Below are 144,179 nucleotides of genomic sequence, written 5' to 3'. Positions count from 1 at the left end.
TCTATGATCAGGACCAGAGAAGGTAGATGGACTTCAGACAGCAGCCAGTGAAGGCAAGTGGGCTTCCAAAAGGAATGATCTAAAGCCTAAGGAAACGTAAAGTTTCACAGAGATGGCAAAAACATGAATCAGTCACATGTGGGCTTGTCTGTGAAGTTTGAAAATCAAAGCAGCCTTAGCCCTGGAAAAAGTATGCAATGATATAATTAAAAAGTCCTTTTCAACAAAGTGCTTAGTAAAAGTGGAAACACTCATTTCTAAGGGACAGAAAAGCAAGAAATATAATTGAGTTCAAGAAAACTAAAGGGGCAAGAAATATTTACCAAGCACCTACTAAGTGGGTACCACATAGATCATTCTTTTTTTATAATAAATTTATTTTTTATTGGTGTTCAGTTTACCAACATACAGCATAACACCCAGTGCTCATCCCATCAAGCGCCCCTCTCAGTGCCCGTCACCCATTCACCCCCACGCCCCGCCCGCCTCCCCTTCCACCACCCCTAGTTCATTTCCCAGAGTTAGGAGTCTTTATGTTCTGTCTCCCTTTCTGATATTTCCCACACATTTCTTCTCCCTTCCCTTCTATTCCCTTTCACTATTATTTATATTCCCCAAATGAATGAGAACATATAATGTTTGTCCTTCTCCGATTGACTTACTTCACTCAGCATAATACCCTCCAGTTCCATCCATGTTGAAGCAAATGGTGGGTATTTGTCATTTCCAATGGCTGAGGAATATTCCATTGTATACACAGACCACATCTTCTTTATCCATTCATCTTTCGATGGACACCGAGGCTCCTTCCACAGTTTGGCTATTGTGCACATTGCTGCTAGAAACATCGGGGTGCAGGTGTCCCGGCGTTTCATTGCATCTGAATCTTTGGGGTAAATCCCCAACAGTGCAATTGCTGGGTGGTAGGGCAGGTCTATTTTTAACTCTTTGAGGAACCTCCACACAGTTTTCCAGAGTGGCTGCACCAGTTCACAGTCCCACCAACAGTGTAAGAGGGTTCCCTTTTCTCCGCATCCTCTCCAACATTTGTTGTTTCCTGCCTTGTTAATTTTCCCCATTCTCACTGGTGTGAGGTGGTATCTCATTGTGGTTTTGATTTGTATTTCCCTGATGGCAAGTGATGCAGAGCATTTTCTCATGTGCATGTTGGCCATGTCCATGTCTTCCTCTGTGAGATTTCTCTTCATGTCTTTTGCCCATTTCATGATTGGATTGTTTGTTTCTTTGGTGTTGAGTTTAATAAGTTCTTTATAGATCTTGGAAACTAGCCCTTTACCTGATACGTCATTTGCAAATATCTTCTCCCATTCTGTAGGTTGTCTTTTAGTTTTGTTGACTGTTTCCTTTGCTGTGCAAAAGCTTCTTATCTTGATGAAGTCCCAATAGTTCATTTTTGCTTTTGTTTCTTTTGCCTTCATGGATGTATCTTGCAAGAAGTTACTGTGGCCGAGTTCAAAAAGGGTGTTGCCTGTGTTCTCCTCTAGGATTTTTCAACACTCGTAAAACAATCAGTGTGATTCATCATATCAGCAAGAGAAAAACCAAGAACCATATGATCCTCTGATTAGATGCAGAGAAAACATTTGACAAAATACAGCATCCATTCCTGATCAAAACTCTTCAGAATGTAGGGATAGAGGGAACATTCCTCAACATCTTAAAAGCCATCTACAAAAAGCCCACATCAAATATCATTCTCAATGGGGAAGCACTGGGAGCCTTTCCCCTAAGATCAGGAACAAGACAGGGATGTCCACTCTCACCACTGCTATTCAACATAGTACTAGAAGTCCTCGCCTCAGCAATCAGACAACAAAAAGACATTAAAGGCATTCAAATTGGCATAGAAGAAGTCAAACTCTCCCTCTTCGCCGATGACATGATACTCTACATAGAAAACCCAAAAGGCTCCACCCCAAGATTGCTAGAACTCATACAGCAATTTGGTAGCGTGGCAGGATACAAAATCAATGCCCAGAAATCAATGGCATTTCTATACACTAACAATCAGACTGAAGAAAGAGAAATTAAGGAGTCAATCCCATTTACAATTGCACCCAAAAGCATAAGATACCTAGGAATAAACCTAACCAAAGAGGTAAAGGATCTATACCCTAAAAACTATAGAACATTTCTGAAAGAAATTGAGGAAGACACAAAGAGATGGAAAAATATTCCATGCTCATGGATTGGCAGAATTAATATTGTGAAAACGTCAATGTTACCCAGGGCAATTTACACTTTTAATGCAATCCCTATCAAAATACCATGGACTTTCTTCAGAGAGTTAGAACAAATTATTTTAAGATTTGTGTGGAATCAGAAAAGACCCCGAATAGCCAGGGGAATATTAAAAAAGAAAACCATAGCTGGGGGCATCACAATGCCAGATTTCAGGTTGTACCACAAAGCTGTGGTCATCAAGACAGTGTGGTGCTGGCACAAAAACAGACACATAGATCAATGGAACAGAATAGAGAACCCAGAAGTGGACCCTGACCTTTATGGTCAACTAATATTTGATAAAGGAGGAAAGACTATCCACTGGAAGAAAGACAGTCTCTTCAATAAATGGTGCTGGGAAAATTGGACATCCACATGCAGAAGAATGAAACTAGACCACTCTCTTGCACCATACACAAAGATAAACTCAAAATGGATGACAGATCTAAACGTGAGACAAGATTCCACATAGATCATTCTATTTAATTTTCAGCACTCTTGAGGATTACGATGAAGCATAGATGTTGGGCAGGATACAATACTGCCCTTTTTTTCTTTTTTCAAAGATTTTTTTATTCATTCATTCATGAGAGATGCACAGAGAGAGAGAGAGAGGCAGAGACACAGGCAGAGAGAGAAACAGGCCCCACGCAGGGAGCCTGACACAGACCCGACCCCGGGTCTCCAGGACCACACCCCGGGCCGAAGGTGGCACCAGACTGCCGAGCCACCGGGGCTGCCCAATACTGCCCTTTTTAATGATCGTACTAAGGACAGTGCCATATTATTGTGCAAACAGGGGACCCATTTCCAAGCAGGAAGAGATTCTTTTGTCATCTTCCATATACACCTGTTGGTAATAAAAATGCTCTCAGCTTTCTTGGCGTAAAATTCAGCAATGTTACGCAAATTTGCCTTTGCTATCTAGAGTATGGTGGATATACACAACATTATAGCAACTATGATATCCTTTATAGTGCCAATTATACAGAAAACATAAAAATGACTTGATTACATAATGCAAGACTAGATAAAGTCCAGAAAGAATAAGTATAATGATATACTATTCAACCACTTAAAATGCCAATGCAAAAGAAAAAATTAACAATTTAGTGTAAGCATGTGTGCAATACATGGTTACATGAACAAAGTCAGAAAGTAGTGTGGATAGTATTCTATAATTATCATTAATACAATAATACCCTTTCATTCTAGAATAATACCATGTGTGCTATACAATGCATCATATTGGGCAGAGTCTTTTGATCACCTAAATCTAAAACCCTTTTTTTTCTTATATCAGACAAATTTTTATCTAAAACCTCTTTTTTTCTTATATCAGATAAATTTTTCATTGTAATTCCTCAGATCTCAGCTCAATTATTATCCTTCTTGGAGATTTCAGGGACACTTTTCTCTGGCTGGGATTTCTTTATCTCTCCTCTGTGCCCCAGAGCATTTTTGACCTCCCCTGTGGAATGGATCTTCCAAAATATGTTGTGTCTTAATTCTTCTACTTGGCTGTCAACTCTTTGAGAACTTGGAGAATTCATCCTTGAGTTTCCTTAACTCAACAAAAATACACGTTTTCTCAGAGTATAAGAGTTCTTGTCTCCTGGCTCCTTTCCTATTGAATGTAAACCACTCATTCTATCTAGCCTTCAACACAACTGTTGAGGCTCAGTTGCTGCTCTTTCTTGGCCTCATGGCCAAACTTTTCAACAGAGTAGTTAGCCTATTTGTAGTCTTCCTTTCCTGGCATGTTGACTCTTCCACTCACTACATCTGGCCTCTGTTCCCAGTGGGGCCACCTTTGGGCAGGTGCTTCCGTATAGTCTGCATCTACTTCTCACAACTTTGCATGTGCCTTGATTTTTTAGCCTTCTTGACTCGTGTTTTTGTTTGTTTGTTTGTTTGTTTGTTTGTTTAAGTAGGCCCCATGCTGGGCCCAATGTGGGGCCTAAACTCTTGACCTGAGATCAAGACCTAAGCCAAGATCAGGAGTCAGATGCTTAACCATGTACCCTTCTTGACTCATTTTAGAAATGAGTTTTATATAGTGTAGAGCTCAGTGTTGTTTTGTGAGTTAATCTCCAAATTGTGTTCTTTTAATTCAGATGAGTTGCAATTACATTTTTTTTATAGAATTGATTTGGCTTGTTCTCAACTGTGTCATATGATTTTATGTTATATTTACTTTTGTTTTATGTCATTTTTCTCTGCAGTCCATTTTCTCTGCTATTTGTTTTTTGTATTCTATTCACTATTTATAAAAGTCTGTATTTTTGTCCAAGTCATTCCCTTTATACAAATGCATTTATAGTCCTTGGGTCCCTTTCCTTACTTAGGCTTCCACTAATGATTTGTTTAGTCCTAAATTATATACTTTTATTCCTAACTACTACTCATGTGGCAACCAATTAGATTATTTTATTTTCCCCTTTCTATCTTCTTCTTCTGTTTTTAAGATACTCTGTTAGAAAACATTTCTCTTACTTTATTTTTAAAGTTTTATTTATTTATTTATGAGAGAGAATTCTTGTGTGCAAGTGTGACCAGGGGAGGGACAAAAGGAGAGAGAGAGATCTTCAAGCAGATTCCCCACTGAGCATGGAGCTGATCACAGGGCTCAATCCCATGACCCATGAGATCATGATCTGAGCTGAAACCAAGAGTCAGACACTTAACTGGCTGAGCCATGCAGGCATCCCAAGTTATTTTAAAAGTTTAATAGGATTTATCTTGAATACAACCATTTTGGATCAATTTTCAATATTTAGATTTAGACCTTTTATTTTTGAAAATATTTTAAAGTTATAATTCTATATGTTAATAGTATTTCAAGCTGAAAAGATTCCTTAAAGACTCCAACTGTATACATGTTTATACTTTCTTAATTCTATCTCTATTACTTTCTCTTTGATTCTTTTCATTTCTTTATTTATTTTGCTTTTCTTCTTTTGGCTGCTTTTATTCTTCTCCTCAATGCTCTTTTATTTTTGGTCAAAGCTATTCCCTTTGTGTACCTTATAATTTAGTTCATTTCTAAGAAGACTTTATCTTGTTGGGTTTTTTTTTTTTTTTGCAATTTTTACTTGAATTTTATCAACTCCTATTTCACATTTCCTGTGTGTTCCATCCATTTCTATTACAAATTTTAAAATTTCTTACTCAAGATCATTTTTCATAATTACAAATGTTAGTTTAACAATGTTTACTTTAGGTTGGAATGACAATTTTTTTCTTTGCTTTATAGTTGGATTGAAGGGAAAAATATTTTATTTATTTATTTTTTTTAGATTTTATTTATTTATTCATGAGAGACTCGAGAGAGAGAGAGGCAGAGACATAGGTAGAGAGAGAAGCAGGATCCATGCAGGGAGCCTGATGTGGGACTCGATCCCGGGACTCCAGGATCACGCTCTGGGCCGAACGCGGCGCTCAACCGCTGAGCCACTCAGGCTTCCCAAGGAAAAAAAATATTATTAGGTGAAATGTTTATTCCCATTTAAAATTTTCTTCTTAAGGTAGCTATGTACAAATGCATAATGCCATTTTCTTTTTCTTTTTAAAATGTTTATATGTTTCTGGGCCAGATGAGATCCAGGCTAAGGAGTTTGGATAGCTCATTGGCTTTCTCAGTTCAAGACCACCCTCTCAGTTGGTATTCTGACATGCAGATCCTTTAATGAGTGGTGTGAGGAAGGAAGGAAATTAGCTTTCTAATTTTATGATCCTTTGGTTTCCCAATGACCCTTAATTTCCACGTCCTGCCTCATTCTTTCCATTCACCATGAAAATTCCAAGAGATAACCTTCCCTTTTAGTCACCTCTCTATCTCCCAGATCAGTGCCTTCCATTTTGATCCTGTGTCCTTCCACATGTCTTCCTCTCAATTTCCTCACAGCCACCCCAATCCCATCCCATAGCCAGTGCTCTGGCCTGCCAGATTTCAGATCTGTTCTCATTTTTCTCTGTTTAGGATGGAACCATCTCTTTCTGGTGAATTTTATTTTGCATTTCATCACACTAGGTTCCTGTTATCCTCTGCTTTCCATACAGTCTCTGGCCATTCTCCAATTGAGTATGAATTCTGGAGCTGCCTCTGTCTTTGCTGTTTTAAATATTTATTCTCAAAAAAAATTATTCTCTTATTTCTATGTAAATTTATTATTTTAGTAGTCCTTGTCTCTTGGTCATGCTGTTGCATGGTTTACATGTGGTTTCTTTGCTTTCTTTAATGGTCTATATGTTTTCTGGAGGACGTATAATAGATTCTAATTTAGATGGCTATCATTGTCCTTCAAAAACTTGGACTCTATTCACATCATTTTTGAAGGCATCTTAGAGAATCCCAAGTGTAAATTAGATGCAAAGTTGAATTCTGGCATAAACTTGGGAGTATAGTATGTTGGGGGCCACAGAACCCCTCTCCTCAGCCTTTTTTCTATTCTTGGGACAGCCCCTGAAGGAAATCAGTGGAACCCCTACAGAGAGCAGTATAGAGACCCTTAATCTTGATACTTACTACAATCCCTCCAAAACCATATATTGGCAAGCTCCTGGTACATGATCCAGAGACATATTGTGAGGACTGGCCCTGGTGGTGTGGCTCCTGGTACATGAACCAGGAGCTTGCCATTGATGCTTAACTAACAAGAAGATTCTGTTGACTAGAATGGTATCACATGCAACTTAGTCAATTGATTATTTCTTGGATTTTCCTCCCCTTCTTTGCACTCCAGATTGTCTTGCAAGCAGTCATAGAGATGTGTGGATTAGGGGTACACAGATGAATTCATTCCTGTGTATTGTGAACCCCAACCAGTGTTCTGATCTAAAGTTTCTAGCTGTTATGAAAAATTCCCACTCTACTAGAAAGACTCCTGTCCCTTAAACAGAATATTTTAAGTGCTTTCTCCTCAACCATCATTTTCTGAAATCTCTGAGCTCGATCTGCTAAAAATGGCTCTACAACATTCCCTCCTGCTTCTTGCTAATTGGAGTCCATAAGCTTCTCTTTGCATTAACGAATTTTGAATTCCCTTCTGAATGTCTGGTCTGATGCTCTTGATCCAACAGTAAGAAACCTTTTCTAATCATGGTGCTTCTTATCCTGAATGTAATGCTCTCACTCTTTTCCCTAAACACTTTCAAATCCATTATCTCATCAGACCCTTCTCCTTGAGCTTAGCTGGTCAGGCATTCTCAAAAGTTCTTTATTTTTCATAAGATAAAACTAAGGCCAAGAAAAGTGAAATTACTTGTTGAGGATCTAGTTGAGAAAACTATATTTGTAATTCATGTTTCCTTATTCTCAGTCAAATGCACACTATCCATTAGATATCCCCAAATTTATAATTAATGTAGATTAAATTAAAGGGCGGACTTTCTCTCTCCACACTCCCAGCAGACATTATCCAATGGGTTTTTTAGCAAACATACAGAGGGATGCATCAGGCCATACCACCAGGGCCGGTCCTCACAATATGTCTCTGGGTCATGTGCCACCTTCTACATGCCTGGGCTCTGACTGAGTCACAGCACTGTTGATAAGAAATCAGCATCCAGCAATTGTCTCAGCAAGAGCTGGCAGCAGCACCAGAGTGAGTGTGTGAGGCACAATGCACATATGAAGAGAAATGACAAGTGAACCAAAGCTCTGAATTTCCTCCGACTCCCTTTCTTTACCATGAAGAGAAAAAAGAGCCCTCACATCTCCCCAGGTCCTAACCCCAAGTCAATTCCAACCCTCCCTGGTTTGCCCACACTGGCCAGGAATGGACAGGTAATCTGCAAAGCCCTACAGCATCCTCCAGTTGCTTTCTCCACAAACCAAGGCGCAGAGAGCTGACGCAGTGCACTGCATTTGAAGAGTGCTTGAAGGAAGCAGAGCATGTGCTTTGCTCTGTCAACAGAGCCTGGGGGATTTCACTGGTAAAGGGAAGGAAAAATCAATATGGCTATTTAAAATGTAATGGTGGTGGCTAAGCAGTGCTTGAAAGGGCATTCCAAGGAAGATGTGTAAGGCCTTGAAGGATATTATGCCTCAGACTTCAGAGATAAAGGAATGTCCAAGGAAGTTAATTTTGGGAAAGGTTGGCTGTTTCCACATTCATCTTTCCTCTTCTGAACTTTCTTCCTTGGAAGATTTCTTACCACTGTCATCCTACATGGCCCCAACAGTAGGTCTCAGGTCTTTAGTACCTACCTCATGTCAGGTCTATTCAGCACTTACTCTATCTTGGAAATATGCTGAGCACTTTGCACCTAAACAGAGATTCAAATATTACCTCTAGTTTGCATTTAAGGAAACTCATGTTCAGAGAAGCTAACTAACTTAGCCATCTTCACACAGCTAGTGAGAAGCAAAATTCAGTTAAACCTAGGTCTGTTGGATTTCAAGACACACACCCGTTATATGTTAGCATGTCACTCCAGTGAAAGTCATCCAGGAATAAAATTATCTAAAATAATGCAGAGTTGGTTAATAGTTTTGGAGCTTCTCCCAAGTATTTCACTTGGTCATTTGGCTGTAGTTGAGTCCCAAAACTACTTATGGGTCAACTCACTAGGCATCTCAGCAAGGGTAATGGGCATATAAGGCCCAGGCTGCAGAATGGTAACAATTTTAGTCCTTGGTGACTGAGTTAGTCTTTAAGTTTCCTAAAGTCCTTTGGTGCATGGTCTAATAGTCATGTTCCACTTCCCATTTAGGAGAGGGACTGGTGCACACTGGGACTTTCATGTCCAACTCAGAACTTGAAAGGGGGTATACAGGCACCTACCAGTTCACTGTTTCTCTTTTTTCTCTGTATCTATAAAGAAGTTCAGAACATGAGGCTGTCAGTAAGAGTGAAGAGAAGGTGAAAGACAGCAGCAGCAAGGTTGACATAGTGGCATGAGAGAGAGATTGCAAGAGAGAGAGAACATGCAGAAGTAAAGGGCAGACCTGGACGATGTTTGGTGCTTGCCTTTATCTCTGTAGGGGTAGCGTGACAACATGATGGAGAACAACCACATGTGTGATAGGGGGATTTTTGTTGTGAAGCTCACTGTGTGGATTAAACCGAAGAGCTCCGGTACTGTGTTACCTTGATGACAATATTTTTTTCAATATTTACAGAGTTCATTTTAATCAGGATGAATCTCTGTAGTAAAGAATTAAACAGGGGATCCCTGGGTGGCTCAGCAGTTTGGCGCCTGCCTTTGGTCCAGGATGCGATTCTGGAGACCCGGGATCGAGTCCCACATCGGGCTCCCGGCATAGAGCCTGCTTCTCCCTCCTCCTGTGTCTCTGCCTCTCTCTCTCTCTCTCTCTCTCTCTCTCTCTCTCATGAATAAATAAATAAATAAATAAATAAATAAATAAATAAATAAATAAATCTTTAAAAAAAAATAAAAATAAAGAATTAAACATACAAGTTGAATGATAGAATCCACTAAACACTTCTAACAATTTCATTTAATTTACTTCATCATTACTATAATTAACAGCCAAATAGCCCAGCATATGAAATAATGCTAATAAGGGCTCATTTCTATAAGATAGCTGTTTTGAGATTTGCTTTCTGGAGGAAAGCATCTCACACACATCATCCAGCTGGACTCCCAGGTGGGAAAAAGAAGTGATGGTGTTCCTCAAAATTTCCCTCCACCCTCCTGTATGTAATTCCTGGCAAGCTGACTGCTTGGTTTTCTTCCTCACTGGGCAACACTCGAGCAAAGTTTCCTTCAGGATGGAGTTAAGTGAACATTTGACACTCAGAATAAGAATGAGAGTAGGGTCCCACTTCCCAGAAAACCCAAGAAGGAATTCCCTGGGGCAGAGAGCCCGGCCTTTGCCTGAAAGACCCTCTCTTTGATTCCACTCGGTGCTGTAAGTGACCTTCCAAACCACAGGCTTCCCCCCAACATGGGGTAGGTAACTGAACCTGTTTGCTCCCCAACACTGGTTGAGAATCTATACATGTTCTATCCATCCTTGTCTTTCAAACTTCCCAGCCAAGAATGGTGTCCAACTTGCAGTGGTGGAGTAGATAATCCAGCCCACAGGAATGAGGGACAGCAGGACTCTACAGAAAAAGCATGTGGCCAAAGTTTCTATTTGAAGAAGAACCAGGCTCAACTGTCTTGAGCCCAACTGCCTTGGTAGCCTGGCCCAGAATCTAAAAACCTCACAAAAACCCTGTGAGGGCCATAGTTTTATACTGTTTTTAAAAATTGTGTTTTCTAAAAAAACAAAACATCAAAAGGAACACCTAATATAAAATTTGCCATCTTAATTTCTAAGAGTGCAACTGAATAGTGTTAAGTATACTATATTTATATGGTCATGGGGCCAATCTCCAGAGCTCTCATGTCTTGTAAAACCAAAACTCTGTACCCATTGAATAACTCCCCATTCTCCCACCTGCACTCCCACTCAGCCCTAGCCCCCTGCCAACCACTGTTCTACTTTCTGCCTCTATGAATTTGACTACTCTAGGAACCTCATATAAGTGGAATTGCCTTTTCGTAACTGGCTTTTCTCACTTGGTGTAATGTCCTTGAGGTTCAGCCATGTTGTAGCATGTGACAGTATTTCTTTCTTTTTTTAAGGCTACATAATGTTCTACTGTGTATATACACATTTTGTTTATCCATTCATCCATCTATAGACACTTAGATTGTTTCCATCTTTTGGATATTAGTAAATAGCGATGCTATGAACATGACTATATGGCTTTATTCTTATGTTTACAAATGATGGTACTTAGATTCAGAAAGGTCAGGTAATAACCTGAAGTCACATAGGTAGTTAGAGCCTGGGAAACTAAAAGATCAAGAGACTAAGGGGATTGCTCAAAATTGCAAGACAAAGTGCCACTCACTGGAGGCCCAGGGGCAGAGGCCAAGAAGACAGCTCTGTGCATCTGGGCTCCTTAACTGACATCTTGCAGAGGCTGCTGTAGGGATGTTCTTCAAGGTGATTGTTACCAGTCCCAAGGGTGACTGGCTGGTCTTGGAGACAGAAGGGGCCATCTTCAGAGCTCTCCTCCTAGAAGAGGAGCAGGATTGGGTGGAATGGGAAGGGACTGTCTTCTGAGGGATACAGACAGCTACCAGGGTTGGGGAAGTCTGGATCTGTGTGCTCTAAGGTGGAAGGAGCCACTTGGGAATGCAATCTTTAGATTGGCAGCATCAGCACAACCCTGTAAAAATGCAGAATGCTGGGCCCCACACTAGACCAACTAAGTCATTTCATGTTACAGGGTCCCAGACGCCTGAGTTAACATTAGAATCTAAGGAGTACAGCTTTATTTTTTTTTAAAGGAGTACAGCTTTAGAGCTTTTCAAGTTACACATTTATAACATTTCTTCCTCATTTTTAAACCTCATAAAGTCCTGACATCACAATGGGGCAGGGAACCAGCTACCTGCTTTTCCCATGCATCTGGGGCCTCAGGCCTCTGAGGCAGAGCAGAGCTCTCCCGAGAAGAAGGGCATTTCTTCCTGTGCCCCCTCTGAGTCTAGGAGTGTGGCTCCAAGTCCCAGAGGGAGGTTGCCAGAGCAACAAGAGATTATGTGAGGGGGCAGAGACAGGAAGGGAAGCATCACTCTGGTTGAATCAGGCATATACTTTACAGACTTACATCACTGAACCTCCCTGAGGAAGGTTCTGTGTTTATACCATTTTCTGGAGAAGAAAAAGGAGATTCAGAGAGGTGAAGTGCCTTATCTAGGGTTACACAACTCAGTGGCTAGTTCCCCTGGGGATGTTCCCAAATGTGGCTATTTTCCTTGCCACCTACTTCCCCATAGGTCTCAGTGTCAAGTTCTTGGCCCTATGGTTTTAGGACATTCAGGCAGCGGCCTGTAAGGTCAGCCCTCACCCTAGGGCTGGAAGCACAGAGGATGTGAATTTAAGGAGGTGAAGTGAGGAATAAGTGAAGTATGCACTTTAATCAATTACTTCCAGGCACTATATGGGTCACTCAATAAGCATGTGTTGAGTGAATGAATGGAATAAAGAACAGATGACTGCCGTGTCGCCTCCTTCTTGGAGACTTGGAGACACCTGTAAATGTGTTTTCAGCTTCCCTCTGTGCCTGGGGCTGATGCTGACCCAAAGGAAATACCTCAGAGGCCAATGGTCTGCTCTCTTGCACACTGTCCACACTGTGGTAGCCCCAGTCTCTCCAGGAAACCAGCTGCCACTCAGAAACTATTCCTGGAAAGTAAAACGATAATTCTTAAAATGGAAAAATTTATCAAAAGCTTTTTCTAAAGCTCAAGAAGTTCAAAGATTCAATCCAATGCAATCATGAGCCCCCCCCCCCCGTTTTTATGTCTTTCAAGAAGCAACAAAGAAATGCAATGCTTAATTATAGATTTTATTTTTGTCCTAGTCTGTGCTATAATTTTATACTATCTAATCTTTTTTTATGCATTCTATAGTTTATACTTCCTCAGTACTGCTGTGGGGAGATCCCTGGGTGGGTTTTGTTTTTTTTTTTTTTTTTTTTTTTTTGTGGGTTTTGTTTTTGTTTTGTCTCTCCCCCAGACCTGCCCTGAGAGAATGTCCATCTTCATAGCAAGAGGACAAGAGGGTGGGAGTAGCCCTCTTCTCTCTCTCTCTCTCTCTCTCTCTCTTCTCCCACTGCTTTGGTCAGAAGGCAGCCTTAAGGCACAGAGAAATCTGTCTCTGTGGCCAGAGGAGCCAGGAAAAGGGGCCCCTAAGAGTTGGAAACTGTTGGGGAGATCCTAAGGAAAAGAGAGCATTTCTGTGGGATATACAGCTAGTAGTGGAATTACTGGGTCACAGAGTTTGGGCTCTTCTTGCAGTTTTAATTCGCATTTCCCTGATGACTGATTTGCATTTCCCTGATGCTGAGCATATTTCAAATAATGTATATCCTTTTATGTAAATTGCCCGTTTTTCTGTTGAGTTCTCTAACTTGATAGTGATTTGTGGATGTTCTTTATATTGCTAATATATGTGTTGCAAATACTTCCAGCAGTTCTGTTTTGTTTTGTTTTGTTTTTCTGCTGTTCTGTTCTTTAACGGAGTTTTGATGGCTGAAAGTTTTTTTTTTTTTTAATTTTAATGAGGAGGGAAGATTGAGGCAGGACATCCTTTAAAATTCTTGATTTTAATGAATTCCAACTCATCCATTTTTTTCTTAGGTATTCATGCTTATTGTGATCTACTGAAGAAAATTTTACCTAACCTAAAATCAGAAGATATTCTTGTATTATCTCTGAGAAGATTTAAATCATTCTACTTAAATCAATAGTCTGTCTGGAATTGGGTTTTGTGATTAGGGTAAAGTTGAGAATCTGACACTATTTCTGGAAGAGACCCTCCTCCACCACTGCATAGCAGTTTGTGACAACCAGATGATGCACACATGTGGATCTGTGTTAGGACTCTACAGTCTGTTGCATTGATCTATTTGCTCAAACTTATGTTAATTAGGGCAATTATATAATAAGCCTCACTATACTCTAATATTTTTTTCTTCAATATTGACTTAGCTATTTGTGTTCCTTTGCATTCCTTGTAACACTTAAAGCCAACTCACCAATTTCCTCCTGAGAAACACTCTTCTGAGGTTTGACTCTGATTACATTGAATATACAGATCAGCTTGGGGAGAACTGATATCTTCATAATAATGAGTCCTCTATTTCATGAACATTGTATATTGTCTTATTTTTATAGATAGTCTTTAAAGTCTCTTGTCATTTTTAGTTTTCCATTTGGAGACCTTGCACATCTTTAGGTACACTTATTCCTAAATCCTTAATACATTTTATGCAATTTTACACTATATTTGAAAAATAGAACTTAAATTTTATATTTATATACTGACCTTGTAGCTCAAGGACTTTTTAAATTCACTTACAATTTTTAAAAATTCATTTATTAATTCTCATAATTCTATTAATTCTACAACTATGTCCTTGCCTTCTCTTCCTTATCCCTCACTGCTGGCCCATTTGTGGACAGTGCACAGAAGAGAAATGAAATGAAGTCCAAATCACTTTATATCTCTTTTTTAGATTAATGCTGCCACAAATGTAAAAGTGAGCAACCTTAACCTACGTGCCACAGACTGTGACAGGGACTGTCACTTAAGATTGGCTGCAGACTCCCTGCTGTGCTTGCTTCATTAGCAGAAGCAGCCCCAGCTCCTGCAAGCCTAATTCTAATTTATCTCAGTTTGTTGTCATCCTGTGACTCCAGCAAGAGGCTGCATTTCTGTTTCCAATTAAGGCTTGATTAGCTCCCAGGCAAGAAACTTGGGTGAAATAAAGAATCAGGAGGATTTGACTTGGTAGAGCATAACAGAGCTTTTAGCATATCCTGGCCATCTTTCATCAAAGTGTCCTGTGCCCGTGGCTCTACAATTGCAATAGGAAAAAAAGCAAATATACATTTTCCGGATCTCTGGATGGCTCTGCATTCCCCCTCATTTCTGCCCAGCCCACAAACCTTTACAAATGTCCTGCCATGATGGGGGAGTGGGATACCCTCAGAGACAATGTTGTATACAAGGAAGAATGGAGATTTTGAAATTAAACCCTTTAAATCTGAACCTTGTATTCACTAGCTAAGTAAGCTACCTTGAACCCAGTATCTACCTTCACTGAGCCTGTTTCCCTACACAAAGAAAGGTGATTCTGCTACCTACTTGGCAGCATTGGCCCTACCCTTAACATGGCACCAGTTAATGTGATCTGGGTCTCAGCTTGGGCTCTATAGCTTGCCACACTCATTGTCGTTGTTATTTTCCATTGCCTAGACACGTCTAGGATTTGAGTTTGCAAGCCTTAATTCAGTCCAAGCACCAAGCCACTTACTATTTCCGTGGGGAAACTGAGACCCTGATGAATGAGAGAGCTGGCTGGAGCCATCTTTCCCTCCAGTACCATTTAAAACATCCCTATCATCTGTGTCTTCTGCATGTCTACCAGGGCAAAAAAATTGTTGGTGGGCCAAAGGGTCAGAATTAAAAGTATTCCTGAAGGAGACACATGGATGTCTCAGTCGGTTAAGAGTCCAAGTCTTGATTTCCTCTCATGTGATGATCTCAGAATTGTGAGATCAAGCCTCATGTCACTGGCTCCACTCTCAGCGGGGAGTCTGCTGGGGATTCTCTCTCCCTCTGCCCCTCCCACCTTGCATGGGCTCTCTCTCTCTCTCAAATAAATAAATAAATCTTTTTTTTTTTTTTTAAGTATTCCTGGAGGTCTACTCAGAGGGTGGTTCCCAAACCAGCAGCACATCAGCATCACCTTGCACTTGTTGGAAATGCAAATTCTTAGGTCCCTTCTGGGACCTGCTGAACCAGAAACATTGGGTAGAGGCCAGCAATCTGTTTTGCCCATTCTATCAGGCTACTCTAATGCATGCTGAAGTTTGAGAGCCACTGATCTAAGCAAGGCCTGGATACAAAGCTCACCCAACTTCATGGTCTCCTGCTCAGAGGCAGCCAAGGGAGCCTCGTTTGCACAGTGAGGGCCTGAGCAACCTTAGGCAATGCTAACTGAGAGTAGGAAGAACCCATTGAGGAACAGGACCCACCAGCTTCCTCCTGTGAGTCCTGACCCTTCAGGCAGGCATTCAAGGCTCTCCAAGTGGCATCTTCTCTCTAAACTTACTGAAAGACTGCTTTGCTCCAGCAACTCTTCTTCTCTGTTGTGAGGACCCTGTTCACATCGCCCCTGGGCAGTTATTGTATACTGCTATCTTCACAGGCATGTCACACCTGTGACACTCCTTCCCAGGTGTAAAGATCCAGATCGGCACTGCCAAAATGTGCTCCTCTTCATGTCAGTACATGTTACCGAAAACAACGTCTGTAGTTAAGGGAATGTGGGAAATCATGGCTTTCATGGATTCCCTGCTGCAAGATTCACCAAATTGTTTAATCAATGAATATCCACTGTAAATACCCAAAAGAGCAGATGAGAGAGAGGGAAAGAGAGAAAAGAGAGGGAATCTTTCTAATTGATTTAAACACACAAACCTGGGCAGCCCAGGTGGCTCAGTGGTTTAGCTCCTGCCTTCCGTCCAGGGCGTGATCCTGGAGACCCGGGATCGAGTCCCACGTTGGGCTCCCTGCATGGATCCTGCTTCTTCCTCTGCCTGTGTCTCTGCCTCTCTCTCTCCCTATGTGTCTCTCATGAATAAATAAATAAAATCTTAAAACAACAAAACAACAAAAAAATAAACACACAAACCTTTCCTCAAAGTATTTTGAGGGACCTCTTTTGAGTGCCACACCTGCAGAAAGGCAGCCCGAGATTCACATCTTTTCATGGACTTTCTTACATATTTAGAGTTCATCCATGAATCTAGTCTCCACCTGGGCTAATATGATACAGCTATTCCCGTGGTGCTAATACCATGTTCGGTGGATCTTAGGTGTTAAGTAGGTTTTCATGCTGGGCCACTGCTATCTTCCATTTGAATAACATTTCCGAGGTAACTCTTTAACCTTCACAACATCTCCTTTTAATTACTGGAGGATGGGGTCATCTCTAAGGTGCTTTCCTCAGGTAGGGCAGTAGGTTTCCTCAACTGTTAAAAAATGGTATTTGCAGGATGAGCTGGAGAGCAGTCCAAGTGTCTTGATCCCCAGGCCAGGTTGGTCTGGTCTAACTAGTTGTGGGGGAGGAACATGTCTTGGGATGTTCCTACATGCTCGAATGGCCACGGTCAGCAGGAGGAACATGAGGGTGTGGGTGACAGCAGAGGTCTCTCTGGTTGTTCCTGCTCCACACTGACAAGCATTAAAAATGTTTGATACAAAAGATACAGATTTCTGTTTATAGAAGAAGTCATGGACCTGTGTGTACAGCAAGGTGACAGCAGTTAATAATACTCTTGCATGTTTGAAAGTTGCTAAGAAAGCCAATTTTATAAGTTCGCATCACAAGAAAAAATTATAACTGTAAGGTAATGGATGTTAACTAGACTTATTTTGGTAGTCGTTTCACAGTATCTACAAATATTGAATCATTATGTTGTACACTTGAAACTAATGTGTTATATGTCAATTATACCTCAATTAAAAAAAGAAAAAGATTGGATTTCACAACATGCTGCATACCTTAAACTCACACAATGTCATGTGTCAATCATATCTCAATAAAGAATGAAAAAATAATGGTTGTTAGCAAGCACAGCACACTAATCCTGGCTTGTCTAGAAACCTAGGAGGAGCCCTTCTAGAAAAAAATATAATCAGAATTGCTGACTGGCCCAGCAATAAATAAGTTGCAACGGGACAGTGATGAGACAGTGGCCTGAAGTTATTCCTGATGTCTCTGTTGGTTCCAAGAGTTAGTCGGCCTCCCAGACCACAGGACACCAATCTCCAAAGTCACAAACCATTCAACAGAGACAACGGAGTATCTTAGCATCTACAAGGAGGATTCAGTGGGCCCTAGAGGCTTGAGATCTGGTCAGAGCACTGCCACTGCCCAGTCATTAGGTCTGTCTGCTTCCATTTCACTAAGGCAAAATGATGATAATGTTCAAAATATTCTTTGAATTCTTTTTTAAAATTATTATTTCTATTTTTTTAATTATTTATTTATTTATTTATTTATTTATTTATTTATGAAAGAGGGCACGAGTAGAGGGGAGGGGGAAAGGGCAAAAGAAAGGGAGAAGCAGTCTCCCTACTGAGCAGGGAGCCCCACAAGGGGCTGGATCCCAGGACCCTGAGATCATGACCTGGGCTGAATGAAGAGGCTTAACCAACTGAGTCACCCAGGCATCTTTATCCTCCCCCCCCTTTTTTTTAGAGAGAGAGAGAGAGAGAGAGAGCACTCATGCACATATGTGTGGGGAGGGGAGGAGAACAGGGAGAGAGAATCTTAAGCAGGCTCCACACCCCAGGGCAGAGCCGGACAGAGGGCTTGATCTCACAACCTTGAGGTCATGACCTGAACCCAAATCAAAAGTCTGTTAACAGGCTGAGCCACTCAGTTGCTCCTCTTTGAATTCTTTAAGTGAATTTATTTTCAGCATAATGACATAATATATATTTCAGCATAATGATATAATATATATCTTGCAACTTGCCCCCATTTGCTCAAGAACCACCTAGACCTTTGGGGCTGCTGTGTTTTCAGGAACCCTCTCTCCTCAAGAAACAGTGCCAAACTCTGAGCCAGAGCCAGAGTTGGGAGCAGTGAGTGGTGAATAAGCTGAAGTAAGGAGGTTCCCCTGAGGACAATGCTGGTAGCAGCGCTGTGATTTGCCATTGTGATATTAAACCTCAGGCCACAGCAAGGAAAGGGAGCTGAACAGAAATCTCTACATCACACCAAGCGGGTAGCAACCCCCTGGCTACCAGCAAAAGCAGATGCACATTGTGTTAATGTGTTCAAATAGCTGCAAATATAGTCCCCCAATGCCCACTATTCTTCCTTTCCAGGATTTTTGTGTTTATTCTTACAAGTGTATTTTTTTAGATAAATTTTATATTGTGGTATCAAGTATCAAGTACAGATTGTTTTGCAAAAGACTGACATCTTTACAGTGTCAAATTTTCCCGTGTATGAACAGGGTATGTCTGGAGACTCTGTCTTCAGGTAAGAGTTTCTCATCCCTGATGCAGGTTATCACTGTGCATCAACAAAGATGGCTTTAATGAGACTGAGCGGGTGGATCAGAGGGAGAGTTGGTTCAATATGTGCCTGAAACACAAAGACATTCCATTTAACAGCCACTCCTCAAGGCCATCCCTTGGGCCAGGCACTGAATTGTGTGCTGTTGTGGAGAATACAAAGATAAGTGAGCCTCGCCTTACGATGGCTACTATCCTGAAATGCAAAAAAACAACAAGAATGGAAGGATGTGGGGAAATTGGAACCCTTGTACACTGTCAGCAGGAATGCAAAATGGTGCAGCACTTTAGGAAACAATATGGAGTTTCCTCAAAACACGAAAAATAGAATTAGCCTATGATCCAACAGTTCCACTTCTGGTATATTCCCAAGAGAATTGAAAGCAGACTCTCAAGGAGATATTTGTGCAGCCATGTTCACAGCACATTGTTCACAATAGACAAAAGGTAGAATCCACCCAGGTGTCTATTGTCAGCTAACTGGGTGAACTAAATGTGACATATGCATAGCTTTAAAAACGAAGGACATTCTAACCCATGCTGCAACATGGATGAATCTTGAAGACATGTGCTAAGTGAAACGAGCCAGCCACTCAAAGACAAATGCTCTATGGTCCCACCTAGATGAGGAACCGAAAGTAACTGAAGCCATAGAGACAGAGTAGGTTGCTGGGAGCTGGAGGGGAGGAGAGAGGGAGCATTGTCCTCTCACGGATCCAGACCTTCAGTTTCATGAAGGGGACAAGAGCTCTGAAGATGGATGGTGGTGACAGTTGCATACAGCGTGAATGTCCTTTGTGTCACTGAACTTTGCGTTTACAAATGATTAAGAGGGTAAATTGTGTGTATGTCTTACCACAATTAAAAATAAAAATAATGAAATAATTTATAGAAAGATGAGTGAGAAAAACCTGTGTGTATGCTCGGGGAACCCAGTAAGGGAAGAACGATGGCAGGAGTCCCAGGACACAGGCAACCAGGTCAGTCAGATGTCTTTGGAGAGGGGCGCCTGGGTGGCTCAGTCAGTGGGTTAGGTATCTACCTTCAGCTCAGGTCGTGATCCTGGGGTCTGGGATCTAGCCCCACATCAGGCTCCCTGCTTAGTGGAGGAGTCTGCTTCTCCCTCTCCTTCTTTTTTTTTTTTTCTCCCTCTCCTTCTGCCACTGCCCCTGCTTGTGCTCTCTCTCTCTCTCTCCCTCTCTCTCTCTCACACACACACACTCTCTCTCTCTCTCTCTCTCTCTCAAATAAATAAAATCTTTAAAAACAAACAAAAAAAGAAGTCTGTGGAGAGCAGCTGGGAACTCACTCCCAGGCTCACGGAGGCTGACCACTTTAGGGAAGGATTCCCAGATAACAGAGGAATGGCCAGAAGAGGCTCCTCAAAGCATGTTATGAAGATGGCAACAGCATTTACTTTACCATTTGATATGCCTGTGAGCTTCTGAAACATAATGATCACTCCTGATTTATGAATTTCCTCCCTTTCTCCTTCTCCATGTTCACCCTCACAAGTCTTTCTTAGGTGCTCTGACCCTTGGCCTTGCTGCTGACGGATCTATAGCTCAGGCTTGGCCCTGGCAACCATGCTCAGCACTCTAATAAAGGCTGCACATTTTCCCTGCTTCAGAAGCTTCCATTTCCCATTTCAGAAGGTCACAATATTTATTACAACAGGCCAAAGCACATTTGGAAGGTAAATCCATTAGCCTGCAGGAACTGCAGAGTTGACACTTAATTAATTGGAGGAGTAGATGCTGGCACTAAGCTTCAAAGAAATCCATTAAAATGTATCTAAATATAATCTAAATATGGAGGAACAAAAGAGTTGAAGTGCTTTCAGCAAAATTCTTAGGAAATCATGAAGACCTATGAAACTAGCCTCTGTATCCTGGTACCAACAGCAGTTCATAAATACAAAAAGGTCAATCTTCTTTGTATTTTCTTTGTTTCTGAGAATATATATGTTATGTATGTTAACATACAGGAGTGTATGATTGTTATTCTAAGATGAATTAATACATACATATTTTTAATGTCTTGCTGGTAATTTCTCATATGGTAAATATCAGTAGCTACAGCCCATATAAGCAAGCTTTTCTGGGAGTCCTCTATAACCTGTAAGAGCGTAAAGGGATCCCGAGACCAACTATTGAGGGAACTGCTGATGTAGAAGTCTTCCAGGAGAAAAGGAAAGATACAGCCCAGTATGTACAGCAACCGAAGTGCAAGTGAGGAGTCCCTGGATTGCTGTGGCTGTAAACAGGAGGACAGACACAAGGCAAGTGTAAGAAGTACGTCCTGGGGGGTCCCTGGGTGGCTCAGACGTTGAGTGCCTGCCTTCGGGCCAGGGTGTGATCCTCGAGTCCCGGGATCGAGTCCCACATCAGGCTCCCTGCATGGAGCCTGGTTCTCCCTCTGCCTGTGTCTCTGCCTCTTTCACTATCTCTCTCTGTCTCTCATGAATAAATAAATAAAATCTTAAAAACAAACAAACAAAAAAAAGAAGTACGTCCTGATGGATGTAAACTGTGAGGGAAGTGTCAGTTCCTGAACATTTTGTGACCTGTCCTGTCAATATGGCTGGTCAGCTGCTGTTACTTCACTCTCCCCCACCCCATCCCACTGGTCTCCTGTGGGACTGATAACTGTGGGTTCTTAGTCCTCTCTGCTGCCATATTCTGCCCCTGGAGAGTCCCCTGGAATTGGACCAGGCACCTCTCTTAGGTGAGTCCCTGTATGACCTTGTGTTTGCACAAACTGTCCATGGAAGCAGTTCTCCTGGCAGGACCAGATGCTCTCCAGCACCTGTTAGTCACTCAGTAGAGAATCATGATCGTTGTCATTGTTAGGATTTAGAGAATAAAGATAATATTCCTGACTTTCCTGATTCCTAAGGTTGCTTTAAGAAACAAATTGGTATTGTGTCTGTCAAATATGTGCTCATGGCCCAATCACGGAAAGTGGTCAATACAGAACACAGGAGGGAAGGCACAGTTTCCCTCTGGAGTTGGATGGTTGGTTGGACTCCTGATGCCACCATTTCCTAGTAAGCTAATTTGGGCGATATTGTATTTCCCTGTGCATCTTCAGCTGCAAAATGGGAATGGTAGAAGTACCAAAGTTGAGGTTGCAGTGAAGATGAAATAAGATAAGGTGTGGAGCACTGTAGGCCAGTGGCCTGAAGATGGCAAGCATTCAGGGGAAGCCCTTCCTTTTAAGAGGGAAGACAAGGGAAACACTGGGTTTTTATTACAAAGCTTCCCTGGACAGGGATATTGTTTCTGTCTCTGTGTGTCCTGCCTGTGGTTTTTTGCACTGAATTCTTACAGCAGCTCTGTGAGATGAGTCTTACTACTTGCATCTGACAGATAAGTAACCTGAGGCTCAGAGGACCAGGTAACCAGGTCACACAGCTCACAAGTGACAAAGTCAGAATTCCAGCTCAGGGCAGTTGCATTCCCAAAGGCTCTCTCTTTCTCACCCTAGCCTTGGCTGTGAGATCTTCTCTGTGTTCCTCAGCCCTGAACCGCTAGATGACATTGGCCACTCCCTAAATCCAGCCCCACCTACCCAGGGCTTTGTAGATCCTCTGTTACCAGAAATACTTCTCAGGGAAGAACATGTGCACTCTGGGCGGACTTCTGGGGAGGCAGAAATTCCTGTCCATGCTCAGTGCTCAGTCATTCAGTAAATGTTCCCTGAGGGCTGACTATGTGCCAGGCTCTGTGGGTGGTGGTGAACTACACATGCACACACGCACACACATATTCACACACACACACATACACATATATTCACACACACACTTGCATGAAGTGTGCTCATTTTCCTTCCCTTATTAATACTAAGCGAATACTGGAAATACTAATTTTGAGCCTACTAAGGCTAATTTCAAAGTAGTCCAAGATGATGTTCTGAGGGCAGAGCCATGGCATTTTTTATACCCCCATAGCCTTAGGCAAATGCCTTTATACAAAGAAACAGTTTGCTGAGCACTGTAATAGTATAAATGAAATTGTTAGGGAAGCTGTTTAACCTACTTAACAGAATAACTCCTTCTGAGCATCCTTAAATGCAGTATTTTATAGAAAATAACTTAATGTTGATTATAAATCAGCCTTCTCTATTTCTTAGTGCATCTCCTTAAGCCCCGCCCACTTCCTTAATGGTATAGAATAATCCAAGCTTTCTCCAATTCAGCCTCCATGGCAAAACTGATATGATTTCTATGTTTGTATACACCGTTCATCTTCAGAAAAGGGTATTCAGCCCTTGTCTTTGTCCACTGTTACCTTCACATCAGCTGTCATTCTGCATTGTGGAAACTTCCCTGGGTCTCATCACTACCGAGTAAGGCATTTCCACATGAAGAGCAGCGATGAGAGAGTTGACAGAGGAAAAATGCATCAGGTAGATGTCTTCTTCCTTACCATGCTTTCCCTCAGCCACAATTGTCTCCTCAATGAGGTAAAGTGAAATATGGGTACTTTTAGGTCAGTTTCTTTTTTTTTTAAGATTTATTTATTTATTCATTCAGAGAGAGCAAAGAGAGAGGCAGAGACACAGGCAGAGGGAGAAGCAGGCTCCATGTAGGAAGCCCGATGCGGGACTGGATCCCGGATCTCCAGGATCACACCCCTGGCTGCAGGCGGCGCTAAACCGCTGCACCACCGGGGCTGCCCTAGGTCAGTTTCTAATGAAAACTATTACCAGGTCTCTGAGAACATGGCTTTCCAGGGTCTGCTCCTGGAACAGTGCTCATCCCTCATGCAAGAGGGAAATAGGACACCTTCTTGCACCATAGAGAATTACTAGTGATTTCCTAGAAGCCAATGCCACTGTCTTATTAATGTCAGTTGACAATTTGCAGCAACATGGATGGAGCTAGAGTGTATTATGCTAAACAAAGTAAGTCAGAGAAAGACAAATACCATATGATCTCACTCTTATGTAGAATTTAAGAAACAAAACATATGAACAAATGGGAAGGTGGGGAAGAGAGGGAAGCAAGCTATAAGAGACTCTTAATGATAGAGAACAAACTGAGGGTTAATGGAGGGGGGGGAGTGGGGGATGGCCTAGATGGGTGATGGGTATTAAGAAGGGCACTTGTGATGAGCCCTGGGTGTTGTATGTAAGTGATGAATCACTAAATTATACTCCAGAAACCAATAGTACATCATGTGTTACCTAGCTAGAATTTAAATAAAAACTTTTAAAAAATTAAGGTTGGGTAACATAGTAGTAGTAACCAATGTTCACTGAGCGCTTACCATGACAACCAGAGTTTCCTGATGTAGGAAAGGCATTTAATCCCCCAACAATCCTCCAACAATCATAAAGGTTGTAACTATGATTACAGTAGTCCCCCCAACCATCATCTGGGATTTCACTGGTCCTGGTTTCAGTTATCGGCGGTCCAGAAGCAGACGATCATCCCCCTGATGTGTCATCAGAAGGTCAGTAGCAGCCTAACACTTCATCACAGCACCTACATCATTGGCCTCACTTCATCTCATCAGGCATGCATTCACCATCTCACATCCTCACAAGAAGAAGGGTGAATACAGCACAATGAGATATTTTGGGGGAGAAAGAGAGAGAGAGAGAGACAATATTCAGGTAATTTTATTACAGTATTAGGTTTAAATTAGTCTATTTTATTACTAGTTATTGCTATTATTCTCTTACTTCATTGATAAATTAAACTTTATCATAGGTATGTATGTGTGTCTAGGAAAAAAACTATAGATAGGGTCTAGCACCCTGCATGGTTCAAGCATCACGGGGTATCCCCTGCAGATAAGAGAGGATTGTTGTGTTCCCCGTCTTCAGAGGACAAAAGTGATACTACAGGAAATTTGGAAACTTACTCAAAGTCAGTGAAACAGCCTTGTCTCCCACACTCCAACAACTAACCACCATGCAATACAGCTTCTCTAGAGATCTCTTAGTCTCTCCCCAGTCCAGTACCTAGGTGCCAACTTTCCAATCACCCAGGAGTTTCTGTGTGTTTAGGTTCTGTTTCAGCTAGACCCTTGTAAACAAGTTAACATAAATAAATGAATGTATATTAGCTTATTTAACTCAAGTGTTATTGACCTTCTTAAGAAAAGGTCATGTTAGCTTCATCTGTAATAGGTTTGAGAGGACTAACATTGCTATGTTTTATAGAATTTGGCCTCTACTGGGCCGCCTTCATGCCCTCCCGCCCTGTGACACCAGCAGCCACAGCTGTGTCAGAAGGGACATGGATAATGGGGGGCAGGGCAGCAGGAGGAGATCAGCTGGGATCATGCCCCAGCCCCAGCCATTGTCCCCACCAGGACTCTACCTGGGACTCCGGGCTCCTGAATCGGGGTCAGCCCTCTGACCCTGACTCGCTCTGTCCTGGGGTTTATGTAAGGCAGCTTCCTTCAGATGGTGAGCAGTAGCCAGCCGACCCCTAGGGGTGCAGGAATCAGACTGCTTGAGAATAGAGAGGAGAGAACAGACTCCACTTGCAATCCAGAACTGATCTCTGCCAGTCCCTGGGGTGGCAAAGGAGAGTCATTAAATGCCACAACAGGCAATCTGTAGTCATCAGGGAAAATGCACTGAGCCCTGGTGCCTCCCCATCAGCCCTACATTTCTTCCCTGTCATTTTCTTTTTTTCTGAGTCTCTTTTATTCTTATTCCTTATTAAATCTTCTTTGTATTCTTTTGTGTTACCCCCAAATCTCCTTGTGAGAAGCTGATATATGGGGAGATGAGCGACAGTGGGTAATGTGAAGCCTCCCGTCCCTTCAGAGAAGCGTTTCAGAGTCACAAAAGACCTGGCCCTGGAGTTCTCTGCCACCAGAAGAACAGCCATGAACCTGACTATTTGCTTCCTTTCACAAACTCAGCCACAGATTTTTGGGCAACTTGTTTCCAGGGGCCCAGTTAGGAGGCACCTGCCCACAACAAGGGATCCAGATCCCCTGAAACTTCTGTTTGTGGTTACTGTCTCTGGATTTCTCCTCAAGCCATCCCAGTTGGTGAACATCTGGAAGTTGAATATGAATCTGGTGCCTCTCTGAGTGTGAGTGTCTGCAGGAAACATACTGCTGTCTCTTAGGTCTGTTGGACCAGAGAGCTTGCCTGGTCTCTCCTGCCTCTGCCAGCTACAGAATGTAAGACTGTACAGTACTGTCCATACAAAACGGTCTTTGGGCAGAGAATGCCTTGGGCACCCGAGGCAGAAATCCTATAATGGTCAGGGCTCTTAGCCAAGACACATTTGAATACTATTGATAATTGTGTGAGCACCTTTGTTTCCCCAGTGCAGCATTCTTTGTAAGCAGAGATTCTGCTAGCTGGGCAAGAAGCCACCATTCCCCCACATTTTATAGAGGGGGAATTAGAAGTGTGGACGCATCCAGGACACTAACCAAGATCATATCATGGGTCTATGCTAGAGGTGACTTCCCCCTGTAAGGCTGGTGTCCTATTTACGAGGACATCTGCCTCCAGGCAATACCTGTGCTGGGTAGAACCTGCATTCAGCCTGTGACACTACTCACCCTGCAAATGTGCTCATTTGAAAAAAGCTCATGATGAATATTCTGAGCTTAAAAGAAATATTCTTAAAAAGAAATATTCTGCTATAAAACACATCTACCCACCTCCATATCGATGCACAACTATGCATGGAAGTACCTCCCCCTGCACACTCACCTTGCTTTCCCACTGTTGATCACAGAACTCCAGAGGGAGGCTCTGGCAGGTGGGCTAGGTGGCAACCTTACATGCCTTTTGGGTTTGTAGAGAAAGTGTCCTATGTTTTATAGGCTTATGCAGGGCTATGTCAAACATAAGTAGCAACACTAAAACCAGAAATCAAAATCAGACTCATGTCTCTTTTCCTCTTCCTCTGTCATAACTGGTCAGCCAGACATGTCCTGGTCACCACAGTTGGCTCCTATGGAAGCTGAGTTTTTCCTTTGAGATTAAGTAACAGATTATGAAGCCGGGCCATACCACATCTTTCAGAGGTTCAATGAAGATTAAAAGCTGCACTATTCCTGTCCCAGGTAGACCAGTTGTTACTTCTCTGCCCACATCATTTGTTGGTGGGGGAAGTGATCATATCCACAGGTCCTATTGAAGCTCGTCATAGTTGACTAAAGATGGACATCCAACCCCAAGGTGGGGAAAGATGGAGCAGAGGGCACACCCATGGGATGAGTGGAATCTAAAAGATTTCTCTTTCAAAATTTAGATGCTGTGATCCGATCCTGGGTCGTGTAGATCTGGGTCTACACTACTGCTGTGGTGAGTCAGAGCCATAGTCATAGGGTGCTTTAGTGAGTGTCTATTACAGGGAGGAATCAGGAGAAGCAGGAATAGGAGAGGCCTAGTGCTCAGACTTAAGAGATCCTAGGTTCTGACCTAATAGGCTCTGTCCCATGACCCTGGCAGACTTCCCTTTCAGCCCTTAGAAGCCTGCACAGTTACCTTTTGGGCTCTCATAAATCTCCCCCTTTTTTTTTAATTAATTTTTATTGGTGTTCAATTTACCAACATACAGAAAAACACCCAGTGCTCATCCCGTCAAGTGTCCACCTCAGTGCCCGTCACCCAGTCCCCTTCACCTCCCGCCCTCCTCCCCTTCCACCACCCCTAGTTCGTTTTCCCGAGTTAGGAGTCTTTATGTTCTGTCTCCCTTCCTGATATTTCCCAACATTTCTTTTCCCTTCCTTTATATTCCCTTTCACTATTATTCATATTCCCCAAATGAATGAGAATATACACTGTTTGTCCTTCTCCGATTGACTTATTTCACTCAGCATAATACCCTCCAGTTCCATCCACGTTGAAGCAAATGGTGGGTATTTGTCGTTTCTAATGGCTGAGTAATATTCCATTGTATACATAGACCACATCTTCTTTATCCATTCATCTTTCGATGGACACCGAGGCTCCTTCCACAGTTTGGCTATTGTGGCCATTGCTGATAGAAACATCGGGGTGCAGGTGTCCCGACGTTTCATTGCATCTGAATCTTTAGGGTAAATCCCCAACAGTGCAATTGCTGGGTCGTAGGGCAGGTCTATTTTTAACTCTTTGAGGAACCTCCACACAGTTTTTTAAACCTGCTCAAATAGATTTTGGTTCTTGCTGCTCTGTGTAGCCCAAAGACGGCAGCTCCCTACCCCACCGTGAAGGTCAAGGACTGTGGGATGTATGGTCAGGCCAGTGATCTGCTGCTGAGGGCAGGAGGCTGCTGGAGATGTCACTGTCCCCTGAACAGTCCCCTGTGTTTCAGGGGTGCACGCACACACTGGCCAGGTGACAGGGATGCTTGAGAAGGCAGAGTTGCTGTAGAAAGTTCCCCAGTAGAAAAAGTAAAACTGTTAAAATGAAGCAGATCTAAGGTATTTCTTTGACTCTGAAGCTGACCCTTTTTTCCTTCATGGTTTAACATTTGTGAAATCAGGATGTGTCTCACAAACCCTGTTTGCCTGCTAGAACCATTACAGTTATTATAAACCAGCTTCGTCTCGACTGTTCACAACACTGTAGCACTCACTGAGTTATAGACATTGTCAGAGCCACAGATACTGAGTTTGTTGTTGAAGAGATCTTCAGAAAGATTTCACTATGATTTGGAAATCAAACAAGAAAGTCCTTGTACTTATAGAAAGGCATGGAAATGGAGCAGTAGAGTATATATTTTATATTAACGAAGCAAATATCTGTTGTGGAAGGAATGATTCCAATCTCATAACTTCTCTTCGAAGTTATTCCTTCGAAGCAATAACTGAGTACTTTGGAAATCCACAGGTTGGAAGAAATCATGGTACATTTTGTTACCGAGATAAATGCACAAGAATGACTTATCGGCCACCAACACGATGCAACTAAAGGCGGAACGAACGCCAAACCCCTCAGAACAGATGAAAGGCATTCCAAATCACCACGGAGCTGGAGCACTCAATCCATGCATTAAGCAGGAACATTGGTAAGGCTGTGCCTTAGTTTATTGGCAGTGTTTTCTTTCTTTTTTTAGTGGTACAGAAAATAGAGCTGATGGAATCTTAGATGAGACGAGATACAATAATAACAGCCGTCAAACTGTGCCTGAACAGGCTTACCCTCAACCAAGGAAAAGCTATAGGCACCTTGCATCTCAGCCACCTGTTTGCTCACCAAAGGTGACAGTGGGAAAAAGCAGAGTATTTCACACAGATCTGAAGAACTTCAAAGCCAAAGGCTTTGTGACTACTGAGTTTAATACATGAAATGCACCGTCTGTGCTACAAACTCAGTACAAGCACCAGATGCTTAGAAACGCATTTTGGGGATCCCTGGGTGGTGCAGCGGTTTGGCGCCTGCCTTTGGCCCGGGGCGTGATCCTGGAGACCCAGGATCAAATCCCACGTCGGGCTCTCTGCATGGAGCCTGCTTCTCCCTCTGCCTATGTCTCTGCCTCTCTCTCTCTCTCTATCATGAATAAATAAAAAATTTAAAAAAAAAACAACGCATTTTGTTGTGGTTACCTGTCAGTTTTAATTGGCATGTGCAGTAAAGACAAATGATGGCGATAAGTGTACCATTCTTCTCTTTACTTCATTCAGACTGAGTACCCACTGTTCCGGGGTCCATGTATTGGCATCTCTATTCACTTACTGCCTTTCCCAGCCCCTTCCTTTTACCTCTTCACAAGAACAGCCTGTACATACTAGAGAGAGGAAGTTTAGGCATACGTTCAGGATGTTTGCATGTCTCTGTTTATATGTGCACAGAGCCAACATTTCTTCTCCTATTCCCAAAGGGTCTTCAAAAGTAGCACTGTGGAACCGTGAGTTCCTCTCAATGCACACATTTTTTTTTTATCTATCAAGAAAATATATGTGTGTATGTGTGTTTGCACTTGATAAACCTCCCCGTCTAAAATACCTCCAATTTCACCTATCAAGATTATACTTTGATGTATGTGGAGATTGGGAATACTAATATTGCATTCTTTTTGATTAAAAAGACAACTTAGGCCAGCATTGTATATTTAAAAAATCAGAATTGAAAGGCCAATGTTGTCATATATTCTCAGATTTGTGTATGGATTCTGCTTTGCCCCACAGACTTACTATTATACCAATTTCAGTAAGTTTTTATTTTATTTTATTTGAAAGAGAGAGTGAGTAGGAGAGAAAGAGACAGAGAGAGAACATAAGCAGGGAGGAGTAGAGAGAGAGGGAGAAGCAGGTTCCCTGCCAAGCAGGGAGCTGGACTTGGGGCTCAATCCCAGGACTCCAGGATCATGACCTGAGCTGAAGGCAGACACTTAGCTGACTGAGCCACCCAGGTGCCCCCAATAAGTTTCACACAGTAAATTTTAATGACTGATAAAGCAAACATGCAATCATTTTACTTCTCAGAAGTATATTACTATCCTTCCTTGTGAATTGTCAAGTAATTTGAACTAGTTAATTTAAAACCTTTGAGATTAAGTAACATATTTAAAACAAACCAACCTTTGTTGGGATTCACACAATTTGTGTTTGTGTGTGTGTGTGTGTGTGTGTGTGTGCATGTGTGTGTTTGGAAAGATTAACATTTTCATGTCATATTTTCCCAGCCAGGCATATGACATATCTCATTTTATATATTATTTCAGTAATATTTTATGGCTTTCTCCATTTGGATTTTGTAGCTTTGCAAGCTATTGTATATTTTTGTTGCTACTGAGAATTGGATATTTTTATTCCCATTTCTAACTTAGTGTTGTTTATGGAACAAAAGCAAGTAACATTTGTATATTGCCAGCTAATCCACTCACCTTACTATATTTTTTATTAATTCTCATATTGTTAAATAGAATCACTGAATTTTTCTACTTCTATAATTTTAACACCAGCAGATAAGTTTATTTTTTTACTCTTCTTTTCCAAAACTTGTATATTTTAATTTTTCACATGTTGAATTGGCTAAAAACTTGAAAGCAATTTTAAGTCATACAGCATCCCTTCTTGGCTCCTAATTTTAACAATATTGGCTTTAAATTTCTTGCAATGGTTGGCATTAGTTTTTCATGATTAATTAATACACTTATGTTTTAGTTTTGCTTGTAAGTTTTTTTTTTCTTTTTTGAGATTCAGTTAATACACAACAAAATGCTGAAAATGTAAGTATATTATCCATAAGTTTTGCCAAATGTCCATGCCCACATAACTAGCAGCCCAGTTTTGGTTATTTACTGTTGCATAATAAATTGCTCCAAAATTGAGTAACTTAAGAATAATTTATTATTTCTTAAGACTCAACAGGTTGACCAGGGAGTTCTGCCTCATGTGATGTCAGTCAGACTGGGATGGCTGGAAAGTCCAGATAGGCTGGAATGGGGACCCACTACCAGCTGAGACTACAGGCCAAGCCTAAGTTCCCTTTGATGTGAGCCCTTTCATTCGGCAGCTTGGGCAACTGGGCTCCACAGAGTGTTCCAAGAGGCCAAAACTAGAGTGATTCTCCATTAAGGCCCAGCCTTGAAAGTTACTTGAAAATTACCATAATATGTAATCCTTTCTTTGGTTCTTATTTGTGACGGCTTTACTCGTTAGGTGAATTTTCACTTTTCTGCTTTTTCAGAAACTAAACCATGAGCACAGTAACAAGTTTTATTTTCTTCAGCTCATTTAATCGAAGTCTTACAAACTGAAATTGCATGTATTGAAGAAAAAAATCTGGTTTTTATTAAAGGAACCAATGGTTCCAATTTTACCAGTCAAATCTCCTTGAAACCTAGAAAAGAAAGGCCAGCTTCACATCTTCATTTGGTTGGTCAGAAAAGGTCACAGCCCTAGACCACATTCAATGGGAAGAGAAGCCTTACGGCAAAGTTACACTACAAAAGAATGAACATATGGAGTAGGAGGGACTGTCTTTGTGGAAGCACGGCCAAGCTGGGCTGGATATAGGATGTGTCTGTCATCCCAGACAGTTTCCATGTGTTTCCTTCTAGTCATTCCCTACCCATCATAAGAAACCAATATTCTGTCCCAGCAGACTAACTTTATCTGTCTTTAAACATCAGGTAAATGGAGACACGTGTTTATTTATTGTACCATTGGTGGATATTTTTTTTAAGATTTTGTCTATCACAAGCAATGCTATGAACATTCTTGTATGAGTCTTTTTGGGGATATATGTTTTCACTTCTCCTGGAAAACACTTAGGCATAGAATTGCTGGGTCAGGGGTGCCTGGGTGGCTCAGTCGGTTCAACATTTGCCATCAGCTCAGGTCATGATCCCAGGGTCCTGGGATCAAGTCCCACAATGGCCTTTCTGCTCAGCAGGGAGTCTGCTTCTCCCTCTCCCTCTGATCCTCCCCAGCTTGTGTGTGTGCGTGTGTGTGTGTGTGTGTGTGTGTGTGTGCGCTCTCTCTCTCATCAATAAATAAAAATCTTAAAAAAAAAAAAGAATTTCTGGGTCATATGGCCAAGGTATTGTTAACTTTATGATACTTTATAACTATTTCCCAAAGATTATACCATTTTACTACAAGTTGTACTCACAACTTCTGGATGCAGCATACCTTGCCAGCATTTAGTGCTACCAGTCTTTTCCATTCTTTTGTCTTTCACATATACTTTTTTTTGGTTGATGTCAGATTTATCAGTTTTTAAAAATGGATTACATCTATGGAGATTTAAGAAGTGAAATTATGATGAGCACAATGTATGGAAGTGTTGAATCACTATATTGTATACCTGAAACTAACATAATACTATATATTAACTATACTAGAATTAAATTTGAAAAAATATTTTAAAAAATAAGTCATGTCTAAGGACTCTTTGCTTTATCCCAGATCATGAGGATTTTCTCCTGTGTTTTATTCTGAAAGATTGATAGTTCTATATTTTACATTTAGATCTGTGATATATTTTAGGTTAATTTTTCTATTAAGTGTGAAGTTTAGGTCAAGGTTAATTATTTTGTGTGTGATATCGTTTTTCCAGTGCAATTTGTTGAAAAGAGTAATATGACTCCATTGAATTGTCTTGGCACTTTTGTCAAAAATCAGTTGGTTGCATATGTGTAGGCATATTTCTGAACTCTCAATTCTGTCCAGTAGATCTTTTTGGCTATCACTTTGCCAATACTGTACTGTTTTGAATAAACTAGCTTTATATTCATTCTTAAAATAGGGTAGTGTAATCCCTCCAACATTATTTTACTTTTTCAAGTTATTTTGGGTATTTTAGTTCCTTTGCCTTTACATACAAATTTTAGAATCAGCTTGTCTATATACCCAAAACTCCTACTTGAATTTTTATTTAAATGTAAGACACCTGGGTGGCTCAGTGGTTGAGCACCTGCTTTGGGGCCAGGGTGTGATCCTGCAGTCCCACACTGGGCTCCCTGCATGGAGCCTGCTTGTCCCTCTGCCTGTGTCTCTGCCTCTCCCGGTGTGTCTCTCATGAATAAATAAATAAAATCTTTTTAAAAATAAATAAATAAATTCCACTAAATCTGTAGATTAATTTGGGGGAATTGGCATCTTTACTATATTGTGTCTTCCAACTCATGATTACAACATATCTATTTATTTAGGTCTTCTTTGATTTCTTTCCTCAGCATTGTTAAGTTTCAATACAGAGATCTTATATTAGTCGTTAGATTTATAGCTAAGTATTTCATTTTGGGGAACCATTATAAAGGGTATTATTTTTTACAATTTTGTTTTCAATTGTTTATTGCTGGTATATAGAAATACAACTGATTTTGTGTCTTGTCTTTGTATCCTGCAAACTTGTTGAACTCACTTATGTTCCAGAACTTTTTCTCTGCAAGATTTTCTACAAAGACAGTTATGTTACCTGCAAATAGGGGCATTTTTATTCTTCCTTTCCAAACGGTATGCCTTTGTTTTTCCTGCCTCGAAGAGCTAGCTAGGACTTCCAGTGCAACGATGAATAGGAGTGGTAAAAACAGACATTCTTGCCTTGCTCCCAATCTTCAGGGGAAGGCATCCGGTGACAAATACCAAACCACAGATCCAAGAAGCCAAGAGAACACCAAGCAGGATAAATCTATACATAAGAAGGGAAAAAGAAAAGGGGGGGGACACCTACACATATCATAGTCGAACTTCTGAAAACCAAAGACAAAGACAAAATCTTGAAAGCAACCCAAGGAAAAAAACAAGTCATCTATAAAAAGACACAGATAAGAATTATCACCAATTCTCATCAGAAACCATGGCTTTTTTTAAGTGCTAAGGAAAAACACTGCCATTGCATGATTATATACTCACCAAATATATCTCTCAAAAGTAAAGACTTTCTCAGACAAATACTGAGGATGCTCGTTGTCAGTAGATTTACTCTATAAGTAAAGTGAAAGGAAGTTTTTCAGACAGAAGGAAGTTGATGTAGCCAGAAACTCATATCCACACAAAGAAATGCAGAGCATTGGAAATGAAATAAATACAGGTAAAATAAAACTTTTATTTTTTAATTGCTTCTTTTATTTGTTTAAAATCTCTTTAAAGCAAAAGCTGTAACAATATATTGTGTGTTTATAGCATATGTAAAAGTAAATTGTATGACAGATGGCACAAGAGATGTGTCTTAGTCTGCTTGGCTGCTATCACAAAATACCACAGGCTGGGTGTCTTGCAAACAACAGAAATTATTTCTTACTATTCTAGAGGCTAGAAGTCTGAGTGGCCGAAGTCAGGGTGTCTGCATGGTTGGGTGAAGACTTTCCCCAATCACAGTCTTCTCATTGTGCCCTCAAAGGGGCTAGAGGACTCTGTGGAGTCTCTTTAATAAGAACACTAATCCCATTCATATGTGGCCTTCATCCTCATGACCCAGGAAGCTCCCAAAAGTCCCACCTCCAAATGCCATCACATTGTACATTGGAGTGCCAACACAAACATTCAGACCAGGGGGCCTGGGCAACTTACTTGATTAAGCATCTGCCTTCCACTCAGGTCATGATCTCAGGGTCCTGGGATTGAGCCCCGCATCACCTCAGGCTCCCTGTTCAGTGGGGAGCCTGCTTCTCCCTCTCCCTCTGCCTCTCCTCACTGTTTGTGCTCTCTCTTGCTCTCTCTCTCTCTCTGTCAAATTAATAAAATCTTAAAAAAAAATTCAGACCATAAGAGGATAAGAGATGTAAGAGTCTTATACTACAAGCAAAGTAGTATAATATTATTTGAAACCAGATATGTATTTTATAAATGTATATTGTAAACCCTATAGTAACCACCAAAAACATTTAAAAAGAGATGTAACAATGAATCAATAGAAAAGATAAAGTTACGTCATAAAAATGCTCAGTTAACCCCAGAAAAATTTTTCCTCCTCCAAAAAGGAGGAAAAATCACAAAAACAAATGGAACAAATAGAAGATAGCTAAGCAAACTGGTAGATCTTAACCCAATCATATCAGTAATAACTTCTAAGAGTGAATAGTTTAATATGTGGTTTAATATGCCCATTAAAAGACAGAGATGATCAGATTGGATCAAAAAGCAAGAGTCAACTGTATGCTGTCTAAAGAAAACCCACTTTAAATATAAAAGGCAAATTGAATTTAAATACAAAAATATTTATTCCCCCCAAAAAACATAAAGGCAGTTAATATCCAAAACAAAATAATATATATGTAAAGACATAAATAGGTTAAAAGCAAAAAAGCAAAAGGATGGGGAAAGATATACCATTTCTGGTACTACCCGAAAGAAAGCTGGAGTAGTTTCATTGATTGCAGACAAAGTACATTTTAGAACAAGGAAGATTATCAGCAATAATATGAAACCAAAAATAATAATTTAATGTTTCATTTTAAATTGTATTATAATATCAGAAGAAAAGAAAAAACTAGTTTCAAGGAATCTTAATGTTCAAACTGAACTTAATTTCACATATGCTTTTAGCTAGATTTTCCTATTGTGTGCATAAATGTATTAAATAATACTGACATTTTGTCACCTAGAAATATTACCAAAGTCACATGTCTTTTGGATTTGCACAAATAGCTCATTTCTTTGGAAGAAGATTTCATCTTTTTAGGCAAAGTGGTAGGGAAACATTCCAGCAGTTTGTTGAAAGTGATTTAGGCTGTAGGTACGTAATGTGCTCTTTTCTCATTGTTGTCTGATGCAAACACGATTGAGAATCCAGGTAGGAATGAACTGAATTCTGAATTACATTCTCTGGCTATTGGGAATACTTCATATGCTTGTCTGAAGGTAGATAAGAAAAGGAAGCTATGAATTTGTTTACTATTCTTGCAATGTTTTCTCTCTTAGAGATATTAGAACTGGTGCAAGAGCATTTGCACATATCTGCTTGTAGATTTTAAGTCACTTTATCTTTGGGTTAGAGGGTAATACTGCTTTGTATATTTATGTAGGATAAATTAACTAGTAATCCCTGAGTTTGAGGCTAGATTATTTTACTGCTAATGTATAGTAACATTCATAGGGCTTATAAATAATGAACATACATTTGTGACCTAGGGATATTATAATGCCCCCATAACCAATTTAAGCTAATCTGATTTACTTGACATTATGTCAGGGATTTTGAAGTTCTTAATAAAGGGCCAAGAACAAAAGATTCCCAAACGTGGCAACTACAGGTAGTAATGATTTTAATATGCCCACTAATCCATTTATAATGAAATGGTTATTGGCTAGATATTATAAATGATTAAAATACCTAAAAGAAAATAATGCATGTGGGCAGACTTATCTCAGAGCACCTTAAAATAGATTCTTGGGTGTCATTGATAACCTTAACATTAAGAGATTATGCAGGACTGTAGGCAAATAGTTAACTGTAAGCGGCACAGTACAGCTCCTCTAGAGGGAAAACCTATCTGGCCCTGCAGAGCCTTTGGTTCTGATTTTACAACCATCTTGTACAACTTCCGGCAAGACACTAAACCTGTGTGCATGCGTGTCTCCATTTCTTTGTGAAAAAGTACCAAATGATTTCCCAAAGTGACCTGTAGGGTCAACTCAAATGAGAAGACAGCTAAAAACTTATATGGGAGAAGATTAAAGAGAAACATCCCAAATATGGGTGATGAATGTGAGGATCACCTCATAATATAGAGGCACAAATGCCTTCCTCCCAGTTATTCCACTGCTTGCCTTGGCAACAGGACTCTTGATGTCATGTTTTACATGACCAGTTGTCTTTTTACCAAGCCAGAAAATACTAGAGAAAGGTCAACATTTGATAGTGGTGCTCATGTTAAACTATACTAAAAAATAAAGAAAATTTTCACCTTCTTTCTGGGATTATGAGTACACTGCAAATTAACCAAAGCATAACATTTGAGAAAGATGATTTTTTAAATTAGTTTCAAAGGTAGAATTTAGTGATTCATCAGTTACATATAACACGGAGGGCTCATCACATCACATGCCTTTCTTAATACCCATCACCCAGTTACCCCATCCCTCCACCCACCTCCCCCCAAAAACCCACGCACGTTTTTGTTTCCTAGAGATCAGCATCACTTGTGATTTGCCTCCCTCTCCCTCTCCATTTTTTATTTTTCCTTTCCCTTCCCCTGTGTTCAGCTGTTTTTTTTTTTTTCTTAAATTCCGCATGTGAGTGAAATCATGTGGTATTGTCTTTCTCTGGCTGACTTATTTCGCTTAACATAATACCATCTAGTTCCAACCACGTCATTGCAAATGGCAAGATTTCATTTTTTGATGGCTGAGTAATATTCATATATACATATATAATATATAAAACATTAATTATTCGATGGACATCTGGGCTCTTTAACCATTCATCTGTTAATGGACATATGAGCTCTTTCCATACGTTTGGTTAGTATGGATATTGCTACTATAAACACTGGGGTGCAGGTCCCCCTTCGAATCACTATGTTTGTATCATTTGGATAAATCCCTAGTGGTGAAATTGCTGGGCTGTAGCATAGCTCTCTCTTTAACTTTTTGAAGAATCTCCATATTGTTTTCCAGAGTGGCTGCACCACTTTGCATTCCCATCGATAGTTTAAAAGCATTCCCCAAGAAAGATGAATTTTGATAACATTCACAGAATCAAAGAATAAAGTGATTTTATCACATTTTATTTTATTTTCCAAATGTATTTTTTCTCTAGGGTGAAAAAAACACCTGTATAAAAAATATTTTTAAAAAATTTTGGGCAGCCCCTGGTGGCTCAGCGGTTTAGCGCCACCTTCAGCCCAGGGTGTGATCTTGGAGACCCAGGATCGAGTCCCACATCAGGCTCCCTGCATGGAGCCTGTTTCTCCCTCTGCCTGTGTCTCTGCCTCTCTCTCTCTCCTCTCTGTGTATTCTCATAAATAAATAAATAAAATCTTTAAAAAAAAATTTAAAGATAAAAGAAGATAAAGATGCTACAAAGAGAGGAAATTAATTTTATGGACCACTTTGTGCATGTTATACCTTGACTCCTGACATCATCTGCCACATTTTCACTGTTGAGCAAAGCAAAATTCAAAAAGAAGTAAAACTAGTTTGTCTAAGCTCCCTCAGTTGCATCTCCTACTTGTTTTGACCAGCCCCAACCTCAATCACTTTCCAACATATCACAGTCCATGAAAGAACCTAAACAGAAGGCCAAGTGTACAGTTCAATTCCTTTGAAAATGACTCCATTTCACCATGAAGAATACTGTCTCAAAATATTTACTTTCAGTATTTTTAGTCTTCATTCCCCATGGCAGACACTGAGTCTTGAAAACTTTAAAGCTCCTTTTAAACTTGACCTGTTTCTGAAATTTGAAAAAGTTGATTTTGCAGTCAACAGACTTAGAAAATGCCAATATGACTGACTACCAACATTTCTGAGGGCTCCTCACATGAAGTTTCACTCATCAATTTCAGTCGGAGTTCTGTGTTCAAAGCTTTGTTTGCCCAAATTCCTATGTGAAGTGAGAGAGAAACCCAGGACAGTAACAGTGCCTTCTTTTTGTCCTTGATGTTTAAAGTTTTAGGTTCAGACTCTGCAGCTACAAACTTCAAAATAGACTGGAACCAGGAATTCGGTTTATGATTAAATCAGATTATAAATATTTGATAGAGACTTTCCCAACCTAGAAATGCTATCAAAACTTGGAAACTCAACAATGGTACTAAAACCAGAATTTTATGGGTAGTCAATTGCCAGAATCTAGTAAGTTTTCATTCCCATAAGGCAGATCAGTGTAGCTAAACAAACGTCAATAGGTAGCCCATGTACCAGGCCTGGATGTTGGTATTGCTATTATTTGAAAAAAAGTAAAACTTTCTTCCCCTCTCCCACTATGTGTTTTCTTTGTGATACTGGAGCAATCAGACTTCAGAGTAGCTGTCTGTCTGCCAGCTGGGGGGTTGTATCTTAGGGTGGTCAAAGTATTAGTCCTGTGCCTTTAAAGTCTTATATACCCACATAAAGCCTAGAACTTCTAGAGGATGTCAGGGAAGGAAGTAGTAGAGAAGGATTACAAAATTGGTGGCTTTCTAAGATGTTTAGGGTTCATGGTGTGAGAACTTGGGAATGAGAGAAATAAAATTTTCCCTTAACAGCCAGCTTGTAAATTCATCAGGTAATGAAACGGAGAAAACTTACCGTATGGAGTCAGCACAGATCTCTATTTGGCAGGTCCTCACTCTAATCAGATCAAATGTATTGGCACCTAAAGGAGGAATCTCCATCAGAAGAGGCCTGCACCAGCCATATAAAAACAAGAGAAACCAGGTAAACAAGAATGATGAGCAGCTGCTACTGTTCAGTGGAAAGAGGTTCACACTCAGTAAACCTAGAGCATTAGGGTTGGGTAGAGAAGATATCTATACTATGATGACGGATGTAGACATGGTAAATAGTTGTTAACAGACTCTGAGTATTATTGGATGGTCACTCTTACACTACCTCAACCATAAAACGAAAGCAGCCAGCTATGATGTCCTAATGGCATTGAATATTTCTTTTCTTTAACTCCCCTTGTTCTGCTTCTCCCCTTACCATAGACTAGTAGACCATAGAATTACTTGGTCCCTTGCATAAGACTGCTCATGGGGAGTTTATAGGCTTGCTTGGGCTTCAGAATTTTCTCTCCAGAGTAGTGATTTCTTATTGCAAATCAGAATTGGGGATCTGATTGTGGTTTAGCTTTCAGATAATGCTGCTCCAGGGAAACAGTATGCTACCGATTTGGATTTTATTTTACTTCCTGAGATAGTTCTTGTAAACTATTAATCTAGTCTGTTTATTTTCAACTTCAGTCCCATTCATGAGCTTTATTAATGTGAAATCTGCCTGAGAGATGAATCCATCCTTAGGATGTTGATAAAATAAGCACAAATAAAGAAGCTGAGAACCAGTGAAGGGGAACAGTGCCACCAAGTGAGGCCTCCTGGGGAAGACTTTGTGTCTCCTTGACACACCTGCCATCATCATAAGCCTAGGAACATGTCCACAGCCAGAGGTACATTTCTGTAGGTGGGGATAGAGCAAGAAAGAGCACGCAGGATGGCTTAGATGATCATTCCCATCACACTTCATCCAATCCAGATCATCAGAGAACCAGGCACTGGGACGGCAAAAGTTCCTGACTCACAGAGCAGTGATACTGGGAAGACTCTGAGTGGTTAAGAAACCTTGAGGCTATAGTACAAGTACATAGCAGCATATCGATAAAAATATTACAGAAGAATATATAGCATTTGCTCAGATGAGTTTGTGTTAGAAGGAAGATCAAAAACCATAACCAAAAAAAAAAAAAAAAAACACCATGACCCATAATTGGTAAAAGAGCACATGTACTTCAACAGAGACACAGGGGAAAGGAAAAAGATGCTTCAATATGGACATGAGTCTTCTGATAGATGAGAGAAGAGCAGAAGAGACAAGGGAAAGGTCAAGAAGGAAGGGCTGCAGGCAACACCAACCTTAACTTAGAAGGATTCAGGGATAGAGACACACCTGTCAGAGAAGATCACATGACCCTCCTAAAGGGAGGCCCCCCCTCTCAAGTACCATAAAAGAAGGAAACTAGATTTATTGTGTTGAATACAACTGGTGGAATTTCCCCTAAGTCTACACTTTCCCCATTGGGCATCCCCACCATCAAAATACTCTCCAGGGATCCCTGGGTCGCTCAGCGGTTTAGTGCCTGCCTTCAGCCCAAGGCTCGTGATCCTGGAGTCCCAGGATTGAGTCCCACATCAGGCTCCCTGCATGGAGCCTGCTTCTCCCTCTGCCTGTGTCTCTGCCTCTCTCTCTCTCTCTCTCTCTGTGTGTGTGTGTCTTTCATGAATAAATAAATAAAATCTTTTAAAAAATACTCTCCAGGGATCCCTGGGTGGCGCAGCGGTTTGGCGCCTGCCTTTGGCCCAGGGCGCGATCCTGGAGACCCGGGATCGAATCCCACGTCAGGCTCCCGGTGCATGGAGCCTGCTTCTCCCTCTGCCTGTGTCTCTGCCTCTCTCTCTCTCTCTCTGTATGACTATCATAAATAAATAATAAAAATTTAAAAAAAAAATACTCTCCAATATAGTTTAATCTAGAAGAGATATCTTAGTTTGTTTCTGTGACACAAGACAATGCTGTTTCTTCCCCAAAGTTAGTAGGGTCTGGCCACAAAGAGCATGAAGAAGAGACAGCAGGTCCACAGGCATCTAGGGACCTAGGGCTTGCCCCTAAGTTGGGAGACAATGATTCAGAAAAGAAGCTGGAGAGACAGACAGGGTAACACCCCACCCAGGACACATGATGAGATGCTCCCTAATGAGATATTTTGATCCTACAGCTGAAAAGGCATCTATTGTGCTTTATATCCTGGATTTGATCATGTGCAGTGAATGTTTTCACCAGAATACCTCCTGAACCTGTACTGTATTTGTTCGGCCAAGAGTCTTCCCATAAACCTGAGAGAAAGCGTGAAGTTATAAATATATTCTCTAAATACAATTACATGATAAAACTTGATTGAGAGGACCCTTAAAGGGTAGGTTCTATTTATGCAAAGGTGGAGAGAACTATTTTCCATATGACAATCAGGCAAAGGGACTTGGGAGAATTGAAATGTTCAATGGGAAATTTTTTTTTTTTTTTTACATTTAGGAATATCAATGGGAATTTTTAAGTGGAATCCAAAAGCTACACAAAGTGACCCCTCCATAGCTTCAAATTTTTAGCAGGGGAGACAAACATTTTAAGGGGTTCTCTATATATAGAAGTGAAATGGTTGAGTGAGGCAGCATAGAAAAGATGACCACTGACACTTGAGTTACACATTGAGTGCTTGCTTCAGTAGTACATATACTGAAATCGGAACACTAGCATGGCCCCTGCACAAGGTTGACATAAAAATTCCTGAGCTACACATTCCCTTGTGCAAACCAATACTTAATGAACACACACAGGCCCTTAACGCGTCAGAGCCTGCTGGAAGCCTTCAACCATTCCCCACTAGGGTAAAGTCTTACTTCCTTAGCATTAAGGCCCTCAGAACTCAAAATTCGATTTCACTCTTCTCATCCATACACTAAAACTCTGGAGAACATAATGTCGGAGGGTCAGTGCCCTGATGGAAGTCCCCTCTCTGGGGATCCTCCTCTTCCACAGAAGACAGGCTCATCTGCCACATCACAGGTGATTTCCCATTTCCACCTACAGCCTCCATATCTCCAGAGGCCACAGTACGCCTTCACTGATAAAATCCAGGTGAGAGTTAAACAGAGGGAGAAAAGACCCTCGCCCCAATGCAACCAGACTGAGGTCAGTGAAAGGACAAAAGAAGTGACAGCCCTGAGATGATCAACCAGCTTCATAAATCTGTACATCAGTATGTGGATTTAAAGTATACCAGTTTAAGAACACAACCTATGACATTCCCAGTGCAAATGGCCATGAGATGTGCAATGAGCATGTAGAATTTTTTTTAGGAGAAATCTTAGTATATTAGTTTCAATTGCTGCTTTAACGAATTACAACAAACTTAGCAGGTTAAAAGAGAATACAAACGTTATTTCAAAGTCCATTATTAGGTCAAAAATATGAGTTGGTTGGGATCCCTGGGTGGCGCAGCGGTTCGGCGCCTGCCTTTGGCCCAGGGCGCGATCCTGGAGACCCGGGATCGAATCCCATGTCGGGCTTCCTGTGCATGGAGCCTGCTTCTCCCTCTGCCTGTGTCTCTGCCTCTGTCTCTCTCTGTGTGACTATCATAAATAAATAAAATTTAAAAAAAAATATGAGTTGGCTTGGCTGGGCCCTATGCTCTGGGTTTCATAAGGCAGAAATCACAGTGACAGACAATAAGCTCTTCTTGGAAGGCTCTGGGAAGTATCTGCTTCCAAGCTCATTCAATTTTTTGCAGAATCCAATTCCTTCCACCTGTAAGACTAGGGTCTTATTTTCTTGCTGGCTTTCACATGGGGGCCACCCTTAGCTCTCAGAGGCCACACTCAGGTCCTTGCACACAGACCCTACATCTCAGAACCAACAAGGGCATGTTGAATCCTTCGCATGCTTCAACTCCTCTGATGACTTCTTCTGCAACATTTCTGATTCCAGCCAGAGAATGTTCTCCTTTTTTAAGGGTTCATATGATTAGAGTAGGCCTACCCAGATAATCTGTCTTATTCTTAATTATGCATGCAAATCCTTTTGCCATATTCCAAGTTCTACGTATTTGCAGGGTGGTGGGATGGGGAACATTATTTTGCCTTCCATACTTGACTTATGTCTAAGTTGGGTTCTGCATAGGCAGATCCTCATATGAGAATTCAAATGAAAAAAAAAAAAAAGAATTCAAATGAAAGTAATTAGGAAATGCTTCCAGGAAAAACCTGGGGAAGTAAAAGGGAAGTGGGATCAGGAAAAGTATAATGCCAAGCAAAGTGTGATGTCAGCCAAATCCCACAGGGGAAATTGGACTCCACTTTATAGGAGTGCTATGGAGACAGGTTAGGCACACCTTAGAGACAAGGAAAGTGGATTGCCTGTACCCTGCATCCATCAATTGTTGGTTAAGGGCTGACTCCGGGTTGGGGGCACACAAATTCCCAGGCATGTCTGATTCTTCATGTGCATAGGCCCAGGAGACCCCTGGCCTAAGGGCAGACTCTGACATAGGTACAGGTGCTGGCTCCTGGAAGGGAAAGCACAAGGGGAACCAGTATGCACAAAAGTAGTAATGAGATCAGGGAATACAGGTGTAGTGTGCTAAGAAAGTCTGCTACAACTTTGCTGCAGGGGACCCCAGCAGGAGGTGACAGGATCCAGTGCTCTCAACAAAAACACTAGCAGAATTATCTCTTGGGAAACTAACAAGCTGGGAACCAAGTAGCCATAAAGTTTCAGAATTATACAGAAATGTAAACTATTAGCTACCAGCTACTGGAGGCAGAGGTCAAACTCCAGAGAAGCACCAGAGAAGGCCGAATTGGGTAGAGTTGCCAGGCTCCCAACTGCTGAGTTTGAGGAGCCCTTAGTAGACAAGACTTCTTACCACAAAGCCTAGTTCCTATCTTTGTCCATGTGGTTCTTTCAGTCAGAAATGTTCTCATTCTCTGATTATCCAAATCCTACATATTAGTCTCAGCTTCCTCCCTCAGAAAGTAATTCCTGGTTCCCCCAGTACTGGATGCCCCAGGACCTTGTCAGAATCTCTTCAGTGAAACTTATGGCTTCATATTTTACACTATGATGTTTCTGTCCATGTCTAATCTGCCTAGCTAGACCACTCTTCTAGGGAACAGGGTCCTTGCTACCTCAGCTCCATGCCCAGTGGCTGGCACAGCGCCTCAAATGCTGACAGTCACCTGAATGAAGTCTTCCTGCTCCCCACCAATACATGAGGAACACAAGTCAGCACATGACTGGCTTGGGAAGCTATGGGCCCCCTCTAGAGCTCAGGCCACCCAGAGGGCCATTTGGAATGCCCTCAGTTCTTTCCTTCCACTATCCCTGCCCATTAGCAGTCCATTTCCTGGTATCAAGCTGACAACAGCCATTATTCTGTAATTACTCCCAATTCTGAATTTTCTGTCCTGACCAAGTTGATTTAATCAACTGCATTCCTATATCTCCAGCAGTTTTGGTTCCCAGAAAGCAAACTAAGGATAGAGCAGAGAAGTTTTTCATCGCTGTGACATGCCCCACAGCAATCTGAGACAGACAGCCCTGATTATTACCTATCATTGTTGACACAGTGAGGTGAGGAAGAGCCTCAAGCCTTCAGGTTCCAGGCTTCCCTTCCCTGACCCCTTTGCCAGGCTCCTCAGGCCATGAGGATGAGGGTCAAAACTCTAGCCAGCAGAGGTTCAGAGGTTATCATTCAGCTCCCCTGGCCTTCAGTATCCTGTTATCTGAACTACTCTCCGAGGAGCAAGTGTTCCACTGAGCATGAACCAAATCGAGCTAAACTGGGCCAGGCTTTGGAGTCCACATGCTTCTGCCTGAGCCCTGCCTCTTAACTGGGAAATCCAGTGGAAATTATTCAGCCTCTCTGACTCTGTGAAAAAGAGAGACTCAGTTTACAAAAAGGGGTTCCTGGGGGTGTCTATCTAATCAGGGAGTGTGAGGCTCAGCTGACAAAGCTGATATGCAAATGTATTCAAAGCTATTGGGTGCTGCACATGTTAAGAAAGTTACTCCAGTCTCAAGTTCAAAGAGAAATGGCCCTCAAGTCATTTCCTGTGTCTTTGAACCAGAAAGTGGAAGATGGGGTGGTGAGGAAGGTACACATCTAAGCAGATGGGGCTGGTAATATGGCTGAGTCACATACTCACCCATCTATGTACACTCATTGTTCATTCAGTCTGCAATTACCAAGTGCTCACTACATGCCAGACACTGTTCTAGGTGCTGGGTGCAAATATGAAGGCAGAGGGACAACAAGAAATCTGATTTCTGTAACTCAGGCTAGAGACAATGATGAGTGAATGAATGCAGCAGAAATAAAGGGAAGTGCATAGATTTAATTGATATTTGGAAAGTTGACATAACAGAATAAGATTTGGGGAATGAGGGAAGGGATGTTGGTAAGAGAAGAGATAGATTAAAGGATGCCTACCATTTTCTGGCTTGAACAAAGAGGTAGATGATGGTGCCAAACACAAAGTAGGGGAACCATGGAGGAGGAACAGTTTGGGTAAGTAACTTGGTGAGTTCAGGTTTGCTCATGGTTGGTTTAAAGTCCCTATGGGACATCAAATGAAAAATATTTGTTAAAGACTATGTCAAGAAATTGGGAAAGAAAGCTGGAGTCACAAAATGGATGGAAGACCCAAATGTGAAATAGAAATCCATCAAAATCCCAGAGAAGAACACAGGCAGCAACCTCTGTGACCTTGGCTGCAGCAACTTCTTCCTAGTCAAGTCCAAAGGCAAGGAAAACAGAAGCAAAAATGAACTATTGCAACTTCATCAAGATTAAAAAAAAAAAAAAAACTCTTGCATAGCAAAGGAAATAGTTAACAAAACCAAAAGACAACTAAAAGAATGGGAGAGGATATTTGTAAATGTCTTATCCGGTAAAGAGCTAGTATCCAAAATCTCTAAAGAATGTATCAAGCTCAACACCTAAAGAACAAATAACCCAAACAAGAAATGGGCAGAAGACATGAACAGACATTTCTCTAAAGAAGACATACAAATGGCTAACAGACAGATACATGAAAAAATGCTCAACATCACTTGACATGAGGGAAATACAAATCAAAACCACAATGAAATACCACCTCACATCAGTCAGAATGGCTAAAATTAACAAGTCAGGAAATGACAGATGTTGAGGATGTGGAGAAAGGTGAACCTTCTTTTCTTTCCCCATTTTAAAATATTCTTTAAATTCAATTAATTAGCATATAATGTATTATTGGTTCCAGAGTAGAAGTCAGTGATTCATCAGCCTTATATAATACCCAGTGTTCATTTTATCATGCGCCCTCCCTACTGTCCATCACCCAGTTACCCCATCCCCCACAACTCTCCCCTCCAGTGACCTTCAGTTTGTTTTCCTATGATTAAGAGTCTCTTATGGAAAAAAAAAAAAAAAGAGTCTCTTATGGCTTGTCTTCCTCTTTGACTTCATTTTGTTTTATAAAGGGGAATCCTCTTACACTGTTGGTGGAAATGCAAGCTGGTGCAGCCACTCTGGAAAACAGTATGAAGGTTCCTCAAAAAGTTGAAAGTAGAGCTACCCTATGCCCAGCAATTGCATTACTAGGTATTTACCCAAAGATACAAATATAGTGACCCAAAGGGGCATATGCACTCCAATGTTTATAGTAGCAATGTCCACAGTAGCCAAACTGTGGAAAGAGCCCAGATGTCCATCAACAGATAAAGAAGATGTGGTAGATATATACAATGGAATATTACTCAACCATCAAAAAAGAAATCTTGCCATTTGTGACTACATGGATGGAACAAGAGGGTATTATGCTAAGCGAAACAAGTCAATCAGAGAAAGAAAATTACCATATGATTTCAACCATAAGTGGAATTTAAGAAACAAAACAGAGGATCATACGGAAAGGAAGGGAAAAATAAAATAAGATGAAATCAGAGAGGAAGATAAACCATAAGAGACTCTTAATCATAGGAAACAAACCGAGGGTCACTGGAGGGGAAGGTGGTGGGGGGATGGGGTAACTGGGTGATGGACAGTAAAGAGGGCACATGATGTAATGAACACTGGATATTATATAAGACTGATGAATCACTGAACTCTACCTGTGAAACTAATAATACACTGTATGTTATTTAATTGAATAAAAGTTAATTAATTAGCTAATTAATTAATTAATTAAAAAGCTATAGTCAGCAGATGGACTTGGGAAATGACAACATACAGATGAGGATGAATGTAACTATCCACTGAGGATTTACTACACATAGAGACACAGAGATAAAGAGTCTTGGTCCTCAAGCAGTTTATGGTTTATGGTCTAATGGAGGAGACAGACACAAGAGTTGATCCTAATATAATAGTATAGTGCACAAAGAGAGTACAAAGGATTTGAGGAAACCCAGAGAAGGAATATATTAATTCTGCTGGAAAGGTTGCAGAAATCTTCCAATAGAGCTGACATTTGCTCTGGGCTTGAAGAGTGTGCCTTCAAGAGTGTGAAGGCGAGGAGGAGCCTAGGGGATGTGGGAGCAATACAAAGAATTAGAGGAGAAGAATTGAGAAAACAAGCCCAAGGGAGCTGTGGCATTTGTACAGGTGCTAAGGACTGTGGAATGGGAGCTTATAGGGTGGCAAGGGGAGACATGAGGCTGGGAAAACATGTTGAAGTCCTGGTATGCAAAGGGGCATAGGGGCATGGTGGCGATTCTGTGGCCTCTGGAGATTATCTTCTTTTGCTTGTTTGTTTCTGTTTGTCTGTTTTGTAGGGAATGAACACAACAAAATCTGCATTTTCAAGTAATTACTCTAGCAACATCGTGGAGGCTGTACTGGCAAAAGAGAGGTTGATTAGAGCTTTCATGTCATAGTATCAGTGCATTTTTCTGTTGCTTCCTTCCCTTGCTGCAGAGATCCAGCGCTGGAAGAGAATTAGGGCTTGTAGTCTTGTAAGCATTAACCCTTGCTGAGTCTTTGTGTAAAACACTTTACCTTTTGCATATTTCAGTGGTAAAATGAATTTCATGTTAGCCTTACTTTCTTTAGTAAATATATTCTGGAGGATGCAATAAGAAGTATGTGACACAGGTTGAAAGTATTCAGTGGGCTTTATGAAGAGTTATTTTTCAGGCATGGTAGGGCAGGGTGTTTGGTAGATCAAGTCAAGAGGCAGAAAGTAGGGATTCTTGGGTGGCTCAGTGGTTGAGCGTCTGTCTGCCTTTGGCTCAGGGCATAATCCCAGGACTCTGGGATCAAGTCCCACATCAGGCTTCCTGCATGAAGCCTGCTTCTTCCACTGCTTACGTCTCTGTCTCTGTCTCTGTCTCTCTCTCCCTCTTTCTGTCTGTCTTTCATGAATAGATAAATAAAATCTTAAAAAAAAAAAGAGGCAGAAAGTGTGTTAGCCTAAGAACTCATCTAAGTTTGGCCATGGAAAGCCATCAAAATCATCAAGGAAAAGATTTGTTTGTCTTGTAGACACAACTGTCTGAAGACTCTGAAATGTCTAAATCAATTTTCCTCTGAGATACTGTGGATCTGCCATGCCCTTTCAGGAAAAAGTAAAAACCCATGCTTAACATGATCTTTAGAATCTTGAATCAGTATCATCTGACAGAATGAAAAGTAGATGGGAATGTGATAGGGTTGCTGAAGGTAGAAAAGACCCGGCCGAGGTGGGGAGAGGAAGGGATGGCACCTGGGTGGCTCAGCTGGTTGAGTATCTGCCTTCAGCTCAGGTCATGTCCCTGGAGTCTGAGTATGGAGCCCTGTGTTGGGCTGCCTGCTCAGCGGGGTGTCTACTTTTCCCTCTCCCTCTGCCACTCCTTCTGATTTGTGTGCTTCTCTCAAATAAATAAATAAAATCTGAAAAAAGAAAGAAAGAAAGAAAGAAAGAAAGAAAGAAAGAAAGAAAGAAAGAAAGAAAGAAAGAACCCAGGGATCTTTGGTGGAAAGATGGATTCCCAAGAGCCCATGCTAGATGGGCTCCAGAGGGACTGACAATGAGTCAAAAATGAGTACTGTTTCTTCCATCTTCTAAATTAATATGATATTTTACAATTTTTTATACAGTCCTCAAGATCCAATGTGTATTTTGCACTTAACTATATCTTAATTTGGACTAGCCACATTTCAAAGGCTCCCTAGCCACATGCAACTCATCCCTACCATATTGGACAGTTAGCTCTGGACTGTCTTGGGTTTTAACCATCTCAATGACAAGGTAATTAGTTCTATTCTTGGTGATAAACTGGCCCACACTTCTTGGTATTGCAGACATAACTGAAGGCTACATGTACTTTCTTCCAAGCAGTACTGTTTTTGAGAATTTTTCTCAAATGTCACTGAAAAATACACATTCATTCCCTAATTAAAACATATTTCATGTAGATTTTTATAATATAAGTTGGAAATTGCCCACCACTCTTTCACCACAAAGAGACTGCTCCATATATATTTTGGGAAATGGATGTGCAGCTGACAGGACTATTTGAAGCTATTCAACAATTTTCTATGTTTGGGATCTTGGCTAATTTAGTGAATGTCTAATACCTAATTTCACTGTAGTGATTTCCCTTTGAGTTCTAGGGTGAAAGTATTAGCCAGTTTTCCACCTGTTTACTGATCCACCTTTTCTTTGCTCTAAGGAAGGAAATATAACTATTTCAGCTCAGAGACAACTGTGTGGCAGATGTGAATTTCCATTCTAATCTCGCATTTATTACCAGGTACTCTTTGCTCATCATCCAAGCTCCCTTTGACCCAATACTTTGGCCACTGAAGACTTGGCCATAGAGTGAAAAGTGAGTTCCTAAAGGAAGAAGAGAAAGTGAAAGGGAAAACCAGTTGTGACATTTCCAATGTCACTTCTTATGCAAAGGGACAGGACTGAATACAGGAGAACCCTTTAGAAGGGAGAGATTTTGGAGATCATGGTAAAGAGGACCACCCACCATCATAGAAGACACTTTTGTGGGAATTAGAAGGGAAAAAATGCCCTCTCTCAACAGATGCAACTTCATAAATGGCACAGCCCAGTGAGAATCATGGGCTGGGTTTTAGCTCTCACTCAGTGCTCCCTGAGCCAGCTATCATTGTGTAGTGTACAACCTGCAGAACTGGGCACTGCAACCCTGGCAGTACACCATTCACAAACATCCTCTCTGGGCTTGTGAGAGGAGGTTAGGATCAGCTGCTGAGGGCTTGTGGGATGGGGCTGAATCCCTGGATGCCAGAGCCTGCTGACCCAGGGATAGCCATGAGCAGAGCCCTACTGGGGCCATAGAAGTCAATAGTTGGCTCTTACTTAGAGCTTCCTTTTTGCCCTGTTTCACTTCTCTGCCTTACTGGAAACTGGAAGTCCTTGAGAGCCAGAGGACAACAGGGGAATGGAAGGTAAAGAGTTCTATCCCTGAGGGTCAAAGAGGATCAACTGAAGACAAATCACTCTCCTTACACTGGATCTTCCCTTTCAACTCTGAGAGCTCATCACTCTCCATGTCTAATTCCTTAACTGCAAAAGGGCCTGGCACCCAGGATGTTAGATGAATAGGGGGTCAAGGGCACTTTACAAACTGAAGGGTAAGAAAAGCAGCCTATGCATGCTGCCTTGGCCCATCCTTAGGGAGAGGATAAATAACCACACACATCTCCTCCCAGGGCTGGGCCAAGAAGACTTCTCTCCTGGCCTGGAACCAACAGATGCTCAGAATGTCATCTTCACTCCAGCCAGGTTGGCGATGGCCCCACCTTGACTAGCCCACAATGGAGCTACCATTAGCACTTCCCAGAGCACCCAACCAAGGAACAACTGCTATCTAAAACTCTTAGGTCTGCATGCGAATGTAACTATTTAGGGATGACCACTTGCCAGGAGACTGTGTAGCCCATCCATTTGTCTGACTCAAGGTAGCAGCCACTATGTCCTGGGTGTCCTGGGTGTGATGCTTTAAAACTTCCCTTGAACATGGTGAATTGGCTTAAACTGTACCAGATACTGCATGTGTGCATATGTAAGAGAGAGAGGGAAGGAGGGAGAGACAGCATTTTGTCAACTGTAAATTAAGATACACTGCCCTTTAAAATGTCAGTGAATGTTCTCACAAACCCTACAACATGGGATGAAGTATTATTATGAACATTTCACAAAGAAGCTTACATGATTTGTCCAATGATCAAGTCAAGATTTACACTCAGGTCTGGCTCATTTTAAAACCATTTTTAATTATGTTTCCTAGCACTTTTTAGCTCTTCACATAGGAAGAGTAACTGAACGGAATCAGCCAATATGAGCAGTTGCCAATTGTGGAGAGGGTGTAGCAGTGGGGCTCTCCCAGAGGTCATGTTGTTGGTGTGCTGTGCCAACGAAGGCTGGGTGAGTGGCCTCACTGCCACTGTTGACTTGGTATTACAATTCCCTATACCAGCTGTATCCAGTCATACCTCTCCACCCTTCATGTTGTTTCTAATACCTAAAATGTCCTCCCATTGTTTCTTAGACCTAGCTACCTGCTGTCTTTCAGGATGCTGAGTGCCACCTTTCCCTAGAAGCTTTTTCTGATGGCTTGGGCTGACCTCCCTGCCCCTCAGCTATTCCGCACAGCAATATTCTGTTACCTTACTGGTAACCTACTTATTACAGTATAGTGTCCAAGCCCTAGCTAGGAGATGTTCAATAAACACCATCAAATGAATGAAGTAAACATCAGATAAATTATTGGAAGAAATAGAGTTAATAATCCTTTCTGTATCAGTCAATTTAGGCTAGGCTGTGCTGCAATAACAGTATCAATGTCCCAACACATGAAGGTTTATTTCTAGTGCATTAACAATGTGGGTCAGATGTCTCCTGGGAGAGACCTTCCAAGCAGTGACCCAAAGACTCAATCTTCCAGTAGCAATCCTGTGGAACACATGGCCTCCCTGTTGCTGCAGCAGCTGAAGAAAGCACAGGAGAGTCGCACTCAACATCTCTTCCATTCACAGCCAGGACTAGTGGCATAGCCCCATCTGTGTAACTCTTGTAACACACTGTAATTAGCCATACTGTAACTATCCATGACTAGTTGCATGACCCCATTTGACCAGGGAATATGGAAGAGCCACAGATACTGAATGAGTAATAAACATCTTGGCCGCAGCTTTCAATCAGTGATAATCTACAAACTCTCTTTTTTATATAATAAAATACTCTTGGGATGGTTAACAGAATAACCAGAAATACTAAAAATGAACAAGGATCTTGCCTAGGAATATCAGATTGGTATTATAGATGCAAAACATTTCATATCTCATATTCAATTTGTTAATAATCTTTTTCCCTTCCATATTGTAAGTTTCGAGCTTTTTCTCAAATCTGTTCTTTTTTTCTTCCTGGGGGCAAACTAATGGAATTCTAGCGCGTGGCTTTGATATTTACAAGCTTTTCTAACAGCTGGTGAAATAGGTCTCAGTCAGAAGGAAAAATTCATCTTACCCTAGAGTTGCTGGAAAGAGATAGTAACGTGCTTCATAAAATTTTTCTTGCAGATGCTCTTTCTAACAGAGAAGATTTGTAAGAAGTTTGAACTTCAGCAATTGTTGCTATAGTCTATGAAATTTGTCTTTAGGATCTCTGAAAAGTCTGTAACTATTAATTATTTATTAATTATTAATTCTGTATTGTCTTGGCAAAAATATTTAAGTTGACTTCTGGGAGAGAGGAGTTGATTACAAGGGGGAAATTTTAAGGTATATGGTATTGTGCTGGTCCAGAGATCTTCAATGTGATTTGAACCACAGACAGGTGGTAGTTTTGGGGCAACTGGGGGGCTCAATGGTTGAGTGGAGGGAGGGAGCCTACTTCTTTCTCTGCCTATGTCTCTGCCTCTCTCTGTGTCTCTCATGAATAAATAAATAAAATCTTTTTTTAAAAGTGGTAGATTTTATCATGGAATAAATAGAGATGAGTCCATGTTAACTTAGAGGTTGAAGCCAAAGCTGTGTCAACACAGAAGCTCTGTGCTGAAAAAAAGAAAAGTGGCAAGGAGGTTTTTATATTTAGCATGATAAGAAGGATTGAGTACTGTTGTCAGTAAAGATATCTGAATTTTGCAAAAAACAAACAACAAAAGCATGAAATGTCTGAAATTCTCTTTTCTGAGAGAATTGTAATAAACTGATTTTATCTCCCAATATGGTCAACTTAATATCACAAACCAACTCTTGGCAGAATATTTCAACAGACAGAATTTAAGTTCATAGGCCAAGACCCAGAGTCTGGCAACAAGAAAGTAAACAGAAAATGGGGGAAAAATGTTCACTGGGATATCAGGTCATCTTTCATACCTTAAAATATAAAAGATAATAATATAATCATACCATATGCATTCTTTTGTCCTTTATTCTTTTCACTTGTTATTATGCTAGAGAATCAAACACCATTTATCAATCTACAGTTACCTTATTCTCAGACTATAAGTTAACATTCAAGTTACTTCCAATTTGGAGCTATTAAAAGCAATAATATTATAAGCATTCTTATACCTGTCTCTTGGTGTACATGAACATAATTTTCTCTAGGTTATATACTAAGGGCTGACATTGGTGGGTCATAGAGTATGCATCTCTTCAAATCTGATGGATAATGTCAAAGGTTTTCCCAAGTGGTGGTGGCAATTCATGCTCCCTTCAATAGGAAGTGAAAGTTCATGCTGCACATTAACTCCAATGCTTGATATTGTCAGAGTTTTATCATCTGTGCCATATCTGTTGGCTGTGTAATAGATATCCATATGTTTAATGGTACTTAATTATCGTGTAATTTGTCATTTCATCAGTTTAAGGTTGAGAGACATTTCACATGCTTATTGGCCATTTGCACTGCCTCTCCAAAGTGTCTCTTCAGGACTTTTGCCCATTCTTTTTTACCAGATTTTATATTTGCGGAAGAACTTTATATATCTTTGATATTAGCCCCTTCTCTCACTCTGTGTCGCATTCACTTTCCTTAGAGTAACTGATTAAAGTCTTTTTAAAAAGATTTTTTTTAATTTATTCATTTGAGAGAGAGAGAGAGAGAACACAAGCCAGGGGGAGGGTCAGAGAGAGAGGGAGAATCAGGCTCCCCAATGAGTGGGGAACCCAACATGGGGCTTGATCCCAGGACCCCGGGATCATGACCTGAACCAAAGGCAGATGTTTAACCAACTGAACCACCCAGGTTCCCCTAAAAGTCTTTAATGTACTCAAATTTATTAATAATGACATTGTTGGATAGCATGTTTTGTATCTCATGTTAAATATCCTTCCAGGGCCACCTGGCTAACTCAGTTGGTAAAGCATGCAACTCTTGATCTCAGGGTGGTGAGTTCAAGGCATAGAGCCTACCTTTTAAAAAAGTAAAATTAAAAAATTAAAAATTAAAATCTTTCCTTATACAGGGTCGCAAAAATATTCTCCTGTGTTATCTTCTAAAATCTTCATAATCCACCTGGAATTGACTTATGTGTATGGTGTCAGGATGTATCAGATTCCTTTTTATTTTATTATATGGATAACCAGATCCTACTTACCAAACCACTATTTATTGAAATGTTTCTTCTTCCAGTGATCTTCAATGCCTTTTTCTTTATAAATAAAACATTCATATAAGAACAAGTCGGCCTCCAGACTCTCTTCTCTGTTCCACTGGCATATTTTTCTCTCCTTGTTTCAATTCCAAACTATCTTTACTACTAAAGTTTTATATCAATCTTGATATCTAGTAGGGCAAGTCTTATACCTCATTTTTCTTCTTCAGAACTACCTTGGCTATTCTTAGACCTTTGCAATTCCATATAACTTTCCAATCAATTTGTCAAGTGCTATAAAAGATATCTTCAAAATGCACAAATCCATTTGGAATATAGATGTAGCTATAGACATTTTGTATCCAATAAATTGCAAAACTTATTTATTAATTCTAATTTGTCTGTAGATTCTTCAGAATTTCCTGTGTACATATCTGTAAAAATGACCACTTTGTTTCTTTATTTTTCTTTCTTGTTAAGACCTCCAAAACAATGTCAGTGCATAGTGATGGTGGTGGATATCTTAGTCCTGTTCTGGACCTCAGAGGTGAAGCTTTTAACTTTTCACCACAGAAAAGGGCATTTGCTCTGACTATTCATACATACTCTTTATCAGATTAAGGAAGTTTTTTCTACTATAGATTTCCTAATTTTTAAATCACAAGTCAATGCTAGATTTTATCAGATGCTTGTTCTGTATTAACTGAAATAATTATATGACTATTCTTTAATCTGTTAATATGGTGGGTCACATATTATACTAATTATTATTCTTATGTGAAACCATCAATATTCTCCTCTATTAGCCCTACCTAATCATTATGTACTATCCCTTTTATACATCATGGGATTTAGTCTGCTAATAATTTAAATCCATGTTCCTGTGTGATACTTAAGCTGAGATTTTCCTTTCTCAAACTGCTCTGAGATGTAGTGAAGTCAAGCAATCTCCAAGTGAGTTGGGAAGTAGCTCTTCTCCTTATAACATCTCAGAGAGATCTTATAAACTACAGTTATTTATTCCTTGACTGTTTGGTCCAAAGAAGTTCTTTGGATGCCTACTTTTCTTTGTGATTGTAGGACTATCTAAGTATTTGTTACCATATTTCTGAATACTAAATATATCTGATATTTCCTGATATATCAATTTTAGAGCATTATGCCTTAACTTCCTTTTAAGATTTGAGGCTTTAATTCTTACGTTCCCCCCAGTCTTGCCTCTCATCTAAGAGTTATATTACAATTTGTTTACATTTTCATAATTTAAGAATTTTCAAATACATTATTATTGCTACAATGAAACATATCTAAGTGCACATTTAGTGGAAAAATTAAAGGCTATAAATAGCTTTCAAGTCAAGTTTCCCCCTAATAAGTTCAGGTCAGACCATGTTATACAGCTAAATGAGCTTCCAAAACTTTTTTCTTCCTTTTCAACCTTCACAGATTTTGCAATTGCAGATGTTTTCAAGTGTAGAACCTCTAGAGAGAATTTCAGGTAAATCTGGCCCAAGTATTGAGCTGGAAGGAATGAGACAGGAGCACAAGTACTTTCTACAATTCAGGCAGAAAGTAATTTTCCCTGGGCTCCAGGAGTTATAAGGGCAGAGAAAAGGTGGCACCTAATACCCTGGGAAGGGAGGTGAAGGAACCAGAGCTATGTCTCCAAAGCTGAGGAGGTGTGATCAGGGACAAAAGATTGCAGGATGGGGGAAGGCTTTTAGCTCTGGAGAGTGGCAGGACGAAAACCTCAGAGGCAAGAATAACCTTGTTTTGCAGTTCAGTGTGATTAGAGGGTTAATTGTGATGGGAACACACTTCCATCCCTCTAGTAAGTCCCATGGATCCATGCATTTTCCTGGATATCAAAACTGAGGTGGAGTGAGTGAATGTGTGACTTCCCTTGATACAAAGACTTGGATGAATGTCTTCTCTTGGGGTAGAGAGTAGAATTTCCTACTAGCAACCTTGGGGTAGACAGTAAAGTGACCACTATGGGTTAGATCTAGCCCATTAATTTCTTGCTGGTCAGTGGCAGGGCAGGTGGGAGCTAGCTTCACTGCGGTAGAAGTAACATTCATCAACAAGAGTTGATGCTTTGGTCTAGGTCTGTAGAGTTCGGTTGAGCATCAAGAAATAATTTTTTCTCCTATTCTTCACCCTCTGAATTTTCCTCTTCGAGATTTGACTTATTCTCTTCCAGAAATTAATACTATGTTTGCAACATTAAAAGTCTTGGCTGACATTTCCTGCTCTTACAGGTGTTTGGTACAAACTGTTCACCTTGAGGACAATGGAACCAAATCCTAGAAACACAAATAAAATAATTTCTTAAATTTCTTATGAGTTATTCTGTATCTTATTCCATTCTAGTTAACATGAGAATTTAGCTAATACTTGAGTCGTGTTTATTGAGCAATGAACGAATTTATAAAGTCATTGACCCTGGAAATATAAAGCATCCAAGTAGTATGCTTTAATATTTTAGTAGGAAGGTGGAAGTTTAATTCTGTTACTGGCTCATTGAGGAAAGCTCTGAGGTGATTACTTTGCTTAAGATGGCTTTGACCAAAGAAAACAAACAAGCAGGTGAAATCCCAGCCATGCCTCAAATTGTAGCCAAGGCTAGTGGTGCTTGTGTCAGAAAACCACTTACGCATGTTTTGCTTCCTGGCTAATCATATTAATTGATTTCTCCATGTTGGGTGGAACACCAGGGAAATACCAAACTTCCTTAGTGTCATCTTAAAGAACAGCACAATGGTGAGAACATGGCTATTGAGGGGTTACACTTCACAGGGGTGACCTGAACCTGACCAATCCACCAGCAGCTGTACTCAGCTATCTTGCTCATTCCAGAGATCTCATTGGTATGCATAGAGTAAATGATGTGGTAGCAAAGTGGGAATCTGGAGAAAGCCCCAAAGGAGATTTATCCTGTGCAGAGAATTGGGAACTTCATGCAAGTTTTGAGAGGTTTTTTTTTTTTAATATATGGAGAGAATTTTTATTAAGCCTTTGTGGGTTGGAGTCTTATTTCCCATCCATTTCTCAGCAGGTTCTGAGGAAATGATAAATGGACTTATCTATGAGGAAGCAGGGTTCAACCCAATTCAATTTCAACAAGTGTTTGTAGTTCACATAGAATGTACACAGCTCTGGACTTGGTCTGTGGGAAATTAAGAAATGAACTTCATATTATTCCTGCCCTCATTCCTGGAGCTTGCTCTAAATAGGGAGAGACATACACAAGGGGATTTGATGTACTTGACCAAGGGGTCTGCATCCAGATGGATGAAAGCTCTAGAAACCTGTGGGCAATTATTTAAGACAAAAAGGGAATAGCATCTGTCTTGGCACCCCCTCCCTTATACTGGCTCACCCTAATTTCACAAGCAATAGGGGGAAAACTAAAGATAGAGAATATTTACAGGATCATGCTTCAGTTTGAAATTTCTCACTCAGGAGCGCCTGACTGGCTCAGTTGGAAGAGCATGCAACTCTTGATCTTGGGGTTATGAGTTTGAGTCCCACATTGGATGTGGAGATTACTTAAATAAAAATAAAACTTTGAAAAAAAATAAATTTCTGGGATGCCTGGGTGGCTCAGCGGTTGGGTGTCTACCTTCAGCTCAGGGCGTGATCCTGGAGTCCCGGGATTGAGTCCCACATTGGGCTCCCTGCATGGAGCCTGCTTCTCCCTCTGCCTGTGTCTCTGCTTCTCTCTCTCTCTCTCTCTCTCTCTCTCTCTCTCTCTCTCTTTGTGTCTCTCATGAATAAATAAATAAAATATTTTTTTAAAAAACCCCCAAAACAAAATTTCTCACTACAGCCCCTGCCCCCAACTGCCAAGGAGGGCACAGTCAACGAAAGCAAAAATAAAAAGGCAGGATTTAGGAGCCCATTAATGCTGCCCTCAAAATATACAATTTTATGATGGTGGAAAGGCCCCCCAAATGCAGATGTTGTAAGTGAATAAAATAAAAATACAAATGGTAGATAATTTTTGAGTAACACAAAGTTGGGTACAAATTTTCCTTCAGTCACTATTTAGCATTATCCTGGGCAAGATACTGAAACTCACTAGTTTTTTAAGGTTTTCTTATCTGCAAAATGGGGAAGATAAAAATTAATCTCACAAGATTATGTGAGAATCCACTCACTCAATTAAATGAATTCAGTGAGACCTTGTGTCCATCCATAGCTTACTTAGTTCCCAGGTCGGCCAGGCACGAATTTGTACAGCAAAAGTGGGAGATGACAACTGACCACAAACTCCAAATTCCTCCTGCTGATAACCCTCTTTGTTGTCTTCCTCTGTGCATCTCACTTTGCCCCAATCAAGGAATAAGCATTTTCCCTTCATTGCTCAGAGCCTCATTAGCCCAAACAGGACTGTAAAATGGGTGTCTACTACCTTACTGAAGATTCTGGAATTAGGGTGGATAAAGGAGCCAGAGAGAAGACATGCTTCTACCCTGGGTCCCTTGGCTCTGAGAGCCTGTCCTGCCGACCTCTGGCCCACCTCGCTGCGCTCGGTGAGAACGAGCCCCTCCGGGTCTCCCAGAGCGCCAACTCCAACCTCACGGGGTAGTACAGGCACTGAATGGTTAACTGAGGAACGTGAAGGCTCTGTCGTCGCGGTGGACTGCAGCTGACCGGGTCGATTCAAGTCCTGCGGGTGGTTCAAAGACGGCCTCGGCTCCCGCGGTCAGGGGCCCCGTCCAGACCCGCGCCCGCTGCGGCAGGTTGACAAGGTGCAGGTGGCTCCGGCCTGGGGCCGCAGCAGCTTCAGCGTTTCCCCTCCGGCTCCGGGATGGGAGAGTCCCCCCAGGTGGGCGGGAAAGAGACTCGAGGAGATCCCGATCGATCGATCGCACACCCTGCCCTAAAGCGCACGCAGATCCAGGTGGCCTCTGCGGCTCACCAGCCCCCTGGCCGCGCCCCGCGTGGCGCCGAGAGGTTCCCAAATGCCGGGAAGGGAGCGGGCATTGCCTGCAAATAGCAGGTGGAGCCTCCCTGAGAGCGGCGGGTTAGGACGTGCCCCACCTCCCAGCGGCACGGAAGGGCCTGGCCCAGGGCGCTTGTCTGCCCTCAAGGGGCTGACCATGGGGGCCTGGTAGTGATCTCCATCACACACAGCACCCCCATCCCGCAAAGGGCTGCAGCTCCAGAAAGGCTCAGAGACCTGACGGAAGGCAAGCCTGCCCTGAACCTGACCTCAAGCCCCACCTCCAGCTGGACCTGGTAGAAGGCACACTGTCAGAGATCTCTCCAGAGGAGGGCTTGCCAGAGACCCCTCAGGGACTGGCGGGGGGGGGGGGGGGGGGGGGGGGGGCTTTGCCCCCTTGCAGTAACCTTGCTTATTCCTTTGACTGGAGACTGGAGTCCAGAAGGGACTCAAGGAGCCCTGGGACAGCTGCAACCCAGACTCTCCACAACCAGGAAATGCTGCTTCTGCTCTGCAAAAATAAAAATATCTCTACCACCTGTAAAAACAAAACAAAAACGCCCTAAGAAAAATGAAAGATGACTGGAGCAGAGCAGGAAATATCAAAAATAGAATATTTGACATTTTACTGTTCCTCACTCATCCCCACCACGGTCTATCGGTCTATCGGTGGGACGCCTTTCCCCAGGAGACTCCTTACCGGTGCCATTCTTGTCAAGATTTTCTCCATCTCAGCACTTCTAGTTCTCAGGAGCCTTCAGTCCTCCTTGTCACTGGGCAATTCCTAAACGTGGCGCTTTATTTCTCAGAGCAATTGGCTTTTCTTCTGGCCTACTTTCCTGAGTTCTCACATTTCACAACCCTAAAACCCATGTTTTCCTAAACATAGGAGTTCCTTGGTTTTAATTAGTTTTATTTATTATTCCCTTACAGTCATTTTACTGGGGCTTCTTGGGGAAATGGAGATAAATGTGTGTTCAGTCAGCCGTATTTCATCAAAAGCCCAAAGCTTCATTTTTCTAGATCTCTTGTATGTTACCAGAAAGATAAAATAACACTTGATTACTTCTTAGAAGTCCTAAAGGCTTTGGAGAGATCAGCATATTTGATGTTTATTATGAAGGCTGCTTCTTCCTGGTGATAGAGAAGAATATACTTTATCACTATGCATAAACAGCTCCAAATCACATTACAGGATAGAATGGCTTTCACCTGCCTGGGGGGCTCTGGCTTTTGTCAGCTCAGCCACAGAGTTAGGGTTTGCTGCTTTGCCATGTGTTATGGAGTGATGTTTCCTTCTGAGCTCCCGAGACTTCGTGTCTTCCTCCTGTGAGCCAGCAACTGTGAGGGGCATCCCCCGTTCCCATCTTCCCTGCAGTGAACACCCAGGAGGTCCTTCCCACTGGTCAGAAGAGGATTGGCCTGGAGTCTAAAGACTGAGGTTTGAGTTCCCACCTTGGCACTGACCAACCATGGGAACTCAAGTAAGTCATATGGCCTCTCTGTGCCTCAGATCTCACAAGAATTTTGTGAGAAGTAAATGGATTAAATATGTGCCTGGCATATAGCAAGTGTTCAAAGAATAGTGATCTGGATATTCTTCATGCAAGTCTATTAAAATTCACAATTGCCCTGTTCCCTGTTATGGAAATTAATCCATTCAGCTGTATTCCTTAACAAGATGGTGAGCTTTTAAACTGATGATCTTTTCTATTTTCTATTGATAATAAAGCCCTAAAATTTGTATCACCATTTAATAGGTTACCTGAATGGGTTTGAGCAGACTTCTCAAACTTTAATGCTCCTGCTAATCAGCCAGGGATCTTGCTAAAACAGAGATTCTGACTCAGTAGATGTGAGGTGGGGCAGAACAAGTTGCCTCCCAAGGTGTAGGTTATGGATTTCAGCTGCTATTGGCATCTCCCAATTACAGAACTTCAGGTTGTGCCCAAACTCTGCATCTCTTACCCATACTCCATCAGTCAGAAAGGCTGAAGACGAGACAGAGGAAAACAGATGGAGAGTTTTCGTGACAGAGATAGAGAATAGGGGAGGTGGGATGGGGTGGTGAGAAGAGCCCCAGTGTAGGTGTCAGGTAGATTTGGGGTTGAAGTCTAGCCTTACCATTTTGACCATCTTTGGCAAATTCATGTAAGCTCTTTGAGGCTGACTTTTCTCAAATTTAAAAATGGGTATGATAATCCCCACCTCACGGTATTATGTAACTTAAAACAACATCATATTCACATACCTCTGTCACTGTTCCAAAGAGTTTCAGCATCACATGGATACCCTCCAAGTCCTGAAGATAGAGCAAGATGCTCCTTACTATTCTTTGGCCACATTCAATCCATCTAAAATACATCTCAAATGAGTACCTGCCTCTTGTCCCTTTGTCTCCTCTTACTTCTTTTACTACCCAACTGCTCCCTCCACAGGGACCCCATTCCATCTTGCCATAATCCTTTAGGGAAGACTGGTAAGACTTAATTTCAACTTCTTTCTAGGAGGGATAGAGTAGAGGTTCTTTGGGACAAAACACACACACACACACACACACACACACACACACACACACTCTTGATAAGATTGATGACCTCTCTTAGCAAAAGTTCAATATAAAAATTCTCAATCAGAATAATAAGAAGAAAGAATAGAGGCACTGGAAAAAAGTAAAACTCCCTTCTCCTAAAATGTAAATTACACTGGACATGAGAAGTCCCATTAAACTGTGGCCCCCTACACTTGGCCTTTCCCTTTTAGTCCCAAACCATTACCACACTTAAGAATGGAGTAGGCAAAGTTCTTTCTCGAATTCCAAGGTTTGCTTAACACCTTCTTGCATATTCTCTTCCTAGCATCTTTTTGTGAGTCAAGACTTTGTTGAGTTAGGGCCAAGCTAGCAAAAGGAGCTCAAAGCTATATTTACCAGCAAAACACCATCAGCTGTCGTCTATGGAATCATGTGCTTGAGCAGAAAATACCAGAATGCCGAGTTAGCATAGCACAATCCATTCCCAGCAATCTGTAAATGGATTAACCACTTTGAAGAACTTTCCTGCTGACCCCAGCATTTCCTTTTTTCCTTCCATCTAGCCAGGTTCTAGAACAGTGCAGAAGCAGGAGCAATGCTAAGACCACAGAGACTCCTAGAAGCCATGCCAAATGCACCCTCCATCAGCAACAAGGAGATTTGGTATTAAACTATCTAATTAGCACCCTCTCCTTGATGTGATATATTTTTGGGACAATAGTGCAGAAGCAAAACTACAAAACTGCTTTCATTCAAATTTAGAATTTTAATGTTTACATGGGTGATGCTGTTTTGCTAAACTGAAACATTGATGTTGGTTTAATAACAGAAAAATGTTCCTTATTTGTTGCCCTATTCTATTTTTCTTTTTGAGCATGCTGAGTCATTGCTATTTTTTTCATTTAACAATGACCCATTATTATAATGAACCAATCAATAAAATTGTGCAGTTGAAAATAATGAGAATGTATTGAAAATCTTCCCAGCTTCTTCTACTAAGCTGCTTTGAGTTAGTGGCAAAAAACAAGATCTGTCCAAGGTTTTTACTTTCTATGAGTGTATTTCTGCCTGCTGAGATCTAGGTCTGAGTTCAGCTTGTCTATCATCTAGTGTTGAGTAAGGACTCAATGCTTCTAGCTCTTTTCTCTTTCCAACCCACCTCCAACTTTCTTAAACTCTTTGTTGTATGTGGCTTATTCAACAAAATATATTGTCATGCAGCTTTTACTTGCATGATGCATTGGTCCTATAATATTTTTCTCTTCGTTTCTCATTAGCCCAAAAAGTGAAAGACATAAAAGAAATACAATGAAAGTAATAAGTACATCATTCTTCTGCAATAATTTTTATTATGTCAAATCAGAATCTCAGTTTGCAAAATTATTTATGGCTCTAAAGCCTTCTTGTATAATAATGCTTTGAACTGCATACTATCTCTGAAGAGAAAATTTGTTTTTATAACATGAGTACAATGCTAATTATAAGTCAACTGTCGTCATTTTGACAACACCAACCTAAAGTTTCTAGAGAAGCTTAGCAACACATTAAAAGTTCAATGCTGTCACTTCAAGACAAGGATCACTCGGTACCAACATAACTGTCAACACATCTCAGGAACTGCAGGGCAGAAGCTGGTTTGAGTATGAATGTATCATCCACATGACTGAGAAGATGGGTAAAATAATCCTCTCAAGACCATCAGCTTTTGAGAACATAACATTTTCAAGAAGGCTGTCTTTTGAAAAAAAGAAAATTTTCAAATTCTCCTAGAATTATTCTACCCACAGATACCAATGCGTGGTAAACACTAATCTCTGTCATCTTCTTCATTGTTCAGGAGAGGAAACACACCAGGAGAGAAGGGAAACATCAGACACAGGGACACTCAGCTGCTTCATGATGCAGCTGGAACTCAGATCCAGCACCTTTCCCACCCCATCCAGCTCTGTCCCTGCAACATTTTGGAGCTTATATCCCATGAAGTAAGTTTGATCTCACTAAGGTCAGTTATACAACATGATGTTAAAAGATACTTATCTGTTCTTAGTTTGTTTGTTTGTTTGTTTAATATATATTCTGTGTCTCCATTAAAACATGGAAACCTGGAATTCCAAGTTAACATTACCAATTCATGGAGGATAATTTTGTTTCTAAACTGCAATTAGAGCTCCCTCTAATGGCTATTTATTTTGACAGCAAATTCGTGGGTAAACGAAAAAGCCCCTTTTAGAACCAAGGACTTTTTAAAATTATTGTTGTTTAATGAGTCATTATTTGCCTTTGCAATTAGATGATTTGTATCCATTTCAGTCTACAGGTCTCCAAAGTCTGCAGTTTTTCCACCTCTGAAAATCAAATCAGTATAAGTGAAAACAAAACTTACTTAGTGGTATGATTAATTTTATTTGCCAGCTGGACTGAGCTACAGAATGCCCAGATATTTGGTCAAACATTATTTTGAGTGCCTATGAGCATTTTGGAAGTGAAGTGAATGTTTGAACAGTAGACTGAGTAAAGTAGATTGCCCTCCGTTAATGTTGGGGGATGGGGTTCAATCAATCAGTTGAAGGCCTGGATAGAATAAACAGGCTGACTCTTTCTCAAGTAAGAGATAACTCCTGCCTGGATCCATCAGCTAGAACATCAGGTTTGCCTGCCTTCAGAGTTGAACTAAGATCTTCTTGGATCTTAAGCTAGCTTTTGGATTGAAACTTATACTGTCAGTTCCCTTAGTTCTCAGGCCTTCAGAATCAGACAAGAACTACACTAACAGCCCTCCTGGAGTCTCTGGCTTGCAGCTGTAAGTCTTGGAACTTCTCAACCTCTATAATTGAGTGAGCCCACTTATTTTTATATTTATACACACAGACACACACAAGTACACACAATCCATTGGTTCTGTTTCTCTGGGAAGCTCTAAAACACTTGATTTCAAGGCAATTTTTTTTAGCATAAAAAGTTTTTTTAAATGTTTGGATCATCTCTTACACAGTCAGTGACATTGTAGGGTAGCTCTCCTTTAAGCATCTCCTTTAAGCATCTTCCTACCATCATAGATGGTTTTGACTAATTAATTGTGAAGTCATTCTGACAGTGAAGAATGTAAAAAAATTGAGATCTGCAATCACTGCATTTAAAAAGTATCACATAAAAATAATACATAAAATTATATTCAATAAAAGTAGTATCAACTCTGCTGAGAGTGCAATTTACATTTTACGTTTATGATCACATTTGATTGGATCTTCACACCAATTCTGAGAGACAGAGCAAATATCCTGAGCTCGACTTACAGGTTTATAATCTGATCCCCACAGATAGTAACTGACCTCTAACATTGTGCCTTTTCCATTATAACCAGATCACTCTGAGTCATTCCCTGCCACAAACCAGTAAGACAGCATCTCCAGTTATTTCTCTAACTACATAGGCTATTGATGCTTTTCAATACAAAATGTGCTACCCAATGGCTGTTTTCTGGCTGACTTGGCTCAATAGTCCAGAGCACAATGTAAATAATCCCAAGCTTAGGGTTAGATTTCTGTTTAGAACAAGTGACTTTCCTTCATTGAATGGGCACTGAATACACCTCATCAGTGTATATTTAAGTGATTAAGATCCCATATAAATTATTTTGTTCCAAAGTGATTAGAAGTCTGAGTCAACCATTAAATTATATCTCCCCAACTAAAGTGAAACTTTCTAGAAGTCAGGAGGTATATCTTAGTCATTTCTGTCCCCCAAAGCCTTTGTGGGGAGCAGGTGTTCTATAAACATTGATTATCTGGTTGTCATTTGGTGTGCACCTACTAGATATCAGTACCTGTGCTAAAGAGTTTACATTCATTACTTGTAATCTTTTCAACTGTCCTTTTAAGAAGATATTATTTTTTTATTATACAGATGAGGGAACTGAGGCTCAGAGAAGCCATGTGCTCAAGGTCTCAAAGATGAAAGTCATGGTGCTGAAACCAACTCCTCAACTGCTCAGTTCCAATGCCCATGTCGTCTCCACACCACCCTGAAAGTTGCCCAGCATTGATGAGAAAAGAGGCAGCTTCCAAGCCCATAGAAAGTATATTAGTAGAATCATGTTGGTATATAATCTTCAGAAATGACCAAATAATCCATGGGTGAGGACTAGGGCTAGATGGGTCCAATCTCTGTACTCTGGGTAGCTCCTCCTTCCACTTGATCTAGTACATTTGAATAAGGAGAGTATAAGAGCCACACATAAAGCTGGAAGAACAAGAAGGTTAAAGATCCTCTCTGGAATATAAAAACATCACTCATGGCGGTGCCTGGCTGGCTCAGTTGGTGGAGCATTTGATTCCTTATCTCAGGGTTGTAAGTTCAAGCCCCATGTTGGGTGTAGAGATCACTTAAAAATAAAATCTGAAAAAAAAAATCATTCATGTTCCAAGGACCAGGAGCAGGATAAAGGTCTGTTCCTTTTCACAGCTGTGTGTCTGAGGCTGGCTCACCTGGTCTGAGTGCTCTTCGAGATGATCCCTCTGGCTTTGGGTAGTTGTTCTCAGACCTGTTTTGTAATATAAAAGGGAAAGTCTTTGCAAGACCAAATATCTTACCAAATGACTTTCTTTACAACCTATAAGAAGTCTAGCTTTATTTAGGTACTCCTAAACATTCTCATGTTTATTTTTTGTTTTTTAATCTTTCCCTTCTAAGTCACATTTTAGCTATAAAGGATATAGTCATCAGCAAGCAACAGTAAATTTTCACTGCAGTCCAGATGATATCAATACCTCGAGAAAGAATTTAGCAGAAAGAGGACCTTTTCTTCCTGGAGGAGGGAATTCACAAAGTAACTGCTTAAGGTTAAGTTAAGCAATTAAGATATATTGTTAGTGATATATATAGAAAGCTGACCACTGAGCAAATATGTATCACTGGTATTTTTAAAAACAGTATTTGCAACTTTCTAATCAGCTCTTATAAAATGAGTAAAATCTAAGACAGCATATCCTAACATGTACTCCACGGAGTATTAAGAGATGTTATTTTGTAAGAGGATTCTGTGCGCAAATCACTTTATTTTTTTTTCTTTTTTTTTTAATTAATTTTTATTGGTGTTCAATTTACCAACATACAGAAAAACACCCAGTGCTCATCCTGTCAAGTGTCCGCCTCAGTGCCCGTCACCCATTCCCCTCCAACACCCGCCCTCCTCCCCTTCCACCACCCCTAGTTCGTTTCCCCCAGTTAGGAGTCTTTATGTTCTGTCTCCCTTCCTGATATTTCCCAACATTTCTTTTCCCTTCCTTTATATTCCCTTTCACTATTATGCAAATCACTTTAGAAGATACTGTAGAAACCTATTTGCTTAAAAAGGTAGAATCCTAGAATCCTCCCCAGAGTTCCTAACATTCTAATGAGAATATTACTCCTCATAAATGGAATACAATACATACTATATTGGTCATGTTTCTCCAAGGAAACAGAATCAATGAGGTACATATATATGAAAGGAAATTAATTTTGAAGAATCCATTCACATGATTGTGAAGACTCAGAAGTCCCAGGATCTGCTGTCTGCAAGGTGGAAATCCGGGAAAGTCAGTGGTATCATTCAGCCCAGGTCCAAAGGCCTGAAAACCAAGCAAATGGATCACGTAAATCCCAGTCTGAAGGCTTGAGATGAGATGAGGTGTCCCAGCCCAACAGTGAGGTAGAAATAAAAAAGGGCAGATTCTTCTTTCCCCACTTTTCATTCTTTCCAGACCTTAAGCAAAATGGATAGGCAATCCACTTTACTGAGTCACCAATTCAAATGCTAATCTCATCCAGAAATACCTTCACAGAAACACCCAGAAAAAATGTTCAGTCTGGCATTCCATGACCAGTTGAGTTAACACATAAAATTAACCTGTAAATTTAACACATAGCTTTTTGCCCAAAACCATTCAATCACAGAATCAGTCTATTTATAACTAAGTGAGGCGAAGGGCTGGCATTTGTAAAATAACTTGGGAAAGGTGATTTAGATCCTTGATTTTTAATGAATTCCTTCTCAGCCCACAGCATCATTAGCATCGTATTGGTGCTCTGGCAAAGCACTGAAACAAATTTGATAAATGTCAGTTGAGCCCATTCTCTTCCGAATCCTGCAAGTTGCTAATTGGCAATGAATTTTCTTTGGCAAGTGGCAATGTCAATTCTCTTGATATTTTTCTTCAGTTTGATAAAACTTGCAACACATTTTTGGCCTGGGGCCCAATCATTATTTAAGCTTTCTGTGGACCACTCGGGAAAACAGTAGGTTTTCTCTTTTCTACTTCATCAATCTCTTTTTTTTTTTTTTTAAGATTTTTTATTTACTTATTCACAAAAGACACAGAGAGAGAGAGAGGCAGAGATACAGGCAGAAGGAGAAGCAGGCTTCCCTCAGGGAGCCAGATGCAGGACTCAATCCCAGGACCCTGGGATCACCACCTGAGTCAAAGGCAAGACCCTCAACCACTGAGTCACCCAGATGCCCCATCTACTTCATCAATTTCTGCCGTTATAGTCATTATTCCTTTCTTCTGCATTTCTTTGGATTATTTGCTGTTTACTTTTAAATTTTTGAGTAGAGTGCTTATTTCATTTACTTTTATTCTTTTTTCTTGAAATAAGAAATTTAATGCTGTTAACTTGTATAGCAGCACAGCTTTAGCTATATCCTTACGATTTGTATTGTTTCTCAAAATATTGAAATTGTGGCTTATAGTTTCTCTTTTCTGGGGGGAAGAAGAGGCAAATTGGGGTCGGGGAAGGCAGAGGAAGAGGTCGAGAGAATCCCAAGCAGGATCCACTCTTAGCACAGAGTCCAACGTTGGGCTCAATGTCATGACCCCGAGATAGTTAGGAGTTAGTTGGACAGTTAGATAGTCAGGTCCAGGATCCCCAACAGGAAAACATGGAGTCAGGGCATTTAAGACAAAACAGCACTAACATCCTGTTTTGCAGCTTGGACAGGACCATCAGCAAATAGTGATCGAAGCCCTGAATAGCACACCTTGGTTGCTTAAAATAGTTTCATGTCACTATCACAAGCTGAGGCAGTTAAGTCCCCAGATGTCAGCCCAAGAAGAACATCAGCACATGAACATTAACGTAATAGGTAGACAGATACATGATCAAAGCCCTGATTGGCATGCCTTAGCACACCCTAGTTGCTTAAGATAGTTCCACAAAGGAGCTCTTAAAACTCCCTAGACTTAGTAACTCCAACAGAAACCCGCTAGGTTCCCCTCCCTCTTCAGGAGCTTTGTACTATCACCCAATAAACTTTGCTTTGCTGCCCACCACTTCTCGTCTGGTCTACTCCTTCATTCTTTGAAGTAGCATGACCAAGAACTATGGGCAATAAAGGAAAAGAAATCCTGAAACAAGATCATGACTTGAGTGGAAATCAAGAATCGGACACTTAATTGACTAAGCCACCCAGGTGCCCCTATATTTGCTCTTTGACCCCAAAATTGAGAAAGGCATGATGGTGATGGTATATTTATTTTTATTTTTTTAATTTTTTACTTTTTCTTTATTTTTTAGTAGGTTCTATCCCCAAGGTTGGGGCTCAAACTCGCAACCCTGAGACCAAGGGTTCTATGCTCTACCGACTAAGCCAGCCAGGCGCTCCCTCTTTTATTTATTTATAGGTTTATTGTTTGTTTTTTAGTAAGCTATGGTGGCATTTTTAAATGAGAAAATTAAAAAGTCTTTCTGGGTTTTATCATTATTAACTTTTTTCTTTTCTTATTTTTCTTTTTTTTTCTTTTGCATTGTGGAACTTAAGGATTTTTCCAGCTTTAATGAGGTATACCTGACAAATAAAATGCAATATGTTTAAAGATGATATCACATACAATATATCACATACAATGTGATGATTGATACACATACACATTGTGAAATGATTCCCACAATCAAGCTAATTAACATCTATCACCTCCCATAGTTAATTACCTCTTCTTTCTTTGTGAGAATGTTTAAGATCTACTATCTTAGTAAATATCAAGTATACAAAACAGTATTATTTATTATAGTCACTATGCTGTGCACTAGGTTCCCAGAATTTATTCATCTTATGACTGGAAGTTTGTACTGGCTAGCATTTCCCTATCTTCCCAATTTCCCCCCACCCCACCCCACCCCACCAGCCCCTGGCAAACACCATCCCACTCTCTGTGTCTATGAGTTTGACTTTTTTTTTTCCACATGTAAGTGATGCCACAACATATTTTTGTCTTTCTCTGTCTGGCTTATTTCTTTTAGCATAATGCCCTCCAGGTTCATCCATATTGTCACAATTGGCAGGATTTCCTTCTTTCTACGGCTGAACAATAATCCTGTGTGTATATGTGTATGTGTGTGTGACACTTATAAACATTCATCCCTGGACAGGGACTTATGTTGTTTCCATACATTGGCTACTGTGAATAATGGTGCAATAAACATAGCAGTGCAGATCTCTTTGAGATAGTGATTTTGTTTCTTTTGAATATATATTCAGAAGTTCAGACTGGTAGATCATATGGTAGTTCTATTTTCAACTTTCTGCGGAACCTCAATACTGTTTTCCACAGTGGCTACACTATTGCCAGCAACTGTGCACAGGTTTTCCCTTTTTTCTGCATCCTCACCAACATTTGTTATCCCTTGTCTTTTTGAGACTAGACATCTGCTAGGTGGGATGTGGTATCTCATTGGGGTTTTCATTTACATTTCCCTGGTGATTAGTGATGGTGAGCGTCTTTTCACGTACCTGTTGACCATTTGTATATCTTTGGAAAATCGTCAATTTTCTTGATCTTCCATAGTCATGTATATTTTCAGGAATAATAGATCCATACATATCAATTACATCTACCTCACTAATTGTGTTATTAAGATTTCTATATCTTGGGGCACCTGGGTGGCTCAGCCAGTTAAACAGCTGCCTTTGGCTCAGGTCACCATCTCAGGATCCTGAGATGAAGCCTGACATTAGGCCCCCTGCTCAGCGGGGAGTCTGCTTCTCCCTCTCCCTCTGCTGCTGAACCTTGGCTTGTGCTCTCTTACTTGCATGCTCTCTCTCTCAAATAAATAAATAAAATCTTTTTAAAAAAAAAAGATTTCTATATCCTTGCTTCTTTCTTTTGCCTACTTGCTCTGTTATGGACTGAGAGAAGTAAGTTAAAGCCATCTACTACTATACTTTAATCTTTATTTGCTTTCTTATCCTGTAATTTTAGTTTAATAAATATTAACGATGTGGGTTTTTTTGTGAATAGATATTTGTTACTTTTTATCAAGTGCACACTGCTATTATATAAAAAGCAGTCGTCTCACTTAATAGTCTTTGGCTTTAACTAACATTCTTATTTGATACTGAGATTGTGACCTTCCTTGTCTTTTTTTAGTTGAAGTAGGAGGCATGTTTCAGATATACCTTTGCCCTTTCTTTTATTTTTAGTGTTTCTGAATCACTCTATCTTAGATGTTTTTCTTATATAGTTTGCTTTGTAGTCTCATCTGAAAATATTTTTAATAGGTGATTTGAACCTATTTACATTTAGTAATATAACAAATATATTTGGCCTTTGGTCTGTCATATTGTTAAATCTTATGTGTTCTCTACTTTCTTGAGTTTTGCAGTGTGCATTTGTTAATTTTTTTGTGTGTATTTCTTCTTCAGAAGGTTTGTGGGAAAGATGGGGTTATAATGGTCTGAACTTGTCCCTCCCTCCTTGGGGATACCTAAGGCAGTTTTGACCTGGCTGGAATTCTTACAAATGTTCACTGATGGAATTTACTAATTAAAAGAAAAATGAGAGTGTGTTGGGGTAAGTCTTCAAGAGGATATAACTGCTGGCTGACCTGTGAGCTGAGCCCGGGCACTCAGAACTCTTTACCTCTCCCCTGTATTTGAATGTGAGTTCTACTTCCCTTTCCCACCAGAGGCTGCTCCAAAGACATAGCCTTGAGATGGTGATGTGGTGAGAACACCTGCAGGGTATGTGTGACTGAACTCCTCTAAGGCCTCTATAAACTTTTAAGGTTTGGCAAACAGGTACCAAGATCCATTTGTCTTGCTGCCTACCAAGACAAGCCTCATATGTAAGTTCCCTTCCTTATTAAACCTGCTATCCACCAACCTGGAGTGGCTGGCCAGCCTCTTTCTTCATCTCTCCCTGCCCTCCATGTTTGGGGGCTGATTTTGGATTACACCGGGAAAGTTCTCAAGGAGCTTGCAATCCAACAGGGTATTACAAGGTTACTTTATACTGAGTTACTGCTTTTTAATTTTCTTCCTTTTTCGTTTGACAGCTCACATCGTATCTCTTCCCTTGGGTTTTTGTGTTTCTGCTTGGTAATCCTCCTTCATGGGGGCAATTGATTTTTTTAAGAGTTCTTTTTTCTTTAACTCAAGACAAAATATTTTGTTAAAATGTTCATCTATTGTCTTGCAAGTTTATTTGTTATTCTTCATTTGATCAGTTTTGCTCATTTTTAAATTATTTTGTCTTTCCATGATTCTTGGTCAACTATTTTTTATTATTCTTAGCATTGATTAGTTGGATTTTCCTGTTTGTTTTCAGCAAGCAGGTATTTTGTTGTTTAAGTTTTAGGGTTTTTTTGGGTGGTGGGGGTTTGGGCTTTTTTGATGATTTGCCTTTGCTTCCTTTCCCTCATACATTTTCTTTGTTGTTGTCCAGAATCAAAGATCATGTATTTTCTAATAACAAAAAATGTAACCCTGTGCTTAATGCATAAGGTTCTACCATACATTTTTATTGCCTCTCTTCTCCTACCCTGACATAGTTTCTATTCAGTCCCCACTTCTATTTCCCAATTCCGTCAGCTCCTGATATGTGCAAGAAATGCTTTTGTAGTACTTTTGTGTGTATCCTTACCTACAGAAAGTACATTTTTGAAATCCACTACCATATGGCCACCTTTCTACTCGCTTCCATTAAGCAGCCTCTGAGCTTACTTCAGGTGCCTTTGCAGCCCTGATCTCTTGAAACTTAGATCTTATGTCTCTCTCTCTTTTTTTTTTTTTTTTTGCTTAAGTGATATTTAATACATTCCCTCCTCATCTATTGCTTCCTTATAATGTACAAGAGCGGATCACTGTCTCAACAAATAAGTTTATATTGGAATTCCAAGTATATTTTTTTAAAGAGATTTCTTTTTTATTTTTTTCTTTTCCACTAGTTCCTGAGTTAGAAACCTAATTATGGGGTCCTCTCAAGACAAAACATACACAACAAAGAGTTGGCTTTCTCTTTGATAAGAGAACAAAAATGACCCACATCTACCAGTCTTCTCATTTCCCTTCATCTGAAAATGAGCAGGCTTTGCTATGAATATAAACCAGGACTTTCTCTTTAAAGTTTCCTGAACCTTACTTTCTTCATTCAGATTTCTTGGAGATTATTCAATAACATCAAACAAAGCTTTAATTATTTTTCAATATTATATATTAGCCCAATATATGAATTTCCAATAATTAATTTGGCAAGTTTTAGTAAGAAAATTCAAGTCAAGAAATCTTTATTCAAGTCTGAAGTTAGAATGACATACTTTAATTAATGATAAATAACATTTTAAGGTAAATGAGAAAGACCCTGCCTTTTATTATATGAAATGTTTATAAATATAATGGTTTTAATGTGCTCTATCTTCATGAAAATATCCGTAAGTAGAATTCCAGGTAAGCATGAATGTCTGCTTTCTCAGTCATCTACATCTATAATGGGCCTGCTCACATGAAGGGTATCAGGTTATCCAGATTACAATGATAGAAATACCAATAAAGAAGTGAACAATGTTCATGGTACAACTTAACTCCTATAAAATCTTGGCAAATGTTACCCAAATGTAGCCTTTTCTTCAAAACTCAAACAACCTGTTATCTTCCCATTTTCCCTTCCATATATGACAGGCACCATTTTATACTTCGCTGTACATTCTTTGTACTATTAATCACTTACTTAATTTCTTTTCTGCCACCTTCCACAGACTTAAAGAACAGACACACTCAATAAAGTAGAAAACTATAAATATATAAAAGTTGAGTCCAGGAAAATTCAGAAAAGCAAACTGAAGGAGAAAGTTAAACTATGAATGTATAGACTATTACTTATTAGGAGTGGAAAGTGGTAAGAATAGTTTACTGTTTACCAAAATCAGGTTTTCTTCTTGGGTATGCATTTAGCTTGCACTCCCTAGCCTCCCTGCAGCTAGAGGCCTTTGTTTTAATTTCACCCAGTAGGATGTGAATACACATGATATGTGCTACTTGGTCTATGAAAATCTTCCTTGTGAAAATCTTCCATACTCCTTCCCCCTTCTTCTTGACTGAGAAGGACATGACTATAATGACATCAGAAGCCCTGTACTGAGGATGGCAGAGCCTCTGTTATGCTAGGGCCTTAAATAACTGTGTGGAAGAGAGGAGTCCAGCTGATTCACATACCTGCCCAAAATTGTCATCTGAGCCATGGCACAAATTTTGATTGTCTTTGAGCCACTAGTCATGATCTGTTTGTCACTTTAGCCTAGTATAGCACAAATAATACATGTGACTGACACAAAGCACAATAAACCCACATTTTCTATTTGAATTTCAGCAGATCTTTTAACAAGTAAGAAATAGTCTAGGCAGATGTTTACCCAGCAAATAGTTCAGGGCATGGGTTAGTCTTCGTTTTCAACATTGGAGTAGATCTAAGTTGGCACAGGGGAATGACTGACTTTCCAAAAGGTTAAACCCAGAATACTTGGGCAGTGTTACCATATGTCTCAAGAAGCTTCTGGGGCAGGAGGTGTTCAGCTGAAGGACTTTATTTGTTCAAATAACACAGGACCGTAACCAGAGACTAAGGAGCCTACATTACCTGTGAGTCATTGAGCTGCAACCAGGAAGAAGAGCTATGGTCAGTGGCTGGAGTCAAGCAAGTTGGCAAAATCAAGAACCTAGCAGGTATTATGCTGAGTGAAGTAAGTCAATCGGAGAAGGACAAACAGTGTATGTTCTCATTCATTTGGGGAATATAAATAATAGTGAAAGGGAATAGAAGGGAAGGGAGAAGAAATGTGTGGGAAATATCAGAAAGGGAGACAGAACATAAAGACTCCTAACTCTAGGAAACGAACTAGGGGTGGTGGAAGGGGAGGAAGGCAGGGGGTGGGGGTGAATGGGTGACGGGCACTGAGGGGGACACTTGACGGGATGAGCACTGGGTGTTATTCTGTATGTTGGTAAATTGAACACCACTAAAAAATTAATTTATTAAAAAAAAAAAGAACCTAGCAGGATGGCAGGTCAATATAGAAGCCAAGAAAGTCAGGATCTAGGCCACTGGGTTCAAATCCCAGCTTCATTCCTTACTAATTATGGAGTCTTGTGCAACTTATTAATGTCTCTGGGCTGGTCTCTTTCTTCTTCTATAAAACTTGGATAATAAAGCTATATGTCTCAAAGGGTTGCATGAAAATTAAGTATACCTAAAGTTTAGTGTCTAGCATATGGTAAACAATCAATAAATGATGACCACTTTTTATTAAGACAAATGAGAAAGATGATGGAGCACACCTTGGGGAATTAGGCTCTGGCATAAACCAGGAGCAAGGCCAGAAAGGGTAAGAACCAGAGTTTTGCTCAATACAAATTCCATCTGAAGCTGTTGCCTTTGACCTTTGGTCTTGCCCCATCTGGATGTAAGGTGTGGAGTAGCATATAGGAGCAAACAGGCCACTTACATGGGGCAGGGGGCAATCGCAGCAGGTATCACCTATCCCTGAGGGAAGGACCCCCAAGGCCTGGCAGACTCAGAGGGGGACACCAGGCAGTGTCCGTTCATTGAGGAAAAGGCTGAAAAGTGGAGCTTGTATGAGTGTCAGAGTTTCAGATCTTCTAAATATCAGCTGTGTGACTTTGGGGTAAGTCTTTGAAACTAATTTTTTCTCACCTAAAATATGATAGTGTTTAAAGAACTGCATTATGACTAAATCAGATAACATTATCTTATGAAATACCTAATAGGTCATAGCTCAATAAATCTTTAACACATGTCATTGTAAGGGTGGAAACGTGTCTATATGGTCTGTGCTGATGGGTAAGTGGCTGGCCAGGCATGGGAAAAAAATCAGTTTATTCTAAAAACCACACTTAGAGCATTACTAGTTGTGAATAAACATGTAACAATGTCCAGTGTATACTGAGTTGGTTTATACTTAAGAATCTGTGAACAAGTGTATGCTCCACCCAGTAGACCAGCTTCAGAAACTTCCATTTCCTCAGCAGCATCCCCTGTTCCTAGGGCAGCTCTGAGCCATGGTCGGGGACACCTTTCTGCTTCTTTCCTGCTCCAAGAGTCTCCCCATGGCCTCCATCATATTCTATCCTACCCCTGTGTTATGGCTCCCAGCTCACAGACAGAAGTTACACGTGTCTATATTTGCATTCTCTTTAGTATGAAGCATTCAACCCCTCCACTCTTGTGCTGGATCCTCCTCTGGAACCTTCTCAATGGCTGAGTTCTAGGGTACAATGAACATCTATTGCAGACTTTGCAAGGAAACTAATTCCATGGAAGTGGATTAGTGGATTCCCCTTTGCTCCTACAAAAACTATATGATAAAAATCCATTCAGTATGAACAAGGAAGCAAAGCAAGAAAAGTAGGATATTACAGTAGGAATGAGTGAATTTGTAAACGGAACCTTATTTGAACTAAGGAGTCACCAGCCTATGACTGGAGAAAGGAGATAACATTTATATTTCTGCTCCAAAACGACTCCAATCCCCACCTTGTGAAGGAAATACCCCAAAGTTTTTCTGAGTGTTCACAGTAAGGCTGACCACGCAGCCTTCCTCAGCAATTACCACGAAAGCCTTCTTGAAACATCAGTCTTCTCTTCAAGCTGGTGTTCACCATCTGCAAAGGTCCTGTTTTTCCTGCTTACCAAAGGCCTGGAGATAGAACCTTCTGGATTTATCTTTTTTTTTTTCTTTTTTATCATACATCCAGGCAGCAGATGTTCAGTGGAGTCCAAAGTAGTATCCCCTATATTGCCACAAACTCTATGACTGGATCTTTAGAGCCAGTAAAGGAAGGATGTTTATATACTGACAGCCTCCTTTTATATCCTCTCTCTACGGGTCCCTCAGGAACAAGGACAGTTTGGTTAGAGCAGTAGGCTCTTTTCTTTACTCTGAATCCCAATTGATTTATAACCCTCACAGTGACCCCCAGAGCAGAGAAGACCAAGCAGGGCAAACCTGGCAATCCCAAGTAATTGATGTTGACCATCAGCACTGCTGACAGGCTTGAAGCCCCTTACCTTTGGATTCATGTGTTATACAAGGCCAAAACCCTCTTTTCCTTACTCCTCCCTAAATCTCACTGAGTTTCCACCAAGTACCTCTACCACACCTCCATCAGACTGTCCCACGGAGCTGCCGACTTCTTGCTCAAAGCACGCCTCCACCACCACCTCTTTTGAGGAAAGTGGTTTGACCTCCTACTTGCATATGTTGGGCATTGTGCTATCCGTTGTTGATGTCTATTGTTAGTTGGCTTTATTCCAATTTTGCATAAACCATAGTGTAAGTCTAAGATACAAATTTTGCAAGGAACAGGATGTTGTCATAGGCAATAACTTGTTGCTAAATGACCTTTTCTTCACTTGTTTTATCATACCTTTAATTCTTACAGACATCAACTGGCATTATATTGACCCATTTCCCACTTACTTTTGGCTTTTGGTGGGTTTTAGCACAAACATTTTTTCCTATATATTTATGACCAAACTTACTCCTTATCATTCTATTTTCTGTTCCTTCACTTATTTCTTTTGCTTCTTTCATTTTATTTATTTTTAAAGCTTTATTTATTTAAGTAATCTCTGCACCCAATGTGGAGTTCTAACTCACAACCCTGATATCAAGAGTTGCATGATCCTCCAACTAGACCAGCCAGGTGCCCTTACTTTTTTAATTTTAAAATCTTAGAAATTAAAGTTCAGTTAAAATTCACATTCTGTGACATATTTTCCCTTTATTTTTTATCATTTTCCTTTTACTTTTTAAATACCTTTGATACTTTTTCACCAACATGCTTTTCTTGTTTGAGATTGCCCACTCAAAATTTTTTTCATCAGTGTCCATTTAACATTTTCTGACATCTGTAGGATTTTCTCCCCTTGGGGTGAGTCCTAGTCAGGTCTACTGAAGGTAGAGAAGCTGGTTCTGATTGGCCATCTGAGGCACACAGCCACATAGTAATAAGAACAATAAAGAGATAGGATACAAAGCCCCTGCCTGTGCAAAGTAAATCATTATTAAATAAATGGCCATAGCCAACATGACATAACTTGCCATAGGGCACGTGTGCTGGCCAGTTGATAAAACTCAGCACAGCTTTCAGGGGATGCCTCTGTCCACAGTGCAACCACTGCCAGCAACACTTAAGGAAGATTGTGATTTACTGCTAGAAAGATAAGAGCAACAACTCTTAAAGGTCATCCCTGGAATAACCAGACATCCTGGTTCTTTCAATCCACTGGCATCCTTGGCTACTCAAATAAATCACACTTCACAGAGATTTTTGGAATATTGATAATGTCGTGTGATACCCTTTCTCACTGTGTCCTGCTACAGGTCCTTCTCTTTATAGGGAAAAACAGGATCTGGCATTTTCAAACTGTTAGTTATAAAACAAGTGTAGGCCTCACATGATTTGTATTAATCAATATATAGTTTTTTAAGTAAAAAATTTCAGAAATCAGGTATGTTTTTCAGGTAAATTTGTTACAACTTTTTTTATATCGTTATGGACTTACAGCTCTCTGACAACTCTTTCAACACCTAGGACCCACAAACTAATGTTGCTTTTTTTTCCCCCAATGCCCAGAAATATGAAATCAACTCTCCTCCAAGGGCATTTGTCTTTCACTAGAGAATGGTTTTAGAAATCACAGGCACTAGTTCTACAAATAAGCTTGTTTCACATACTGACTGGAATTTGGAAGGATGATAGCAAAAATGTCCAACAGCATGAATCACTGTAGGGATGAACAGATAAACTCTCCTTTAAAAAATGTTCAGAATTCTTATTGATATTTCCAATTCACCTCCATTTGAATAAGATCCTCTTGCCTTACTCTGATAGAAGAGTTTATTAATCCATTTCAATTATTCAACAACTAATTTTCCTTGTTTTCATTAATGTTAATTTAAAAAAAAATGCTGTATTATCATACCGAACCATGGGTCTAAATATCAGTGTTGCCTCCCCCAAATTCAGAAAGCTCCATATCTTTTCTTCTGTCTTGACCATAAGCTCAGCCATCCTGAAACTGGCTCCATAGTGCACAGGCTCCATCAATTTTTTGATCAGCATTGCCTTCACACCAACATCTGGAAGGGAAACAGTCCTAGCCTTTGTCTAGGGGAACACCAAAGAAACTCAGAGTTCAGAGCACTCAGTGTGATACATTGATACCTTGTTTGCATAAAAAAAGGTACTAGTACAATGCAAATAATACACAAATACCACTTCTTAAAATTAAAAAAAAAATCCACTGTCAATTATCTCCATCTGAGCTCCCAATTTGAATTTATTTTATTTTCCCTTTATATTTGTTCTTCCACTAGTGCCTTTCTATATCTATGGCGCAGAATTTTTAGTAAAAAATCTGCAATTTCACACATGCCCATGGGTACAAGTGGGTACACCAACTTACAGCTGCATACATCATCCCCTATTCTGCTCTCAGTGACGTCACTCTCACAGCCTGCAATCAGCCATAGTGAAAGTGTTTAAGTCATGGAAATTGACAAACACTATGGATCAGGGCTTTCCACCCAAAAAATCGGTTGTTAAGCATTTACCAGGACAACTCTGAGTTCAGCTTTGGGACAATGCCGTTTTTCCCAAACCAGCCAAAATATCAGAACATAAAACCCATTAACATACAGAATTATCAGAGTCATTATGCCAAATATTATGGTCAAGAATCCCCACTTAAGAAGTTTACATAGAATAGCTTTTGGAGCTTTATGTAATTTTTGCAATATTCATTGCATAGTGCTTGCCAGAACCAAACCTTAGAAGACAAAAAAAAAAAAAAAACAATTGGATTATAGCACATTTTAGTTATAATATCCATTTAGTTATCCACCAGTTTCAAGTAATTTCCAGATATTTTTGATCCATCCCCAGGGCTTTTATTTCCACAACAGACATACACAGAGAATTCAGTAATTTCTACTTATTAACATTTCCATGCTAATATCCAATTTTTTACATGCATTAGTACTACCATGCTCTTTCCTTCTCAATTTTGCATTTCATAATAACTATCTTCTGAGTGTATCTATCTGGAGGATAGAGCTCTGAGTATGAAGTCTGGTTTTTCCAAAATCCAAAACGGGTGGAAGGAATATTGAGTTTCCTTATTGGGTCTGAGTGGGACTAGCTCACTAATTTGTTCTTTCTAGTGGTCTGTTATGGAGCCCCAGTGTCATTCCCAGAAATGTAACAGCCTCACATATTTCATCATTAAAAAGTGTTCATAATAGAGGTTCTCATTTTGTTGTTCATTTAGCACCTGAGTTTAGGCAGGAGAAACATTTCTACATGAAGGCTCTGTGTAGTTCAATTCCCCTGCCTTTTTATTGCCACTTGCCCAGAGAAGCGGCCTCTCAAAGTAAAGAAGCCAGATGCTCTGGCCCCACCTTCCAGCTACCTTGGGACAGTATTTGGCCTGATTCCGCTTTGCGGAGGTATGGCCTTGTGAGCTGAATCGCACCTGAGTCTAGCATTCTTCTTCCCTACTCTCTGTCTTCCCTCTCTCCCCAGCCCCACCTTGAGCAGACTTTCTCTGGCATTGCCCCATATTCCCACTTACCTTTTAAACTTGGCTGGGTCTGGTGGTGCTCACTCAAAGACACAGAGCCAGGGCCTTGTTTCAGCTTCAGGCATCTGCCTGTGCTTGGCCACCCAACCCCCAGCACAAGACTGCTTCGGATGCCCTTGCTTTTCTGTACTCTGAGTTTCCCTCTACTAATACTGCCCATTTTACATCCCTCCACATTCTACAACATTCCATTATCTTCTACTGTGCTTTCCTACCTATTACTACAGGAAGGTTAGGAGGGTTGGTATATTCTAACTCTAGTCCTTTGTCCACATGTCAGAAACCTGCTGAAGCCATAGCACAACCCAGGTCCAAAATGAGCAAGTGTTCTGTTTTCTAAGACATGTAACCTTGGAGAGACCCCAGGCTAATTATTAGTCTCCCACTTATTTGTCCGTACACATTTGTGTCTGGCTAATATTGTTGACCATTTCTATATAGCTTTTCATTTCTGTTACTTCTTCAAAGCAGGAATTATTTCAAATCTTCCTACTGATTTCCAGGGGGAGAGATATTTCTTGGATAGGCTTTCATTTTGTTGTCATTTTTTAATTCTATTCCATTATAGAGAGCATTTGAGATGTCATGGTTTCTGCTTATTGCCAAATTACAGTATTGTGTGTGGTTAAAATACACGCATAAGGCATCAGATTGCATTTACCATCTACTATTTGCTTTTTTTATTCCTCATTTGTCTTACAAATTTGTCTACCTGGTGTAGGTATATGTGATTCATTTGTTTTTGTTTTGTTAAGGATTTTATTTTATGAATATACCATTGTTGATTTACTCATTTTGTTAGTGGACATTTTTATTAATTTCTTTCTCTTTCTCTCTTTTGTTTTCCAATAGCCAACAATGCTTCACTGAATAGATGTATCTGTGCCTCCTTTTCCTATGAATGCAGGTTTTCTCCAGGATTGGTACCTAAAGTTATAATTGCTTGATCATAAGTTATACAATATCCTCTATTGCTAGCATACCCAGATTGCACTCCAGAAGTGTTATAATAGTTTATAAATTTTCATCAGTGGCTTATCAGAATTTTTCCCAAATCTTTGCCAACACTGATAATTTTTAAATTTTGTCATTATGATGGTTATACAACAATATCTTCTTTGTGTGGATCCCTGAAGAAAGATATATATCTTCAGATTGAAGAAATTCGAATCCTAAGCAAAATAAATAAAAATAAGACTATATTTAGTGACATAGTAAAACTTCAGAAAATGAAAGAGAAAACTCTTAAAGAGAAAATAACAATTCACTTACAATGGAAGGACAAGTAGACTGACAACATATTTCTCATTGGCAGTGACAGAGGTCAGAAGACAATAGGGTGTTATCTTCACAAGGCTGTTGGAAAACAAACAAACAAACAAACAAACAAAAAACCTATCACACTAGAATTCTATGTTATTCTCCCATTGTATCTGCACAACCTCAATTGGCGTCCCCCACCTTCTTCAGAAACAGATATTGGTCCTTGACTGAAGTGTTGGGTAGGTGTCAGAAGCTGGGCAGTCTTGGAGCTTCATGCCCTCTGGTCACAAGATTTGTTCAAAGAATATATATATATATATGTAGGTATATAAACAAAGAAAGACAGAAAGAGCTCTCTTTCCATGCATCTTCTTTCTTTTGGTCTGTTCCATCTGAGAGTAATGAGAGGAAGCTTTTGGAGGAAGAGAGAGAAAGAGAAAGAAAGAGAGAGATTTAAAAGATTCTAGTCAGAGTTCATTGTTTAACTGACTGGAGGTATAGGAGTGGTAGAGGGCAGGTAGGCTGTATGGACAGGGAAAAATAAAGCCCAGCCATTGTGAGAGATGGGAGACAGAGGCAACCAAAAAAGGCACCAGGTGAAAGCACTGACCATCAGTGGATGAACTTTGATAGGCCCCACCTACCAACAACTTTTTAACCCAGGAAATGGAGTATCTCAATGTGTGCCTACTCCCTCACAAGCACAGAGACTCTGAATATGATATCCTTGTGTTGTGTTCTTTTTATTCAAACTAAAGATAACATAGTCCATTTCAGGGGCATCTGGGTGTCTCAGTGGTTGAGCATCTGCCTTCAGCTCAGGTAGTGATCCTAGGGTTCTGGGATTGATTCCCGCATCAGGCTCCCTGCATGGAGCCTCCTTCTCCCTCTGCCTATGTCTCTGCCTCTCTCTGTGTCTCTCATGAATAAATAGATAAAATCTTTTAAATCACAGAATTTCAGACCTGGAAATTTTCTGAAAGACACCCTTTCTTTGTATAGATGGGTGAATCAAAGACCACAAATTGAGGTACTTGGAGCAACATAGCTGGTTAGTGACAGATATAGAGACAGAACTCGGATCTCCTAACCCCCAAATCACTTCTTCTTCTCCTAGTCACACCACCTCTGCACCCATATGGGCTGAATTTTTGAAGTGGCTTTCCTAATGTGCGTGGTATAATTCTCTGTCTGAAGTAGGAATATTTTAAATGCTGGCTACTCACTATGTCCTTCTTTTCTCTTCCCATTTCTCTCCATTTTTCCTCTCCTGGAAAGTTCTTGGGTTTAATGTTAAAGTTGATGTCCTACAATCCTGCCAGTAAGCTGAAGACCCCACCACTGTATATGAGGGGGGTTAGCCCATGCCATCATAATAAACAAATGGAGTGGGTACAGGTATCTTGGAGCAGATAATACACTGCTGTGGGAAAAACAAATGTGACCCAGCAATTTGGGGTGAACTCTGCTCCAAGTGCTCCTTAAATTCATGCTCAACAATAAGAAAAAATGCATCCCAATAAGAAAAAATTCTACTCAAAAAAAAAAAAAAAAAGCGAAGTCTTCAAGAGACACTGGAGCAGAGACTATCTCACAATCCATTCAGTAACACTTGGATTTTGCCATCAAGTCTACTTTACTCTCTTTCCAAAGTCTGTCTCTTCATATGTCTTCTTTGGAGTTTCTTTCCTGTCTCCTCTGTCCTGAAAGCCCCATCCTTTGTCCAGAGCCCTTTAGCTCCATCTCAGGGTTACAAACAACACTTGGCAAGGCAATGTGTTTTGGCTAACCAAGTATTTCACGTTCCTCAAGGCTGCGCCACCTTAGGGATCCCAGTTTGTTCAGTTAGGGGTACAGGTAGTACATGCAAGTTTCTCTGTCCAGAGACCAACACATTATTTTCTCAGTCCAGTTTGGCTCCAATTACTGTCCTATATTAATAAACAGACCACCTAGACTCTATTTGATCACAATACTCAGGTTCCAGGCAGCCCCTGTGGCGCAGCGGTTTAGCACCGCCTGCAGCCCAGGGCGTGATCCTGGAGACCCTGGATCGAGTCCCACGTCAGGCTCTCTGTATGATGCCTGCTTCTCCTTCTGCCTGTGTCTCTGCCTCTCTCTCTCTCTCTGTCTCTATGAATAAATAAATAAAATTAAAAAATAAAAATAGAAAAATAAAAAATAAAAAAAAAAACAATGCTTAGGTTCCTGAAGTTCCACATGACTAAAAATGGGTAAGCTGAACTCTGTCAACTAGCACTTTTTATAATATTCCTTCTGAAGGTTTATTTTCGTGTAAGTTTGCTAAATCCTTTAGACTCAACAAATTTATCTTCTTTTGGACAGGCCTGAGAAGGGAAAGTTGGCTTAAATGACTTGTCCAAAGTCATATAACTAGTGAGAAACAAAGCCATGTCCCAGCTCAATATTTATTATGCACATAAATGCTCTTTCCAGAATCCAGTGCTCTTGCCCATTTTCATGAAACTTTCTTTGAGCCACTATTTTAAAAACCAACAATTTAATTACTATGTTTGCTCCTACACGAATATATTGAAATTTTGTAAAATAACCAAAATGTAGTTAAAAGATAGGAAATATCAAGAAATTGAATATATACTTAGAAACAAGATAATTAATTTTATAAAAATCAAGATATATATTAGATTATACAAAGAGGTAACATATTCAAATGAAATCTTATTTTATAAATATTAATTGTATATAAAATTTAAGTATGAATACCCATAGAAATATTGTTTGGGGGATCCCTGGGTGGCGCAGCGGTTCGGAGCCTGCCTTTGGCCCAGGGCGCGATCCTGGAGACCCGGGATCGAATCCCACATCGGGCTCCCGGTGCATGGAGCCTGCTTCTCCCTCTGCCTATGTCTCTGCCTCTCTCTCTCTCTCTGTGACTATCATAAATAAACAATAAAAAAAAGAAATATTGTTTAGGGCAGAGGAAAAGTGATATGGCCCAGAACCATACCCACACCCTTCCATCACAAGACCATTAGCTAATAGAGCAAGCACTCACCAACACAAAGTATGCTCAGTGATGCACCTGTGAGCCCTGGTCTCCAGTCCAGTATGGATGGAGGAAATGGTAGCATATATTTAGGGCACTTTGTTATCCTCTGAAATAGTTGTGTAATCTTGGGCTCTAAAGCCCTGATGGTTGGAAATTTCACTTCTGAGACTTTACAACACTCAATAAATCTCTAAATGATTTTTATTCTTCAAGATATTTTCATTATTTATTCAGTCAGCAAATATTGACCTGTTGTCCAGGGATACTCGAGATGAGCATATTTATCCCTGGACTTGCACACAGACACTTTTGTTTTGATCTTTTAGATACAAGTACAAAAGTGTTTAGTGCTCTTGGGTCCCAAGGAAGGAAGGAAGGCTCCTAAAAAACATGGATGGAGAACAAGGCTCAGGTAGCCCTCTAAAAATTTTAAATGGGGACTCAGATTTTAAGACAAAATGAGTTCTGTATCTAGGAAGAAAGCATATGCACACAAGCCTTATTCTTCCCTTGTATAAATAATGCCCTGGGATAAGCAGGTTGGTTGGCATAATGCATCCTTGTATGAGAAAGTCACTAAATAACATTGTTCTAAATCAGTTATATTCCAGAGAGGGTTAAAAATGTTCAGAACACAGAGCTGCTTAAAAAGCAGCTATATGAAGATTTGTTGGGTGGTATATGTACACTAACACTTTTTCATTTTCACAGCAACCTGAATTTTGCAAGTCAGAAAAGAAAGGAAACTGGAATGGCATGCCAACCAGACCTCCATCTGTATGGGTAAGAAGCATCACTAGGTTTACCCTCTACCTCTACCTGCATATGATTTTGAGCAAGGGGAAGACAAAGAGTGTAAGGGAAAGAAATCACCTCCCCCAGGACACAAGAAGCAGCAGAAGGAAAGAAGCCACAAAAAGGAAAGAATCTATCTCCCCCCGCCCCCGCTCTGCCACCCACATATACATTTGGTGCCAAATGCTCCCAGCATTCCTTTGGACTCCAGAGATTCTCTTATTAGGACTCCAAGAGTTCACTGAAGTGAAAATTACACCAGAAGAAAGGGGTGAGTATCACATGAGAACCTAAGTTGCAGTATTTAACTGAGGACTTTTGGAGACATGAGACAATGAAAGTATCAGCAAATTAAAACAATAGATGAAAGCAAGTTAAAGAGGTAGACAGCCGTGATGCAACCATCCTAACTCAGATGAGCACATTTGCAAGACATGGTGGCAGCTTGGCGCCAAGCCATGTGAGAAGGCAAGACAAACTGGAATTGGAGGGACCTGGAGTCAGAATGAACCTGGCTTTGGGTCACCACCCCATCTAGATCATTCTTGGTCACCTGACAGTGGGGAATCTGTGTAACTCAAAGTCCTGCTGGTTTGGGCAGAATCTCAGTTAGCAGCTGAGAACAAGATCTGAGGAGGACAGTATGAAACTCAGAGCAATAAAAATGTATGAAGGTTGTTGGTAGCTCTGCTAGAAATCTAAAAATCAAGTTCTTTTGTGATTTTAAATTGTTGGAAAGCAGATGAGTGAGGCAAGAGATGCAAGATAGAAGAAAGACAGGAGCTGGAGAAGAGGAAGGTGTAGTCATTGGGGCAGAGTGGAGAGAAAGCTATGTTCTCCTCCTGCCCCTGGTTGTCCCTGCCCCCCTAGCCCTACCTACTGAGATCAGCAAGTAAATCAGGGAAGATCTCAAGTATCAGAAAAGAGCTGTGGCTTAGCAAAATCATGGAATTGAAGTTCTGAATAAATGTGCTCTGCAGCTGAAACTACTTGTTCTTCATCTTTGCATCAGAGGAGAAAAATCACAGGGAAGGTAATAAACAGGATCATTTTAAAAATAAGAGTTAGTTGGTAGATTACCACAGTAAGAAGATAAAGAGTCAGGGAAATCAGATGGTACCAAAATCCACATTAAAAAGAGTTGAAGAAAACCCGATACCATTTACATTCCAAGTCAAATAATGAGGTGTCAGCAAGGCATCAGCTGGAAGACAAAAGTTGGAAAATTATTCTTTTTTCTGCTTGTAGCCAAAGCTCTAGTTGAAAATTAAAGACAAAATCTTGCACCTGGCAGTAGAGATCCTTAATGATCTCCATCAGCAGAAAACTAAGATTCTGTTAAAGGGTCTGACTCAGAAAGCTCATAAGCCAGAGAGAAATAACAGAGGTTGTCAGTTGCAGAAGGGGATGTTCACAGAGAATTCGAGAAATGAGGGTGAGCATAGTGAAAATAGATTGCATAGAAATCTATTGGACTGCCATGTGAGGGTAAAGAAAGCCTAAGATACTAGACTTTTTCTTTTTGATGCATTAAGATTTATTCCTGGATGGAAAAGAGATGCTGCCTTGCTGAGACAGAAATTGTAAATAACAAACTCAGAGATTGGTGTACTTCAGAGATCCGACATAAAACCAAATCCAGGAAGATCACTAAATAACTCCTATCAATAAGAGATCCTGGAAGCCAGGCTGTCTCCCATGGGACACTCCTTGTGACTACTGGAGCAATCTACTTCCCACTGTGCCATTCACCTTTTTCCTGCTATGGAAGAAGCACTCCTAGAAGTAAATTAGCTATGAATGGCCTGCCACCTGGGTAGCAACCTATGAAGTGTCAGGAAAAACTTTACCCTCTGATCTTTGTGCAAACATAATATAATTGATGAAAAGTTGCCAGAATGTCTACTGAATCCTGCACCCACTGAATGATAGATTACCCAACCCTCCTTGGTGGTGGGCACAATAGGAATATCTCCATTTCAGCATTAATCAACAGGGGGCTGTGCATGGACCATCACAGGGGCCAAGGGACCATTTGCATTATCTGATAATATATCTGCCTCTAATACTGGCCCTAGTGTGGCTTCATTAACAAAGACTGGCCCTGGGATGCCTGGGTGGCTCAGTGGTTGAGTGTCTGCCTTTGGCTCGGGTTGTGGTCCTGAGATCCTGGAATCAAGTCCCTCATCAGGCTCCCCACAGGGAGCCTGCTTCTCCCTCTGCCTGTGTCTCTGCCCCTCTCTCTGTGTCCCTCATGAATAAATAAATAAAATATTTTTTTAAAAAAGACTGGCCCCAAATCTCTTACTTTCTGCAGTGAGGGCTGGTTTGGCTAATGCCGATGCAAATAACTTCCTATATTTATTAAGAATATCTATTAACTCAACAGATGAAAGACTTCCAACTGCCATCACCACCTTCTCAAACATGAACTTAGATACTTCCAACCTTTCTTGCTGGTGAGCTTACATCCCCTAACTAAAGGAAATCTTAGAAACCCAAATCCTTTTCATCTAAAAGGATCTTCTTTCTAGGCCTAATTACTTGAAATTATCTACCTTTCTCTCTACAAAATATTTATAGCCTTTGGATTCTAAAGAGGAGTGCACCAGCCTCCCACATATCCCCCACTGAGTCCCACAGGCTTCTAGCCTTACATTATGAATGGACTCTTGGGACAGTGCATGTACTTCAAAATCCAAGGCAAATATTACTTTGATACTAAAATTTAACACTATTTTAGAACTTAGTTTATTGTTCAGAGATCTTTTTGAACCAAATGATTCAAATTTGATAGATACTTGATTTGCTATTATAAGACCACCACTTACACTATAGCCTCCATTTTCTCCATTCTATTTTATGTATTATTAATGTAGTTTATTTAGTTAATATAGCTTATGCGACAGAAGTGGAGTTTTAGTACCATGTTGAATATAATACTTTTATATAAATTTGCTTAAAAATTAAGTATAGGTATAATTATCAGGATTGTTTGCTAATCTGTGTACTTTTGCTCATCCATGCTTTGGATAAACCTAGCCATCAAAAGTCAAAACACTCAACTTGGTGGTGGGTAACTTGTTGCCTAACGGAAAATAAGTTGTCACTGAAACACGGAAGCCTATGATGTAATGCCAAATAGTACACTCTTTGATTCAATAAATCATTTAGAAAATCACTAATGTAAGTGTTGTATCAGAATTTGCTCTCGGTCAGGACAGTGGAGATTGTCAGACTCTTTAACCTCAGTTGAAGCCTTCATCTACATAAAATTAGAAGTCAGCGTAGACCCTAAAAGCTGCCTTAGTTGATGTGGAGCTGCAGCTTGGGGTCCTGTTGGCTCCACCTCCCTCTCATCTCACAACATGGTACCCCAAGTATCCCAGGGCTCCATCAATCTCTGTTTGGAAACTTCTAGGTTGCAGCATGGTAGCAAAAAGACCAAGGTCACAGTTTCAGTGGCCATGGCAGCCATGGCCAACCTCTCCCATTTACAAATCCAAAACACATGTAGTGTAGAATGGATGCATACTTGATATTTAATGGAAAGAAGTTACTTTTATCACTATATTTAGCCAACATTCCTACTAGTGTGTATGTATGTTACAAACAAGAAGAGTGAGCATGCAAAATCTCTCCAAGTTATAAATGTATGTTCTATTGTTGAGTTAACAGAATCACCTTTGCTCATTAAGAACACTGCATTTAAAAAAAAATAAGAACACTGCATTTTGTTTAAGCAGAGATAATAAATGCCTGTTGATGGTGTTATTAGTGGGATCAAGACATGTGCTATGGAGTTCAGAAGCCCTCCCAGGACCCTTCCTGGTCTGAGTTTCCATATCTCTCTGGTGTTGGAAGAGTCCAGATGGACATTCAGCAAATTACTGTCTCACAGTACAGTCTCATCTCTCTGTGATTTGTGAGAATTTTGGCAGCTTCCCGTAGTGAAAGCTTCCTTGTGATTCTTTATTCCTTAAGATTAGACTCTGCCTTTCTTTCTCTAATTCTTTCATCTTCCATCTGAGACCATATGGAACTTAAGTTTAGATCTAGGACTTACATCTAAATATGAAGTTGTAGGCAACCACTTAGTGGCAAAACGTTGCCTTGAATTGTTAATTAATTACTTAATTAATTTAAGTCCTCTGGAAAAAGAGGTTTTTTTTTAAAGATTCCAAAGACCTGAAATGAAATGATCTCTTTATAATCCTCTCCACTGTCCCTATATCTCTGACCCTTGACACCACCGACAACCCCATTGTGAACAGGTCACTTCACCTCCAACTTCAAGAGAAAATCAAAGCCACAGAAAGGAACTGCCTCAAGCTCCTCCCACTGATCCTGCAAACCCACCAGAATCAACATCCTTCTTCCCTCCTTCCCCCTTTTCCACTGAAAAGGGACATCTGCTCCATGCCTGATCCCCTCACTTGTGCCCCAGATTCCCCCTCCCACCTCCTGCATTCTTGACTTCCTCAATACTTCCTCCTCCTTTGCACACCCACTCTGCTGCTTCCTTTCCAGTAGCCTTCACCATGCTCAACCATCTCCTGAGTTCATGGAACACCCCAACTACTGGACTACCTGCTTCCCTCTATAGTCAAATTCCTGTTCCTGACTTCCTATTTACTCCAAAAGTGCCCTAACATGGCACCAATCATTCCTTATTGCTAAATACAATAGACACCTTTGACTTCTCAAAAGTATCTAAACTTTTGAAAAATTATTCCTATTTAAAAAAACAACAACCAAACATCTATTCAGTCAGCAAGTGTTTATTGAGTTCTTCCTAGTACTGAAAACTGAGGATGTAGCAGGAAACAGGTGTTGGTGATCATGGAGGTTACATTAGGAGCAGAAGGAGAGCCGAACAATAAACAAGTAAATAAATGAACAAGGTAATTCCCAAAGGTGATAAGTGCTGTAAAGACAAACATAACTAACAAATCTAAAGTGGTGAGATAGAGAGTAACTATGGAAACTATAGTTTGCTTCCAAGGGGAACATCTCTGAGATGATATTTGAGCTAAAGTCACCAGTTCAAAGATCTTGGACCAGAGCATCACATGCAGTGTGAATAGCAAGAACAGAGTCCCGAATGAGCACAAGCACTGAGTAGCTATGACAACATAATGTTTATACCCACAGAAGGGGAGAATAGAAAGAAGACAGGAAACGTGTCATTTTTCTGGTTAGGGAAAGGGCTTCTGAACCACATGTGGGGTAAATGAAACCTGGAAAGGCAATAAGTCTTGTACTCTAGGAGCTGGAGCCATGCTCCACTGTCCCCCTAAGTAGAAAAGTATTGAGGGTGGTGTGGGTGAGGAGGCATTGGACTTGGGATTAAAACAAGCTAAGATAGTTTCTGGAGTGGATCCCACTAGAGCCTCATGACAAATAGGCCCATTCCAACCCTCCTCCTTCCATCCCCCAACTCTGAGATGAGTAGGGAAAGTGGTCCAAGAGAGGTTCTTGCAAGGCTGCTGCTGGGTAAACAGTGAAACCCTAAGTCAAGGTCAGGCCCCTTAAGGGAGTCTATTAGTGGTGTGGCCTTCTTCCCATGTGATCAGCTTCAGTGGGTCCTCCGGTGGCAGGGGTGGTGGGGGAAGAATGGAATTGAGTGAGACTAGGAGGGGCCTGGGAGAGAAAATGAGAGCCCAAAACTATTCCCCCAAAGCCAAGTTCCCCAACATATACATAACACATACACCAATCCACAGGATAAGATGATCTGAGAGTCCTCCATTTAAGCCAGGGGCAACCCCCACCAAACAAGTGTGTGTGTGTGTGTGTGTGTGTGTGTGTGTGTGTGTGTGTGTGTGTGTGTGTGGTGTAGCCAGGAAAGAGTCAGGACATTATTTCCTATGCCCCTGACTGAGGACTTACATTCAAGATCAAAGTTCTTCCCAAGAATCTGGGGCTATAAATAGTGGGGGCAAATCAGAGATGAGAAGTCAACCCATAACCTTACTCCATTATGATTGGGTTCAGACTTGGACATATGATGGGATAACTTCCCACACAGGGAGGGAGGTCTTGGACTGCTTATCTACCTTAACTAGTCTTGTCCCCACCCCCACACTCCCGCTAATTCTCCTCTCTCCAAGGCCAAGCTCCTTTCCTGTTTTGCCTGACCCCACTATAGTATATAGATGCATCAGTCAGAAGCAGCATAGAGGGACCAGGACTCAGCTCTCCCTGGAAATGTGGGGCACTTTGGCCTGGAAATAGCAACTCTGAGTTGCAGAAGGGGTACTTCTGGTCCTATGAAGGGCCCTCAGGCCACATGCCTGTGTCCTGAAGTGGGAGCATGGGAGAGCAGCATCTCTGCCTCACAGATGGCCCCTCTTAGCAACCCTGTCTCCAGAAGCCTTCAGGAGAGGGGCAGGGGGTAAGGCATTGAGTAGTTGCCCAAGGTTGCAACTAGTTGAAGCAATTAATTCTGGAATTGGAACTGTCCAGATGGATTGGATAAGGCTCAAAGGCAGTGTCTTTAGAGTATTTGCTCTCACCCAGGCATGGACCAGAAGAAGACATACACATATCCCTGTGTGAGGTTGGAGACAGGGATCTGGGGAGTGGGAGAGATCTACTTCTTCATGAATTTACTCTCAGCTCTGACAGCTCTCTCAGCTTCTGTTAGCACATTAGCTGCATCCAACATGTGGATTTAGACAACTCCTACCCTTTTTGGGAATTTCCTTGCATATCTGGTTCATCAGCTAGCCTAATAACTTGCTCGAAAGGACTTGGATTTTCCCCAGAACCAACTGTGCCTCTGACTGTGTGCTAATACAAGGAACTGATTAAGGAGGTCACATGGAATCCAAGGAAGAGAGGAACAAGGCAGAGGATTAGTTACAAAGAAGAAAGTCAAATGTCAAACTAGGTAACAGCATGCCAGAGACTGAGGGGAAGAGAGGTTAGAGGACAACACAAGGGCTGGAACTTGACCATCCTGATCCAAAGACCCTGGAGGTCTGTGCATGCTCTGGAAAAGAAAGGAGCACAGCTGAGACCAAAGAATCCACGCACTGAGCTCTGGGGCCCAAGGGGCGCTGTTGGGACCCACCAATAGAACATGATGCACAAAGATGCCCCCTCTCACCTCCAGGCAGGCTGCCTGGCAGCCCATGAACCAAGGGGACTGTGGGCATTGGCAGTTGCCACATCAGCAGGTGTCTGCGCCCGCATCATATTGGAAGCTGGATAACTTGCCCAAAGGCACGTGGGTCAAGAAGCAGTGAGTCCAGGTCCTGAGGTGGCCCATTCACTTGAAAGTCCTCCCTCACTTTTTCCGTGGGGTAGTCTTGGTCCTCCTTTTCAATCTGGTTTACAAAGAGAAACAAAAATCCAGTGTTTCTAAGTGATGAACACTCTTTGTGCTCAGTTAACATAATTATGAATTTGTAGGCTATCTTTGGGGTTATTATTCTTCTGGGAAATCTAGCCTTAAATTCTTTTTTGTATTTCATAATTCTGGTAGTATCTGGCCAAAATCATATATAATTTTTTCCTGGCCTGAGCCTAAGATAGACATTCTTTTGAAGTTCTTCTGTTTTTATGTACAATAATTATTGCTTTTCTGTTTAATCATTGCAAATAATTTAAAGATACAGAAAAACACAAAGGAAATCAAAATATCTCACTCCTAAAAAAAACTAGTTTTAGTGCCCATAGACATAAAAATATGTTTGTACACATACATACTTTTGGGGTATTTGAACTCATTTTATAAAATTGTGACCATATTGACATGTTCCTGTTTTGATGGGGAACAGATTGTGTTCAGGATATCAACAACACCCAGTAAAAGCATTATAAATATGTGGACCCAGACAACAATTGCTTGCAAGCTTGCTCTCCAACTGAGGGATTGCAAATTAACCACAATTTATTTAGATAGCAGAACTCTATGTGATCACCTTGGAAATGAGGCCTTGTCAAATAGTTTTAGAACATCATCAAAGTTCTTAATTTAATTTAAAAAGCAAACAAGAAAAAAACCCACGAAGATACATGCATTAGGAGTGTGCCATGCTTTTACACTGAAAACTAAACTTATGAGAAACATAACGTTTTCCATAACTGCGGGGCGGGGGGTAGAATTAGAAATAAGATTCACATTCAGGTGTTAGCAATAGCATTTTCCCAAACCCCAAATTATATATCAAACTAACAGGGCTGTATACTAAGAAAAATAAAAGAAGAAATATTTTATTGAAACTTGTAGAATGAATTGTAGCCTGAGAAGGTTGGAATGCATCTCTGGAAATTTAAGAAGAGAATCCCTATATTTTCTGGATTGCTTCCATGAACTCCAGACATGACAACCTGTTCATAAGCGAACCCCCCATAAATTATGCTATATATGAAACCCTGGGTGTTGGCACTGACATGGAAGCCCTCAGATCCCAGGCATAATCCTATGCAGGCAGCACTGCAATCAGTCACTGTGGCATCTTAGATGGTGTGACCAGCTTGTTATCTAATTAGTCCTCCACTGGCAATGGCAGCCATTGGGATGGATGCCACCGGGATGGCCAAATTGTGCAGCAATAGCCCATAAACTCCAATTCAATCAGAGGAAGCAAGTGAGTAGAGGAAGATTAAATGACACAAAGTATCTATTAAATAAAAATTCTAATAATACCCACTCACCTAAAAGTATAAGATGATGAACTATGCACTTTACATTGATAACTAATGAGGAAGATAATATCCTCATTTTACAAATAGGAAAAATATAGTTTTAAAAAAATAACTTTGACCAGACAGCAGTGTTCAGACTCAAACCTGATGTCAGAGCCCTTGCCCTTCCCATTGCCAGAATGACAGGTAGGTTGTATTTATAGGTCTTATTCAGTCAATAACATCAGCCAACCCCTGAGTCAGTCCCCAGGGATATGAGTGTAAAAGTCCTGGGTCCTGACTCATGAATGTTCCAGTAAGGAATATGTACATTATTGTGTCTGATGTGTAGTAGTGGAAGTAGGAGACAACCCCAGGGTGAGGTGGCCATTTGATAGCAAGAAGTGTGAAGGCTAAGTCAAAGGGGTACACCAAGGCTCCTTAACAATGATAATAACGATGATTCTGCTGACACAGGAGAGGAGTTCTATGCCTACATGAAATACTCTGTACATCATCCCCATTGACAAACTGAAAATAGGAAAACAACAGTTCATTATTACACAAAAGTCAAACCCTATATAAAATGCCTTAGTCGTGTTATTGTAGCACAGCTTTGAATGATGACTGTCCACGTAGCAGAGCATGTAATTTGGGCTTTACCCCCTTTAGTGATTCAGAAAGCCTATTTTGCAAGGACTTAATCTCATTAAAAATATTTCTCCAAGAAGGAAATGTTCTAAGTGAAATAGCGTAAACCATACAAAAATTAGGCATAGATATTGAAAAGGGGGGGAAAAAGCTGTCTGTATTCACAGACAACATGATTGTCATTGTAGAAAATCCCAGCGTCTGCCCCGGAAAAAGCTAGACTGAGTTTAGGAAGATCACAAGATACATGATCAATATACAAAGATCAATTATATTTTATGTGTTGGCAACAAACAATTGGAAATTGAAATTGAAAAAAGAACTATTTTAATAGTAACTAAAAGCATGAAATGTTTCATTATAAAGCAAACTAATTATATACAAGATCCATACGCTGAAAAGGCAAAACAAAAAAAAAAAAAGACCTAAATGAACGGACAGATGTGCCATGTTCATAGATTCAATACTGTTACAGTTCTTATCAAGTTGATTTATAAACTCAACATAATCCCATTCGATTCTACCAGGATATATTGCATAAGTTGACACACTGACCCTAAATTTTGCATGGAAAAGTAGAGGAACTAGAATAGTCACAACCAATTCCAAAAATATAGAACAATGTTGGGGAATTCGCACTAAACTGATTTCAATATTTACTATAAGGCTATAGTAATAGAATTGGTAAAGAAAAGATACATAAATTAACAGAATAGAATAGAAAGTCCAGAAATAAACTCACACATTGCAGTCAACCAATTTCTGACAAAATTGCAAAAGTAATTCAGTAGAGAATCTTCTCAACAAATGGTGTTGGAACAACTAAATATCCACGTGCAAAAAAAAAATTGAACCTCGATCCATACTTCACACAATTTACAAAATATCAATTCAAAATGTACAGTAATGTCAATGTAAACCTAAAGTTTTAGATTTCTAGAAGAAAACATAGGAGAAAAGCTTTGTGACCTTGGGTTAGGCAAAGAATTCTTACATAAAATACAAAAAGCATGATCTATAAAAGAAAAAAATCAATAAATTGTACTTCAGCAAAATTCAAAACTTTGGTTCTTCAAAAGACAGTTTAAGAAAATGAGAAAGCAAGCCAACCAAGCCACATACTGGAAGAAAATATTTGTAAAACATATATTTGATAAATATATTAAATTTGTTATATTTGATTATACATTAAAAATATATCCAGATATATTCTTTACACTCCCAAAACACAATAATAAGTAAATAACAATCCACTTTCCAAAATGGGCAAAAGATTGAGCACTTATCTAATAAATATCACCTATCTTTGGTGGATGATTTATTATAAGTTCATTTAAATGTGTGCAACATCATTAGTCATTAAAAAAATACAAAATTAAAACTACAATGAGATAGTACTACACACTTTTTGGAATGGATAAAATTTTAAAAGATGACAAGAATGCAGAGCATCCCACTGTGCTAGTGGGAATACAAAATAATATAACTACTTTGGAAAACAATTTAGCAGTTTCTTACACATTTAAACACATACTTACCATATGGCCCAGCAATACCAGTTCTAGTTATTTACTCAAGAGAAAAGAAAATTTACACTCACATGAATGTTTCCAGCAGCTTTATTCATAATCACCAAAAACTGGAAACAATCTAAATACCCTTCAACTGGTTAATGGAAAACTACAATAGGTACATGCATATAACAATCTAAATACCCTTCAACTGGTTAATGGAAAACTACAATAGGTACATGCATATACTACTTAGCAATAAAAATAAAATAACTGCTGATTAATACAACGACATGATTCAATCTCAGATGCATTATGCTAAGTTAAAGAAGCCAGACTCAAGAGGTTACATACTGTATTATTCCATTATATGACATTTTAGACTAATAAAACTCTAGGGACAGAAAACAGATTGGTGGTTGTCAGGGGCTTGGGGATTGACTGCAGAGGAATTATGAGGGAAATTTGGTGGGAGGAAGAGGTGATGAAAATGTCTCAACTGTGATGGTGTTTACATGATTGTGTGACTGTTTGCCGAAAAGGTCAAATCCTGCTGCACGCCAATTATATCTCAATAAACCTGATATATGTTGGTATGTGTGGTGGTGAGTGAGTGTTTTTCACATATATACATGACATTTTTGGGTTCCATGGTCTCCTCCTTTATCTGAATGCAGGTAATTGAACCATGACTGCCCCAAAATTAACAGTGCTAGGTGATATGATGAGCAGAATCCTATTTACACCCAACTACTACTGCCCTGCTGTAGGTTATTTTCCAATGAGACTCAACTGCCTGGAAACAGACGTGGTGAAGACAGATGGCTGGATTTATCCAAAGTTAAAGTTTTTCCAAAGATATAAGACAGATATAATATTCGGTGTAGGGTATTTTTGAAAGAGATTAAAATGTTGAGCCATGGCTTCTCATTTGGGAAGGGAGGAAAGTGGTGAAAGAAGATGAGTACCTAGTTTTTCAGAGAAGACATACAGATGGCCAGCAGGTACATGAAAAGATGTTGAACATCACAAATCAGAAAAATGCAAATCAAAACCACATGAGATATCACCTACACATCTTAGAACAGCTATTATCAACAAGACTGGAAATAACAAGTGTTGGTAAAGGTGTGGAGAACACAAGGTGACCCTTGTGCACTGTTGATGGGAATGTGAATTGGTGCAGCCGCTATGGGGAAAACAGCATAGAGGTTCCTCAAAAAAATTAAAACTGTGATCTAGCTATTTCATTTCTGGGTATTTATCCAAAGAATATGAAAACATTAACTCAAAGAGATATATGACCCTCCATGTTCATTGCAACATTATTTACAATAGCCAAGATATGGAAACAACTTAAATGTCCATAAATGGATGAATGGATAATAAAATTGTGGTTTATATATGCAATAAAATATTATTTGGCAATAAAAAAAGAATGGGATCCTGCCATTTGCAACATCAAGGATATATTTAAGGGCATTACATGGGATGCCTATATGGCTCAGCAGTTAAGTGTCTGCCTTCAGCCCAGAGTGTGATCCTGGAGACCCAGGATCAAGTCCCACATTGGGCTCCCTGCATGGAGCCAGCTTCTCCCTCTGCCTGTGTCTCTGCCTCTCTCTCTCTCTCTCTCTCTATCTCTCTTTCTCTCTCTCTCTCTCTGTCTCTCTCTCTCTCTGTCTCTCATGAATAAATAAATAAAATCTTAAAAAAGGCGGGGGGGGGGGGGGCATTACACAGACAAGTCAGACAGAGAAAGACAAATACCAAGCTCATAGATAAAGAGAATAGATTGATAGTAGCCAAAGGTGGAGGGTAGGGAGTAGGGGACAGGAGAAATGAGTGAACTGGGTTTTTTTTTTTTTGGTTTAAATATATTGAATAATTATAATACAATACTATACAACATAATAAATACAAAAATTAAACTATCAGGGAGGAAAAGGGGGGGGATTCTGATGAATGGGGAAGGAAAAACAAGGGTCAGAGTAGTAGAGATGCCTAGTGAAATTTAGGAAGAGTTGTTGTGGAGACACTGGACAAAATAAGCTAGAAGAAAAGCAGACCTGATGTGGAGTTGGATGATTCCAATGGCAATTGTGAAGAAGATAATTTGTTTCCCTCTTTGGAGAATAAACTCCATAAGAACAAAAGATTCAGACACAGCTCCATGGATCAGAGCTCAGTTAGCCCTCAGTACTTGCCCCAGTGTGGTCTCAGGTACTCAAAACCCACCCTAACCTTCTCAATCCCCCAACTCTCTCATCCTTGGGTAGAACTTGCCTCCATCTTAATGCCCATTAATGGGTCTCTCTCTCCTTTGCAAAACCAAATGGCTTTTCCTGCTCTCATCGAAAGCCAGTCCCTCCACACATATTGTGAAGGAGGAGTCTTACTCTATCAACGATCTCCATTCCCCCTCTTTTGTTTTCAGTCTCACCCTCATGTCTATACCCCTCTCCATTGGCTCTTAGTGTGCTCTAAGTAATAGTTTGAAGAAAAAAAAAACCCTAGGAGTAAAATTGGCAATCATTTGTTGGGGGATGTTTGAAAGTTAAGATGGTGCTAAGGTTTTCAACATGTGTGGAAGGAGAGACAGTAACATTACTTGCTGAGAGAAGAAGAAGAGCAAGTCTTCATGGTAAAGAAGTCAAGTGGAGACAGTCAGGTTTGACAACATCCAAGTTGATCTGCTAGACAAACAAGCCCATACGTGAGTTTGGTGTCAGGGCTGGAGGAAGATTTGAAAGTTATCAATCAGTATGCTAGTCATGAGAGAAGGAAAAATCACCCGATGGAGCCCCAGGGGATTCGAAGATTTAACAATTAGCAGAAAAGGAAGGATTCACAATAGAGACAGAAGGAAAGTTCACACAGAGAATCAGGAAACAGGACAGTCACTGAAGGCAAGAGAACAGAGAATTTAATGACTGAATGAGTGAGTAGTCAACAAATTTATCAGACAGCATCACTGATATAAAGATTGGACTCAACATTCATCAAGTTAAGTAACACAGGGGATTCCTGGGTGGCTCAGCAGTTTAGCTCCTGCCTCCTGCCCAGGGCATGGTCCTGGGGTCCCGGTATTGAGTCCTGTATCCGGCTCCCTGCATGGAGCCTGCTTCTCCCTCTGCCTGTGTCTCTGCCTGTCTCTCTCTCTCTCTCTCTCTCTCTCTCTCTATCTGTCTCTTATAAATAAATAAAATCTTCAAAAAAAAAAAAGTAAAGTAACAAAAACCATAGGTAAGCTGTTAGAGCAGATGCTGCTGATGCCTTGCCTATGACCCCTTCCTCTTACCACTGTGTGCACACTGGCCAAATTTCCAGATGCCTTTCTCTGCCTGTGGGCTATTTCCTGCTGCTGTAGCCCACTTTGCTTGGCAGGCCAGAAGGTCAACGAATTAACATCTCTACCCTTAAAGCAGCATTGGTTGACTAATGACTGACAGGACGTGGTTGTATAAATATCCCAGCTCTTTCACCTGCTGATTGGATAGGAAAACTGAGTGCACTCCTACACTGGCTCCTAGGGCTCCCTAGCAGGATTAAGCCCCAGGAGCCCACAGTGAGAACTGGTTTGATAACACACTCTCTATCAGCTGCTTCCCTTCCTCATTTCCCCGTTCCTCCAGCATTTCCTTTGCCTCCCAAACTGCCTGCCCTTGCATGGTTGCTCCTGGAGGAACCTGCACAGGAGAAATTCCAGTGAAGTGCTATGGGGAAGAATCAGAGCACAGTAAGTTGAAGAGTAAATGCAATGTAGAAAAGTTAAGGTGATGAATTTACACTATTTTTAAAAATTTGTTTGAGAAAAGGAGAGACAAAACAGGGACCAGAGGTGAACTCAGTCATTAAGAGATAGCTGGACATGTTTAAAAGCTGAAGTGCTTTCTCTTTAGACACTAGAAAAAGGCTAAAGTTGTCAGGGAGGTACAGTAAGACCCTGGAGGAAACACGAGTAGAGGAAAGAAGATCACACTTGAGTGGAAGGAAGGAAGGGTTGATCTGATCAGGAAAAAATGCTTCCTCCTCCAGGGCTGACAGGAAGGATCGAAAGACAGATGCATATCCTGACATGTTGGGGCTTGTGGAGGCAAACTAGCCTGGAGAGACACAGGTGCTCATCCATTGTGCTCATCCATTCATGCTAGCACCAACCCTTAAGGCTAGAGGCTTTTCCTAGCTGTACTCAGCAGCTCTCTGTATCCATGACTCATCTCAGCAGCTGGAAGCCAGAGTAGTACACGTGGATCATCAGCTTGATCTATGTGAGGGATTTGTGGAATGAATGTGGCCGGAGGATGGGCAACAATGGCATTAAGTCTGTTACAGAGAGTCGTTAACCATGTGCTCCAGACTAAGGACATCAGAATGGAAGAGCACAAACAGCTCATCAGACCAGAGGTCTCTCTGGCTAACCCAGGCCTCTGCGAATACCTGCTCTGCACAGGCCCTGTGCTATGGGGACCAGCACAATGTATAGAAGCCTGCTTCTGGACAGGAAGGGATTTATGACTTAGGGCAAAACTCAAGAGTTCAGTCATCGAAACTCATAAAAGCAATAATGTGACCTGAGAGGCAGGCAGAGCCAGAACCTGATCAAAGAGCAAAGTGCTCAGGCCTTTTCCCTAACCCTGGCATTATCTGAGAAATGATGAATTTCCGATTCTGTTTGGCTGATGAGAGACCAAAAATAGATCGCCAGGGCATAAACACTGGGATGCAATTAAGCCTAATACATGCCTGGGTGGGATTTTTCCACAAGCATGTAAGAAAGGAGTACAGAGTAGGTTTTTTGCTTCTGTAAATACAAAGAGAGCTCAGAAAAGGGACCAGAAGTTTAGTCAGTCCTGCACAAGGAAAGAGAAAATGATCCACGGTTTTCCAGAAGAACAAAATGCAGTGTACCTTTTGGCATCAGGAAGGACAAGGTGAGGACAAGTCATGTCATAGAAAGAGTCTGAAATAATTTGGGCCTGCACACCTAAAAAGCAGGCAGGTACCCCTGACAGTTGAATCTTAGCCCCAATACCTGGTTCTGTCAGTGCACACTCTCAGACCATCAGAGTAATTGCTCTGGGTCAGTGCTCTTCAGAAGTAAATTCTAGCTCATCAAGTATGTAAGTGTTTATAATTGCATTGTTGTTTGACACATATATCTTCTTCTACAGTACAAAGGAAAAGTAGAGTGGTTTCTACTCCATTACCAATGTAACGAGCACGTAGTCATTCAGTGGGTGTACTTGTCCTAACCTTCAGAGGCAATGCACTACCATGCCTAGCTCAGGACAATGCATGGTCAGTAAAACACCAAACCCTGCTTGTTTCAATTTGAGAGTCAAAACTAAAGCGCTCTGTCTCCAAAAGACCAAATTCTGTGGAGAACGTGAAGCCACTTAGAACCTTAACCCTCTAGTAATCAGTTACTTTCCTGGGCTTTGATTTTATCATCTGCCGAAGTGAGACAAGAGAGCAAAAAAAGTGGCTGGAGGAGAAGAGGGACGAGGCAGGGAGCAGGCAGTATGGAAGCAGCCAAGCTTGGGGTGATTCTTGGAGGGAAGAGCAGCATCACATGGGGTGGGCGGGGGGCACTCATAAATACCACAAGCAGCTGGTCCAGGGGCATATATCATTTCCTTTGATTGCCCAGAGCTTGGAGCAGTGCTGTGCACATAGTCTTGATGAATAAGTTTGCAAATACATGTAGAAATAGATTGGTCCTCCAAGTTTCTGATGTGCAGGGCTCAATTTGGTACAAGACATTTTGTGAAGGAATGAGTCAAAGGCATACATCACAATGCTCAAAGTTGTGTGACTTGCCCCAAATCAGTCACAAAACCACAGATCCCATGCTCCTAAAGCAAAACACCAAGGAACCAAAAGAAGGTTGGCCCAGGAAACATGTGTTAACCCTAAAGGCAAAGATGACCTGTGAAATCCTAAAATTTTGAGGAATTGAGGGTAAAATAAATTAAGAGGGAGATGCCAGGGTTTCCTCCCATCAGATACAAGAACTCTACCATGTTCAATTAGGCTGCATGGAATTATACCAATCAGGTCCTAAGATATAAATATTCTCTGGTTTTTGAGATCTATCCAAGGGAATTAGTAAGGATTCAAAAGGCCTTTGTCAATTTTTGTTTTATCTTTAAAGGTCAGAACTCAGGAATGGCACCGTTTCAGAAAGCAAGTCTGTTTCAGAAACTCTTCTTTGACCCTTTCTCCAAGTGCAATTTAGTAGCTCTGCTTAAGAGTGAATTTTTTCCCCATTAGCACTCCTCCCACCCCTTTGACTTGGGATAGTTAACCAGTATCAACAGAGGGAATAAATAACATGGTGAAGCAATGGCTCTAATGCTTTTCCTCAGGACCTTTGGAAATCTGAGAAGGAAAAATAAGTATCTCGGGAAGAACTCCAATGGTCCATCCTCTATGTAGTGGAACATTATAAACGGAGGCTTTTGGGTCCCCTTTCCCGGGTGAGCAACCAGGACTGAGGAGGCAAAGACGGCCTGATACCCACTGAGAACAGTTAACAGGAAATCAAGTTACGCCAACATTAATTAGGATGTCTCTGGAGTTTAGGTGAATCAAACCAGCAGGCTGGGTGCAGACAGATAAAGCTGGCCTTAACGGTCGTCCATCTCCTGTCTGTGTACTGCTTGAACTCCCAGCCATCCAAGCAGCCATCACGCAACTCGCTGCAAATGGTGGCTTGAAGGCACCCCCACAGATGACATGCCTTGCATCTATTTAGTTTCCCCTGCTTCTCACACTTCCTATCTTACCTGGCCAGCCCTCTTGGACTTAGGCCCCTTGGGAGACTAGTTAATTAATTAATGACTAGTTAATGACTAAATAACTTAGCATGCAACTTCCTGTTCCAGGGTTAGAGACTGGAGGCCTCTTACCTCCTTCACAAATTAACCTCACTTTATCTTGCATCTTTTTAAGGCTTTTACTTTTCGTCATACGTGTGGCCCCTTCCACGTGTCTTTACTGCACATTACAGATAATGTGGATCATTTATTTATGGATGGTTTAAATCAGTGCTTCTCAAAGGGTGGTCTGTGTACCACCTGTGTCACTATGCTGGGGTGGAGGTGCTGCTTGTTGGAAATGCAGATCTCCAGACCTCATCGGTGACGCAAGGAATTAGATTCTCCGGGGGCATCTTTAACATGCTCCTCAGTTGATTCCCCTGTAAGTCATTCAACAGCCCATGACATGCGCACACAGTAACATGCTAAGCAGAGTAGGTATGAGAATCTCAAATATAATTAGTACCCACTATTAATCTGCAAAACTGCTTAATTTCCAAATATTAAAAGAACTAAAAGATTGGCCTGCCATGTGTTTGAGCAGGGAGGGAAGTCTCTGTACCTTCCACTCAATTTTGCTGTGAACCTAAAACTGACCTAAAAATGAAGCCTATTTTTAAAAAGAGGGGCAGCCCTGGTGGCGCAGCGGTTTAGCGCCGCCTACAGCCCAGGGCGTGATCCTGGAGACCCCGGATGAGTCCCACATCGGGCTCCCTGCAGGGAGCCTACTTCTCCCTCTGCCTGTGTCTCTGCCTCTCTCTTTGCTCTCTCTGAATGAATAAATAAATCTTTTAAAAAATAAAATAAAATAAATAAAATAAAATAAAAATAATAAAAATTAAAAAAAAAAGAGAAAAGCTGACCAGTCTCAGATGGGACAGACAAAAACATGTCTATGGCTCACCTTTTGTCTCTGCATGACCTCCTTTTATTCTCTGCTTATCCTAGCCTAACCTCCTCTGTGAGACCCCAGATGGGCAGAGCCCTGCTCCAGGTTCCCATAGCTCCATATACTTGCTGATTATGACAATTTTAAGGCAATCACGCCCCACATAGTGACCAACTATTCTCTTGTTTCATCCTGGTGAGTCACAACCTGGCTTGTTCACTGCTATAGTCCCATCCCCCTGTATGATGTATGGAACTCTATGGTATGCAATCAAGTTTGTTGAATGACTTAATAAGTGAATGAATGAAGGATCTTGCCACTGAGATTAACATCAGATGAAATGTCAGCTGGATGGGTGCATGAATTGGCTGAACCTGTTCCCTCATCACTCTTCCTCCTCTCTCTGAGGCACAGTGAGGGAGGGCCTCATTTACACAATCTATTACTGGGGTGGATCTCTGAGTTGATAAATTAATCAACTGATCAAGTCCTCCTAGACAAAAGAAGCAACTGATACTGCCATCGGAAGTCCTGTACCCGCAGCTCTATGAGGAAAACACAAGCCACACTAGTTATTTCAAATGAGGGGATTTAATGCAGGGAATTGACACAGGTTTGGTAAGGCCAAGAGAGCACCATTGAGGTAACCCAGATGTTAGTAAATACATGAGGCAGCTACTAACCTTAGGGCTGGGGGAACAAAAGGGAAGAGATGGTGTTACCAGAACCTAGAAGCTTTGATGGGGGACCCCCCACGGCTGGTGCCTGGCCCTCTCTGGGGGCTGCTGCGCGGCGGCTGCTTGGACTTCTGAGGGGGGCGCTGCTTGGCTGGTGGTGGTCGGACCTCTGGGCGGGGGCGTGGTTGACGCTCGAACCTCGGAGGGGACCGTGGCTTGGCCGGAGGGGACCGTGGCTTGGCCGGTGCTCTGACCACGGCGGGGGGTGCAGCTGGCTGGTGCTTGGGCCTCTGAGGGGACGTTGCACGGCGGCTGGTGCTGAGGGGGCCAAAAGAAGCTGGAGGCTGGAGCCATGGCTCTCCTCTGCTGCTTAAGGGATGCTGACAGGAGCTGGAAACCGGGAGGCAGGCCCTGCTCCCCCTCCCACCTTCCGATCGCCCTGCAGCACCTTCCAGCGGCAGAGTCTAACGGGGAGCGGACTGCAGGGCGTTGGGGGACGAGCAGCCCAGAAATCGCAGAGCAGAGCAGGCGGGGGCGTGGAGCGAGACCGCAGGCCGCACCGGCAGATGCCCAGGGCAGCGCAGACCACTTACCTGGTCTTCTGGCAGGCACAGCAGATCCAGTCCTCTTCTTTCTTCTGGTAGAAGCAGCCACTTTTACAGATGCTGTATTTCCGATCCACGATCTCACGTTTGGAGTTGAGGAAGGTGAATGGCGGGCAGCAATGTATGCTGAAGTGCTCTGAAAACTTCTGGTTCTTGGAGAGTCTGGGACCCTCCTTAGTCGTTTTTTGACTCATCTCACTAGAAATCATTGCAGCAAGGAGCAGTGGGGAGAAATAAAACAGCACATGAGGTGGGGACCTTTCTACTCAAGGAGGCTACTCCCTGCTACTCCCATAGTCCAATATTAACATTCAGCCTTGTCCTACACCCTGACTCTAGAAGATCAACTTCTTGTCCAACTCTATGGAAAGGAACTAAATTAAGAGTTTATTGATTTTTATTTGCACAGTTTTTAATCATGTTTTCTGAAAATGGATACATTTTCACTTATGTTTTAGTGACCCATTTAGTGTAAGAAAAATATTACAAAATCAAACATATTTGTGGCAAAATAATAGTCTAGGTTTAGGGAAGGCGTTTTCTCTAAAATATAATAATAATGTTTAGGTACTAAAATTGTAATCATCATTCATACAAAATTACTACATAGCAATGAAAAAGAACGATCAACATGTTTGCATTTCATAAACATAATCTTGAACAAAAAAAGTGGCGCACAAAGGAATACAAGCTGCCTGATTCAATTTACATGAGGTTCAAAAATAGGCAAAGCTAGTCTACAGTTCTAGAAATCAGAACATAGCTATGTTTAGAAAAGGTGAAGTCCGGCTAGGAAAGGGCACCAGGAGCCTGTTGAGGCCAGAGAATGTTCTGAGTCTGGATCTGAGAGGGATCGCTTTGGGTGCACATGCATGTCAAAATTCACTGTGGGAGCCTGGGTAGCTCAGTCGGTTCAGCACCTGACTCTTGACTTAGGCTCAAATCATGATCTCAGGGTCATGACATCGAACTCCCTTGGTTGTACTTCAATCTGGCTTCTGTTCCTTTCCTTCCAAAGAAAAATGGTTTTCCATAGCCTCCCAGAGACCTCCATGCTATCAAACCAGTTGTCTTCTTTGATCCCTCTCTCCATCTAAAGGCTTCCTCTCCTGTCACACTACATTCTCCTAGAATCCCTCCTCCATCTCTAACCCCTCTTTATCCTTTGGATAAAGGTTCACCCGCTTTATCCAAAACTGCTTTATCCAAAACTTTTAATGTTGCAGTTCTTCGAGGTACAATAAACAGGAAGTGATTAATGGGGTCATCTTCAACCATTCAGTTAAAGACATATATTTTGGTCAAGCGAGCACAGTGCTCAGCTGCTGTCAGGGACGCAGAGCTGAATCATCACGGTCCTCAAGAGAGTTATCCACAATCTGGGTAGACAGGCAGCCAAGGATGTACAAGGGGTGTTGACAGCCACTAAACCCACTTATTGGGCCCAAATATGTACCAGATCCTGAGGGAGTTAAGGGGATGGTTCAGGTTAACATCCTGCTAACAAGGAGCTTACAGTGTAAAGGAGGAATATTACATAGATGTCAGTAAGTGGGATACAAAGACAGCAGTTCTGCAACATGAGAATGTGTGGGTAAATTGGCCTGGAGGGCTCACAGGAGAAGGACAATATGCTGGGGTGGGGAAGCAGGTAGAGAATCATGGGGACAAACATCACATCTCACCCTAAGTGTTTGGACAGTCAGAGATAAGAGTTAGTGGAGGGATGGGAATGGTTGATACCTAAGAAAGACACAGAGGGTCAACTACAGTCCGCCTGAGAGCCCACTCTGTCTGCACTGCAGTGTGGGAGAAGCGAGGGTGGCCAGATGCAAGTGATGAGGCAGGACAAGAGTTAACTGTCATCGTGAAGGATCTAATCCTGGGGACTGGGAGCCCTGTCATGGCCATCAGCCCATCAGTCATCTAAATAGATGAGAGAGAGGGAGATCATCTCATTGTCTGGGATATGGTGACTTGAAGGCACTCAGGACATTCATGGGGAAGTGGGCACCCAAAACACAGCAGCTACGGCCATCAACTTGTGAGTCCTTCAACTCATGGAAGAGGCACAGCCTTGGGAATGGATGTGGTGAGTATGAACTGAGCGAGGAGTTGGGCTGGGGAAGGCTGCCAGGAAGAGTCACTATGTTCAAACTACCGGAGAGGGGCAAGGGAAAAGAACAACAGAGGCAGCCAGAGAGGTGGGCGGAGGAACAGCCTCTTAGAAGAGGAATTTCCAAACTTGCAGAGAAGGACATGGTCAAGAGTACCCAAAGAAACCCTTAGGGCAAACAGGCATTTTTTCAACCAACCAGAAGCTAAAGTTGATTTTTAGGGTCTGATTCATCGCAAGACTCTTAAAGATCTGTCAAACTCTTACCCAAGTTCTGCACAATGTGGCAAAGTTCAGTGCAAGTCTCTGCTCTCGTGGGAAGCGATGAAACACTCCAGGACTAACCTGTAGGAGTCATTTCTTTAGACTCCTAGCACATGGAGACAATGTTACTCAACTTTTCATGGCCAACCCAGACACCCACCAATTTCTCCAGTTTTCTGGAATCCTCTTTTCCCAAATGGTTCAGGCATTCATCACAAATAGCAGAAAATCTAGCACCTGCCCTAAATTTTTAAAAATGACTGGCATGGAGTAAGAGCTGTGATTCTGAATTCCTGCTCTGACTGAATTCTCAGTTCCCACCCACTTAACTGATGCCTTGGCTCACTCCATGCATGGCCAGATTGTCACCCAGCCATCTCTTCCCCCAGCACAGGGAAAAGTTCTCAAATTCTCATTGCAGGAATTTTCTCACCCTCTGCCTTTCCCCAACAAGTCCAGCAGGAGGCAGTCTCACCTCCTGCTATCCTCCGTGTGTGGTTCCCTAAAGCAAAAGCAGTTCCCTTCTGTGGACCTTGACATTCTTCCTGGGCAAGCAGATGAAAATTCATAACCCCTTTCCCCTAGTAAAATGTTTATAGTCTATGGAAAGTCTCTAACTACTATTTCTCCTGCTAGCAGAAACCCAGCATTTAGTTGCTGGGGTATCTGATTAATTGCGTATACTCCCTGCCTCTCCAACTCTGCCCCCCAACAATGCTCCAGTTTAGGAATACTAAGCCCCACGTGCTAAGCAATAGCAACACACACGCGAATCATCCTTTCCCAACACTCCAAGCTTACTAGTAAATTAGTTACAACCACAGTAAAACAGTGGAGGAAAGAACTCACGTTTACTGAGCATCCATTACATGGTGGTTGCTTCATACACTTCACCTCATTTTAGAACATAGCATCATCACCAACAAACTAAAGATGAGAGAAGCTAAGGAACAGGACGAACTCCATAAAGCCAGAAAGAGGCAAACAAGGGATATAAATCCATATCTGTGTGTCTGTGTGACTCCAACATCCCAGGTCCTTTGACCAGACCCATCACTATCTGTGCCTCCTGTGCTCAACCCTCTTCTCCCAGAAAGGTTGGACTTTGAAGGACTGGAAATGGGCCTAGGACGGGATATGGCTGCATAGATGCAAGGGTCTATGTCCCAGGGTGAGAAAGCCTGTAAGTTGGAGAAACAGCTCACTCCAGAAGGAAGAGTAGAGAATGGGTTGGGGAATATCATACAGCATGGTGTCCCTGCCAGAGCAAGAGGCCCATGAAAGGACACTAGAATATAAACTCCGAGTGTCCTGGAGGTAGTGTGACCCTCCTCCATCCCTTCCCAACCAGCCCTTAGTGGGTTTTAAAATCTATATTTACTGTTGAAAATTAGAAAACTTGGATGGATAAAAACAATAAAAATTCCTAAATTTGTATCCCATAGTTAACACAAAATATTTGAACATCTTTTCCTTTTACAATAGCTACATATAAATATATAGTTAATAAAAAGCAGGATCATATCTTACATACTGTTCAGATTTATATACTTGGAAAAATCATTCATTTTGTTTAAGTTTTACAGATATACACATTATTTATAGTATTCTTATGGCTTTTAAAATCCGTGATAAATTTATAGTTACAACCCCCTTTATAATTCATATATTTGCATCTTGTCTCATTTTTCTTGAGTCATCTTGCCAGCAGTTATCCGACTTTATTATTCTTTTCAAAAGCAAGCTCTTGGTTTTCTTGCTTGTTTCTTTCTCTATTTTTTTCTAGTTCATTAATTTCTGTAGACATTTATTATTTCTTTTCTTCATTTTTTTTTCGGCTTGTGTCTTTTTTTCTCTATTCTTTAAGTTTTTTAAAAAAAATTTTACTTATTCGTTTGAGAGAGAGAGAGCACAAGAAGAAGGAGAAGTACAGGGAAAAGGAGAAGCACATTCCCCACTGAGCTGGGAGCCCAACACAGAGCTCAATCCTAGGATCTGGAGATCATGTTTTGAGCTGAAGGCAGACACTTACTCTGAGCCACTCAGGTGCCCGAAGTTTATTTATTTTTTAAGTAATCTCTGCACCCACTGTGGGGCTCAAACTCATGACTTTGAGATCAAGAGTCGCATACTCTTCTGACTGAGCCAGCCTCGTGCTCCTCCTCTATTCTTGAGTCAAACACTTCTCACATATGCTTTTATGGTTATAACTTTTCCATTAAGTACAACTTTAGCTGTATACCAGAAATATGACTATAAGTCATTTTCACTTCATTTTGAATATAGCTGAGTTCTTCTTTGATTCATCCATTATTTTTTTTAATCTGTCACAAAATTTTCAACTGTACATTAACTTCTAATTTAAATGCCTTCTAGTTAGAGAAAGTGGCCTGTGCAATAATGACTCTGATATGTGTTGAGATTTGCTCTGTGGCCTAGTTCATAGTCAATATTTTACAATGTTCCACACGTGATTGAAAAGATTGTGATCTTTTCTATAACTAATATGTAACAATTTAGGATTGTCTAGTGAAGGTAAAAATGTGCACAAACTACCATCTAGCATCTATTCTTAGGCACAGCAGCCATCTTGGATCATGGCTCAACACCGCAGGGGAAGCCAGTGGAAGAGCAGAAAGACTGGAGAAGCCTGAGTGCATTGACTATGGAGTTGCTGTTCTAGGACTAACTCTTGAACACTAAACATCTTTTTAATTTTTTAAAAAAGATAGTATGACATTGAATAAATAAACCATTCATGGCACATGTTCATAATACATTATAAATTAGCTATGGAGGCTGCCTACAACCTAAATGTTTGGATCTTTTTATATATCGACCTGCAAGATGCAGCCTGCATTGTGGTCAAGACTTCAAGTTCTGGTCTTAGGATAGCTGGGTTACAACTTGGCTCTGTGCATCCGCCAAGAGCCAGACTGGCTAGCCTCTAAGAAAATCTATATCTTCATGAACACTGAATATCTTTTACACAAGAGACAAGACAAACTTGCACCTCATTTAAACTACTATTATTTCCGTTACAAGCAAGCAAATACAATTCAAATTAATATGCTCAATTTTGGGCAGCCCGGGTGGCCCAGCGGTTTAGCGAGCCTTCAGCCCAGAGCCTGATCCTGGAGACCCAGGATCGAGTTCCCCATCAGGCTCCCTGCGTGGAGCCTGCTTCTCCCTGCCCCCCCCCCTCTCTCTCACTCTCTGTGTGTCTCTCATGAATAAATAAATAAAAATCTTTTTTTTTTAAATATGCTCAGTTTCTTCATCTAACGGGGTGGCTTACAAACAACAGAAATTTATTTCTCACAGTTCTAGAAGTCAAGCAATCCAATATCAAATTGCGAGATGAGAACCCCCTACCTAATTCGGAGATGCCATTTTGCTTGCTATGTCCTCACATGGTGGAATGAGCAAGGGAGCTCTCTGGGGTCTCTTATGAGGACACTAACTCCATTCATTAGGGCTTCACCTAAGGACCTCATTATTTCCCAAAGGTCCATCTCCTAATACAATCACATTGGAGGTTAGATTTCAACATACGAAGTTTGGGGACACAAACATTCAGTCCATAACAGAAGAACAAATAATAATAATGCTTAACTCAAGAGGCCTTTGAAAATATTAAATAAAGTAGGTAAAGAACCTAACACTGTACCTTATGTAAGTCACTCACTTAATAAATTCTATTTCCCTTTCATTGAGAATTCAAACAACCTATCTAATTCTACTGACTTCTTCAGACACATTCTCAATGAATCTCAGTGGGTTATTTCTGATGACATTTAATTCAAGCATTAATTACATCTTTTTTGATGTTAATGGCTGAAGACAAATCATTATGAACACCGCATGATGTTTTCACAAAAGATGTCACCTAATTGCAGAGCAAAGACAACATGAACTATCTGGCAGGATGGAGAATTTTAATTTAATTTTATTTTATTTTATTTATTTTTTTTTTTTTTTATGATAGTCACAGAGAGAGAGAGAGGCAGAGACACAGGCGGAGGGAGAAGCAGGCTCCATGCACCGGGAGCCTGACGTGGGATTCGATCCCAGGTCTCCAGGATCGCGCCCTGGACCAAAGGCAGGCGCCAAACCGCTGCGCCACCCAGGGATCCCGAGAATTTTAATTTTAAACTAAAATACAGTCTCCAGGCTTTCCAGATATTTCTATATACTCTAAAACTAAAGAGGAGGAAAGTGAGGCATGTATTTGAAGAATAAGAATAAGAATAAGAATAAGGAGAAGGAAGAAGAAAGAAGAAGAAGAGGAAGAAGAAGAAAGAAGAAGAAGAAGAAGAAGAAGAAGAAGAAGAAGAAGAAGAAGAAGAAGAAGAAGAAGAAGAAGAAGAGAGTAAAGGAGAGGAACCAAAGGGAGGGGAACATGAACCTCACCCTACTATTTATTGAATACCTGCTATGTCCTGGATGCTTTATATCCATCATTTCTAGTTCCCAAAATAATCCTTCTAGGTAGTCCCTACTCACCCCATTTTAGAGATGAGGAAATTGAGGCCTGAAGAAGTAAATGCTCCAACATCATGTAATAATAATAATAAAACAGCAAACTCATCACAGTCAATATGACTAGGTGATTGCCCAATATCCATTCTTCCCTTGAATAACAAATCTGGATTTTGCTTGGTTAAACATGTACAGCTCCCCATGTGATCATGTTCTGACAGTGAGCTGCAGGCAAACGTCCATAAGGAGATGACCTTTTTTTAATGATAAGGTTTTATTCAAGAAGGGATGCTCCTGGGTAGTTGGGTGGCTCAGTAGGTTAAGCATCTGCCCTTAGCTCAGGTTATGATCCCAGGGTCCTGGGATCAAGCCCCATCGGCGGGAGGGGGGGGGGGGGGAGTCCCTGCTAAGCAGGGAGCCTGCTTCTCCCTCTCCCTCTGCCACTCCCCCTGCTTGTGTTCTTTCACTCTCTCATAAATAAATAAATTAATTAAATCTTTAAAAAAAGAAGAGACTCGGGGCAGCCCCGGTGGCGCAGCGGTTTAGCCCCGCCTGCCGCCCAGGGCGTGATCCTGGAGACCTCCTGGATCGAGTCCCACGTCGGGCTCTCTGCATGGAGCCTGCTTCTCCCTCTGCCTGTGTCTCTGCCTCTGTCTCTCTCTGCATCTCAATAAATAAATAAATAAATAAATAAATAAATAAATAAATAAATCTTTAACGAGAGAGAGAGAGAGAGAGAGAGAGAGAGACTCTTCTTTGGTGTGTGCATCCAGCCCAAGCCAGCTGTCTCCAGCTCCTAGTAAGTAGGATTATTTCACACTTCTGGACCTTGGTCCATAGGGCTGCTTCCCCTTGCTTCCTTCCCATCCAACAACTGCACAGCAAACACCTCCATCATCTTTGCCCAAAAGCAAGTCACTTCTTCAAATCTTTCCAGAGCCTTCCCTTACCCCAAAGAGAAACCATCACTCCTTCCTCTTTCATGCCCTGACCTTGTGTGCTATACATAATTCTGGGAAAGCATCTGAAAGCTTTTGTTACCCTTACCCTTTCACTGCTTTCTTAAATTTTCTGCCCTTGGAGCCTTGTTCAATGCCTGATTCAGAACAAGTGTTCAGTCGATACTTGATTAAAATGACTGAACAAGGATGTCTCACACAAGTGCTGCCTGTCTCCAGATGTCCCCACAGGGACCTTTGCTCTGGCTCAGGCAATAGTGTATGTTCAATGAGAAGGTAACACAGGAAGCGACCTTTCCAAATGACCTTGAAAGTTATAAAACTGGATTCTTCAGAAAAAAATTTTTCTGTGAACCCACTACATCTTTTCTTAATTCATGCAAATTAATTAGGAAGCTTTAGTCAACACACACATCCAATTACATATTCTAGAGATGGCATTAGCATCTCTATATAACCACCAGCTGTGTTTAAACATAGCTTCACTATTCCCTAAGGAGACTGCCGGTGGCTTTAGAACCCTAAATATAAAATGGATTTCCTTCCTTTTATCCATCCTTCCTTCCTTTCCACTATGTTTTCTTAAAAGAGAATAGGGAGGTGAGGTAGTTATTTAATAGCATTGGCATGTGGCCCTTGTCTTAGGCAGTCCTCTGGTAAGGAAAGACAATGCAAGTAGCGAGCTGACATGTTGCAGCTATGTACTCCTTACATCCAATCCACAGGGCATCACAGGAAGTCAAATGTGGAAATGGGTACAGGCTCTGTGCAGTGAAGAGTGGATGAAAGTCAGTACTTGGGAAACACAGAACAATCCTTCAGTTCTTGTCAGAGCCATGAGCAAGGGCCTGCACTTGTCTTGTTTAAGGAACTCAACATGGGAGAGACAGGAGGCAAGCCTTCACCCTCTCATGGTCCAAAACCAGTGAGAACAATGTTCTGGCTTCAGAAAGCAAAACTCCAAAGGAAGATAATGATCAGTCCCAAGGATGTAATGTGTTATATGGATTAAGGAATGGAATGTTTAACATATACTTGGGGAAATTTTAATTAAAAACCAAAGCAAGATGGGGCACTGAGTGGCACAGTTGGCAAAGTGTCTCTTGGTTTCTGCTCAGGTGGTGATCTCATGAGTCTAGAGTTGGAGCCCTGCACTGGCTCCACACTCAGTGAGAAATCTGCTTGAGTTTCTCTTTCTTGCCCTCTGCTTCTCCACACCCCCACCCCTGCACACGATCTCTCTCCCTCTCTCTCTCTCAAATAAATAAATAAATAAATAAATAAATAAATCTTTTAAAAATACCAAAGTAAGAAATTTTATTTTATCTTTTATTCACTTTTTAGCAAGAAATTTCAAATCCATACAAAATCAGTTCTGTTGCACCCCCCAAAAAAGGACTTTTTCATTTCGCTATAATTATATAATTACAGTATTACAAGCCTATTCCATGCTGAATACTAACTGGGAAAAGAGAGACAAAACTAACTTCTGAATTTATTCTGCCTTGATCATTTCTGGCGTAAATTATCTCTTCTTATAAGTGGTCAGCTAAAGTTCAGCTCCTTGACAGAACTATTCCTGCCCTCCCTCTAATCCTTCTAAAGGTAGATAAGGGTATGGGGAAGCTGGTGGTCTTCATGGCTATGAGGGAAGAGGTGGCTAGTTTGGGTAGTATCCTCGTCTGCTGGCCGTGGAATGCCATAGCATGAATGACGCAAGTTACTGCTAACCCCAGCAAAGCCACTGGTCATCAGGGTCCCTGTTCAGTAGCCCCCTACTCTGTCCTCTCAGCTCCTCCATATCTACTTGAGGCAACTTCTGGCTCCTGTGTGTATCATGTGTTACAGGTGGGGAATCAAGAGTCCTATCTTGGGACCATTGGCTTAGACAAGCTCCCCAACCGAAGCTGTGCATTGATTCATGGGCCACACTAGATGGGCAACCCCAGGGGCTTGCAACCTGTCCTCACTGCTCCTACTCAAGTGTGTCAGTAGGACCCATCACCCACCACAACGCATATACACAATTTCAAACCTATCTGGATGATTCCACCGCACCATACCACAGCCCCTGCCATGATTCTGAGGCTTCGTCTGGAGAAAAGAGAGAACATGAATGTTTGCTTCTTAGCTTTCTTTCTCTCCCCCTACCTTGAACAAGCTTCCTGGAGTGCAGAGTTCCTCCATAAATTCACAAAGTGAAGAAGGCTTAAACAAATAAGGACATGCTCTTCTTAGGCCTTTTTTCTCCTTTACCCAACTCCTCCCCATACATGGCTATAAATTCTTATTAAATCCCCTACTGCCACCCTCTCTGCCTTCAAGCGTTTAGGAAAACAGTAAGGAAGAGATGGGAATAACCAGGAATTGCAATTTTCATAGACTTGTCTCAAGAACAACATGAAATGTCCAATTTTTAAAATACTAAGTTAGGGGCACTGTTCTAGCTCAGTCAGTGGGGCGTGCAACTCTTGATCTCAAGGTTGTGAGTTTGAGCCCCATGTGGAGATCATTCAAAAATCAAATCTTAAAAATAAACAAACGAACAAATAAATAAAAATAAAATACTAAATTATTTCAAAAGTATGGAGAATTAACTTCAAGTGTTTAAAATACTTATAAATCTTGAATGAATTTCTGTCAAACCTTGCCTCTATTTTACAATTTAACATTTATTCTCTGAAAAGCAAAGACCTTAAAGTAATAAAATCTTTAACCTTTCATTCTAGAAGAGGAGACAGAAGTAAAATACATTTCCAGTAATAATGTAAGAATATGGACGGGAAATACTAAATGGCTTTTTACTTACTGGGAGGGACATTCTCTGGGGAGATGGTAGGAAAATCCCCAATTTAATTTCTGCATATTCCCCAAGAAACAGGGGATAGTCTTTCAAGACATTCTTACAACAGAAAAAGTACAAGATTCATTATTCTATACATTTCTTTAAATTAGGCTAGCTTATGAAAGGAGAAGGTGGTCAAGGGAATCTTAGTATTTTTGTACAAATACAATGGAATCGGCAAGGCTTTTGACTTGTTTAATTATTGATATTCTTATGATTGATTAATCATGGAAATATTAAGTAGCCATTTGAAGGCTGACTGAATATTAGGCAGCCCTTTTACAAAATGAAAGAAGCTGTATTAACATAGAAAATATGTTCAAAATACCAAAGTGAAAGCCACAGGAAGCTAGATTATTTATTGCATGCATCAACTGGAGGAAGCTGGCCATTGCAACTAAAGCCAGCTGACAGCCCATGTGGTAGTGTCTTAGGTACCCCCAGACATCTCCAGTGGTTGCAGCCTCAGCCAGGGTTGGTACAGGAACTAGAAGGCCACTAGCAAGGTGGCTGCAGGCTCAGACACTGTCTTGAAGAGATGAGCTACTGGTCCTCAAGCAAACTTGGGCAAATGTTCAAGCTGGTGAGCTCCCTCTGGAGCATCAGGAGGAGTTTTGGAAACAATCTGTGATCACAAATGACAGAGGGGACCAGGTGACCCTGGTGGCAGAGGGGCCAGGCGACATCAGGCTGCACATGTAAAAATTATACACAGAACAAGACTGAAGTAAGTACAGCCAAACACAACACTAACATTCAGCCATTCATTCAAACATCTGTTGAACGCTGAAGTGCCGGGGGCTGAACAAAACAGAGAGGGTCTGGGTACTCGCAGAGCTCAGGGGATGTGGAGGGAGACTCACTAGACCATCCCAAGAACAGGACAGCCAATGTATGACTGCCATGTAATGAGGGGTCTGGAGGAAGGGAGTGTGGTACTAAGAGAGAATATAGTGGTGAGACCCCTTTAGAGTGGGGGAAGCTAAGATGGGGGGCTAAGGCAGATCTCTGCCTGAGATCTGAAGGATAAGTGGGAGTCAGCCATGCACAGGGAAGGACAGAGTTCAGACAGAAGTCCCGACACTTGATGTGCTTGAGAAAACAAAGCAAGGATACAGCTAGAGCATTGCGAGGTGGCAGGATGAGGTGCGGAAAGGCCAGGCAGGGCCTTGAAGGTGAGCTAAAGGATAGGAAGATCTTTCACACATTGAAAGATCTGGACTGGAGGAGGTAAGTCTTCCTAGTTATGTTCCATGAAGATCACTCAGGCTTCTTGCAACATAGACTGGAGGTAAATAGGAAGGAAGCAAGGGACCAATGACAGAGGCAAGGACTTCAACTGAGGCAGGGGAACAAAGATGGATCTTGGAAATCAAATATAACTTGAGTATGGGTTGGATATGGGGTCCATTGGCAAGGATGATTGCCAGGCATATGGCTTGAGCAAATCCCCAGTGGAGCCATTTACTGAGGTGGGGAAAGCTCCAAAAGAGGGGAGAAAGGGTACTGTTTTGAACATTCATTTATTCAACATATTAACTTAGAACCTACTATGTACCAAACATGCTAAATCTTGAGTTGCCAAGGAGGATCTAATGTTGATGATGACACATGGCAGGATGGAAGGAAGCATGACAGATGCCTCTAAATTGCTAAAGGTCAGAGCATAAACTAGTTTCCTACAAGTAAACAGTTTGATTGTTTCCCACCTGTTATTATTACAAGTGATGCCATACTGAATAAAACTGTGCACCCATCATGTCACACAAGTGCAAGTGTCTGAGGGATGTATCTCTAAAAGTGGGATCAATGGATCAAAGAATCTGTGGACTTGTAATTCTGCAGATTTTGATAGGTGTCTTCCAATTTGCTCTCTGTGGGATTGGTACAAATTATTATTTATTCTACAAACAATGCATGATAAAGCCCATTTTCCCAACACGTCAACAATAAAAGTAGATTATTGAACCCTCAGATTTTTGCCAACCTGATTGGTAAAATGTTTCATAATGCAAACTAGAGATGGTAAATCTCAGATGTTTTAGATTTGGGAAGTCCATAAGTATGACTTACCATATTAGCAGAATAAGGGGAGAAATAAGATCAGTAATATAGCATTAACTAAAATTCGAAATCCAATCGTGATAGATACTCTTAACAAAGAAGGTGGGGAAGGGGATGGTCCTAATACTATTAAAAGCTAGCTACCAAAACATCTATAATAACAGCTTACTGTGGGTGAAATTTTAGAAACATTCATCTAAATCAGACACCGCAAGAGGGATGCTATCACTACTATTCAACACTGTATTTGAAATCCTAACCAGTGCAATAAACAAAACAAAACACTGAAGCTCTACAAGCTAATTAGAACTAAAAAGAAGATTTCAAGATTTCCAACCAGATTTCTGGACACTAGATCAATATTCCAAAATCAAAATCATTTCTATAGATTAGGAAGATTCAATTAGAAATGTAAAATAAAAGAATCCATTCAAGCTGACCACAAATTCACAGGATAACTTCAGATAAAAAGAATATATCTGATAAAAGAAATGCAAGACCTTCCTGAATAAATTTGCAAATCTTTTTTGAAGGCTGCAAAAGAAACAGTCAATGTAAATATGCTGAATATCCCCCAACAAATCTATAAACGTAATGCTATTCCAATAAATATCAAATGTTCATGTCATTGACAAGATGATTTCATCATTCTTATGAAGCTATAAAAGACCAAGTTAAGCCAAGACAATTTTGAATAAGCGTAGGTTCTTATCCTACCACATAGAGACTCTTATCATAAGCTATACTAATTAAAACAATAGAGTATTGGGGCGCCTGCATGGCTCAATTGGTTAAGCATGGGACTCTTGATTTTGGCTCAGGTCATGATCTCAGGGTCCTGGGATTGACCACCTTGGGCTCTTCCCTCAGTGAAGAGTCTCCTTGAGGATTCACTTTCCCTCTGTCCTTCCCCCTGCTCTCACATTATCTCTCTAAAATAAATAAATAAACCTTAAAACACACACACACACACACACACACACACACACACACACACACACAATAGAGTATTGCCCTTGGAAATAGACCAGTAGATCAAGGGGATCGGACAGAGCTTAGAAACAGACCCACATAGGTATAATATAGTATAGTTCATAACAGAGGGGTCTTTTGTTTGTTTGTTTGTTTGTTTGTTTGTTTTTTACTGGAAAATGGATAGATTACTCAAAATGGAGAAAAATGAAAGCAGACTAGTAACCCGGGTAAGAATAATAATAGCAAACACCTGTCCAGAGATACCAGCCACGCACTATTCCAGGGCTTTGTGCATTCAGCACGCGTCATCCTCACAACCTCACAGTAGCCCCTTCCTGCAAGTGAGAAAGCAAAGATACAGAGAAGTCAAAGAACCTACCTCGGGGACACAGAGCTAGTAAATGGATCCCCAGGATCCCACCTGAGGTAGGCTGGTCTGTGGGGCTTCTAACACAGCAGATGTGAAGAGAAAGAAAACAAATCATAATGATTTTATAGAACAAAAGATGCCATGAAGTTACAAGGTAAAAGGTCGGTGCCATTATAGGAGAAAACATAGGAATATATAAAAGTACAAGGTTTTCATAATCAGAGTGTTAAAGAGAAAACAAAGGACAAGTTTTTAAAAATATGAAAACAGGCACACACAAAAAATAGAAAGGAAGTATCTTTAAAAGCCAGTAATCTTATGCAAATATCCTGAACTCCGTAGGACTCCAGGAAATGACAGCAAGGAAATGTAAATCGACGCCCACTCCGACCGACCCAAAAAGAAGAGCTAAAACAGGACCAGAAGAGCTAAAAGGCGAGCAAAAGGCAGCGGACCCGCGGGCCCGGGAGGCGCGCAGGGGGCGGGCACGCAGGGAAGCGGGGCTGGGCTGGAGCCCCGCCCAGGGCCCGCCCCGGCTCCGAGCCCCGGCCTCCCGCAAGTGCCACTGCTCTGGGGAGGAGCTGCTTCTGGAATAAAACCCGGAGGCTCAGCGGTCTCGCTCGCTGCAGACCAGGGCATCTATCACCTACCATATAGCTTTCCAGATTCTACTCAGGCCCAGCTCCTCCGCCAGGAAAGAAAGTATCACTGCGACGCAAATTCAACTTCACATTCACCACCTTCCTTAGAGACCCTTAATGCTTTCTAAAACCAGGCCAAGGGCAATGCTTTCCTCTGAGTGTAGATTTACACGATAAAAGGCTGTGCCTTCCGTGTTGGTCGTCCGCTGCAGTAAAACTATGCCTAGAAGTAAACTTTGGTTGTCACTACATGACTTCGCTAAGGATGTCTTTATCCATTTGACCTCTTTTATCCATTTGTCTATCTCCTTAGCAACCAAAATGTTTACATATCAATAGCATGAATGTTGAACAGTGGGTTCTTGAACTAAGAAACCGGTTCCAGGTAATGGAAAATTTCTTAAGAGATATTTATTTTGAATCAGGGTACTTTCCCACAGACAGCAGCATCCTGCCAAACTCCAATACTGAGTTGGGGAGCTGCTGAGGCTTTAAAATAACAGCATAAAAGTGCCTCGATTTGTCTGAGGATTGACAACCCATCTGGAGAGCGAACAAAGCCCTCATTGCTCTGTGCCAGGTGACAAGGACAAAGTACAGTGGCCCACTATCCCATAGACCTGTGCAGAGCCCTTTCTGACAACAAACTCTACCTGAATTCAGCTATTATAGGAAAAGGAACAAGTGTGACCCAAGGTTGGTATCCTTAGCACATAGATAATATATTTTGCAAATGTTTGGGGAGTAAAAACTTTGCTTATTATAGTGGAGCCAGATAAACATGTAAGAAGTACAATAATTTTCTGAATGTAATTTTCATAACCTGACATTCTTTTTTCTAAAAGTTATGCAACACACTGTTGTATGGATTGGTGAACTTACACTAGAATTTTATTCGGATGTGAAATTCCACAATTTTCTATAAATAGGGGGCAGGAGGTTCCAGGAGAAAGAACCAAAGGCATGAGTTTATCTCCTCATGTATCCATTTCCTACTTAAAACTTCAGAGGCTTCTCCCAGTTACAAAGCAAGTTCTTGCTTCTTAAGAAGTCAAACAAGACTCCTAGTGATTTGGTCCCTGCTCACCTTTTCCCTATATAGGCAACCAATCTTCCAGATTAGCATTGTCTTACAGAAAAACCTAAATGTTAGTTTGGCCTATGTTCACAGCAAGAGAGCAAAAAGGGAAAGCTAGATCACCTGATGGGCTGATTTATTGCTCCACTGACAGCTTGGCAAAGAGAGCTGCTAAACTGCCTTGGGTTCTCCAAGGGCATTAGTCTCAGGAAGACAAAGAAAAGAACCAGCTATAAGGGAAGCTGAAATAAGCACCAGATTGTTGACTAAGCTTTTGTCTGAATTTTGGGTCCAAGGCCACTCTGAGTCACTCACTAGCAGCTACATTGGTAGACTTCGTCAGATGGATGAAATGCTACTTATCTTTGTTCCATTTTGCAATTTATATGCTTCCATCTTCATATTTACTATATTATGTTGAAATCATTCGTCTATTCAAAGAAGCAGGAAGGGGAGCCAAGGCTGAGTCCAAGGTATATATAGTTCAAGGAACTAGGTGAGTGGTAAAAGCATCTACTGGAAGAGAAGTTTTAGGGGAAGAGGCTGAATCATGAGTTCGGTTTTAGGTGCACTTAGTTTGAGGTATTTGAGGGACATCTAGATGGAGATGTCAAATGAATGTTTCAAAAGAGAAGTCTGGGTGGGAGATAGAACTTAAGTTGGTGGGAACATAGGTAGCAGTTGAAGCCAGGGGTATGGAGGGGATTGCCTGGTGGCAGAATGTGGAGTGGGGAGAAGGTGGAACTGTGTCTGGGAGCCGTCCCACATTTACAGGGTAGGTGGAAGAGGAGTGTTTGTCAAAGGGTGAGGGGAAGAGTCAGAATGAGCGAAGGAAACTGGAATGCATGATATCATGAGAGTCAAAGGGAAGAAGGGTTTCAAAAGAGTGAGTGGTCAATTTGGTGGAATGATTCTGAGAGGTGGTGTGTTGTGAGGACATTGAGGGGCTCCTGGCTGACTCAGCCAGTAGAGCCTGAGACTCTTGATCTCAGGGTACTGAGTTCAAGTCCACTTTGGAAGTAGAGATTACATAATAAATAAAAGTTAAAAAAAAAAAAAGAGTACATTGAATTAAGTGATATGGAGATAACTTGTGACTTTAACAAGAACTGTTTCCATGGAGTGGATGAGACAGAAGGTAAATGGGAAGATTTGTGAAGAGAATTAGAGCTAAGAATATGGAGAGACACTGTAGGCAACTCAGGCCAGAGATTTGAGAATGAAGGGCAAGAGAGGGGTGGTAGCTAGAGGATTATGTGGTTTCCAGAATTTTTTTTTTTTTTTTTGCTATAATGTGATAGCTAATAGCAACATAAGTACTGATGGGAAGGGTCTAAGAGAGGAAGAGATTGAAATAAAATAAAAGAGAAAATAATTAGTGTCCCTGAGAAAACCCTGGTGAGATGGATTGCAGAGCACATGCAGAAGGGTTGGCCTTTGTTGGAAGAGGGAAAGCAGTTGGCTGCATGAAGTTCCTATCTAATGGACTCCATTTTTCCAGTGAAACAGGAAGCAAACTTAGCTGAGAATGAGAAAGTTGGGAATTTGTGAAAAATAAAACAGGTTTAACAGAGAATCTGTAGACATTTGAAGACCAAGCTGCCAGGTAGTATTGATGGCCTGGGTGGGGTCACCACTGACCACTAATGTGTAGTGGTAGCAGTCTGCCTCACTGTGTTTTTCCTCAGGTGTTTTCAGCAGCCAGGGTGCAGACAAGGAGAAGGCATGGGTTCATCTAGGGTTGGGAGTGAATTTGCTGCAAAGTAATTGACATGATGGATCCCAAAATCTACCAATAATAGAAAGAAAATAGGTAGAAAAGAGAAATTGATGAATAGATTCATTAGAGGATGTAGAGATGGAAGGAAAGGTCCACTTGAAGTAGTAGGGTACTTAACAAAGCAAGTTGAAAGAAAAGAAGATTATGAATGAATACGAGATGTTTGCACCATTAGCTTCAGAAATAGAGTAGTTTCAAGTATTGCCAAGTTCCATAACATGCAATGGATGAGGCAGAGTCGGTAATTCATTGGAGTGGTGAATTGTTCATTCATAGGGACGTTAAAGTCATGTGGGCTGATAGATGGAGTTGGTGTGAAGGGGCGAGGGAGCTGACCAGAGAAGCACCAGTGGAGGAGGCATGACTGGAGTTCAGGTGAAGACCAGCACAAGGAATGGAACACAAGCTTCAAAGCAAGGAAAACTAGCTAGAGAGGAAAGGAGTAATGGCCTGAATGTGGCAATGGGGAGGACACTGGCACACTCAATTCTGGAGTCACTTGGAGGGGAAATATCCCCCCATTTGGAAGGCTGACAGATGAAGCCTTGTTCTTAGAAGATTGTCTAGATTCAGTTAAGACAAAGAAATAGAAGGAAACTTGAGTAGAATTTAAAGATAAAGGTCAAGGAAGTCTCTTTTTCATAGAATGGCTCTTCTCCCCATGCATAGTACATGAGTTTGCCAAAAGTAGACAAATAGTGTCTGGGGTCATCATTCCTCGAATACAGAGAAGTAAATTTTTTTTTTTTAAATAGCAGGTATCATTTATTCTTATTGCAATTCTGTACAAGTGGCAGGGGAGGCTTCTATAGTAGTACAAACCAGGTTGGACTTTCATAAAGGAGCCTAGACAGGTGACAGGGTACCAAAAGTAATATGGTACCACACCCAAAATAAAAATATGAAAAGTAAATCTGACCTCTGAACAGAGTAAGAAACACCAACACCCCAAAGTTTTAGAAGTAGCTCTGGAGTGGTTCTCCCAGTATAGCTTCCAGTTGCTGAATAGTCTTTTGGCACTGATGTTCTACTTCTTCACATTCATCTTCCATCAATTCAGCTAAGAAAGGAATGGACTCTGGTAGCAAGACAATGTAATTCTCCTTTAGTTTTTCAGCCAGTGCTAACACGGTAATCAGAGCAGCAAATCGAACCTTGGGTGAAGAGTCTCTTGTCTTGAGCAAAATCTGGTAGTTCAGTGGTTTCCAAAGAGAGTCATCTGCCACAGCCACTGAAAATTGCGCGATGCAGGGCATCAGGTGCTTCGTCTGCATATTTCCACCTCCCTAAACCTAAGGTACTGTGAAACACCTGGAATAAGCTTTTCTAAAGTGTTTAACTCTCATTGAAAGTTTGATTGCTCAATCTTTTGCTGATTCCACATTCTACTTTAACATTTTGAATACTAGTAATCATTATACTACGATTTAGCTGGAGATCCAAAAGAGTGTAAGAAATTCATTTGTACCTGTATTTTCATCCGTACACATCTGCTGATTAGATCTCTGTTATGAGCTTGTCTTGGTATCATTTGCTCCTTTTTTCCCTAAAAGTGAAGCAGTAGAATGTATTCTGGTTAATTCAGTATTTTGGTAATTCGAGTTGTAGTTACTTCATATGTACTATAGACAGAACTTCACTCTCACCATCCTAGAAAGGATTATGAGATGTAATTTAGATGTTATCTGTTCTTTGGGGGCTAGGGAGAGAATATAATCACAAAATCGCATGCAAGCTTTTTAAAGACTATCTTATCATTAGAGAGGAAAAATGCTGTAGTTCATTCATTGCCATTAAGTAAACATTCTTCAGTCACTTCTAGTATATCTGAGCTCTATAAATCAGATTTTTACTTATAACACTAATAAATGAAAGTCCTAAAATAAATGAAATTTCAGAGTCTGCCTTTAAAAATGCAAGTCATGGTAATTAAGTAAAGCATCTCAAGAAAGGAGTTGGAATGTCCTCCTCCTATACAGCTCTGGAAGAGAGACACATTTTTTACATTAAAAACTCAAGGAAGGGGACCCCTGGGTGGCACAGCGGTTTGGCGCCTGCCTTTGGCCCAGGGCGCGATCCTGGGGACCCCGGATTGAATCCCACGTCGGGCTCCCGGGGCATGGAGCCTGCTTCTCCCTCTGCCTGTGTCTCTGCCTCTCTCTCTCTCTCTGTGACTATCATAAATAAATAAAAATCAAAAAAAAAATTATAAAAAAAAAAAAACTCAAGGAAGGAATCCAATTTGATAAGACATTAAATTGAGAATTTCACAATATCAATCTTGTTTTCCCATGCAATATGGAGATGTGTGACTGACCATCCATAACCATTTGCTCCCTCCTTTCTTACTATATATCAGATCTTGGAAGTGCTATTTGAACAAAGAGGTCTTATAGATAGAAAAATAACCTGCAAAAAATAACCTGCAAACTTGTCATTCTGATTGGTTCTTTTAAAGTTCCTAGACCAGATTCCAGTGTTGTGCAGGAGGGCTGTGTCCACCACCACCACCACCACCACCACCACCACCACCATGCACACAACATCAGGTAATTCTGGGACATTAGCAGGGTGTCAGGGAATTCAACTCAGTTCTGATGCTATCTGCCTGGAAATAGCATCAGATTCCACAGGTTAAGAGATCTGTCCCACAAGACTGCCTTCTACTCTCCACTTCAGACTCCAGGCCAGTGGCAAATCCCAGGCTGTTACCTGTGCTTCTGACCAACCAGCTACAGCTTGAAGGTTTTAACAATCTCCTCCTTGGGTTCCCTTAATTTGCTAGACTGGCTCACAGAACTCAGGGAAACACTAGTTACATATCAACAGCCTGATGAAAAGATACAGTGAATGAGGTATAGGGAAAGGAGGCAGAGCTTGCCCTCTCCAGGCATGTGGCTCTCCCTGCATTTCCAAGCATTCACCAACCCCTTGGGGTTTTATTGAGGTTTCATTACACAGTTGTCAGTGACTAAATCACTGGCCATTGGTCAATTCAACCTCCAGCCTCTCCTCCCCAGGGGTCAGGAAGCAGGAATAAGAGTTCCATCCTTCTAATCACCTTCAGCCCCCTACCCCCACCCCTGCATCTTTATGTTGTCTAAGGGCTTTCCAGGCTCATCTAATTAACATAACACAAGATATCTTTATGCCCCCATGGTAGGAAATTTCAAAGGTTTTAGGAGCTATGCACCAGAAACCATAGACAAAGACCAAATACATGACAGAAATATATTTTGGTCATTTGCATGACTAAATATATATTCCTTATAAATCATAATACCACAGTTGTCTTAGTTGATAATTTGTCTTAGTCAATAGCTAATCATAGTAATGATGCAACTGACAACTCTGTATTGCTAACTGTAAAAATTATTGTAAGATTTCTCTGTCAAATCAGATGAGCCTCTTCCTTTTAAATTTAAATAAATTTTTAAAAATAAATTACAAAAATAAACTATTGTGACTACGCCAAAATATAAAGCTTTTGCACAGCAAAGGAAGCCATCAACAAAATGAAAAGGCAACATATTGAATGGAGAAGATATTTGCAAATAATATATCTGGTGTAAAAAAGATTTCAAGATAGAGCAAGCAAGCCTAGCTAGGAGAGTCTCTTTTAAAATAGGGTGGAGCCCCACCCCCACCCCCCAGCTTAGTCAGTAGAGCATTCAAGAGTCTTGATCTCAGGGTCATGAGTTCAAGCCCCACGTTAGGTGTAGAGATTCTTAAAAATAAAATCTTTAAAATAGAATAAAATGGGGCATCTGGGTGGCTTAGTTGGTTAAGTGTCTGCCTTCAGCTCAGGTCATGGTCCCAGGGTCCTGGGATTGAGCCCTGCATCGGACTCCCTGCTCTGCAGAGAAGCTGCTTCTCTCTCTCTCTCTCTCTCTCTCTCCCGTTGAGATCCCTGCCGGGAGCCTGCTTATGTGTCTGCCTCTCTCTGTGTGTCTCTCATGAATAAATAAAATATTTTTTAATTAATAAATAAATAAAGCAGTAGACATGAATCTAACACATGCAAAGAGTCAATATTAAATACTTCACTTTATTCCTATCAACTCCATGTACATATTGTTGCAGTTGTCATTTTTAACAAAAGACCACCGTTTATACACTTTTAGTGAATACTTGGGAATTATCTGTAAAAGCTCTGGATTTTAGATTTTTTTATGTTTTCTTGTAAGATTTTAGGTATTCATTTAAAATTCTAGTTACCCATTACAGAAACCAGACTTCAAGTTAAAAGTCTGTACAATCAGATTCAAGTATGAATTTGGAGATGTATGACATGAAATACAAGCATATTCCTTCCAAAACTGCATAATCTGAATCTAATCATGAGGAGACATCAGATCAAGCCCAAACTGAGCAACATTTAACAAAATAACTGACCTATACTCTTTAAACTTATAAAGACCATGAAAGAGAATGCCTGTCTCGGGTGTCTTCCAGAATAAAGGACAATAAGACATGTGGTGACCAAAGTGATGCATGATCTGGGGCTGATACCTAGAACAGTTGACAAAACCTAGATGTCTGTTTTCTAATGTTGGCTCTCTGATTTTGATCATCTCTGAAAATCTCAAATGGCTCAGAAAAAAATAATATGTATATGTGTATGGAGAGAAAGAAGAGAGATAATGATAAAGCAAATGTGTAACAATGTCAACATTTGGGTGATCTGGGTATATCTGGAATATTCCTAGAGTTTGTGATATTTCTGCTAATCTAAAACAATTTTTTTTTTACATAGGCTCCATACCCAACGTGGGGCTCAAATTCACAACCCTGAGATCAAGAGTTGCATGCTCTACTCACTGAGCCAGCCAGGTGCCCCTGAAACATTTTTAAAATCCACTCAGTAAGGCAGGCATTCTCTTGTTAATCTAAATAAACATAAAACAGCAAAGCTATGCATCGAACACCAATCTGTTTTTTCCTTCCTGTTTCATCCACAAAGCAGCAAAAATTATTTTCCCTATTTTTCTCCTAGTATTTTAGCCAAGTTCATTGCTTTATTCCCTTGACACAAAATCTTTTCTTTCTTTGTTCTACCCACCACAACATTGGAAAACTCTGGTTTCTTTTTTTTTTTTTAATTTTTTAAATTTTTTTTTTTTAAATTTTATTTATTTATGATAGGCACACAGTGAGAGAGAGAGAAGCAGAGACACAGGCAGAGGGAGAAGCAGGCTCCATGCACCGGGAGCCCGACGTGGGATTCGATCCCGGGTCTCCAGGATCGCGCCCTGGGCCAAAGGCAGGCGCTAAACCGCTGCGCCACCCAGGGATCCCAATTTTTTAAATTTTTATTTATTTATGATAGTCACACAGAGAGAGAGAGAGACAGAGACATAGGCAGAGGGAGAAGCAGGCTCCATGCACCAGGAGCCGACGTGGGATTCGATCCTGGGTCTCCAGGATCACACCCTGGGCCAAAGGCAGGTGCTAAACCGCTGCGCCACCCAGGGTTCCCAAAACTCTGGTTTCTAAGAGATTCTGCACAAGACAGAGCATTAACATCTTTCCATTTAAGGTTTCTAATCTACAGGGAGCAAAATTCTAACAAGACTTAGACTTTCTTATTCCATTAATATCCACCACACATAAACCTAGCTATGTAAGGGAAGATGTTGTTTCTAGATAAGAAGGAAAAACTCATTTTCAAATCATGACAAATAATGAAAGAAGAAATAGAAAAAGAAGAAGCCAATAGCTCCACAAATCTAGCTCCAGACACATGTGGCTTTTTTTTTTTTTTTTAAAGATTTTTTACTAATTTATTCATGAGAGACACACAGAGAGAGGCAGAGACATAGGCAGAGGGAGAAGCAGGCTCCTTGTGGAAAACCCGATGAGGGACTTGATCCCAAGACCCTGATCTGAGCCAAAGGCAGAAGCTCAACCACTGAACCACCCAGGCGTCTCTGAAGCTTTAAACCTGAAAGAATCTGAGTTAGGGTTTGGAATCTCTCCCCAGGCTCAGACAATTCCCAAACTGTAGCTGGAACATTCCAGAAGGGGCCTTCTGCTCACATTAGAATAACCTTGGTGTCCTCTGCTCTTGTTTTCTCCATCACTTTATGTTCTCGCAGTCTTGACTGCTATAATAGCAAGTTCCCTGTGGAATATAATGAAATGGCCCATACAAAAATGTGCAGTTACCACTTGAACCGAAGTACAATCTGAAGTAAAATGAAAACCTATGGAATTCCCTTACCTTCAAGTAGCAGTCGTGTGAAACAGGCTCCAGGTCTGCACCAGGTCCCTGGGGGTGTTGAGCCTACCTCAATGCACACAGAATATATAGGGAGAGATTATATATCCGGGTTTTTCATTACACAAGGTATTTTTGATGGCTTCTCAGCCAAGATCCACTTAAAAACAAAAGCTACACAAAGACTACAAAAAGGCCACACAAACTTTAAACAAAAGGCTAAAGAAAGACCAAACAAAAGCCAAAGAAAGTTTAAACAAAGAGTGAAACAAAGACAAAACAAAGGCCAAACAAAGACAAAAACAAAGACTAAAACAAAGGGCAAAGGAAAATCTAAACAAAAGCTAAACTAAGCTACAGCCATACCATATATACACACAGAAATACACACATACCACATCCACACTATATCTCTACACACAGTCACATATTTTAGTCCTCTATGTTGGAACATAATCAACACTCCATGTTAAACCCCTCACCAAAGCTCACCCCTCACCAACTCCACACATCAAACCATGTGCCAGGTACAACCAAACCAACATGCCAGCTCACCCTACCAACCCACACACCCTTCACCCAGTGTCTGCACATGTGGACACAGAGACATGCATGGAGGAGAGACAATGAGAAGACATGAGGAAAAGACAGTCGTCTACAAGTCACAGAGAAGGATTTGGAATAGACCTTCTCTCAGAGGCCTCAGAAGAAACCAACCCTGCCAACACCTTGATCTCAGATTTCTAGCCTTGAGAACTGTAAGAAAATATATTTCTGTTACTTAAGCCACCCAGTTAGTGGTACTATGTTACAGCTGCCCCAGCAAACCAATACACCATAATCCCTATATGTACTATTTTAAATAGTTTTTGTATTTATCAAAATAATACATGCATGAAGTTATTTATAGTGGTATTAAAAGACTTATGTTGTGTGTCAACTATACCCCAATTTTTAAAAGGCTTATGTTGAAAAACAATAGCCCTTTTTGCTATCTCATCCCACTCCATAATCCCACTCCAAAGGCAACCGCACTTAACTTTTAACTTTTTTAAGCTATTTTTTTCTATATTTATTTCCACATTGCTAAATAATTCCACTAACAGCCATTTATATATTTATTTATTGTAGGCTTTTGGCTTTTTGAAGAGGGTGTGGGTTTTTTGCCCTCTATTCTTTGCTCTCTCTTCTCCTTCACCCACTGAATGTAGCTAGGTCAGTATCTATAGTCTTATAAATATGCAAATACTATTTCCTGCAGAAACTTGTGATCAACTGTGATTATTTCTCTCTTTACAACTTTATTTTTCCTGGAGTTAATAGTTGTCCTGTTTTTGCTTTCATTTATTTATTTTAATTTGCTTAGATTTTTATTTGTTACTCATTTTTCCCCAAACATTCCAGCAGATCTCTCAAATATCCATCAATAATTTTCTCAAGCATTCCAATACATCAAATGATCATTTCCATCTATTGTCTTCCGAAATTCTCTATTCTCTTGTTCTGTTTTTAAACTGGATGCTCTCAAAGCCAGTGCAGGACAGGGCCTTCCTTTCTTTGCTTTGCTGTAGTGGATCACCTGTGCCCTGGATTCCATGTCATATATATATATATATATATATATATATATATATATATATATATATATATATATGAGTGGTTATATATTTTTGGGTGGTTGAATGCTGAAAACTGCTTATTTCTATTCTTACCACTTGGTTGCCTGTTTGGGTATAGAATTCTGAGTTGAAAATTAGAGTTCCACAGAACTCTGGGTATATTATTTTTCTGTATTTTGTTTCTTCCACTGCTGTTGTTGAAAAGCTCTAGACCTTTCAGATTCCCATTCTTTTGTGATTTTTAAAAAATCTCTGGAAATGTTCAAGATCTTATTTCAACTCCAAATGTGCTAAAAGTGCCCCATTCCTTCGATATGAGTCTTTTTCATCCCTTCTTGGTAGATCATTGTCCCTTAGAAATTTACAACACTGTATTTTGTAATTTTTCTGTTGTTTTATGGTTTTGTTTTTAAGATTTTATTATTTATTTATTTACTTATTTATTTATTTATTTATTTATGAGAGACACACAGAAGAGGCAGAGACATAGGCAGAGGGAGAAGCAGGCTCTAATGCAGGCAGAGTCTGCCTGATGTAGGACTCAATCCCAGGACTCTGGGATTACACCCTGAGCCAAAGGCAGATGTTCAACTGCTGAGCCACCCAGGTGCCCCTTCTGTTATTTTTTATTAATTTATTCCCTTTCATTTTCTTGCTTCTGCCTGAAAACTTTTATTAGTTGGCTATTGAAAAGCAATGACAGAAAACTAAATTGATCCTCCAATTGTTCCTCATTTTTCTCTCTAGGAAGCTTCCAATTCTTTAACTTTTGGTTCTTCCTTTGATGAAGTTTTCTTATTTTATTCATTATATACATCCTATTGAACTTTATATTTTCTTTTGGAATTAGATTTTTAAATTCTAACACCTCATTATTGTTTGCTGACTTTCCCTTTTTCAAAGCACATGGTCTTTTCTCTAAACTCTAAGAAAATACTAATTATACTATGTTAGGGTTCTTTGCTTACTTCTTGTTGTTTGTTTGCTTCTTTGTTAGCTTTGTTCCTTGAATTGAATTAGTAAGTTTACCCCAGTTTCCTTCAACCTTCTTTTGTTTTCATCTCTCCCTTTCTTGTTGAAAGCTTTTTCCTTTGTCTGGTCATCTTTCACTGTCCCTTTGTGTCTGTTAGGCATTCAAGAGGTGACTGGATGCTCCAAGTACAAGCATTGGGCTTGATGAGTGGTGGAATGGGCAGCCACATAGGACTTTATGTGAGCAGACTTCAAAATCAAAGTAGTGGGATGCCTGGGTGGCTCAACAGTTTAGTGGCTGCCTTTGGCCCAGGGTGTGATCCTGAAGTCCCAAGATCAAATCCTGCATTGGACTCCCTGCATGGAGCCTGCTTCTCCCTATGTCTCTGCCGCTCTCTCTCTCTCTATGTCTTTCATGAATAAATAAATAAAATCTTAATACAAAAAAAACCCACAAAATCCAAGTAGCTGGAAGATTTTCCCCTAGGGTCTTTCAGCTTCTTCAGAGAAGAGTAGTCTGCTTTTAAGCCTAGAAGGAATAGAGAAGGTAGGGGAGTTTGAATATCTTGCTACTGATTGTGTGGTCAAGGGAAGCAAGAGACCGCATGACTGTATGGATGTGTCCCCTTTCCAAGCCATGCCCATCTCTTCTCTGCTCTCCACAGATTCTGAGTCTGGAAATTTCTCCATAATAAATTTCCAGTGACCAGACCAAGTTGATTCAGTGAAACTTGAAACCCATTCTGAATGTTGGCTTCACCAAGCCTTTGCCCTGCTTTCTGCCATGGCTGGTAGCATATACATTTGGCCTGCTTTTTGGGGCATGGCCTCTGAAAGCACTTAAACTGGAATTGTTTCCACTCTGCCAAGTCACTTATCATCCTCTTCCCACTTTCTATGTCCCAAAAGTGGGCTATAATCTCTCACTTTTTGGTGTCTCCTTCTCTTGAAGGGCTAAAGCCTTTAAAAAATTCTCCACTACACCTCTTAAATAAAATATTTTTTAATTCTTTACTTTTCTAAAATATACATTTTACTGCTATAATTTAACAATTTTTTGGAAGGGAGAATAGATAAAATAAGCATGTGTAATTACCCTGCCATTTTTCTTTAATAGATTTTTTAAAGATTTTATTTGTAAGCAATGTCTACACCCAACATGAGGCTCAAACCCACAACCCCAAGATTAAGAGTTGCATGCTTTACCAACTGAGCCAGCCAGGTGCCCCTAACCTGTCTTTTTTTTTTCAAGATTTATTTGAGAGAGAGAGAGAGAGAGGGAGGAGGGAGGAGAAGAAGCAGATTCCCTGCTGAGCAAGAAGCTTGACTCAGGGCCAGATCCCCTGGGGGCATCACCACTACTTAATTCTGTAATGTTTTCATCACTCTAAAAATAAACCTAGACTCATTAGCAGTCAGACATAATACTATTTTATACTAGCACATAGTCAAGCATAAGCGTACAATGGATTACAGAGTAAGGCAAACATTTTGTTAGGGGGATTACTGAAAATTAGTATAAAATGAGCAAATTATCTATAGAAGAAAATGACATCCCCATATTTCACCTAAAAACTGAAATGTACATAAAGTCATATACACAGTGAGACAATTGTTGCTTCCCAACAAATTATGTATCAAAATATCTGTTGTAAAAGTTGTTTTTTGATTAATAGGATAAAAGGCAAGCTAGAGGTTTTCAGATTCATGACAATAATACTGTTTTTCCAGTAGAAATACGGAGGGGCAGAGGGTAAGTTTTATAACTAGCTGTAAGACCATTTAATTATTGTAAGATGGTATTTACTAATGAATCAGTTGATCAAACCTCAGAGAAACAAACCTAAATGGTTTCTCACTTGCCCTTCAATCTTCACTTTCAGAGAAAATCTGCCTCTTCCAAGACTTTGACCTTGATCTTATAGATTTTTAACTACACAGTGCCCAGCTTTCAATGGTGAACAGAGGATTATGATACCAACTGAGCTGCCAGCCGCTCAGACAAAGCCTCTATGTGTTCCCAACCTCTACACCCAATCTCTCTCTCTCCCTCTGCACTACGCTAGGGCCCAGTCACAATTGTGTTCTGGCCAGTGGGGACCTGTGTAAGAATGTACACTGTGTTCCCTAATTAAGGGTCTGGTTTTGTCCAACTTGCTGTGTTAAAACTCACTCTGAAGAAGACATGCCTTTGCTGGTCAGCTGCCTGCACCCCATGCGCGGATTTACCCCTTGTAATATTACCACTAGAGAAGGAAAAGGTGGACACAGGGTAGCCAGATGCAAGGATCCTAGTGAAAAGAAAGACTCAGAATAAGAATGTGTCAGTATCATGTGTTAAAGAAAACCAGAGCCCAACAACAGTGTTAAAAACAGATTTTATTCAGGAAATATTGCAATAGGGGGAAAGAGACCTCAGTATAAAACTGGGCTCGACTCCAAATACAACATAGCCAGTGGGGATTTATAGCCAACAAGGAGGTCAGAGGAGCCAATGGATAGGAAATTACCAAGAGGTAATTTTGGGTGACAGGATACTTCTGGTTAAAGCAACTTAACCAAGGGGCACCTGGGTGGCTCAGTGGTTGTGCATCTGCCTTTGGCTCAGGTCATGATCCCAGGGTCCTGGATTGAGGCCCACATCAAGCTACCCACAAGGAGCCTGCTTCTCCCTTTGTTTATGTCTCTGCCTCTCTCTGTGTGTCTCTCATGATTAAATAAATAAAGTCTTCAAAAAATAATTGGTCAGTGCAGGGCTGTCTGGCTGGCTTAGTTGGAAGAGCATGTGACTCTTACTCTTGGAGTTGTGAGTTCAAGCCTCACATTGAGTGTAGAGATTACTAAAAATAAATAAAAATAAAAAGTTACTTTAATTAAGAAATATGGAGTAGGGGGTACCTGGGTGGCTCAGTGGTCAAGCATCTTGCCTTTGGCTCAGGTCATGATCCTGAGGTGCTGGGATTGAGTCCCGCATCTGGCTCCCTGCTCAGCCAGAAGTTTGCTTCTCCCTCTCCTCCTGCTGCTCCCCTGTCTCTCTCTCTCTCTCTCTCTCTCTCTCTCTCAAATAAATCTTTTAAAATTTTTAAAAATTGATAGGTGTAAAGATGGACCCAGAAGTTCCCAGGTTGAGGCCTGATTAGGAAGAGGGTCCAGAGGAACCTGACTGAAGTTGGTTAAGGAGAGTGTCTCTTATGTCAGCATGTAGCAGTGAGGGATCATAGGGTCTAGTTACTGAAGTCAGTTGTCCAGAGACAAGAAATACACACAGGGAAGTGGGACCCAACGTTAATGGAAATAATCTTAAAAAAAAAAAAAAGAATTATCTTTGTTTTAATTCCCAGCTCGCCAAGCAGCCATTTTGTTATCGACTGGTTTGTTTAGAAAATGCTTTGAGAAAATCACAGATTCCATGTAATCTACTAAAAACAAAACAAAAAACCACCCATCTCATTGCCTGGAGCGCAGTAAAACCTCTCTAATAGAAGCTGGCTTCCCTGACTTATTGCTCCTACAAACTAAAAATCTGGTTTCTGATCCTGTAAATCTAAAGTCCACAGTTAAGTGTAGACAGCACACATGTGACTGAGAATAGACTCTCTTTAACACAATCTTTACTGCAGTTCTTATCTGAGGTTCCCAGTGACGTCTTCCTCTCCCCCTGACTCCCAAGTTTGGCTTCTGGGCGAGGGCAGCCTCATTAGAGGAGGATCTGTACCTTCCATGCTCCCTGGTAACACAGAGCCAGCCACTCTCACAGGGCTCTGGGAAGAAAACTGTCCCCCACTGGGCATTCTCAGTGCCACTAGTCACCTGCTGTCTCTCTCTCTCTCTCAGCCTCGCTCTCCTCACCAGCCCTGCCTCAGGGACTGCCTTGGGCACATTTCTCAGAGAGGGGGAAGAGTACAGTACAACTACTGTGAGATTTCTTTTTCATAAAAAAAGAAATTTTTTTTTTTAATGAAAATTTTTCCAAGTTCAGGGGCATTAGCTGGCTCAGTGGGTAGAGTATGCGACTCTTGATATCAGGGTTGTGAGTTCAAGCCCCAGTTGGGTATAGAGATTGCTTAAAAGTAAAATTTTTAAAAATAATAATAAAATATGGGACACTTGGGTGGTTCAGTAGGTGAAGTGGCTACCTTCGGCTCAGGTCATGATCCTGGGTTCCTGGGATTGAACCCCACATAGGGCTTCCTGCTCAGCAGGGAGTTTGCTTCTCCCTCTGCCCCTCCTCCTGCTCATTCTCAGTCCCTTTCTGTCAAATAAAATCTTTAAAAATAATAATAAAATAAAATAAGATAATTCTGAGTTCAATGCCCAGTAGGCCAGTGACCAGTGAACTGTCACTCAAAGCAAACTTGGCCAGGTCAACCCTGACTTCTGGAAGGCAGTTACTTGGACCATCACTTTATAAAGGACTTTGTGAGGGGAAAGGTTAGGTTGTTCCTCACAGTTACTGCATACTTATCTCTTAAGCCCATAACCTCCCCATCGTTTGAAGAGAGGAAGAGCTACAAGCATGATAAACCACACCTTGAACTCATTTACCAACATAGAAAATTTCATGTGATATATGAAGTAAAGAGAAGAGCGATGTTCCACTTTACAAAAAGAGATCCCAGAATGAAATTCTGCCCTTGGTCAAGCCTGCATATTAAACATTTGTCAGAAGCAGCTGCTACTTACAGGGAGAGTCCTTCATTCCTTCCAAGTGAAATAATGGTGTGTATGTAAGTCCCCTGCTTCTATCTGCTGAAGCATGTCACTGTGTGGCATTGTCCTCTGTCCTATAGTCAGACCTTCAGAGTGACAGTGGCAAATGCGGTGACTATCCAGCCTCAGGGCTGTTGTTAGAAGTTTCAGAAATCTTTTTGGAAAGAGTTTGCTATCCATGTGGATGCATTCACAGCTTCATCATGTCAACCCCTCCTCCATGGTTCTCCATTCCATGTGTCCTCCATCCATGGGCCATATCAGTGGATCTCAGGTAGCATCCTGTGTGTAAAAGTCACGGTTTCCAGCTCTGCAAGAAGCTCTGCTGTGCCACTGCAAGCTCATAGGGATGCCATGGCATATGTAAAATTTTAAGAACACAACAAGATACCAGGCCTTTGTCCTATACCCACTCCATGGACCGGTAGCTTGAGATACTTCACTATTTCAACAGCAGATTGTAAAACGTTCCTTTAGGTGATGTCACTACCTTTATAAGGGTGGCTTTTTAGATGTTTGCATGCTAAAAAGCAAGTATTTCAGGAAAATCATGAAAATGGTGGTGTCAAAGTCAGATTCCAAAATTTGGGAAGTTGTGCAGTGCCCAAGAGGTATACATGTCCCATTGTTAAGTGATGGTGGCCATCTAAGAATAAAAATATTGTTCCTTTCAGTTTATGTATGGTTTTCTAATCACCACTAAGTTTTAGAACATAAATTATTTGGGCCTAACTGCTTTGTAAAAGGAGCCCCTTGGTATTTCTTTTAGCCTATGGGTACTATGAAAAAATCACAGAAACACTAAGAGCCCCTTGAATTGAGAATCTCAGGTATGAAACTTATACAAATGACAGAAGTGTTCCACAAGAACATTAAATTTTCACTTTCAGTAGCAAATAATTTATTGTCTGTGAAACCCTTGAAGCCAAGTCTGTAGACCCTTAAGTTTCCTCAGAGAAAAATATGAAAAACTGGGAACATGAATTGTTCTAAACCCTTGATCCAGACACTCTCTGCCCTGGGTGTGACAGCAGTCGGAATTCAAGAGAGCGCGTTATCTGAATATCCTGGGCTCTCTGGGGAGAGCAGTGAATCGGGAACCACGGACTGCCTACCCAATAACTCTTCCACATTTCCTCCCCAGTCACATCACCTCTCTTGGATTGGAGTCACCATATGATTAAGATTTTATTTATTTATTTATTTCACCCGGGGTGGGGGGAGAGCACAAGCAGGGGGAGTGACAGGCAGAGGGAGAGGGAAAAGCAGACTCCCTGCTGAGCAGGGAGCCCAGTGAAAGACTCAATTCCAGGACTCCGGGATCTTGACCTGAGCCAAAGGAAGACACTCAACTGACTGAGCCACCCAGGCACCTCCCATGTGCTTAGTTTTTAAAAGAACCTGCACACCCCTGCCTTCCTGCCTGTGTTGGCCAATGATGTGGGTAGAAGCCTTGAGGGTCTTTGGGGGGGGCTCTTTCCAGGGGCTCACTTGGCTGAGAAGGACCCTTTCTTTCCCCCTGCCCCTTCTTTTACCTCCTGCCTGTAAGAAGTGGTGGTGGCCATCTGACAACCATGATGATGGAGTTTTGGAATGTAGATGAGGTCCGGAGCCGGTGGCCAAGAAAGAATTCTCAAGATGTCTTTGATGCAAAAAGGTAGTTTTATTTATTTTTTTTAAAAAAGATTTATATATTCATGAGAGACACACAGAGAAAGGCAGAGACACAGGCAGAAGGAGAAGCAGGCTCCATGCAGGGAACCCGATGTGGGACTCTATCCAGGAACCCCGGGATCACGCCCTGAGCTGAAGGTGGAGGTTTAACCACTGAGCCACTCAGGTGTCCCAAAAGGTGGTTTTATTAAAGCACGGGGATAAGACTCATGGGCAGAAAGAGCTGCTGCACCAGGGTTGTGAGGGGTGGCTGAGTATACACTTGAGAGGTGGGGGTAAGGAGAGGGGAGGCTTTCAGAAAAAACTTCCATAGGCTAAAGAGGACCTACAAGATACCAAAAGCCTTGCCATTGTCAAGTTAAGGTTGTTTTTCCCTCTAGTAAGGTATTAACATTAAAACAGTTGGGGTCCGGGGTAGCTCAGTGGTTGAGCATCTGCCTTTGGCTCAGGTCATGATCCTGAGATCCAGGATCAAGTCCCTTATCGGCTCCCCTCAGGGAGCCTGCTTCTCTCCACCGTCTCTGCCTCTCTCTGTATGTCTCTCATGAATAAATAAATAAAATCTTTAAAAAACAAAAAAACACATTAAAATAGTTGGGAGCTCCCTGAAGGAACATTAATACCCTGCCTGCCTCAAGTATTTGTCAATGGGCTGCAGGTTCACAGGACATTTAATTTTGTCTATGTTCCCATCTGGAAGTTGGGTTATGGATAAGAACATTTTTTCCTTTTTTTAAAAGATTTTATTAATTTATTTGAGAGAGAGAGGGACTGCAGGGAGGGAGATGGAGCAGACTGCTTGCTGAGCAGAGAGCCCAACGCTGGGCTTGATCCCAGGACCCTGAGATCATGACCTGAGCTGAATGCAGATGCTCAACCAACTGAGCTACCCAAGAATGCTTTTTCCTTGTAAAACATTAAGACAACTGAAGGAGACTCATGTCTTGCAGGATTGTAATCTCTACAAGTTAGTCATTTATTTGTTTTTCCTTCCCTTAGCTTTGGAGCAGCCAGCAGTGCCTGAGAAATGTCACACATATCCCACCTGGGAGTAGGGGGATGGGCAGGTTGTGCTTTGGGGTGGGGTGTCAGCTTGTGCTTTGTCCTCAGCTTGTCTTCTGCTCTCTCATCAATGAGAATAAAAACTAAGATGGGCAGATCACAAATAGGAGGACCCTGGGACACTGACAATCTCTGAGCTGCCAGGTCTGGAAGTTACTTTATAAGAGTGAAAAATACACCCCATCTTAATTAAGCTGCTGTGATTTTAAACCTCTGTAACCAGCAGTCAAATCATTTTTCAGTGGTATAAGCAGGCATCTATGAGGAATGGAAAAAAAAAGGCAACATGGTTGCAACTAATTTCTGCTTAAAATAAAATATCCCGTGACACCTGTGACACCGGGGTGGCTCAGCAGTTGAGTGGCTGCCTTCAGCCCCAGGGCGTGATCCTGGAGACCAGAGATCGAATCCGAATGGGGCTCCCTGCATGGAGTCTGCTTCTCCCTCTGCCTATGTCTCTGCCTTTCTCTGTGTCTCTCATGAATAAATAAATAAAATCTTAAAAAATATATATCCTGTCATAAAACTTTAATACATCAACTATTAAATCCAATGTATCTTACCCAAACTCTGTGATCTACTTCAGCAGAGTAAATGATGAACATGCTAGCCTTCACAACTATGTTAAATAAAAAAAAAAACTATGTTAAATATATTTCTGAAGTGATTTTCATATATAATACATTGACATATATTACATATATATTATTATATATTGGTGAGGAGAATAAAAGCAAAAGAAATGTAGATAAAATTAAGTTTCCTTGGGCAGCCAGGGTCGCTCAGCGGTTTAGCGCCGCCTTCGGCCCAGGGTGTGATCCTGGAGACCCAGGATCGAGTCCCACGTCAGGCTCCCTGCATGGAGCCTGCTTCTCCCTCTGCCTGTGCCTCTGCCTCTCTGTGTGTGTGTGTGTCTCTTATGAATAAATAAATAAAATCTTAAAAAAAAAAAAAGTTTCCTTACGAGCCCAGATGTCCATCAACAGATGAAGGGATAAAGAAGATGTGATATGTATATATACAATGGACCACATCTTGCCTTTTGCAATGACATGGATGAAACTAGAGGATATAAAGCTAAGTGAAATAAGTCAGTCAAAGAAATAATTATCATATGATCTCATTCATGTGGAATTTAAGAAACAAAACAGAGGATCATGGGAAAGAGCGGAAAAAATAAAATGACGAAATCACAGAGGGAGACAAACCACAAGAGACTTTTTTTCTTTTTTAACCACAAGAGACTCTTAATCATAGGGAACAAACTGAGGGTTGCTGGAGGGGAGGTGGGGGGATGGGTAACTGGCTGATATACAGTAAGGAGGGCATATTATGGAATGAGCACAGGGTGTTATAGAAGACTGATGAACCACTGACCTCTACCTTTGAAACCAATAGCATATTATATGTTAATTAATTGAATTTAAATAAAATTTTAAAAATTAAAAAAATAAATTACAACTTGCAGCCCCTTGACAAATACTTGAGACAGGCAGAGTGTGACAATCCTCAAGGAACTCACAACTGCCTTAATGTTAATGCATTGCTAGAGGCAAAAAGCAATCTTAGCTGGACAATAGCCAGGCCTCCAGGAACCTGTAAGTCTTCTTTAGCCTAGGAAAATCCTTTTGGAAACCTCCTTCATCTCTACCTCTCCCCTAGTTTAGAATTATGTAATCAAGGGTGAGCCTCGGTGGCTCAGCGGTTGAGCGTCTGCTTTTGGCTCAGGGCAGGATCCTGGGTCCGGGATCGAGTCCCACATTGGGCTCCTTGCAGGGAGCCTACTTCTCCCTCTGCCTCTCTCTCTGTCTCTCTCATGAATAAATAAATAAAGTCTTAAGAAAAAAAGGAAAAAGAAAAAGAAAAAAGCATATCATCAATCATTCCTCACAACCCTGGTACAGCTCTTTCTGCCCACAGGTACTGTCTCCATGCTTTAATGAAAACACCTTTTTTTACAACAAAAACATCTCCAGAATTTTTGACTGTTCATTCCTGGCCCACATCATATCAGAGGATGTCACTGGTCCTCCCACATCACCCTCCAAAAATGATAGAAATATGCTGAGAAAGCATCAAGGTCTACTTTATAAGTAGGTGTTTTGAGAAGCCTGCACCCTGTAATGGTCCTTCCATGTGTGCACCTACAAAACGTGCAATTTACAGATCACTCTATGAAAGTGGCTTTTCACTTGGATCAAATGACTGCCCTTTTAAAGATTCGTTTGTTTGTTTGAGAGAGAGAGGGAGAGCACAAGCAGGAGGGGCAGAGGAAGAGGGAGAGAATTTCAAATAGACTGTACCTAGCTTAGAGCCCGACACAGGGCTCTGAGATCATGACCTGAGTCGAAACCAAGATTCAGACATTCAACCAACTGAGCCACCCAGGCACCCTCAAATGACTCTCCTCTTAAGTTTGCTCATTTCTCAGGAGACCTGGGTAGCTCAGTGGTTGAGCATCTGCCTTTGACTCAGGGCATGATCCAGGGGCCCTGGGATCGAGTCTTGCATGGGGCTCCCCACAGGGAGCCGGCTTCTCCCTCTGCCTATGTCTCTGCCTCTCTGTGTCTCTCATGAATAAATAAATAAAATCTTTAAAAAAAATTTTTTTTGCTCATTTATCATCCAAAGTTTGGTGCTAATGGGGGTCTGGCTCAGTGGGTTGAGCGTCTGCCTTCAGTTCAGGTCATAATCTCAGGGTCCTGGGATGGAGACCCATGTCTGACTCCCTACTCCTCAGGGAGTCTACTTCTCCTTCTCCCTCTGCCCCACCCCACAGCTTATCCTCTCTCTCTCTCTTTCTCTCTCTCTTTCTTTCTCTCTCTCAGGCTCTCTCAAAGGAATAAATAAAATCTTAAAAAAAGCTTGGTGCTAATCATCAGATTTTAGAAATGTTTGAGTCTTTGGAAAACTACTTTGTAAATCAAACCGAGAGTCCCTACTCACTTTTGTAAATGAATTACTTTAAAATTTCACTGTGTTTTTGTTCAAAATCAACTGGAATCTTATCAAAGTATTCAATGAACAGAGCACCAAACAATTCCAGTTTTTGAAATTTTAGCAAATCACAATTATCATTAAACCACAGGAGCTTGGCAATCTGTTCCCATCCTGCATCCCCTGTGTTCCACCTGCCTCCTGAGTCCCCAGTGAATGGAGCCCCACTTGGCCATAGCATTTCCCTGCTCAGTGACAGGCCAGCCCAGTCTCCCCTCCCCACTCTCCTAAGTGCACAGGCTCTCTGGGATCACCTCCCTCGTAAGTTATTTATACTAGAATCCTTGTCCCTGGGTCTGCTTCGCGTAGATCCCAACCTAAGGACAGAATACAGGACGGTCCTCCTGTGACCCTTGCCCTTTGTTCCTTCACATAACCTGTAGCCTCATCAAAACAGGAGGAATTTGTCTGCCTTGTATGGGAAGGATTTTCCTACTTGGATCCACCAAGCTCTAGTTTGTCCTAAACCTTTTGTGTGTGTGTGTGTGTGTGTGTGTGTGTTGTTGTTGTTGTTGTTGTTGTTGTTGTTTTAAATTTTTATTTTTATTTTTAAGTAATCTCCACACCCAAGGTGGGGCTCAAATTCACAACCCTGAGATCAAGAGTCATATGCTCCATGGACTAAGCTGGCCAAGAGCTCCTGTCCTGATCCTTTGGTGTGATTTAGCCAAGTGTTTGCTTCTTTGCTGCTAAGGCAGATGCTACTGCAGTCCTTCCTGCAACCCGATGCAGCTCTAACTGGTCCATTAGTAGTTGCTGAGACTGGGGACATCCCCATATGAAGATGCTACCCATCAGTCAGCTTTACTTTGTTATTAGCTTGAAAAATACTCTTTTTAAAATAATATGAGCAAGGATGTCTGGGTGGCTCAGTAGGTTAAGCATCTGCCTTCAGCTCAGGTCGTGATCCCAGCGTCCTGGGATTGAGTCCTGCCTCCGGCTCCCTCAACAGGGAGTCTGCTTCTCCCTCTCCCTCTGCCACTCCTCCTCACTCATGCATTTTCTCTCTGTCTCAAAATAAAATCTTAAAAAACA

At 41.0% G+C, this 144,179-nt stretch overlaps 1 protein-coding gene and 1 pseudogene across 2 annotated transcripts; one reads left to right on the top strand and one right to left on the bottom strand.

Annotated features, from left to right (window-relative positions):
- The first annotated feature begins 42,150 nt into the window (after nucleotides 1–42,150).
- On the top strand, nucleotides 42,151–42,245 carry LOC121479151 (annotated as a pseudogene).
- Nucleotides 42,246–80,113: 37,868 nt separating this feature from the next.
- LOC121479092 (myelin associated oligodendrocyte basic protein) lies at nucleotides 80,114–130,241 on the bottom strand. Of its 2 annotated transcripts, XM_041734606.1 has the most exons (7): nucleotides 130,114–130,241; nucleotides 125,359–125,436; nucleotides 106,305–106,514; nucleotides 105,757–106,029; nucleotides 93,637–93,856; nucleotides 82,706–82,789; nucleotides 80,114–82,605 (listed from the first exon to the last, which is right to left on the bottom strand). In XM_041734606.1, coding segments are annotated over exons 3-5 (480 nt in total). In that variant the 5' UTR covers nucleotides 106,511–106,514; nucleotides 125,359–125,436; nucleotides 130,114–130,241; the 3' UTR covers nucleotides 80,114–82,605; nucleotides 82,706–82,789; nucleotides 93,637–93,855. The 2 variants fall into 2 exon arrangements, with proteins under 2 accessions (XP_041590540.1, XP_041590539.1); XM_041734605.1 differs by lacking the exons at nucleotides 80,114–82,605; nucleotides 82,706–82,789; nucleotides 93,637–93,856 and having other exon boundaries at nucleotides 105,753–106,029.
- Between the last annotated feature and the right edge of the window lie 13,938 nt (nucleotides 130,242–144,179).

The sequence above is a fragment of the Vulpes lagopus genome, chromosome 19, assembly GCF_018345385.1.
Source record: "Vulpes lagopus strain Blue_001 chromosome 19, ASM1834538v1, whole genome shotgun sequence".
Taxonomy (NCBI): Eukaryota; Metazoa; Chordata; class Mammalia; order Carnivora; family Canidae; genus Vulpes; species Vulpes lagopus.
This window is presented reverse-complemented; position numbering and strand designations above follow the sequence as displayed.

Bases quoted from the DNA above. Each gene is read 5' to 3' on its own strand.
- LOC121479092 (XM_041734605.1), bottom strand. From the start codon at position 106,510: ATGAGTCAAAAAACGACTAAGGAGGGTCCCAGACTCTCCAAGAACCAG. The intron at 106,030-106,304 runs GTAAGTGGTCTG...TGGCCCCCTCAG, and splicing joins TGTGCCTGCCAGAAGACCAG to CACCAGCCGCCGTGCAACGT.